The following is a 144,179-nucleotide window of genomic DNA, read 5'->3' as shown; positions in this document are numbered from 1 at the left end:
ATTCAATGACTCAATATACTTAAGATGTCAGTTCTCCTCAATTTGATCTATATATTTGGTGCAATTCCAATAAAAAATCCTAGCAAGCATGTTTGCATTTATTGGCAAAGTGATTTTAAAATTTATATGGAAAGGCGAAGGAGCATATTCAGTGACATTTGCAAATGAACAAAGTTGGAAGACTTACACTACTTGATATCAATACTTACTGTAAAGCTACTGTTTTTAAAACAATGAGATGTTGATGAAAATATAAATATACAAATCAGTGGAGTGGAATAGAGACTTTAGAAATGAACTCACAGAATCGTGATCAATTGAGTTTTGAAAAAGATACAAAGGCCATTCCATGGAGAAAAGATAGTCTCCTCAAAAAATTGTGCTGAACAACTGACCACACATGTGCAAAAAAATTCAATCTTGACCTAAACTTCACATTTTGTACAGAATTAACCCAAAATGGGTAACAAAACTAAATGCAAATCATAAAGTTATAGAACTTTTTAAAGAAAACCTAGGAAAAAAATCTTTGTGGGCTTAAGGTAACTAGAGAATTGTTAAATATGATACTAAAAGCAAGATTTTTATAAGAAAATTTGTTAAATTAGGCTTTATCACAATTGAGACTTATGCATTATCAAATTGCTGTTAAGAGAATGAAAAGACAAGTCCCAGGTTGGGAGAAAAATATGTGCAAATCATATATCTGACAAAGACCTTGGACTGAGGATATATAAAGAACTTTCCAAAGTCAACGATAAGAAAGGAGCAAGCTAGTTTTCAAAAGAGCGAAAAACTTCAACAGATACTTCAGAAAAGAGACACATTGGTTGGAGGTAAGGGCAGGGAAAGAGTCTCAGCATCACAAGGCATTAGTCATTAGGGAAAGACAAATTAAATCATGATATAAACTGCACACCTATTAGAATTACTAAAATTGAAAACAAACAACAGACAATACTAGGTCTTAATGTGGAGCAACTGAAACTTTCCTGCACTGCTATGAGAATGCAAAATGATACAGCCACTCTGAAACACAGTTTGGCAGTTTCTTATAAAAGTAAACATATACTTACCATATGATCCAGCTATCCCACTCCTGGGTATTTACCCTAGAGAATTGAAGACTTAAGTTCACACAAAAACCCGCTGCAGCCTTATTCAAAATTGCTCAAATCTAAAACAATCCAAATATCCTTTAATGAGTGAATGGATAATCAAACTATGGTACATTTCATGCAATGGAATACTACTGAGCATAAAAAAAACGAACTATTTGATACATGCAATACATGCAACAACTTGGATGGATCGCAGTCATTTTGCTAAGTGAAAGAAGCCGAATTCAAGAAGTTACATATGATGCGATTCCATGTATATATGTCATTCTGGATAAGCTATAAGCTAAAGCTATAGTGACGGAGAACAGAGCAGTGAATTTTCATGATTAGCAGTGGAATGGTTGACTAACGCAAGCAGCCTGAAGGAATTGAGTGTGTGCCTGTGTGTGTGATTTTTTTCTCACTGACCAAGTAGCCTTGGAGTTGAAGATTTACATGCTATTCATTGAATGACCTATTCACTAAAGAAATGTTTAAACTTAAAATAATAATGATTAGAGTTAAAATGATTCATTGGTTACCATGTGTCATGAGTGATGCTAAGCATTTTACAGGTAGTGAAATGTCTTAATTCCACCCCATGGAGTAAGGATGGCTAAAAGTCTAACATGTGTTCTGCTGCTCCCTTCCCCATGCCCGTGCTTGCCACACCAGAATCCTTTTCAACATTGTGCTTGAGGCAGCCAATAGCAATCATTCAGTGTGTTAGTTTGCTAGAGCTGCCATCACAAATTCCACTGACTTCACGTCTTAAGCAACAGAAGTGTATTTCTCACAGTTCTGGAGACTGCAAGTCCAAGATGAAATCCAAGTTTGGTTTCTTCTGAGACCTCTCGCCTTGGCTCTCATGGCGGCCTTCTTTCTGTGTCCTCATGTGGCCTTCCATCTGTGCATGTCCATCCCTGGTGCTTCTTCTGTGGGTTCCGATTTCCTCTTTTACAGGGACACCAGTCAGATTGGATTAGGATCTACCCTAATGGCCTCATTTTAGCTTAATTATCTCTTTAAAGACCCTATCTTCAAATACAGTCACATTTTGAGATATTGGGGGTTAGCCTTCAAAATATGCATTTTGGAAGGACACAATTCAGCCTATTATACAGATAGAATGTATTTGCAATCTCTGCCACATGGTATAAATGCAATAATTTTACCCAGAAATAATTTAAAGTGAGTATAACCTGCTTCTATTTTTCTAACTGAAAATGTTTGTCAACCCTGGACCAGAGTACACTGCTTTGAGAATGAGATTTTATTGCAGGATCCCATCTTCGAGCAGCCTTCTGAGCTCTTCAGGCAGTGTGCCTGGAGGTACCCACTGTGAGCAACCCTCACCTTAAAGATACAGCAGAATCATCTAGAAGTGGCTTCTTAGTCAAATCTGTGTCGAGGCTTCACTGCCCCTCCAGAGTCACCCAAAGCCTAGAGCCTCACCAGACCGTCCCAAGTCTCTGAGTCAGGGTCACTGCAGTCAGGGGTGTTCCTCCACCTCCTCAGCCTGAGGGCGGGGGTGGGGGGCAAGATTTTAAAACCTAGAGAATTTGAGCCACAATGATTCTACCACAAGCATATTTGTGCAACATGCACACAGGTTAGAAGCATATATCCTAACAATCTTCAGTTATTGTCACTGGAGAGCAGTCATGACCCCTTATTGCTTAAGAAATTACCCATACTCACAGATTGAAAGCGGGAACAGTCCCATTACTCTACATACAAGATCCAAGAAAATTACATTGAGAAAAGTGATGAAGGGACAATTAAGGGCTACAGATAGGTATTTAGCAAAGAATCATGGACTTATGAAATAGATATCGGCTCTGAACAATCCACTGGGAACAAAGCAGTGGCTATGTTCTAGCTGCCTACTGTTACCTGTTTTTCTAGAGGTTACCTGACACTCTAATTTGAGATGCACATTTTAGCATTTCTGGAATTGGACTTCAGTCTTGCAATAAATATAACATTTCATGGGATCTTTCTCCTTCCCTTCATTTTCTTTCCTCTTCTCCTTCCCCCACCTCTCTGGAAAATCCTTATTAACGAGCTGGTGCGTTTTATAGATGGTGCCTTAGAATGGAGGTAATGTACTTCCAATTTGTTTTGAAGTCCAGGTTGAAGACTGATGTTTTAGTTTAGTTCTGCCCAATTGGTTCAAAGAGTAGACTCTGATAATTTGCCCTTCAGGACCAGAAGGAACCCTAATGGGAACCTAACGTGCTTTGACATCCGCTCAGATCTCAGCTGATAGAGGGGCTCTTGCCTGAGGTGTGTCCTAATGAGGCCCAGGGAAGACTAAGTCTGCCAAAGGCCATGTGATGTGCTGGCAAATGCCAAGTTCCAGAGATGAACACAAGGACCCGATGGTGATATAACGTAACACAAGGGAGCATCTCTTTGCTTCAAGACTGTACAAATTTATAAATAAATATAAATATTTGCATAAATTTATATAAGAATAAATTTCAGAGAAAACCTCTATTTTGCCAAGTAAGGTACATTAATGTATGTATATATATATAATTTCTAAACACTAAAAGTTACCATCTTATTGTAAATTAGAATAAAAGAACATTAAGTCATGAAATATATTAGATAACTAATTATATCAAGAACAGTCTAGGCATTAGTCCTCTGGAGCAATCTGCTTCATAGATAAACATGAGAGCTTATTTGCATATATGCTATAGACACACGAAACAGAGAGTGTGTTTATATACATATATATATAACATATATTGGCATATACAATGTTTTACTGACAGTAAGTACCATGTAGTTAATTCCTGTGGCCAAAGACAAGTTCAGTGTTTTTGCAACATTTGACAATCACTTCATCTTTGTAATACCATCTAAATTAGCATTTTTAAGAATCCCATATATTACTTAACAGAAAAGGCCTAAGTGGCATCAGAAGAGACTGGAAGCAAATTAAGTTTCCTTTTGTCCAACTTTGTGTCACTTCCTGCCTCCATAAATAGGGAAAGCAAAATATCTGTGCTTCTTATTCATGTACATCTGCCAAACCAATTAACACCTCCTGAATGTTATCTTAATTGCATTTATTAACATAACATTAACATAGCAGGGAGATAACATTCAGGAGGTATTAATTGGTTTGGCAGACACTCTTGAATGGGAAGCATGGAGAAGGGCCCTTCTTGGTATCTTGTGTGGGTTTTTTTTCCCCCTTTGGTGGTGGAGAGGAAATGAGATTACATTGAAAGAAAGAAAATATATCTTAACCAAAATAGTAGCATCGCGGGGTCACTTGATTTTCCTTTCTAAAAGCTGCAGAGAAGCATCTGCTCTGAAGTCTGCTTATTTGACTGTTTACCCCATGCCCTCTCCTCCCCACTGTCCCAGTGCGTTTCTGCTAAGGAGGCCTCTGGAGGTGTGGAGATACAGGCTTCTTTGGGGTTCACTGAGCTACAGTCATAAATTTACAGTCATAAAGCACCTCAACAGCTTTAAAAATAATTCAAATGTGTTCCTCTGATGAGAATTTAATAGGACTTCTATCCTTTAAGAATCGTAGAACTAAAGAGTGCTTTAACTAGATGAACCTATTTATTAACTCAGTAGGTCTTTGGGAGCACCTGCAGTAGCCCAGGACTATTAAATAGGTAAACAAGACTCATTAATTACCTGGCTCAAGATGTCCTGCAGACATAGGAATCGGCCATGGAGACAACGATGGTAGGTGCATGGTTCTTAGTGGATACCCCATACATATCTACTAAGTGAATGAGTCAATGAAAGACAATCATTGTGGTTCCCTTCTGGTGGTGGTATGGAGGGTGGTGTGTGTGGGTGTGTCAGTCAGTTTTCAGTTCAGTTGCTCAGTCGTGTCCGACTCTTTGCAACCCAATGGACTGCAGCGTGCCAGGCCTCCCTGTCCATCACCAACTCCCAGAGCTTGCTCAAACTCATGTCCATGGAGTCGGTGATGCCATCCAACCATCTCATCCTCTGTCATCCCCTTCTCCTCCCACCTTCAATCTTTCCAGCATCAGGGTCTTTGCAAATGAGTCAGTTCTTCACATCAGGTGGCCAAAGTATTGGAGTTTCAACTTCAACATCTGCCCTTCCAGTAATATTCAGGACTGATTTCCTTTAGGATTGACTAGTTGGGTCTCCTTGCAGTCCAAGGGACTCTCAAGAGTCTTCTCCAACACCACAGTTCAAAAGCTTCAATTCTTTGGTGCTCAGCTTTCTTTATAGTCCAACTCTCACATCCATACATGACTACTGGATAACCCATAGTTTGACTAGACAGACCTTTGATGACAAAGTAATGTCTCTGCTTTTCAATATGCTGTCTAGGTTGGTCATAACTTTTCTTCAAAAGAGCAAGTGTCTTTTAATTTTGTGGCTACAGTCACATCTGCAGTGATTTTGGAGCCCAGAAAAATAAAGTCAGCCACTGTTTCCACTGTTTCCCCATCTATTTGCCATGAAGTGATGGGACCAGATGCCATGATCTTCGTTTTCTGAATGTTGAGCTTTAAGCCAACTTTTTCATTCTCCTCTTTCACTTTCATCAAGAGGCTCTTTAGTTCTTTTTCACTTTCTGCCATTAGGGTGGTGTCATCTGTGTATCTGAGGTTATTGATATTTCTCCCAGCAATCTTGATACCAGCTTGTGCTTCATCCAGCTCAGCGTTTCTCATGATGTACTCTGCATATAAGTTAAATAACCAGGGTGACAATATACAGCCTTGACGTATTCTTTTCCCAATTTGGAACCAGTCTGTTGTTCCATGTCCAGTTCTCACTGTTGCTTCCTGACCTGCATACAGATTTCTCAGGAGGAAGGTCAGGTGGTCTGGTAGTCCCATCTCTAAGAATTTTCCACAGTTTGTGTGATCCACACAGTCAAAGACTTTGGCATAGTTAATAAAGCAGAAGTAGATATTTTTCTGGAACTCTCTTGGTTTTTTGATGATCCAGAGGATGCTGGCAACTTGATCTCTGGTTCCTCTGCCTTTTCTAAAACCAGCTTGAACATCTGGAAGTTCACAGTTCACATACTGCTGAAGCCTGGCGTGGATCTGTGGGTGTGTAGTGATGTATGTATGCTGTGCTTGGTCGCTCAGTCGTGCCTGACTCTTTGTGACCCCACGGACTGTGGCCCCCCAGGCCCCTCTGTCTATGGGGCTTCTAAAGACAAGAATACCGGAGTGGGTTGCCATGCCTTCCTCCAGAGGATCTTCCCAACTCAGGGATTTTGAACCCAGTTCTCCTGCATTGCAAATGGATTCTTTACTGTCTGAGTCACAAGGGAAGCCTGGGATGTATGTATAAGAAGGCAGAACTGAAGACAGCAGATGATTATGGAAAGTAAAAATGAGGAGGGGCTAAACTAAGGCAGAAACACAAGGGAGGAAGAAGATAGCACAGATAAGGAAATCTGCATGATCCAAATAGCCACTCCCTTTTATCGAGAGTTTTCTTTATTCTAGGCAGTGCCCTTAACATTGGATATGAATTTCATTTCCTCAACAACTGTATAAAGTGGTCCTATTATTACACCCATTTTAAAGATGAGGAAGTTGAGGGTGGTAGGCAGAGTAATGCCCCCGCCCTCCCCCTCCCCCACCCAAGCCTGTCCACACTCTAACCCCCGAACCTGTGAATATGTTACACTGAATAGCAAAAGAGACTTTGCAGATGGAATTAGGTTAAAGGTTTTGCAATGGGAAGGTTATCTTGGATTACCTGTGTGGGTTAGAGGCAATTACAGGGCCTTTATATGAATGGGACAGAAATAGAGTCAGAGTAAGAGGATAACAGGACAGAAGCGGAGGTCAGAGAAGTAAGAAGGCTGCAGTGGAGACTCTGAAGATGAAAGGGCCACAAACCAAGGAATGTCAGCGACCTGTAGAGGGGCTTTCCCTGGCCCCTCTGTGTAACGAGACTCCTTCCAGTTACCCGTGTTTTCCATCTTCTTTCATTTCCATTCTCTTTGGAAAAGTACCTTGTTTAATTGTACATTAGTTTTCGTACTGAAAAGCTGTTTCCCTCACTTCCATGAAGGCTGTTCCTGTGTGTTTTACTTGTTGAACCGATGCCTAACACTGTGCCGGACACAAACGGTATCTTCAATAAATGCGTGTTCAAAGAGTATAGGAGGGGAAGAAGCTCTCATACTTGCTCAGGGTGGCATCTTTCTGAGCTGTCAGGGTGTCCTCTGAAGGCCTTGATGTATCGAAATAACAGATTTACAGTCACCTTGTGACATGCAGGTCCCCGACCACGTCTCCCTTCGATGAAGAACCTACGGACCCAGCTGCTCAGCTGCACACAGTCCTGGTTACTGACCCCTCCAGGGACTACCTGACCTGCAGAAAACATATCCAGGGACTGCCTGAGACAGACAAAAAGGTCTGGCCCTTTCAGTCCAACATGGGACAACTCTGGCAGGCCAGTTTAGCTCCAGAGTTCCTTGTGAGATTATCCAAGGTTGTCGTGGAGCCCATACTGTGCCTGATTTCTGCCTCATTCAGTCCTGAGTCCACTTCCCTTCCACAGGTGTTAATCCCAAGGACACTCCTTAATAAACATCCTGCACACTAAACTGTCTTAGAGTCTGCTTTCTGGAGAACCCCATCTCAAACAATCACTAAGCATAGCCAAGTAGTTACAAATAATCGGAGACAGAATCTAAAATTTAGGGAAAATGTATAGAACATCTTAATATTAAGGAAATTCTCCCTATTAATTCTCTTTTTTTTGAGTTAGAAAGACTGCTTTACTAAAGAGTTAACAGTAGAATCCCTCAACGTGCTGATCCCTGCCCCCCTCTAAACATGGTTTGACAGTCAATCAGTTCTCTCTCTGAAGCGTCTCTTTGATTCATCAACTTCATTGCTCTTAATTCAAGCCACCCATTATTTCTCTCAGTTTCATGAACAACTCTGAGTCCCTTATTTTGTCTTCCTCCATTTTTTCTCCATGTTGGAGTGGCCACTGGCCCACTTAAAGCTCTCTGGTAGCTCCACGTCACCCACAGTAAAGAGTCTAACTCCTAAACATGACATCCAAAGCCCTCTCTGGTTGGGCTTCTCCCTGTTTCCAGACTCACCGCTGGCATCCCTAATCATCCTCCCCACTTCACCACCACCTCCTCTGTGTTGGTCCTGCCAAAGTTCTCCAAATTCTCCATGCTGGTGCTGAGGCCCATCATGATCTAGGTTCTCTTTAGAGCTCTACCCTTGAATTTTGCCACCGCTCTTACTTTCTAGTCCCAGCCATCCTGAGTGACATGCAGTTCATCAATACGCCTTGACCTTGTTTGACTCTGGGCCTTTGCACGTGCTTCCGCTCTGGACTATTTTCTCTTTCTCTGCCTACCCATGCATTTGCATGTACCGTAAGTAGATTTGCTATAAATGCTCCATGGGGTCGTGGGGGACACGACTTAGTGACTAAACAACAACAAACAACAAAAGGCACTAGATTTGTAGTCAGAAGGCAACATTGACTCAGTCAACCTCAATTTCTGTATCTCAAAAATGTAGCAACCTCAATTTCCATATCTCTAATATGTTTACCCTGCCTATGCATTAGTGTTGTCATGAGACTTCAATTATTCATTCATTCATCAATAAATATTTCCCAAGTACCTTCTATGTGATATGCACTGTGTTCATCATTGTGTTCACAGCTATGAATAAGAAGTTTAGTCTAGTGGCAGAGAGAGTTAAGTTTAGAGAAAATTACAAATGGGACAGCTGTTATCAAAAAGACGGAGCACAGAATTCCAAAAGAGAATATGAGAGAGGCACCCAATTCACCCCCAGGTGATCAGGGGAGGATGAGTATCAGTAGCAATCAGCTTGGCAGGGTGAAGGCCAGGGAGATGGGTAGGCAAATGGCTCAATCCTTCAATCATTTATCATCATATCATTCTACAGCTGTTCCACAGACTTGAAAGCCTGCTATGTGGCTGTGTGTTGGGCTCTATTACAGGTGATGGATTGACATGATCTCTCTTGTGGAGCTTACATTCTAGGAGGAAAGATTGACAATAAACAAGCAACAATAACGTTGAGTAGAGGTAAGTTCTGTGAAGGAAATACAATGTGGTGCTGTGGTAGAGTAATCACGTGTAGAGGAGAGTAGTTCTTTAGAGTTGAAGATCAGGGAATGCCCCTTGGAGGAAATGATATTTGAGCTGAGGTCTGAAAGATAAGGAGTCAGTCGTCAGACAAGGCAAAGAAAAACCTTCCTGGCAAAGGGAAGATGATGGAGAAAGCTCTGAAATGGGAAAGAACTCAGTGTATTAAAGAATCAGAAAGATCAGAATGGCAAAATCATAGTGAGTAGTGGGGAAAATGATAGGAATAGCATCAGTCTAGATCATAAGTCTAGATCTAGATAGGACTGGTAGATCCTGGCCAAGAGTTTGGATTTTGTTCTAAATGAAATGGGACGCCAATGAAAGATTTAAAGAGCAGAGATGGGCAGTTACTTAAGCCAGACTGTGACAAAGTGAGAATCCTAATGATACAGAAAATTTGGATGATTAGGATCTAAGGAAATAAAAGCCCACATAATGGAAAAGGTAGTCTAGTAGGATAAGAGCTCTACAAGCAATATGGACTCAGGGGTCATTTTTCCTGGAGAATTACAGGTGCTTTTATAAACCTTGATTATGGTTTCCACCAGTATGCTCATACTAATAAACTCCATGTCTCAGTTTCCAGCTTCTTATTTCCAGTTGTTTGCTGGACAGCTGACCCATAATGTTCTGCAATTTATGTAGATCTGCAATTTAGGTAGATCCATTGACTTGCCCACCTACCTTATCATACAGTGGTATTCTCCTTCTTTATTTTCTTAAGTTATAGGCATCCTAAATGACAACCAAGTAACAAAAGTCCAGTTGACCACCAAGTTCTGACATCTTCTACCACCCAAATATTCCTCAGGTTCAGTTTCATCATCTTTGTCCCTCTTCAGGTTCTCGTCTGCTATCACCAAGACTTTTGCAGCAACTTCCTAAATTAGCACCAGTCATCTTTATTCATTTCAAACTACTACTGGTCTAATCTTATTTTTTTTATCCCTAAATGCAAACTCTTTTACATTTTATCCCCAATACAAACGTTATACTTTCTTGTTAAATTACCAAATCCTATTACCAAATGAAAATTGAGTGTATATCCTTCTAAACATTCTTCTATGATTATGCACATATATATATACAAATTAGATTATAATATCATCCTGTTTGGTGACTTGCCTTTTTATTTAATAGATGGTATTTTTTCTGAATGAATAGACACACAGCGACATCATTTTTGGTGGCTTTATATTATTCTGTTATATGAATGTACTATAATTTACTTATATAATTTCCTTTTGAAAACCATTCAAGTTATTTTGCTTTCACAAATTATGCTGAACATCCTTCTATCATTTTTCTACTTGTATCTCTTTGTGTTACTATCTTTGAAGGATTTACTTGAAATAGGGCTCTCTATCAGATATAATTTTTTTATGTAAAATTTTTATTTATTTATATTTTTGGCTGTGCTGGGTCTTTGTTGCTGTACAGTCTTTTCTTTAGTTTGTGGCAAGTTGGGGCTACTCTCTAGCTGCAGTGGGCAGGTTTCTCGTTGTGGCTTTTCTCGCTGTGGAGGACAAGCTCTAGGACGAGCAGGCTGCAGTAGTTGTGGCTCCAGACTTTAGAGTTGCTCTGAGGCATGTGGGATCTTCCTGGATCAGGGATTGAAATTATGACTCCTGCATGGGCACGCAGATTCTTTCCCACTGAGTCACCAAGGAAGCCCTTGATCACATTTCATTTAATTGTTGTGGTTTCACCATGTATAGTTGTGTCTTTTTGTTTGTTTTTTAGGGGGCCGTGGCACATGACTTGCAGGATCTCAGTTCCCCGGCTAGGGATTGAACCTTGGGCCACAGCAGTGAAAGCCTGGGATTCTAACTACTTGGTCACCTGGGAACTCCTATACGAAGTGAAGTGAAGTCGCTCAGTCGTGTCCAACTCTTTGCGACCCCATGGACTGTAGCCTACCAGGCTCCTCAGTCCATGGAAATTTCCAGGCAAGAGTACTGGAGTGGGTTGCCACTTCCTTCTCCAGGGGATCTTCCCAACCCAGGGATCAAACCCAGGTCTCCCGCATTGCAGGCAGACGCTTTACCACTTGAGCCACCAGAAAGCCTGGGAACTCCTATATAGTTGTTTTTAGTAGGAAAATCTTTGGCATGAGGTGTGAGACAGTGTTTTGAACATTATTTTTCCTAAAATGGTTGGCTAGCTTTCCTCAGTACTATTTATACTTTAATCCAAACTTTCTCCAATGATTTGAGGTGACAGCACTGTCATATACTAAATTTTTATTTAATTTTGAGTTTGTTTCTGGGCTTTCTATTCTGTTGCTTCAATTTGACTACAAATTCAGCAAAGATGCCCTGTTGGTTTGAATCTAGTAGCTTTCTAATGAGTTTTAATGTTTGATAGGCCAAGTCCTCCTCTTGGCTCCTTATTTATATATTTACTTTTTTGTGTAGCAGAGATTTGCGCCCCCCCCACCACCGCCACATTTTATTTTTCAAATAAAATTTAGCATCATTGTATCATGTCTCAAAAACACTTGTTGAGATTTTTATGTTAATTGTGTTAAATTTATACATTATTTTGGAAGAATTTGCCATCAGTAGAACTATCCTCCTAAATCAAATCTGGTCTTATTATCCTGCTTAAAAACCTGTCATAGCTTTCTCTAATGGAAAGTTTTTTTTTTTTGTTTGTTTAACATATAACATATTTTGACCCATGCATACTTTCTCTTGTGCTTTAGAGATTTAGAAAATCTTAGATTACAGCACCTCAAAGAATATGGAGTTGTCATTTGAATCTCAAAGTTCGGGCAGTGGAGGAGGCAGGGAGCAGAGAATACATTGGCAGATCTAAGATGTAATTTAGAAATCTGTATTTACCTCACTTGCAATTGTGACTGGAGCCAGGAGCTCCTAAGCTTGATTGCATTTTGGCTTCTAAGTCCATCCAGGGGAAGATCATCAGTTCTAACCTACAAACATTCCAAGAAAATGTGCGTGATCAAGGCTATCTTTCTCTTAAGTCTTGGGAAAACTGTGACTTTCCAAAGTTTGGCTCCTGCCTCTTGACAATGAAGAAAATTCCATTAACTGCAAAATAGTTTGGCTGCTTTGTGTTTAGCCTGTGGCTTAATCTCTAAACCCTGGCCTCAGTCAAAGTTGCTGTTGGCTCTTGTCATACATCCTCACCCTCCGTTGTTCTTGTGTTTCCCCATTCCCTGTCATGCACAAATCTAGTGGAGGAGATCTGGGTCAGTGATAGTGGGTACGCGAGAAGAAAGTAAAGGAACAGAGAGAAATATGAAGACAACTGAGTTGGCAATGTTAAAACTTGCAGAGAGGAGACTTATCTGTCTTTTTAAAATTTTAATTTTTAAAGATAAAAAAAATTTTTTACTTAATTAAATTTTTAACTGTCCTTTGTAAGATCTCAAATGCAAGCACTCTTGTGGGACGCAGACTGATTTTTCAGACATCCAGTCAAATCCTAGATACTCGCAGGGTACTTGTTTACATAAGCATGTTAGCTGGAAAATCTTATAAAAATTCAGTCACAGTATTTGGGAATTGGATTTCGTGGTTATCTTGTTAAACCTGGGATATAAAATCAACTCCCTCGTTGCTTTCAGCATTGGGAGACGGGTGATTGTGCATGGGTTTTCAAACTCTAGAGATGTTATTTTGGTCAATTGTTTCAGGTTTCCCTTCAAACAATCTTATTGGAGAGATGCTAAAATGGATACTATAGGTTAGCTTATGTTTTTTTTCTGCCTTTATTTTTTTGCCTTTTGTTTACTAAAGTTAGTAATGATGGTGATGATGGTTTAGTTGCTAAGTCATATCTGACTCTTGCAACCCCATGGACTGTAGCCCACCAGGCTCCTCTGTCCCGGGGATTTCCCAGGCAAGAATACTGGAGTGAGTAGCCATTTCCTTCTCCAGGGGATCTTCCCAACCCAAGGATTGAACTCACGTCTCCTGCATTGCAGGCGGATTCTTTCCACCACTGAGCCACCAGGGAAGCTCCCATTGATAATGACATTGAGCAAAAAAGTAAAGAGAAGATGAGTGAACAAAAACAGGAATAAGTGAATGCAATTTATAAATTGAGTCATCACCATTAAATAATCAAAAGCTTGATATTATAGTCCATATAAGTTGAAATTGAGTTATTATAAGACAAAATAATGCCAAAAAGTTTATTGATCTTGATTACCAGTGTATGTTGTTCTCTGGATGTTCTACACATGCTTCTGCAAAGAAGATGCTTCTACTTCATAGTCATATTTAAGATCAAGTTGTGAAGCTGTAAAACTATTAACTGATAGAAGAATAGATGTTTTTGAAAATGATCTTTCCAAAGTCCAGAATATCTGTTTCAAGCTGGTGAAAACATGGTTTTCATTTATCAATTATTAAACATAACAAGTAAAGGAAGAAGTATAGCCAGCTTGTATAATACGGTGTTTATCTTTCAGAAATGTTATACATGCACCACAAGCGTAGTTTCCCCTTTGGAATGCAAGAAGCTTAGTCATGTAAGCAGGAACAAAAAAAAGTTTAACCAAGCCACTTGGCTTTTCCAAAATCATGAATTATAGAGTTGGGGGGCGGGGGGCTCAAGGACACTAATTGCCCATACAAGCCTGCAGGGAGTTAAACTGAGCTGAGTTTGAGGTCACAGCAGGGACGAGGAGGACCGAAGGTAATGAGATGTCTGGTCAGTAGGGTAGCTCATCAGCTGCTCGTCTGAGAAATCCTGGAGCCTGGATGAGGCACATGTGACTCATTGGTTCAAGCTGATGCAGGAAACACAGTGACCAAGGAAGGAGACCAAAGAGTAACTCAAGATGGTGGGAGACGTGGAAATAACAAGCAGTCTTTATGGATGGCCTTATTTAACCAGGGGTAAGAGTTAGAAATGTACATTTGTCCACTTATTTGAAGGGAGTTTCATGCAGAAGAACCAGTACATGCACAGACACATTAATAAGTGATGTCCTTTGTATCAGTAAAGGAATGAAATTAACAGACATTATAGAACCTATATTCCAATGTAGAGACTTCTTTTTTCCCCATTAATTAGCATTTCCAAATATACTCAGCAAGGACTTTCCTAGTGGTCCAGAGGTTAGGAACCCACTTGGCAATGCGGGGGGTGCAGGTTTGATCCCTGGTCTGGGAACTAAGATCCCTCATGCTGCATAGCAATTGACCCCACACTCCACAACTAGAGAGCCCTTACACCACAGCAAGAGATCCCACATGACGCAATGAAGATCCACGTACCACAACTAAGACCCAATGCAGATAAAATAAATAGAAGAGGAGAAATACACTGACCCTTATGAACCCATTTTCCAGCTTCACCAATTATCAATTATACCTTTCTTGGAAGAAATCCTTTTTGATGAAGGAAGTTGGCATAAGAAGAGACCTGGAAGCACGCTCTGCAGTGGGGGAAGCAAAGGCCCACGTTGTCAGCAGGGCTCCCTGGATCCCTCCAGTGTGACATTATTACAGCATTATGGTGTTACTTGTTAAAGTGAAAGGTATTAGCTCTGTGAATAATCAGGTAATCAAAAAGTAGTTACTGCTTTGACTTTTTATTACATGTTCTTCAGTCACTTACATTTAAAATTTTTTTAATATATCATTATTTTAAACACACATCATTATTTTAATGATATCCAATTAAATATACCTGCATCTCCTCAGCATGCATCATTATGTACTTTACTAAAAAGCACTTCGAATCAAATTGCATACCTACGTTCTTTATTATAATTTATGTGCCCATATCTGAAGCAGAGTTATACATTTCGGAGATTAATTATCAAGGAGTTTGTTTAGACTTTCAGTAAATACGAAACTTAAACTTCAGTTAACTTTGGTATTTATAGTTTGATGGTATTATACTATTGTTCTGTAAGATACCATTTTGATTTTTATCTAAGGAGAGTATAGGCACATGAAGAGAAGTCATTACAGTTACCAGAACCATTTGTGCTCACATCCTTACCTTTTTTTCATCTCTTTTGGTTCCCCTTGCAACTCACTGTTTTTGGATTCTGCCAAATAGCAGACTGAAAGATTGCTTGTGGATTCAGTCCCTATCACATGAAAATAATAACTCTAGGTTATAGGAATACAGTGGGTATATTTCTTTACTTCCTCCAGTATATGAACAAAAGCCTTCCTATTTGATTTCTGAATTAATTCATATTTCAAGCCCTGGCATCTTTCTCTTGTTTTTTCAAGAGAGGCTGCCTATTGTCAGAGCAGCTCTGAACTGTTTCCCACCTCCTGACTCAGATGGTAAAGAATCTGCCTGCAATGCAGGAGACCTGGGTTCGATCCCTGGGTCAGGAAGATCCCCTTGAGAAGGAAATGGCTACCCACTCCAGTATTCTTCCCTGGAAAATTCAATGGACAGAGGAGCCTGGCAGGCTACAGTCCATGCAGTTGCACAAGAGTTGGGCTTGACTGGAGTGACTAACACTTCCACTTTTAGGATTTGGAGACTGAATTTCTCTGCAACTTGAGTGTATCAGTTATGTTCTCAAATTTTAATTTCATCCCAACTGAGGGATTTGGGACTAGATCATCTCTAATGGTCCTTTCATTGTTAACATTCTGTTTTGTTTGTTTGTGATATTTGTCCTATTTTTAAATATTGTACAATCGTATATGATCACTTTCTCAGTGTAAAAGTTTTCTACAGTATGCACATGTACAGAAAATGTCTGTAGAGTGCCCTTAATTCATTTTCCCTCCCACCCCCTCCCTTTTATAGACAAAGATAACTACCCACATAACATTCTTTGATTAATTTGTCTAATAAAACTTTGTTATACACAGTTGCTTCTTTTTGGTCTTTTAGCAGCTATGATTTGTACATTCTATTTTGAATATTGTTAGTCATTCAAGAGGCTATGCTAGTGAGAAATGGTGTGGGTGATCTAAAAGGCACAAGTTTTCTGCAGAAGATTTGAAATATGAACAAAGAAGTGTTCTCCTTGGTTTGAATATGATTCTGTGAAGTTAGCTCTCTCCCTTTCCAATGACAAGGAAATTTGAGGGGAAGGAGATGGTGGTGAGAAAAGTAGAAGAAAAAATATTATTTGTCATCTTACAGCATCAGTGTGTAAAACTAGTCATTCAGACAGTTTATTTCCTTCTTCACAGTAGTCCATGAAGCTTATGTGGTGAATGGTACTTTTTGGGTTAAGTTTTGTAATGCCAATAACTAAGTTTTCCATTGAACAGAGTAACTGAGAACATAGATTAGGGTAAAATTCTATGTAAACAGATATTTCTTTTAAAAATGCTATTAAATCACAAAATATGATAATTTCTAGTGATGAATTATTGTATTAACTGCAGGGTCCTTACAGCAAAGTTTAAAGAAGTAGAAATATATTGGTGTGCTGTTCCGCTTGTTTGTAGCATTACTATTGTCAGTAGCTAATTATTTGAACAACAGTACTAGCTTGGCTGGGCTGGATGAATCACAAACTGGAATCAAAATTGCCAGGAGAAATATTTGCACCTCAGTTGTGCATTTGATATCACTCTAATGGCAGAAAGCAAATAGGAACTAAAGAGCCTCTTGATGAGGGTGAAAGAGGGGAGTGAAAAAGCTGGCTTAAAACTCAACATTCAAAAAACCAAGATCATGGCATCTGGTCCCATCACTTCATGGCAAATAGATGGGGAAAAAGTGGAATCAGTGATAGATTTTCTTTTCTTGGGCTCCAGAATCGCTGGGTATGGTGACTGTAGCCACGAAATTAAAAGACACTTGTTCCTTAGAAGAAAAGCTATGACAAACCTAGACAGTGTATTAAAAAGTACAGACATCACTTTGCCAACAAAGGTCCTTATAGTGAAAGCTATGGTTTTTCCAGTAGTCATGTATGGATGTGAGAGTTGGGCTATAAAGAAGGCTGATCACTGAAGTTTTGATGCTTTCAAAGTGTGGTGCTGGAGAAGACTTGAGAATCCCATGGCCTGCAAGGAGATCAAACCAGTCAATCCTAAAGGATATCAGTCCTGAATATTCATTAGAAGGACTGATGCTGAAGCTGAAGCTCCAATCCTTTGGCCACCTGATATGAAGAGTCAACTCATTGGAAAAGACCCTGATGCTGGGAAGGATAGAGGGCAGGAGTTTAAAAGGGTGACAGATGATGAGATGGTTGAATGGCATCACTGACTCAATGGACATGAGTTTGAGCAAACTCCGGGATATAGTGAAGGACAGGGAGGCCTGGTGTGCTGCAGTCCATGGGGTTGCAAAGAGTCAGACATGACTTAGCAACTGAAAAAATTACAATTAAAACCAGGCATTTCTTTCAATTCAGCATTTCCACAATGTACACAAAATAGTACACACATGAATGTTTCTTGCATTATTGATTATATTAGCTCCAAACTGGAAATGACCTAAATGTCCATCAGTAGGAGAATACTTAATATTTATGGGTGGTACATATTCTCAAATGCGAAGATTGAAAGAATGAAGTAGACTTCTGTCTACTAACCTGAGAAGCTTGTTCACATTTAATATTAACAAATAATAATAAAGTGACAAAAACTATGTATAAATCATATATATTTAAATACTCTTAAATATATGTAATACTTAAAGATTTATATGAAAAGTGAAAGTGTTAGTTCCTCAGTTGTGTCTGACTCTCTGCGACCCTGTGGACTGTAGTCCACCAGGCTCCTCTGTCCATTGAATTCTCTGGACAAGAATGGGCTTCCCTGGCTAGCTCAGATGGTGAAGAATCTGCCTGCAATATGGAAGACCTAAGTTCAATCCCTGGGGTAGAAAGACCCCCTGGAGAAGGGAATGGCAACGCACTCTGGTATTCTTGCCTGGAGAATTCCATGGACAGAAGAGCCTGGTGGGCTACAGTCCATGCGGTTGCAAAGAGCTGGACACTACTGAGCATGCACAAATATATATATATAAAGTAGAAAAACTAGAAAGACACACACTATAGAGAAAATCCTTCTGGAAATGAGGAAGGAAAGATTGTGGGGGATGGAACATGTATTTTCAATGCTGATATTTATATATAAAATTGTCGATAATTTGAAACGTATTGTTTATCATATTCTGTGTATTTTAAAAACTTCTATCTCCTTTCACATTTTTAATTTTTAAAAGGGAAAAGTCATGATTTCACTAGTTTCTATTTGATATGTTTCATAGATGACATACCATTACAAAAGAGAAATATATTATTATATTTTTATTATGTGTTATGGTCATTATTTTGTCATTTGAGAATCTTCATTAGTAGCATGTGTGTGTGTGGAGCACCAGTGTATGTGTTGAATGTGTGTATGTGGAACACTGGTTCCCTGGGCAGTGCCTGAGAGGCGGCGTGTTCTCACTCCAGGATCACTCCGGTCCATTTGCCTGCAAGATGACCGGCCCCATGACAACGTGGAGGAGAAGTGCAGAGCAGTCTTGCCCTCACGCTTTTGTGGACCTCCCTAGACTGCTGAACAGAAATTCCTTTGCAATGAAGGTCAGCCCAGTGCTATTCTGCGTGGCAGATGAAAGACACTGAAGCCCAGAGCGTCTCTGCATTTCACATGCAGAAAGCCACATCTCATTGCCCCTCTGTGTTTGGGAGATCTGTCATTTAAGAGAAGGAAGTCAGATTACCTGGAATAACTTGCTCAACTACTAGTCAGGTTGGTTACCCACGCTTTTTCCTCTTCCCCGGCATGGGAACAAATTTAAACTGACCCCTGTATACAACTCCCAAGCCACTTTCTCTTTCTCCCTCTCTTGAAAGATAGGCATTTTAAAATTCCTGTTTCCTATTTTATATTACATCCATTTCTGTCTGTAAGTCTTAAACCTAATAGTAATTCAACTTCAGATTTGGCAATATGGCTACACAAAGCATTTAAAAAAAAAAATCTCTGCTATTCCTGTCCTTCAGGAGAACATCCTTGGAGTAGAGAGGAAATCAGAATCAGGAATCAGAAATCAGGAATCAGAAAATTTGTGTTTGAGGCCTGCTTTCCAGGTCCTTTTGCAAGTCTTGTAACTTCTCCTAGGCCTCCCTTTGTGTCAGTTGTAAATGGAGAGATTGGGAAAAACAGGGAGAAACTGGGTTATGGAGAGGCAAGAGGAGGAATATATTGAATGAAGGAGAAAGGGCTTTGGGAAGTATAAAGCAACAGGCCAGTGTGAAACTTTATGCAAACCCATTTCTCCCCTTCTGTCTGTCTCTTTCACACACACACACACACACACACAAGAGCTGCAAGCTCTGGATTTCTAGCCTCTTTCATTTATGTTCCTTTTATTATTTTATTTATTTATTTCTTAATGTAGATCATTTTTAAAGTCTTTTGGCTTTGTTACAATATTGCTTCTGTTTTATGTTTTGATTTTTTTGGCTGTGAGTCATGTGGAATCATAGCTCCCTGACCAGCAATCGAACTAGCACCCCATGCATTGGAAGGTGAAGTCTTAACCACTGGACCATAGAATTCCCTACTTTCCCTTTAAAGTAGGCATCTGAATTCCTCCTGGGGGGCGTCCCTGGTGAAGAATCTGCCTGCAATGTGGGAGACCTAGGTTTGATCCCTGGGTTGGGAAGATCCTCTGGAAGAGGGCATGGCAACCCACTCTAGTACTCTGGCGTGGGGAATCCCCATGGACAGAGGAGCCTGATGGATTACAGTCCATGGGGTTACAAACAGTCAGACATGACTGAAGTGACTCAGTGCTAACACATTCAGCCCAGTTTTCTATCACATGTACCCACTGATCTCACCAGTCCTTGAGGCCTTGGATTTATTCCTACTTTTCTGGCAGCACCTGTTTTCTCCCAGAGGTGCATTTAGCTTGGTGTTGAAGCACAGCATGTTCTCTTTTTGTTAACTTAACCTTTGTCTTGTTTTTAAAAAATCAGATTTGAAAGAACAGGGACCCTAGAAAGCCTGTGATATGTAAATATTTAGCCAGGTAGATAGGGATAGTAAGCATTTTCTCTCAACACAAAACATGATTTATTTGCTAAGGCTGTAATCTTGTTTGATAATCTATCAGTTTATTATCAGCTATGTGGTGAGACATAATGCCACAGGGAGATAATCAAGAACCTTCACCTGATACTACAGGGTTGATCACAGTGGCTGGAGAAGGGGGAATCTTCTGGAGGGGATTATAAACATAGACTTTCTATTTACAGTTGATTTCCTCCTAGCCATTTAACCATTTTTCTCCCTGCCTAGGTAAGGAGCTCATTTGAAAACCATCAAAGAAGAGGAGTCTTTGCAGGTGTAGAACAATAAAACCTGTGTCTTTACCAGGTCCCATTTGTCCTTGTTTCATGCTCAGTGCATTTCTAAATCACAGAAAAAAAGAGAGATGAAGATGCTCCATTGAAGACAGTATTTAAAAAAACAAGCAACCCCCAAATGGAAAAGTCCACTTTGAAAATAAAACAGGAACTTCTTCCACCCCACAGGTAACATCAGAATCCCGGAATATTAAGTTCAGCAAACTAAATTACTAAACTGAAATTTTAACACAACATTGATCTGTAAGCCTCTCAAGGATGTAATCTGTGGTTTCTGAATCAGAGGCAACACCTTTGTAGGTATCCTTAGAGACCCCCCCCCCCCACACACACCCATCCCCCAACCCTCCACCAGCAGGTCAGTTGGAATGCATGGCCCCTGCAGGCAGAGAGATTACCAGGGAGGAATAGTTGTCGTTCAGTTCAGTTCAGTTCAGTCGCTCAGTTGTGTCCGACTCTTTGCGACCCCATGGACTGCAGCACTCCAGGCCTCCCTGTCCATCACCAACTCCCGGAGTCTACCCAAACTCATGTCCATTGAGTCGGTGATGCCATCCAGCCATCTCATCCAACCGGTTGTCCTAGAGGTCTGGAAAAACGCGGTGAAATTTCTGATCCCTGGTGGGAGGCAGAGAAGTATTTCTTTGCAACACTCATCTTTGACTACCCTATTCTTCTCTGCCTTGAATTTACCTCTTCAGGATTGTCCACCATGCAGAAAGTCTCTACCTTAAAATTCTCAGGTCAAAGGCCTGTGGGGTTACTTCATTGACTTCTGGCTACTGAAAATAGAGGCTGTGTAGTTCTGCAGCTCTCTGCAATTAGAATGTATTCTCCTGTACTATCTCACTTGAGACTTACCTGAGATAAGCAGGTGAGGAAACTGAGTTCCAAAGAATTTAAGTATCTAGCCCAAGTTTACACAATTGGTGATTTCTTTCCTTCTTTTGTTCCTTTCCTATCTTCTTGCTTTTCTCCTTTTAGTTCTCCTTGAAAGACATTCTCTTAAGAATGTCCCTGGACATTCTGGATATATCTGAAGCCAGATAGCTTTAAATTCCCTGCTGTGCATGACCTTGGGCAAGTTACTTATTTTGATATGCCTTGGTCTTCACTAGTAAAATAAGGATATCAGTATTATTTACCTCATAGGGTTGTTGGGAGGATAAAGCTAGTTGATACAAGTGTAGCATTTAGACTAAGGTCCAGCACACAGTAAATATTCAATAAAGTTTCCTTATTTTTGCTACTGCTGTTGCTGCTTCCTTCCACTAGCTGCTTGGTCCTTTCATCAAACATTAATTGAATGTCCTCTCTTTCATGGGCATTGTGCTAGACTGGGGAAGTGAGTAAGAGGGTGTCCTTTTTCCACGAGACTCACTGTTTACTAGGGAACAGGCCACGAGATAAGTTCTGGAGATGGCCACATAACAGAGGTACGTCATGGCCTCCGTGTAATCACACATGAACTCTTTATTGGGTGCCCATGGTTATCTAGGAGGGCCTCGTGGAGGAGGAGACCTGTCATTTGAATTGAACATTGGAGATGAAGAGGCTTCCATGAGACCAATTGTCAATGGACATGCATTCCAGGCAGAGGGACCTGTGTTCAGGACTCCAGAGCCATATGAGAGACCACGGCAGGGCTTTGAATGAGAAGGTATTAGTTAGTTAGGGCTGACATAACTAAATTCCACAGATGGGGTGGCTTAAAAAAAACAGAAATTAATATGCTCACAGTTCTGGAGGCCTGAGGTCCAGAAGTCTGCAGGTTTGGTTTCTTCTGAGGCATCTCTCCTTGGTGTGACAGGCGCCTTCTCACTGCGTCCTCACATGGTCTTTTCTCTGTATCCTTATCTCTTTTTCTTTTAAGGCCACTAGTCATGTTGGATTAGCGCCCGCTCATATGACCTCATTTACCTTAGCTACCTCTTTCAGGGCCCTGTCTCTAAATACGTGAGTCACATTCTCACGGACTGAGGGGTTAGGGCCTCCCCATATGAATGCTTAGAGGGATACAATTCAGCCCATGATAGAAGTCATCTGTTAAGTATGGCTGGAGTCAAGCGCATGTGAATGAGTGTCAGGAAATGCAGCCAGAATGTCAGACAGTGCCCAGATCTTGAAAGGCTAAGATCTTCTCCTCAGGCTAAGGAGGACGTCGGAGTAGGTAGAAATGGGCATCACCACCACATTTTGGTGACCCCGGCCCCTTCAGGTTGCAGCGTGCAGGGCAGACTTACTGGAAGGAGCCAGACTGTGGTTATGTCAGAGGAGACGCTGGTGTGGATTCCAGTTCTCTTCCACTCTGCCCCAAGGCAGGTACAAGGTGGCAGTGATACCCTGGCATTAAGAGGGCCCCTGATGTGGAGAAAAGGGAACCCTCTTACACTGTTGGTGGGAATGCAAACTAGTACAGCCGCTATGGAGAACAGTGTGGAGATTCCTTAAAAAACTGGAAACAGAACTGCCATATGACCCAGCAATCCCACTTCTGGGCATACACACCGAGGAAACCAGATCTGAAAGAGACACGTGCACCCCAATGTTCATCGCAGTACTGTTTATAATAGCCAGGACATGGAAGCAACCTAGGTGCCCATCAGCAGATGAATGGATAAGGAAGCTATGGTACATATACACAACAGAATATTACTCAGCCATTAAAAAGAATTCATTTGAATCTGTTCTAATGAGATGGATGAAACTGGAGCTCATTATACAGAGTGAAGTAAGCCAGAAAGATAAAGACCAATACAGTATACTAACACATATATATGGAATTTAGAAAGATGGCAACAATAACCCTATATGCAAAACAGAAAAAGAGACACAGATGTACAGAACAGACTTTGGACTCTATGGGAGAAGGCGAGGGTGGGATGTTCTGAGAGAATAGCATTGAAACAAGTATACTATCAAGGGTGAAACATCACCAGCCCAGGTTGGATGCATGAGACAAGTGCTCAGGGCTGGTGCACTGGGAAGACCCAGAGGGATGGGATGGGGAGGGAGGCGGGAGGGGGGATCGGGATGGGGAACACATGTAAATCCATGGCTGATTCATGTCAGTGTATGGCAAAAACCACTACAATATTGTAAAGTAATTAGCCTCCAACTAATAAAAATAAATGAAAAAAAAAAGATTAAGAAAAACACCAAAATTAACTATTAAAAAAAAAAGAGGGTCCCTGAGAACAAGGCTGTGTGGGTGTAGGGGGACAGCTGAGTGCAGAAGATGGAGGCAGGTATAGCTTCCAGTCTGTGGCGGGAGAAGCTCCTTTGGCTGTGTCAGCACTGATGGGGGTTTGCCAGGCTCACAGAAGTGAAAAAGCACCCAAATAACAAATGAAGCAGGCTCTCGTTTTTCCTTTTCAACCAAAGGCGCCCCTTAAGTGTTCCTAACATAATCACATATCTTACTACAGTATTTTGTAAATGAGAGAACAGCCTCCCTTTCATCCCCCTGCCAGGTAGAAGCACACAGCAGCTCGTTGCTGGTGACAGTCAGAGAATGAGATAATTACTCCTCTGCATTTGAGAATCCTGCTCAAACTCACACATTTCGAGGCAGAAAGGGACACTGTGTTTTGTGTAGTTCGCATTTGGATTAGTGGCTTAAAACAGGGGTGTGAGCAGGCTCTGGTTTTCCTTGTTTCTGGAGTAGCTGCTTGGTCATATCACTGCATCTCTCCAAGACTTGGGCTTCTCTTTGTAAAATGGGGATATGTACTTGCATGTTCAGTCACTCAAAGAGTCGCTGACTCTTTGCGACCCCAGGTACTGTGGCCCACCAGACTTGTCTGTCCATGGGAATCTCCAGGCAAGATTACTGCAGTGGGTTGCCATTTCCTTTTCCAGGGGATCTTCCCAACCTGGAGACTGAACCTGCATCTCTTGCATTGATGGGCAGATTCTTTACCACTGAGCCTCCTGGGAAGCCCAAAATGGGGATAATAATATATAAATGACTAGGACAGTGTTGCAGAGAAGGCAATGGCAACCCACTCCAGTACTCTTGCCTGGAGAATCCCATGGACGGAGGAGCCTGGTAGGCTACAGTCCATGGGGTCGCTAAGAGTCGGACATGACTGAGCAACTTCACTTTGACTTTTCACTTTCTTGCATTGGAGAAGGAAATGGCAACCCACTCCAGTGTTCTTGCCTGGAGAATCCCATGGATGGGGGAGCCTGGTAGGCTGCCGTCTATGGGGTCACACAGAGGAGAGTGTTGAGGATTCAGTGAGGGAAAACAAACACAAACAAACAAACAAAATATATATATATATATTTGAGCCCTTGGTAGACCTTATGCTTTATGCTAATGTTAATTCTCTGGATTAAGAAAAAAAGCTTCAAGGTGCTTGTATTTTATAATTTTGGTGATTTGACAGAAAAGAGTAAGCGTTTTTTCTTTTAATTCCAGTTCTCTATTGTGTTAGGGCCTTGAGCAGAGCAATTGCAAATCCTGCTTTTACTGCCTGACTTGGTAAAGTGGGGAGTGGTCTCTCTCCCTCTCTCTCTCTCCCCTTCTTTCTCCCTTTTCTCCTTCAGTTCCTCTTATCTCAGATGTAGAGATTAATTGGATGGGGTCCATGCTGTCTGCCAGGAAGACAGAAAGTGTGAAGCATCATCTGGATGGGTTTGGGAAGCGCTAGATTCTCCTTCCTCTGCTTTTGACGAACAGAGTGACAGCCCATGGCTGTGTTTAAACAAGTTAATATGTATGTTCTTGACATAAGGAAGCACTCTAATCATGAAATACAGCTTGCATGTCATTTGGTTTTGAGATTTTATTGAGTACTACTAATCTTGACATATTTTGGTTGGCACCACATTCTTGGTGTAGTGGGTTAGCGTTGAATAGTTTGCAGACTCTGTGAAACAAAATCCTCATTTAATGGTTTAGTTTGGCTACATTTCGAAAATACACAAAAACATAATGCACTTCTATTTTATAGGGATTTTTGTTTTCAGTCTGTGGCTTTGGTTTGGCTTTGGGTTTTTTTTTTTTCCTTTTTCCTGAGTGCCTTGCTCTTTTTTTCTTTTTCTCTGTCTCTCTGTCTTTCTCTGTTTGTCTGTGTCTCTCTTTTTCATGTTCCAGCTGCAGCAACCTACAAAGAAAGCTCCAAAGAAAGACTGATTGAACTGCAAGCAGAAGAATCCTCTTTGTACTCCTCGATGTCAAGAATGTGTCTACACCCTGGCCTAACGCTCTGAACCTTTTCATGTGAGTTCAGGGATTCAGCGCATATGAAGGCCACCACGTAATGGAGTGACAGGTCTGAAGCTCCCCAGTAGAAGCACCTGGGCGAAATGTGCCCTGAGACTTCAGTCAGCACCAGCCCCCAATGTCACTGAACTCCGTGACATCGTGCCCAGGCAGGAAAAGTCAACAGGCCTCTGGCGCGTTCTCCTCCCCTGTTCCCCTCCCTCCTTGTCCCTCCAGTTCCTAACCCAGGGACAATATTTAGAAAGCAGCGCTAGGCTCAGGCAGCCCACTCAATTACTTTGGCCAGAACCTTCCAGAGTACATTTTGCTATTGCTTTTTGATGTAAACAGGGGTGCTTACAGTTGGCAGGGGATGTTCTTTCTGTTTTAATTATGCAAGGCATAATTATAGTTCCAGGGTCTGGAAGTAGCATAGAGTTCTTTGGAGAACTTCACAGGAATTTTTCTGTTATGACATAGTTTATCTGGAAAAAAAAAAAAGTAACACAAGAGTCATTTCCAAAAAGGAAAAAATAACACTATTCATGCTAGTGTTCCATTCCATATTGAGTAGATCATGAAATTGGAGTAGATTGTTTTCAGGGGTGGGGGTGTCTCAAAATATTGAACTCATGGAATGGTGGGAAAGTCTGTATGAATGCTGATGAATGGACACGGCTGGAGAAGTACATAAAAATAGATGCGTTTACTTAGGAAAGCAATAATGAAGCACCCAGTTGTATCTGAGTGTAAGTGTTAGAACCCTGGGCCCCAGGGATGTGGAAAAAGATCTCACCGTAGTAATAGTAAGCTGGCCTGAACCTGAGTCATAAAATTCCTGCTGCCCCCAGATGTTCAGTTAGAGGGTACTTCGTTACTCTGCTGACGTAGCGAGAAATCGCAGAACTGCCAGGGTAATGGAGAGAACAGTGACCGAGGTGGAGAGCTAGGGCTGTTTCTCTGTTATGAAACATGTTTTTATAGGTAATTCTGATGTACGGTAGGTATTAAATAGAGCAACTGAAAGATGTTTTATTTTAGATTACTGCTAGAGTGATATTTTCCCCATGGCACTAATAATCTGGCAGCTTTCACAAGCCCATTTCGCCTCCCAGCTCCTCATGAGCTCTGTCTGTGCTGGCATGGGGTGAGCCCTTGAATCAAAATTTCTGCCTTACAAAAGGAGAGAATCACCTTTACTATCTGTGCTTGTGATATGATGCTTTTTTTCTTTTTGAGAGGAGTAAGATATTGCTCCGTTCTGCAGCTACAATTTAGAGAAAGAGATATATTTCTGGACAGCCCTGAGTGGGGGAAAAAAAAAAAAAAGAACATTTCAAGAACAGCGTTTTGTAATTGAGTGATCATTTAAGACGCCCCTTTATGCGTGTATCCTGGTTTGAAAGCCAGGGGACAAACCGTTTCAGCCTAACATCTCAGCTGTCTGCATCACGCAGGACGTACAATCCTTGTTCAATAGTGTGCTTCTTGCATACTTCAAGAGCTGTCATAAGAACAACAATAAGAGGCCTGTTGTTGAATCCACATCGTTTCCATCACAGAGCGGAAAAAAAAGTAATAAGGTCACTGTGAGCTTGGAGCATTGTTAGGGTTGAGCCTGCTCAAATTATTTCATTCATGTTCAAATTTAAGGAGATGAGAAACATATTGTAGGAGAAGACAAGTTATTTCACACCTGCCCCTTCCCCCACTGGAATACTGCCCGCCAGCCTCCCACCCTCTTTTAGCTGGAGGGCCTGTCCTCTCTGCTACCCACCCCCACCCCCACTCTACTGGTTGTGTGTGTGTGTTTTTTTTTTTCAATTTGTTAAGATGCTAAAATCTGCTTTATGTGATTTATGAAGGAACTTGAAGCGATTAGTTTCACAGTGCATGAAAATTCCTCAGGTTCAGGGGGGGATGGCCAATCTGTTACACTGTTTGCCTGGACTGGATGGGAGCATGAGCAGCTCGGAGCCATAAGGAGATTGTGTTGAGTTATTAAACACTTGTGGTAAAGCTGCTTATTGTTAATTCCCCGATGTCCTGCTGAAGCGATAGGATAAAATCAGATCGGATTAGATCAAAGAGCCTGGGAGCCAGCCTTTGGAGCAGATTCATTTAATCAATAAAGAGACCTCCTGAGCGAGGGGGGAGAGTTCAGGGCAGTCCTGGTCGCTCAGGAGATTAAGATGGGGGTTGGGGACAGTGGTGGGAAAGAAATAACAATTTATCTGTATTTATTTTGCTCTTCTTTTGGAAGTGTGATGCTTCTCTCAAACATTTTAGCCACACTCACCAAAGGGTTTAAATGTTTCTTTAAGATTTCATTACTCCCCATACTCCATAAACCAAGGGGTTATTTAAAACAACAACAACACAACTTCTGTTCCATAAAAGGTATTTCCACAAAAGCAATTTAGGCTTAAATGATTCCCCAAGAAACAATAATCTCTTATGAGTTAATCTGGAAAATTTCCTATTGTCCCTTTGCCAGAAGAAATAATAGAGAGACAGCAAAAGGCCAAAGTCTTTCCCCACCAACTGCCTTTGTGTTCTCCATAATGCCTGCCTCCCCCCACCCCCGCCAGTAATTATAAAGCCTTGTGTGTTAAGAGGTATGATGCCCAGTCCTTCATCCATGATTAACACTTAAACCAATGCATATTCATTCACCTCTTAGCTCCACCAAACCCAACTAAAATGAGGACTTGCCAAGAAGGAAGTGACACCCATTAGAAAGTTAACCACAGAAAATGAGAGGAAAAATGAAGGATGGAGCAAATTAGGGATGCAAGTCCCTCAATCGTTATTGGTCTTAATGGTGTTATAAAAATGATGTCGGCTTTTACCAGGAATAATTTATATTCTGAATTAAATAAGGATATGTATCTATAAATCCATTCTATAAAACTTAATTTTCCATCTAGATATGCTGATTACTTCAGGCCTGGCATACCTTTACCGGTTGTTAATTACCGCAGGATGGTTTAACACTATTTTCCAAATCAGCATGCATGCATAAAATGACTGCAATCCAATTTGACACATTATTAGTGATGATTATTGTCATAGATAAATTAGATTGAACAGAAAATAACCTTCATCCTTAGCATGTTTTAGCTCTCAGAATTAATGTGATTTGGTGAACACATATAAATAAAAATCTGATGAGTCCCTGCTGACTACAGGGCCTGCTGGTGCTGAAGTGTATCAATTTCATGCAGATGATGAATTCCTTAAGCATTCAATGATAATCATGCTTGATTTGACAAGACTTTCTCATGCTATTTTAGGGCCTTAATTTTCTGTGAAGTTCTGTCAAGTGCTCATCAAGCACCCACTTATCTCTGTATCTTAACCTGGCAGCCAATCACGAGGTTGCCTAACAGTACAGCTCGGGAGCGCCAGCCCATTAATATTCGAGTCACGTGACTGTCCAAGCAGAGAAACCAATCAATGGCTGATTAACATTCAGGTCACATGACTCCTGAGGAGAGTAAATGAGTTACACAGTAAGACATCAAACAAATTTTCATCTTGAAAGAGTGATTGCTTTTTCTGCTGCTGTGATGTTTGTCAAATTCGCTCTAGCCTTGTCCAATTAAGCTCCATGAGCTGAATTAATAATGAAGAGATGTAAGCCCCGCGCCAGCATGGGAGCTGTGAGTGGTGCCATGGAATAAGAACTGCTAAAAAAAATTTCTTAGAATGATTGAAAAATCACATCTGGATAACTGGAATAATAACTTTTGCAATCTTAATGCTGTTTTGTTCTCTCCAGCGCAAAAGTATGAACTGGATTATGCTGGGATGTGGTACTTGTTTTGAGTTATGCTTTGAAGATGAATGTGGTTTGGGGTTTAGAATGATTTTGAAGGCATTACGCAAATACATGTTAATTGGATTATTGTTTGTGACCCTAGTAATGAATTTCATTTGCACACTCAATTATGTTCTGGGGACTTCTAGAGATAAGATCTCTCAGGGTTTTTTAAACTATTTGTAGAAGGGAAGGAGATTATTGTGTATTCTCTTTCTTGTCCTGGATGGAAGAAAGGACTAAACCAAGAACTTTAGAGACAGTTTGTGTGTATTGGTGTGTGTGCTGTTTATTTTATTAACATTCACAGGTTAGTAAATCAAATTCACTGGATTGTTTCAAAATACACAGGTGAACCTCATGAGAATTTCAGAAAAAATAAAAAAAAGATGCTATCTTACTGATAATAGCCAATGACAGCTTTCTTATAGTTTCCAGGAAAGTTCTTTTCAATCACAAAGTCAATTGCATTCATTTCAGCACAGATGCCCTACTAAATTCAGGTGACATGTTTAGAATAGAGACCCTTTGACTAATAAAGTGTTCATTCTTTCCCTGAAGGGAGTGAGACTTGACTAATGGTTTATTGGAATTATCAAAGAGTGTCAAATCCCTCTTAATAAGTTTCAGCATGAAATTAACCAAATTCCCAAAGGCCTTTCTAAAACAGTATAGTCAAATAAAAGGTGTTGGGCGTGCTGAAAAGAGTGTTAAAGCCAGTTACTTCGAAGTGATGAGAAATAAATCTAACTGTAGGCAGGAGGCAATGTTTATGTGTACAGTTAATAACCTTCTTAATGGGACTTCTTGGCTTGGTGATTCCCGAATGGGGAGGAAAGTGAGATGTGGAACACAGGATAGGCGAAGGGCCGTAAGTCAATTCCCAGCACTGTTAGTCAAGGGTGGAAATTGCAAAGAGAGAAGCAATGAATTTAAAAGCCCCAGCAAGCAGAGAAAGTGGAAGGAGAGCTGTTCCAGGGGAGGAGGTGGATGGGGAGTGATTGAGAGTCCAAGTTGGACCATCCTAATGGAAGGAAAACCTACGTTTTCCTAAGGACAAGGAACTCCACCAATTCCTGGAGAGTGATTCCTTTCTGACAGTCCTTACTAACAGCTTTGAAAATAATGTAATTGTTCATAACTCCTCAGGGTGAGGCCCCAAAAGAGGCATATGATAGAAATATGTTGTTTTGTTTTGTTTAAAAGTAGAGATCCCAACCTCAAGGCTCAAAATGAATTTCAGATAACCTGTGAAAACACAGCTCTGAGTTTCTATGAAAAGATCCGTGGTACCCAAGGTAATGTATGATTAACTGATACTCTTTGCCTGAATGTTTTACTCTTGACTTGCTCCGCAGCAAACTTTCAGCCTGGAACTCTGCTTACATTCACTCCACAGGCAGTGTAGCCCCTTCCTACCAGCACCCCCACTTCCTGACACTTGAGAGCCCCGGAATGGAAGGCAGCTTGGTGGCTGTAGAAGGCCCTGAATAAAAGCGTATTCCACTTTCTGCATAATTTTACATAATTAATAGTTTTCCAGGCAAACTATTGTTTGCCTTAATTGTTGTTTCAACAGCTGTTTTCATTAAATTGTAAAGCCCGCTGTGTCTAATCCTTGGAGCCCACTATTGATAACAAGAACAGCCCTGAAGCTTGCTCTAGAGGAAGAGTTTGTTCCCTGCCAAGCTGGAAAACTGTCCTGAAGTTACTTGAAAAATAAGGCCTATAGTGGGACTGGTTGTGTAGCTAATCCATTAGGCTTTTCAAAAGAGCTATGCTCTGTACCGTTATGGCTAGACTGACCCAACAACCAATCAATGCCTTTATTTGCTGCGTGGCTGCCCCTGAAGGGTCTTAGAGCTGGTCCAACTCGTAATCAAAGCCTCCATCAGTACCGGGGCCTTGATGACATAAATGGCCAAACTTTCAACGCGGCTGGCCCCGGTCCAGTCACACCATTTTGAAGATACAAAGAGGCTGTGTTGCACGGTGGAATTCATTTTCTTGTTTACTTCCTCCCGAAACAAGAGCATCATCAGCACGCTCAGTGCATCGGATCAGACCGCGGAGTTGTTGACAGAAGCTTGGCGAGGCTTGCCAGCTTTCCACACGAAATGCTGGCTTTCTTCTCACACACCCCCTACCGTTTGTGTCTCTGCCAATTGTAGCACATCAGAGCGGCCATTGAGATAATGACCGTGAAGTCTCATGATACACTTTGATGAAGTGTAACATTTTTTAAAGGATTTTTGTCTGTGCCAAAATGATCGAGGCAGCTGACTAAAAAATCACACCATCAAAATCAAGGCTGATTGATGAACAGCAGGCAAAGGCATGAGTCTCCCCAGAGAAGATGGTGGGGGGAGGGGTGATATTTTGCAGCCAAAGTGTCTTTCTTTGCTTGACGATGTGCAGCACAGATTTTTTTTGTTTAAGTCATCTTTGTCTCAGATGAATTTATATCAGTGACTGATGCTTCAGCCTTCAACATTTTTTAATTCTTTTTTTCTATCAACCCCCAGAACATAGAAGGAGTAATTCCTTTCTGACAGTTCCTTACTAATGACTTAGAAAATAATGTTGTTGTTAACAATGTTGGTGTTGATTGGGAAAAGCACATGGGGTATTTCAGGGCAACACAGGTTTTTTACATCAGAGGCTGACCTGAGTGTAATGTTTTGGTAAATTTGGATTTCTCTAGTTTACCTGGAATGAGAATATGATACACAGAAGTGGATCTGTGCCAATGAAAACTCAAATCAAGCCAGTGTTAAAAAAACAAAATCAAACAATTAACTTTTAAAAATGTATTCAAGAAGTTATGAAATGGGCAGCATCTAATCTAGCAGATAGAAAGGAGCTCCCAGGAGCTGTTCACAATGAAAGACTTCTGTAGGCAGACGGAAGCAGGAACAAATCGTGGCTTGGTTGTGGCCAGGCCACTTTCCTTTAGGGGATGCCAGGGGTCTGTCAGGATGAGGTGGTTAGATAGCATTACCTACTCAATGGATGAACCTGAGCAAATTCTAGGAGAGAGTGGAGGACAGAGGAGCCTGGGGTGCTGCAGTCCGTGCAGTTGCAAAGAGTAATATAGGACTTAGTGACTGAACAACAAGGGGTCTGCCAGGCAGGTGACCTCAGGTGATTCCTGGTGGACTGGTTTAAGATTCTATCTCTGGCAGGGACCAAAACTGTAATTAAATCTTGGTTTGTTGATGCAGGGTGTAGCCTAAGCCACTCCATTTTGGACTTGTTGTCATGTTTTTTTTTTTTTTTTTACCCAATGACAATGTATATGAAGACTGTGAGCTTCTTTGGGAGAAAAATCATGTGTTTCATTTACTATCCAGTTCATCATGACTACTGTTTATTGAATACCTGCTTAGTATCAAAAGTATACACAGATAGTGAGAATTTTCACAAAGTGGCCATGATCTTCAAACTCCATTTTACCATCACCGTTTTAGTTGAGGAAACAAAGACCAACGGAGGAAGCCAAGACCTGGAGATGTTAAATAACTTGGTCAAGTCCAAAGACTTGGGCAGTGGGAAAGGCAGGGTAGGACCTGTGTGCTTGCTCACGAGATGTGTTGTCTCTGCCTCTGAGGTTGACTGCTTCCATTGTACACCTGATGGAGCTCATTAAACGGTGCTCAGTGGGAGAAGAGGAAGCAATTTGTGGTTGAATTGGTAAAGGCAACAAATGAAGTGGATTTACAGTTTGCTATTCTCACCTCTAAGCTTTGCAAGAAGACATGAGCTACACGGTATCCTCGATGCCAGTTAACCAACACACGCTCAGAGACCAGGTTTGAGTGAGTGAAGCTGTTGTGAGGTTTTGGCTAACCTCTGTCACTTCGTAGATTACCTTCTCATTCAGGGTTACAGCAGAGGACAGTTCCAACTCTTGGGAGGAAATGTGGTTGATGAGCTCTAGGACTTCTCAGAATGTCACAGTTCAAGAGACACCTGTGCTGAAGCAAGTGCAAAAACCACAAGTGCAAAGAGGTTACAGTTCAGTTACCTTTAGGATCTTTGTTTCTGCTTCTGGAGCAAGAATATATGTCAGAATCGGGTGAAGGGTTGGAAACTGGGAGAAGAGTGAGAATAAAGGAAGTCAAAGGTATAGGGGAATAGTGATTAAAAAACGCTTATGTTTGGATGTGGAAATGAGATTCCCTTGGGCTTCTTTTAAGTGTCTTCATACTGTTCCCTAAGTACAGTCAAGTAAAAGGTAACAAAAGCTCAGACAGCAGAACAAAGGCACCAAGCTAATTTTGTGCACACTTTACATGGAACAAACTGCAGGGTTTCATTACCCTCTTTCCAAAGAAAGCATATTTCAAGAACTGAGATAGATTCATCCCAGTTTGCACTAGATTTTTTTTTTAACTAATTATTTAGACTTTAAAAAGAAACAGCACACCAAATCCAAGTTTTGCAAAGAAGTTTTGGCAACCAAATGCGTCCACCTGTGGCCCTGTGAAAGAAAAAGGACTGCAAAGGCTGAGAGAGGGCAGAAGCTGGGGAAGGCATCTCATTGCTAGAAGTCAGGCAGGAGTTACATTATCCATTTGCCCAAGAAATAATGGACCCAGAGGTGTTCAGAGAGTTCTTTTAGCCTTCCTTCCGTACCAAAGCATGCGCACATGCATTTTATAGAGTGTGAGTATTCTATTGGGAGAGTGGATCACAAACTCGTTAGTTCATTTCATGTAGAAAGCACTCACACTCTAAAGGAAGAGGGCTCTAGCCTATTTCTTTCAGGAGCCACTGAATGAGAGAGCCACAGAAATCCACTTGACTTTAAAGAAAACTCTTACTATCTGTTTGAGCCCATCCCTTAACCTCACTGTCCTCATTTGTAACATGATGGCTTTATATTCTCTGAATCCCTCCAAGCACTAAAAGTGGACAGTTTTGGAAGGCCAATGCCTTTCATTCCTACTGATTCTAACAGGATCGTGAAACTAATCGAATCAGACCAAGTTGACAAATAAAAAGATCTATTTATTACTTTCCAAAAAGGCTCGACTTCCCAGCCTTACTCAAGCCTAGAGTTTCTCAAAGTGTGGTCTCTGAACCTAGGGCATCAGCCTTGCCTGAAATGCAAATGATCAAGCCTCCTCCATCACTTACTGAATTAGAAACTGGAAATAGGACTCAGCCTTCTGCACTTCCTACTGCACGTAGGAAGCATCACTACAAACAAAGCTAGTGGAGGTGATGGAATTCCAGCTGAGCTATTTCAAATCCTGAAAGATGATGCTGTGAAAGTGCTGCACTCAATATGCCAGCAAATTTGGAAAACTCAGCAGTGGCCACAGGACTGGAAAAGGTCAGCTGTCATTCTAATCCCAAAGAATGCTCAAACTACTGAACAATTGCACTCATCTCACACGCTAGTAAAGTAATGCTCAAAATTCTCCAAGCCAGGCTTCAACAATACGTGAACTGTGAACTTCCAGATATTCAAGCTGGTTTTAGAAAAGGCAGAGGAACCAGAGATCAAATTGCCAGCATCCACTGGATCATCGAAAAAGCAAGAGAGTTCCAGAAGAACATCTACTTCTGCTTTATTGACTATGCCAAAGCCTTTGACTGTGTGGATCACAACAAACTGTGGAAAATTCTTAAAGAACTGGGAATACCAGACCACCTGACCTGCCTCTTGAGAAATCTGTATGCAGGTCAGGAAGCAACAGTTAGAACTGGACATGGAACAGAAGACTGGTTCCAAATAGGAAAAGGAGTATGTCAAGGCTGTATATTGCCACCCTTCTTATTTAACTTATATGCAGAGTACATCATGAGAAACGCTGGGCTGGAAGAAGCACAAGCTGGAATCAAGATTGCCAGGAGAAATATCAATAACCTCAGATATGCAGATGACACCACCCTCATGGCAGAAAGTGAAGAAGAACTAAAGAGCCTCTTGATAAAAGGGAAAGAGGAGAGTGGAAAACTTGGTTTAAAGCTCAACATTCAGAAAACTAAGATCATGGCATCTGGTCCCATAACTTCATCGCAAATAGATGGAGAAACAGTGGCAACGGTGAGATACTTTTTTGGGGGGGGGCTCCAAAATCACTGCAGATGGTGATTGCAGCCATGAAATTAAAAGACGCTTCCTCCTTGGAAGGAAAGTTATGACCAACCTAGATAGCATATTAAAGAGCAGAGACATTACTTTGCCAACAAAGGTCCGTCTAGTCAAGGCTGTGGTTTTTCCAGTAGTCATGTATGGATGTGAGAGTTGGACTATGAAGAAAGCTGAGCGCTGAAGAACTGATGCTTTTGAACTGTGATGTTGGAGAAGACTCTTGAGAGTCGCTTGGACTGCAGGGAGATCCAACCAGTCCATCCAAAAGAAGATCAGTCCTGAGTGTTCATTGGAAGGACTGATGTTGAAGCTGAAACTCCAATACTTCGGCCGCCTCATGGGAAGAGCTGACTCATTGGAAAAGATCCTGATGCTGGGAAAGATTGAAGGCAGGAGGAGAAGGGGACGACAGAGGATGAGATTATTGGATGGCATCACCAACTCAATGGAGATGAGTTTGGGTAAACTCCAGGGGTTGGTGATGGACAGGGACACCTGGCATGCTGCAGTCCATGGGGTTGCAAAGAGTCGGACACGACTGAATGACTGAACTGAACTGATCTGCACTTTAACCAGCCCTCCAAGTAATTTTGATGCTTGCTCAGTTCCCAGACCGCTTACTTGCTCTGGCTGTCCCAGCTGCCTGACGTGACTTTTTTTGAGGTCTGTTTGAGACCTAGCTCAAATATTTCTTTTTTCAAGAAGCCTTTCCAGCATCCCCCAAATGAAATTAAATTCTCCTTTTCCTACTGCCTCAGACCATTTCCCTTCTTCTTCTGTCAAACTTCTTTTCATCTGCTGTAACTGTATGTGTGTCCATGATGTGGAGTCTGGCACGGTGTGGTAGGCAGCCTCTAAAACGGCCCTCAGTGATACCCATTTGTTTTCCTCCTCTTGAGTGTGAGTTTGTCTAAGTAAGGCTTATTTCTGTGGCAGAAGCAATGGGATGTCAATTCCAAGATAAGGTTATACAATGACTGGTATCCATCTTGGTCATATTCTCTTATTTGTCCTGCCTCCCTCTTCTTTCTCTCTCTCACTCCTTCCATCCCTCCTCTTCTTCCTCAGATTCCTCCTCTCTCTTCCTGCCTCATCACCCCTTCCACCCAGTCTGACCACCATGTAGATGTTAGAGAACTTACCCTGGGTAAGAACCACTTACCCTGGGCAGGCACAAAATAACCACGTGCATGCAGGCATGCTGCATTACTTCTGTCGTGTCCGACTCTTTGCCACCCCATGGACCACAGCCCGCCAGGCTCCTCTGTCCATGGGATTCTCCAGGCAAGAACACTGGAGTGGATTTCTGTGCCCTCCTCCAGGGGATCTTCCAAACCCAGGGATCAAATCCGCATCTCTTACGTCTCCTGCATTGGCAGGCAGGTTCTTTACAGCCAGTGCCACCTGGGAAGCCCAACCATGTGCATAAGCTGGCTCATAATGAGGTCCCGACAAAGGGCAAGGAACTGACAAGCGGCCGCCAAAAAAGGGACCGGAAGAATTAGGGTGGGGCCAAGAGGAGGGAGGAGACGCCAGCCTGTTTGCCCTGTCAACCACCCAGCAACCCTCACCCTGAGATCTACCTTGATTGGGACGTGTGCCCCACCAGAAGGGCCCTGAGCTGGACCAGATATGGGCACAAGCATGATGATTGGCCAGAGACAACGTGAGACTAACCCCACCTCCATAAAACCTAAGACCGCCAGCCTTGGGGCAGAGCAGTTCTTTCAGGTTCCATTCCTCTGTTGCTGTGCCGTCTAGCGCCCCTTTTCAGCAAAGTCTTTTGCTTTGTCAGTGTTATGTGTCTCCTCAGACAATTCAGTTGCAAGTGTTAGACAAGAGCCCACTCTTGGGCCCTGGAGGGGGTCCCCCTCAGTACACAAGCTCATTCCAACCTGGGCTGTCCTGCCAGGGAGGCCCTGGAGAATGAGGCCGCATGGAGAAGCGCAGAGCCAGCCCTGTGGGAAGGCACCTGGGAGTCAGCTTGTAAGTGGGTCCTCCCCGAGCTGAACTTGGACATGGCTGCAGCTCCTCCAAACACTTGGATTTGCGGTCTTGTGAGGGATCTTGAGCTAGAACCATCCAGTTCAGCCTCTTCTCCGTTCTAGAGTCACAGAAGCTGTGAGGTAATCGGTTGCTAAGTTTTGAAATAATTTGTTGTGCGCAGTAGATAACTAAACGCAGGACTGGAATGTTTTCATGTTCTCCAAAGTGTGTAAGGGGATGCTTTGCTCATCATCAGAGTTTGTTATATGACTGTTGGAATCAGAGGAATGTTGCCTTGAGAAATTTTCAAGATTAGTTAATTCTCGGTTTGTAAGGGATGTAGTCACTGTAGGTTCCAGGGAAAATATGCTTGAATAAGTTATCAGAAAAATTAAAAAAGGATGGAGGTCAGGGTGGGGGTAAACATGTGATAAGTTTGAGGAAAACACAATCAGACTTCTAGACAATTTGAGTTTTCCTGTGCTTGTGGTTCTCTAACTGGATGACATGAGACTTAAAAAAGAAAAAAATTATCATTTGAAAAGGACTGAAGCCCAAGTACCCAAATAAGTATCTCCAGTTATGATAAAGCCCAGAAAGTGTCAAAAATGTCAGCCAGAGGCCACTGTTTGAGGACGGAGCACAACCCTGAAGAGGCTGAGTTTGCATTTAGCAGTATCCGAAGAACTCTGCTTCGTGTCTGTTCATTCCCCCGCCGCACACCTTTGTCTCAACATCCTGACATTTACGTTTTTCTTTTTTTATTGACGTATAGTTGATTTACAATATTCCGTGAGTTTCAAGTGTACAACATAGTGATTCACAACTTTTAAAGGTTATACCCCATTTATAGTTATAGTAAAATATTGGCCTTATTCCCTGTGCTTCACAGCATATCCTTGTGTCTTATTTATTTTGTACACAGTAGTTTGCACCTCTTGCCCCCCAGCCCCTATCTGGCCTCTCCCCACTGCCCTCTCCCACTGGTAACCACTAGTGAGTTCTCTGTACCTTGACACTGATTTTTCATTTATATGAATACAGTTCCATGTGTTATACAGTAGGACCTTTTTGTTTATTTTCTATATAGTAGTTTGTATCTGCTAATCCCAAACTCCTCGTTTATCCCCTTCTTCTCCCTTTGGTAACCATAAGTTTGCTTTCTATGTCTGTGAGTCTGTTTCAATAACTAGTTAATTTGTGTCATATTTTAGATTCTACCAATAAGTGATGTCAGGATATTTGTCTTTCTCCTTGCCTGGCTCAGGGACACTCGGGTTTCTTTCCCCTTTCTTATCTGAAGAAGAGCTGAATGTGCCCGAGAGGAAGGAGAGGGGGTTGAAGACGAGCTAGCAACTCACCGCTCACACAATCAGAAGCTTGTCCCCAGAGTGACACCCACTTTAGGACTTGCACCTAAAATGCTCCCTGGGTGCTCCTGAATGCTGCTGTTGGCTCCTTCCACCACACACACACACATACGAGAGTGTGATGCCCTCCTTTGAGAAGTCTGCTCTTGGAGAGAACGCTGCCAGCTGGAACGAGCAGTGGAACGTCCTTCTCTTAGTACTTTCGGACATAATGGAGACTGACCTTCTGGGAGACTGCTGACTAGGAGAGGAATGGGGACTTTAATTCCAAATGAGCTTGTTTGCACTTTTCTGGAGAAAAATTTTGACTTGGATGACACCCAATGTAATACAGTTTATTTGGTGTAAGTACAAGGATTTTTCTTTTCATTTTCTCATTTCCTGAACATAGGGCTTTCTTTTTGAGGATTTTTTCCCCACTGTTGTTGTCATGTTTGGCCTCATTTTGAAGAGTGAAAAATTATTTAAGAGAAAGGCTCAATTAAGTTTTATATATTAGCCTGGCTATTGCTTGTGTTACTCAACTAAGAAAGAGCCAACTAAAACTAAATCACTCTGTGATTCAAGGCACAGCACTTATAGAATAAGTGTCAGGAAAAATTGTTTCTGTTATGATCTGAGGGGTACCCCAAGCAAGCTTTTTTGAATTTGGAGAAATTTTGAAGTTGTTGCTTTATAGATCTTGCCAGAAAGATCCTCTGGGGTAAACAGGCTTCAATTTCCTCCTTGTTCCTTTCCCCACATGCCTGCCTCACCCTTTCCAAAGACTTTCCTCTCTGAAGGGCATTCTCCTCCTGCAGATTCACCTAACTCTACCTTTTTTTTAAAAAGTACTTATTCTTGGCTATGCTGGACATTCTTTGCTATGCAAGGGCTTTCTCTAGTTGCCCCAAGCAGGGATTACTCTCTAGCTGTGTGCAGGCTTCTCATTATGGTGGCTTCGCTTGTTGCAGAGCACAGGCTCTAGGGTGAGTGAGCTCAGTAGTTGTGGTATATGGCCTTAGTTGCCCTGCTCTATGTGAGATATTCCTGGACTGGGGATTGAACCTTTGTCTCCTGCATTGGCAGGCAATTCTTAACCACTGGACTATCAGGGAAGTCCGCATAAGTCTGTATTTTAAGGGAATATGTTTTCATTCCAATCCCAAATAAGGGAAATGCCAATGTCTTTCACATGCTAGCAAGGTTAATGTTCAAAATCTTTCAAGCTAGGCCTCAGCAGTACATGAACCGAGAACTTTCAGATGTACAAGCTGGGTTTAGAAAAGGCAGAAGAACCAGAGATCAAATTGCCAACATTTGTTGGATCATAGAGAAAGCAGGGGGATTCCAGAAAAACATCTACTTCTGCTTCATTGACTACACGAATGCCTTTGACTGTGTGGATCACAATAAACTGGAAAATTCTTAAAGAGATGGGAATATCAGACTACCTTACCTGTCTCTTGAGTTACCTGTATGTGCATCAAGAAGCAGCAGTTAGAACATGGAACACTGGATTGATTCAAAATTGGGAAAGGAGTACGTCAAGGCTGCATATTGTCACCCCGCTTATTTAACTTATATGCAGAGTCCATGATATGTGAAATGCTGGGCTGGATGAATCACAAGGTGGAATCAAGGTTGCTGGAAGAAATACCAACAACTTCAGATATGCAGATGATACCACTCTAATGGCAGAAAGTGAAGAGGAACTGAAGAACCTCTTGATGAGGGTGAGAGAGGAGAGTGAAAAAGATAACTTAAAACCCAACATTTAAAAAACTAAGATCATGGCATCCGGTCGCATCACTTCATGTCAAATAGAAGGGGAAAAAGTTGAAGCAGCGATAGTATTTTCTTGAGGTCTAAAATCACTGCAGAGGTCTAAAACCACTGCAGATGGTGACTGCAGCTATGAAATTAAAAGACACTTGCTCCTTGAAAGGTAAGCTACGGTAAACCTAGACAGTGTATTAAAAAGCAGAGACATCACTTTGCCAACAAAAGTCCATATAATCTAAGTTATGGTTTTTCCAGTAGTCATGTACAGATACGAGAGTTGGAACATGAAGAAGGCTGAGTGCTGAAGAATTGATGCCTTCAAATTGTGGTGCTGGAGGAGACTCTTGGAAGTCCCTCAGACTGCAAGGAAATCAAGTTAGTCAGTCCTAAAGGAAATCAGTCCTGAATATTCATTTGAAAGACTGATGCTGAAGCTCCAATACTTTGGCCACCTAATGTGAAGAGCCAACACATTGGAAAAGACCCTGATGCTAGAAAAGATAGAAAGCAAAAAGAGAAGGGAGTGGCAGAGGATAAGATGGCTATATCGCATCACTGACTCAATGGACATGAATTTGAGCAAACTCTGGGAGAGAGTGGACGACAGAGGAGCCTGGCATGCTGCAGTCCACTTGGTCACAGAGTCAGGACGTAGCAACTGAACCATAACAAGAAACCCATGTTGGACTCTGGTCAAAGCAGTTCTTTCTAATACATATTTGTTAGATATTAAAAATAATAGTTTGATCCTTCTTGCAGTCATGCATGCATGTCTTAATTGGCTCAGCAGTCAAAGCCTGGACGACAACGGATACTTTTTGTCCACTCCAGCTCTGAGGGCTCATTCTAGCTCATCATCCTGCCCATTCTAACCTAACCCCTTCCAGCCTTGATTTGTTTGGTCTTGGAAATACTGAAGTGGATTCTGTTCTTCCCCATCCCAAACTTATTTCTGCCAAGTGAGGTGCAGAGGCAGAATGGTGGTTCACATTGACGGCGATGAAAGAGTGCACACAGCCCAGCCCTGCCTCCCTCCTCTGTTTATCCTTTTGTCAACTTGGAAGACATTTGCCAGGGAAGAAAAGGCACGCATTCTTGGTATAATTTATAGTGCACTGTTAAGCAGATGGTATAAGTGGTTTATTTTTAAGGAGGTTATTACTGGTCACAAAACTTCAAGTCAGCTATTTGCAGAGAACCCTGATGAAGGAGGCCCCTGTTTGTGGCGTCCACCCTCCAGAGCATCTGACAAGGGCTTACTGTGCTTTTGCATCCAACCACATTTAATCCATTTATAAGACCCCTTTGTATGAGATGCCGTACCAGAGGAAATTAATGTAGGATATTGCAAACAGCTTTTAAGAATGTCTTTTCTATAGAAGAATTGTGTCATTCTGAGAGAAAGTGGGCTCCCCCCCCGCACCCCACATTGTTATGACTTGACATCTCTGATGTGGAGTGTTTCCAGCCAGTTATGATAAGAAAAGACTGAGTTTTTCACTCTTGTGGAAACCACAACTGAAGAATGCTATTAGATTATCTGCTCTCTTACTCTTCTCTGATAAATATAAATATAAGTGCGTTTAATTTGGGGTCCAAGTTTGGGGAAGAGAGGTGACAGCACTTTAAAACCAGGCAATGAAAAATTGAAAGTTCAAGATGACAATGACTAGTCATTTGGACAACAGAAGATAAACATGTGCCTTACAAGAAGGAAGATATTTTCTCATCCGGTAGGAAATTTTGGTTTTCTAATTTCTGGGAATGAAAACAAAATTTTTAAATTACAAGCTGACATCAGATGCCAACTTTGGGGGTTTTATATTTTCTAAGTAGGGCATTATGAAGAAAGTAACTACTATCTTCAATTTCCTCATCCCAAGAAATAAGGACAATATGATTTAAAGAAAAAGTGCGACATAATCCCATAGAGAACCATTCTGTAGTAAGGCCATTTCTATGTACAGCGTCACTGTACTAGACTTTGGCGGTTTTGTTTCTTCCTTTCAGAGCAGACTGTGAACTTGCCCTTACTGCCTGGCTCCAGTTTAAAACTTGGTGCTAGAAACACAGCTCTGGGCATTTGAGTGCATCAGGTGTGAAGTCAGATGACCTACGGTCAAGTCTATGCCTTGTCACCAGTGGTGTATCATCTTGGGCAAGCTATTTCCCTGATTTTCCATTTTTGCATGTACACAATATGGATAAGAGTGATACTCTTCATAAGGCTGCTGGGAGGATTACATGAGGTAGGGGGAATTGATTGGTGCATAATTAATGTGCAACACTAGGCAGCTGTTATCAAAGGGCTGACATAGCCCTGTGGACCATTGTGAGCAGAGAATGGAGTCAAAGCAGAGATTTTAGAAGAACTGACATTAGAAGAGCAAATTTTTTTTGTTTGTTTTTGCTAAAATTACCTAATTTTATCATTTATACTTATAAGCAACCATTTAGTTAATAAAGTGTATCAATTTGAAAGAAACAATCCATATCTTATGAAAGAGGAGGTAGCCAATATAGAAAACAGAGTTCATAGAGGCAAAGTTTATTGCTTTTTTTTCTTAATTGAAATATAGCTGGCATGCCATATTGTTAGGGCATTCCTGGTGGCTCAGACAGTAAAGAATCCGCTTGCAATGTGGGAGACCTGGGTTCGATCCCTGGGTTGGGAAGATACCCTGGAGGAGGGCATGGCAACCCACTCCAGTATACTGGCCTGGAGAATCTTCATGGGCAGAGTAGCCTGGTGAGCTGCAGTCCATGGGGTTGCAAAGAGTCGGACTCTACTGAGTGAATAAGCACAGCACAGTACATTACAAAATGATCACCATGATAAGTCTGGTAATCCTCTATCCCAATGCAAAGTTATTATAATATTATTGACTATATTCCTTACGCTGCATATTACATCTCTGTAAATTATTTTTTGTATAGCTGGAGGTTTATACTTCTTAATCCCCTTCACCTACTTCACCCAACCCCCTCTGGCAACCACAAGTTCATTCTCTGTATCTATGAGAATGTTTTTTATTGTTGGTATTTTAAATACCTATTTATGTATTTAGCTGCACCAGGTCTTCGTTGCAGCACATGAGATCTTCAGTCTTCATTGTGACTTGTGGGATCTTTAGTAGCAACATGAGAACTCTTAGTTGTGACATGTGGGATCTAGTTCCCTGACCAGGGATTGAACCCAGGACTCCTGCTTTGGGAGCACGGAGTCTTAGCCACTGGACCGACAGGGAAGTCCCTATGAGTATGGTTTTGTTTGGTTTGTTTGCTTTGTTTTTTAGATTTCAGTACAAGTGAGATCATATGGTATTTGTCTTTTTCTGGTTGATTTATTTCACGTAGCATGGTACTCTCTTGATCCATCCTCATGTTGTTGTAAATGGCAAGATTTCACTCTGTGTTTAATGACTAATATTCTGTTGTATTTTTATATACCATAGCTTCTTTATCCATTCATCTATTGATAGATACTTAGGTTGCTTCCATATCTTAAGCTATTATGAATAATATTGCAATGAACATAGAAGTGCACATATTTGGGTGTATATATTTTTTCAAATTATTGATTTTGTTCTCAATAAATATAAATAAATAAAAATAAATATCTAAAAGGGAAATCACTGGGTGGCATGGTAGTTTATTTTTAGGTTTGTGAGGAGCCTCTATACTGTTTTCATAGTAGATACACCAATTTACAGTCTCCCCAAAGTGCAAAGGTTCCCTTTTCTTCACATCCTTGCCAGCACTTGTTATTTGTTGCCTTTTTTATAACAGCCATTCTGACAGGTGGTAATTCATTGTGGTTTTGATTTGCATTTCTCTGCTGTGAGTGATATCGAGCATCTTTTCATGTGTCTATTGGCCATCTGTATGTCTTCTTTGTGTTCCCAGCACCATTTATTGAAGAGACTATCTTTTCCCCATTGTATATTCTTGCCTCTTTTGTTATAGATTTATTGACCATAGGTGTGTGGGTTTATTTCTGGATTTTCTGTCCTATTCCATTGTTCTATATTTCTGTTTTTGTGCCAGTACCATACTATTTTTTATTACTCTTGCTTTGTAGTATAGTCTGAAGTCAGGGAGCCTGATTCATCCAGCTCCATCTGTCTTTCTCAAGATTGCTTTGTCTATTTGGGGTTTTTTGTGTTTTCATTAGAAATTAAATTTTTTTTTTTTTGTATTTCTTTGTAAATGGGGTTGTTCCCTTATATTCTATTATTTCTTCAAGTAAGTTCTCTGTCGTTTTTCCTTTCTCTCTTCTCCTTCTGGGACACCAGTAATGCAAATGCTTACTTGATATTGTCCCCAAGGTTTCTTAAACCATCCTTATTTTTAAAAACTCATTTTTTTCTTTTTGCTGTTTAGTTTGACTGATTGCCACTACTCTGTCTTCCTGATTGCTGATGTTCCTCTGTATCATCTAGTCTACTGCTGATTTTTTTTTTCTTTCTATAGTATTGTTTATTTTATTGTCTTTTCCAGTTCTGTTTGTTTCTTCTTTGTATTTTCTAACTCAGTTGGAATTCTCACTGTGTTTATCCATTCTTCTACCAAGTTCCTTGAGCAACTTTATCATCATTTCCTTGAATTCATGTTGGGTAGATTACTTGTCTCCATCTTGTCCAGTTCTTTTTCTGAGGTCATGTCTTGTTCCTTTGTTTGAGACATATTCCTCTATCTCCTCACTTGGCCCAATTCTCTTGTTTATATCTATGTGTTAGGTAGGTCAGTTTTGTCTCCTGATCTTAGAGAAGTGGTGTTATGTAAGAGATGTCCTATGGGGCCCAGGGGTACTCTCCTCTCTGGTCATCAGAGCTGTATGCACTAGTGGTGCTCCCTGCATGGGCTATGAGTGCTCTGCTGTGTGGGCTGACTACTGTGGGTGCTCCCGTGGGCAGAGCTGCCTCTTGGCCTGGTTGGCTAGAAGGCCCAGCCTCATACAGTTGCTGTAGGCCTGTAGGCCTGCTGTGGGATGGAGTAGGCTTTCTGCATGGTTGGCTGTGCAACCTGGATGTTCATCTGCTGACCTGTTGGGTCCCACATAGCTGGTTGCATGGCCTGGAGGCACATGGCTGCCTCAGACCAATTGGGAGGCAGGGTAAGCCCCTGGTGCCGATAAGCTAGAAGGAGGATTCCAAAATGGTACTTGCCAGCACCAGTAACATCATGGTAGAATGAGCTCCCCCCAAATTTCTGTTGTCAGTGTCACCGTCCCCAGGGGGAGTCCCAGTTGCCTCCTGATTCTTCAGTAGGTTTTTTAAGATCAGCAAGTGGATGTGACCCAGGCTCCTTCCCAACTCCTACCTCTCTGCTGAGTCACAGAGCAGGTGAGATTCTATCAACATCCTTTAAGAGTAGAGTCTCTGTCTCCTGTGGCTCTCTGGTCTCCTAAGCATAAGCTTATTTTCAAAGCATGATGCTCTGCGGTCTCATCTTCCCTCTGCAGGATTCTGATGTGGGATCAGACACCTCGCTCCTTGGGAAGAACCTCTGCAGTTTGTGATATTCCTGCTGTCTGTGGGCCGCTGACCTCAGGAGTGTTGCTCCAGACTGCACTGTGTCTCTGCCCCTTCTATGCATCTGGTGTGACTCCTCCTTTGTATCTTTAGTGGTAGAAATCTTTTCTGCTAGTGTTTAGGCTGTTCCTCTGTAAGTAGTTGATTTTGGTGTGCCCAGGGGAGGAGCTGAGCTCAGAGTCTTCTTACTCTGCCATCTGGGGAAGCTCCAAAGCTTGTTGTTTTTTAAGCAGAGAGACATAAAATTTTGGTAATAGATGTAATCTAATCTCTGAAAGCTGTTGTTCTCTGTGGTCAGTTAGAGATATCTCAGTGCCCCCTTCAATACTTAGATGCAGGATACTCCTTCCACCATTTACTTTCTTTCTCTGGTTCCTATTTTGTTACCATTTGTCAATTTCTGATTAATAACTTGACTTTCTCAATACTTTTGACAGATTCTCATTTTCCCCCAGCCTCCATCCTTCTGACAAACTCCTCTTCATCCTTCAAGATATCTTCTTTGAAAAAGATTTCTCTGTACTTCCCTAATTCTTTTGTACCAAATTGTGATTTTAAAAATTATCTTTTTTTCCCCCCCATGAAATTGTGAGCTCTTAACAAGCAAGGGTGATATTCTTATATTACTGGGAAAAGTTACCCTCTTTCCCAGGTGCCAAATCCAGTACAAACTATGCACTTAATTAGTACTTGTAGACTGGATATTGCATAAATACATTGAATGAGTGATCAATTTGTAGGTGAACAAGTGTTAGCCAGTGTGTTGTATCAGAGTAATGTGAATGAGCCATTTCTGGGAAAAAATGTTGATGCATTTTAAACTGATGTGACAGAAGGACTTAAAGGGAAGAAGTTACTTTATACCAACCAAACAACTGTAACAATAACAAGTCACATTTATTGAGTGCTTACTATATTCTGACATTCTTTAAAGTGGCTTATATATACATATATCATCTTCTTTAATTTTTTCAGTAATCCCATGAGGTTGCTATTATATCCCACTTTATAGGCGAGGAAACAGGTTTAGGAGGGTTGAATAAAATCTCATAGATCACACAGGTGCTGAGCAGTGAAGCTGGGACTTGAACCCAAGCTCATGTGTCTGTTCCAACATATATCGAAGTTAACATCCATCACCCTGAGTAGCACCCTCAGAGTAGCGGAGAACACATCATAGAATTTGAACGGTCTCTGAGGCATGCTTTCACAAAAGCACTACACTTCAAAGGAACGTGTCTTTAGAAATACATGGAACAGCTGAAGATTTTCTGAAAGTTTGCTGATGGGTGAAATTATATATTTGGGTACTTGAAGACTTTTATATGGGGATGAAATTACTTTCACAGTAGGCAACAACTAAGTGGAAAAAAACTAGATACAAATGTCGGACATGCAAAGAAATTGTGGAAAATGCAGCCTAAACAATCCCAATTAATTAGCATCTGAAGAGCTGAAACGTCTATGAATCTTACCATGTGACAAAGGAACCAATGTCCAATTGTAGAAATGTGAAGTTGCCACATTCTTCTGTAAGTGAAATGCAGAAAATGAAGTCAGTTTAGGTCTTTTTATTAAAGCTCTAGTTGTTTTTTTTCTTTTTTTGGTCCCACAATGTTAAACTTAGTAAACAAAGTTTTTTCTCATTAAGAATTTCTTCACTAAAGGACTATAACAAGCTTTAAAAAATCTATTTATTAATGAAAACACATTGCTTAATTATACCACTAATTACAGTCTTCCAAAGTCTAGGAAGCACCTCTTAACGGGAAACAACACAATTTAGAAAATAAACCACAATGAAATTCTGCAACAATGAAAATACTTTGCTACAAATACTTTTGACCTCTTATCATCCCTTTAATGTTCACAAGCTTTCTTGAAGACTAGGTGTATGTTGACTATTACTTTCATGTTATCCACAGTTTCCAGCAGCAGTTGAACCGGATTGAATTCTCATCTTCTCAGAACTGATCTAAATATCGGTTTCCTTTGAAGTCAGTTTTAACTGTGCTTTTGGAATAGCAGAGAAGGATTAGGACTATTTCCCCAATTTTCTTGACCATAGCTGCAACAGCTACCTTTCTGATTTTTAAAGCCATTCCAATGAGTCAAGAGTCTGACTGGCTGAACAGAGAAAGACAAATACTATATGGTTTCACTTGTATGTGATAGCTAAAAAAAAAAAACTGAACTCATAAGACCAGAGAGTAGAAGGGTAGTTACCCGGGGTTGGGGACTGGGGAATTGGAGAGATGTTGTTAGTCGATAAATAGGTTCTTGAGATCTAATGCAAGTGATTACAGTCAACAGTGCTGGATTATAAACTTAAAAGTTGCTAAGAGACTAGATCTTAATTGTTCCCATTACGAAAAAGAAATGGTAATTATGTGATGTGATAGGGGTGTTAGCCAGGGCTAAGATAGTAATTATTTTGTGATATATAAATGTATCAAATCAATATGTTGTATACCTTAAATGTATACAGTGCTGTTTATTGAATATATCTGAAAAATTAAGTAAAAAAAATAAAAAGAGTCTGACTGGCTTGAAATCTCTATGTGATACAACAAAGTGTGATTTTACCCTTTAAAAACAAGATAATACCCTTTATCCTCTACCATCCTATTTTCTTTGGGGGAAAAGATTAGTTGCAAGGGGGTTACGTGTGCTGCCTGTAATTATGTGCTATGTGTAAGAAAAGACTAAGTGAAGTGCCCAAATACAGCTTCTTTTAAAAAATAACACCTGACTTGAGTGGATAGAAGCAACAGTGGGAATCAGACCAAGGAAAGAAATCAACTCAGTTGTCACCACATTTTATTATGAAAGCAACAATAGCATGAAGCAACTTAAAAAGAAATGTAGAAACAACCTACATGTATTCTCAGTTAGGACTCACTACTATTCCCTGACTGAACGTTAGAAAGATTTAAACTGAAAGAAACCAAGTGTTCAGAATGCATCCGTGAAATTCTCCTTAATTTAATGATCAGAGAAGAATAGCATCAGAAGGTTAGATGTAGCATCAAATCCCTAAAAAAAATCTTAAAAGTCCACACTTTGTCACATCAACTGGGACTAGATATAACACTGATTTCTTTCAACAGAATTGGGTAAATATTTGACCTCCAATGTCATTATGGTTAATGTATATTCTAGACCCCGGAGGACACAGACTGCAAGCTTTGCTTTCCAATTGGCTCCCTGACAGCCTCTGCTTCTTGGGAAAGACTGATAATATACTGTGTCCTTAACTTGGTGCAGTTCAACTCTTAGCTGTTCAATAGATAAAACAATAATGATCTCATACTGTGGTGATTGAAGTTCATGTGATTTGTAAATCAGTACATAATAATAAACTCTGGGTTAACTATTAACCCTCTGAAAATATTCAGGGCTAATACCATTCCTTTATTTAATTCTAAAAAGACAGAGATGTAGAGATGTGGTTGGCTTACATACATAATGTCCCAGAGAATAAAAGTTGATGGCAATTACATTAATATTTCTAGAACTTGTGTTACATTAATATTTCTAGAACTTGTGTTACATTAATATTTCTAGAACTTGTGTCTCTCTTGCAATTCCCTGTATGGATGCAACAAACTCGTCTATGTTAAATTACTCATTTTGATAACTATGTGAGAAGAAGAGGCACAGATGGTATTTCTGAGAATGACATCAAATGGCGTTTAAAATGCTCATTGGCAACATATCACATATTTATATGTGAGTGGAAAGTCATCTTTCGGCTACATTAATGCTGCAAAAATAAACACACTTTGGTCTCTGATGCAAAGTTTAAAGTTCTCATGGCAATATGTGTTTCTTCACTTTGCTTACCAGATACAATAAAATAGTCAACATTTATCAGTCAACTGTTTGTATTAAACACCCACTGTGTGTTTAGCCTCAGGTGCTATGGAGCCTTAGAGAGAAAGACATTCAAGGACTTTATAGTTTAATGGGGGGGAAGGAAAAATACAAATGTGTACATGTAAACAAGCAGGGCTGGAGATGTATAAACACACACACAGTCCTGACCATCTGTGCAAAGACGGAGGCCGAAACTGGAAGGATAAAGGTGGGTGGGTACAGGGAGTGAAGCAGCTGAAATGAGGTGAGTTTTGTTTTGTCAAAGCTGCATTGGAGCTTAGACAGAGCGTGTTTTCCATTTTTCAGAAAATTGAGAAGTAATATACATGCATGAATAAAATTTTTCATTCCGTATTTGGTGCAGTGGGTAGGTAGGGGTCTGTGGGATTTGAGGGGGAACTATATTGGGGATCACCAATGACCAGTGATTTTCAATGTGTGGTCCTGACCATCGGCATCAAACTCACAGGGACGCTTATTAGAAACACAGGTTCTCAGGCCTCACCCCAGACTTACTGACTGAGAAACTCTGCGAGTAGTCCAGCTGTCCATGTTTCCACAAGCCTACCAAGCATTCTCTTTTTGTTTTAATTAATTAATCTCTATTTATTTATTTGTTTTGGCCGTGCTGGGTCTTCACTGCTGCGAGGACTTTTCTCTAGTTGCGGCAGGCCAGGTCTACTATCTAGGGCGCAGCTTCTCCTATTGAGGAGCGCAGGTTGTAGGGTGCACGGGCTTCGGTCGTGGCGGTTCCTGGACCCCAGAGCACAGGTTCAGTAGTTGTGGTGCATGGCTTTATTTGCTCTTCAGCATGCGGTCTTCCCTGGTAGCTCAGTCAGTAAGGAATCTGCCTGGAATGCAGGGGACCAGACCGCCTGCAGCACAGAAGAACTGGGTTCGATCCCTGGGTCAGGAAGATCCTCTGGAGAAGGAAATGGCAACCCACTCCAGTATTCTTGCCTGGAAAATCCCATGCGCAGATGAGCCTGGTGGGTAGAGTCCGTGGGGTTGCAAGAGTCAGACATCACTTAGCGACTAAACCACCACATGTGGGATCTTCCTGGACCACGGGTTGAACTCGTGTCTCCTGCATTGGCAGGTGGATTTTTTACCCTTGAGCCACCAGAGAAGCCCCCGCCAGGCGTTCTGATGCTCCTGCATCTGAGAGCCTCTGTTCCATGATGGGGTCCTGAGGCTGGAGCAAGGGCAGTATCTCTGAAATGGCAAGTCCAAAGGCTTGCTCATCTACTGGAGGGTTCCAGAACACAGAAGCAGCTGGGGAGGAGGGGCAGCGGGTGAAGGCCTCAAAGCTCACCAGTGGGAACTTCGCAAGGGTTCTTCTGAGCCCTCTGAACTGTGTCAGAGCCCGGATTCTGAGCTAACGTCTTCAGAGAATTCTAACTTTTGCATTTCCTGACTTTTATGAGCATGTGGAGTGTTGTAATTCCGTGAGGCTTTTAAATGTAATTTCCTTTGCTTTTAAGGAAAAATTGAGACGGCGGGGAGGGGGTTGATAGGGGATGGGTGGTGGCTGGTAGTGAGATGGTAATAATGGAGAAAACATTTTCAATAGGAATAAAGCTTCAGCAAAGTTTTTCTGTAAAGACATTGCTGCAAAGCCTGTATACCTTTATTGAAATATAAGATAAATTAATGATAATAAAAACTAATATTTAGGTAGCTCTTGTGATGTGCCAAGCGTATTCTAAAGTATTTACATAAATTGATCATTAATCCTCATGGCAGGTTTTTGACCTCGACCCCATTACTGTTGCCATATGATTGAAAGGCACCTACAGGACAGAGAGGTTAGGACACGGCCTCAGGGTTACACAGCTGGAACTGGGACTAGAACTTGGGCATTCAGACTGTGTCTTCTAGCCAGTATACTGTGTCATGCTACAAGGCCTTAAACACTACAGGACAAGTATTTCTATTTTGAAAGAGTGACTCATTGTTCTAAATTGTTCGGCATTGAGAATCAGGCTTCAGGGCCTGATGGTTTTCTTATTTAATTTTCTGGTTGGGCAGCCGAGTATTTCCTGGGTCTACCCCGTTCTCACAGAAGGTAGCCGAAGCTGACTTCTGAGTAGAGTAAATCAGTTACAAAATAAAGGTTAGGCTTGGTGCCAGAGCAAGACTTGGAAAGGTTCTGGAAGCCCGCAGCCCCAAACAGTTGAGCCAGGCGTCAGCAAGCCCTGAGGCTTAGAAGCTCCTAAAAGACCTAAGTTCCATGGAGAGTGGGTTTCGTGGGGGTGGAGGGAGTTAGGGGGAGGATGAAGGAAGGACTCGGTATGGCTTTAATTTTTCAAATATTGATTTCTTTGGCTGCGCTGGGTCTTAGTCGTGGCACTCGGGATGTTTAGTTGCAGCATGTGAACTGTTAGTTGGGGCATGTGGGTTCGAACCCAGGCCCTCTGCATTGGGAGCGTGGAGTCTTAGCCACTGGACCACCAGGGAAGTTTCCTTGGGTCAGTTGCTTACTATCATCTTGTCTTCTGGGGGTTATTCTCAGGACAAGAATTCACTGGTGAAGAGCTTGGACTTTGGGGTTGGATGACCACCCGAGTCTGAGGCCTGATTCCTTCCCTAGCTAGATGTGGAAACCTACTGCTATGCCTCAGTTTTCTTCACTTATAAAACACAGGTGGGGGGATTTCCCTGGTGGGCCGGTGGTTGAGACTCTGTGCTCCCAATACAGGGGCTCTGGGTTCAATTCTTGGTCAGGGAACTAGATCCCATATGCCTCAACTGAAAAATAAAAATAAAAAAGCCCACAAAAAACACAGGTGGTATTAGCGCTGGCCTTAGTGTTGTTGAGAGGATTGAATAAATGGTACTCTTAAAGTTCTTTAAACATTACCTGGCGTAGAGAAAGCACCAAACAGATGGCAGTTCTTATCTTTGTTTCCTGACACATGCCTGGCGCTGTTCCACAAGCTTTCGAGAACACCAGTGACTAGATTCCACTATTTCTTTTACGACAACCCTAGGACTTAGGTACCTCCCATTTTGCAGGTGAGGAAACTGTGTCTCCCTGGGTCACTGGCCTGAGATGACAGAAGCAGGAAGCGGCACAGTGAGGCTTTAACTAACAGGGGCCTGAGCCCAAGGCGTGCTTTCCTCCCCACGCCCCCACTTGCACAGGCAGCCCACACTCACCTCCACTGTATTGAAATAATTGGCTCCAGGCCCCTGGGGAAACTGATATGAATTACTGCTTCCTTCACGCTTTTAAAAGCTGGATTGGAAGTGGCTTTGAATTACTTTACTCAGACTTTCACCACTGTGGAAATCCTCCCTATTTGTTGTCTTGCAGATACATCCGCATAAGAGCTGTTGGGTGGGGCGTGTGATTTGCTTATAATTTTCTCGCTCCCTCGTGATTGATACATGATTTGGTGACTCATAAGTGATCTGAGTCACAAAAGCGGCTTTCTCTGAGGGAACAAATGTTGATGCAGCAGTCACATTCCCTGACACTTCTCACACTTAACATTACACGGTCACCAATATATTGACATCGTGAACTTGGAGCTCTCCGCCCATTGTTTACATATGAAGGACCAGTTGGTCCAGATCAGGAGAGAGGTCTTCTATGACCTCTGACGTCTTGCTGAACCTGGGTTGCTATCAAGGTCACTGCTAGAGACAGCACTCACCTCCTGTTGCTGCAGATTTAATTTGCTATTCTCTGACTAGTTGTTCAACAGTTTGGACTTCAGTAGATTGTTTTCTTTCCTTGATGTCTTACTGTGCCTGTGTCAGACAAGGCTGCGAAATATCAGGGACCCCAAAATAAGTCCCCTAGATGTGTTGTGAGAGACTGAAATTCAAGGGGTATATTAATGAATGTTTAGCTCATATATGTGCATGTTTTACACAGCAAATCTTTTGACTTTATAATATTTAAAATATATTGTATACCAAGAAAACACAGAAAGAAGAAATAAAATGCACAGTACCAATGACTATTTAGCGAAGTTGCTCAGTCGTGTCCTACTCTTTGCGACCCCATGGACTGTAACCTACCAGGCTCCTCAGTCCATGGAATTTTCCAGGCAAGAGTACTGGAGTGGGTTGCCATTTCCTTCTCCAGGGGATCTTCCCGACCCAGGGATCAAACCCGAGTCTCACGCGTTGCAGGCAGACGCTTTATCATCTAAGCCACCAGGGAAGCCCAATGACTATAGCAACCTAGAAATAGAGACTGTGTTTGACTTTTTGTTATCAGGTTGAAACGTATAAAATTGCCAATAGACAATATTTTTGGCCTATAAAAACAGGTTGCCCCTTGGGGGAACAAAGGAGTTAAAATTAAGTGAGAAACAAAGATTTAAAAACATAAAAATGAAAGCCCCCTCCCACCCTCCATATACTACCAAGACAAATGATAACTATCTGGGGAATTTTTGCTAGAATATTGAGCAATATCTTTACCAGAGAAGGGTAGGAAATCTTTATAATTTGGAAAAAATGAATTTGATAAAATATCAGAGGAAAAATAGTATCAGGGGCACTGATTGAACCCATCTGAGTCTCAGTTTTCTCATTTGTAGAATGGGAACATTGTACTGGATGATTCAATGAAATAAGCGTGGAATTTAAAAAGCAACTCTCCATGAGCCAGGATGCTCCAAAACAGATAGGAAGAAAAACTTAAAGATGTATGGAGAAGGCAGATCAATTTAGGATTAATATCATTATTTATATTCCCAAGGTCTGTTTAAGCGTCCTATTAAACAGAAGCACTCCTAAATCGCTACATTCCAGGGGACTTTGGACATACATAGGTTTCATTCTTGTTGTCGTTTAGGCACCAAGTCATGTCTGACTCTTTGTGACCCCATGGACTGTAGCCTGCCAGACTCCTCTGTCCATGGGATTCCCAGGCGAGAATAGTGGAGTGGGCTGCCATTTCCTTCTCCAAGGGATCTTCCTGACCCAGGGATTGAACCTGCATTTACTGTTTGGTAGACAGATTCTTTACCACTGAACAACGTGGGAAAGCCCACACAGGTCTCATGCCCATGAACAAAAAAAATAAATAAAAAGAAAGGAAAAAAGAAAAAAAAAATCCATTTGTAGATTTGACTAAAAACAGGAGGTTATTCTTGTTATCATCATGAAAACATCTTTGCCTGTCTCAGTGTGGCAAAGGGTATACCCTCAGCCTCCTCATAGTATACCAGGAGGGCTTTGGACAAGAGGGAGCCTTTTCTGGGCAGTTAATAAGCCAATCGGGTAGTAGTATTTTACAGATGCTCTGATGGTTCAGCAGGTGAAGAATTCGCCTGCAGTGTAGGAGACACAGGAGACACTAGTTCGATCCCTGAATCGGGAAGATCCCCTGGAGAAGGAAATGGCAACCCCAGTTTTCTTGCCTGGGGAATCCCATGGACAGACGAGCCTGGTGGGCTACAGTCCATTGAAATGCAAAGAGTTGGACATGACTGAGCGACTAAGCACTTGGAGAGAAGCAGACTCTCCTGGGATATATCCTGATAACGTCAATATTTTCTTTAGCAAGCCCATCAATAAGCACTAAGATTAGTTCTTCAAATGGGAACATGATCCCTATTCAAGAATGTGGCATAATGCTAACAGGTAACATTTCCAAAATGCCAATAATATGCCAGAAACTCTTCCAAGTGTTTTAAATGCATGAATTCCCTTAATCTTAATAACTCTGAGTCCAGTACTACTTATACAGATAACAAAACTGAGGCACAGTTGGGATGTAAAGGTTGACAGTCCACATAGAAATGGGTTAGGAAAAGCTGGACAACCCAGGGAGGAGAGAAAATTCACAAGGAAAGAAACATAGTTTTAGTTGGGAATAGTGGGAGGAGCTGGATGTTTTTATCTTAATTGCACTGATTTATTTAATAGAACAATGATTCTATATGTCATCACACACACATACACACATGCACACACACATCACACAAAATTCTCATAATTCAGTTCAGTTCAGTCACTCAGTCGTGTGCGATTCTTTGCGACCCCATGGACTGCAGCATGCCAGGCTTCCCTGTTCATCACCAACTCCTGGGGCCTAGTCAAACTCATGTCCATTACGTCGGTGATGCCATCCAACAATCTCATGCTCTGTCACCCACTTCTCCTTCCGCCTTCAATCTTTCCCAGCACCAGGGTCTTTTCCAGTGAGTCAGTTCTTTGCATCAGGTGGCCAAAGTATTGGGCTTTCAGCTTCAACATTAGTCCTTCCAATAATTTTTAGGACTGATTTCCTTTAAGATTGACTGGTTTGATCTTGCGGTCCAAGAGACTCTTAAGAGTCTTCTCCAACATCACAGTTCAAAAAGCTTCAATTTTTTGGTACTCAGCTTTCTTTATAGTCCAACTCTCACATCCATACATGACTACTGGAAAAACCATAGCTTTGACTAGATGGACCTTTTATGACAAAGTAATGTCTCTGCTTTTCAATATGCTGTCTAGGTTGGTCATAGCTTTTCTTCCAAGGAGAAAGTGTCTTTTAATTTCATGGCTGCAGTCACCATCTGCAGTGATTTGGGAGCCCCCCAAAAATAAAGTCTCTCACTGTTTCCATTGTTTCCCTATCTATATGCCATGAGTTGATGGGGCTGGATGCCATAATCTTCATTTTATGAATGTTGAGTATTAAGCCAAATTTTTCACTCTCCTCTTTCACTTTTATCAAGAGGCCCTTTAGTTCTTCGCTTTCTGCCATAACGGTGGTGTCATCTGTGTATCTGAGGTTATTGATATTTCTCCCTCAATCTTGATTACGGCTTGTGCTTCATCCAGCCCAGAATTTCACATGATGTACTCTGCATATAAGTTAAATAACCAGGGTGACAATATACAGCCTTACCGTACTCCTTTCCTGATTTGGAACCAGTCTGTTATTCCATGTCCAGTTCTAACTTGTGCTTTTTGACCTGCATACAGATTTCTCAGGAGAACGGTCAGGTCGTCTGGTATTCCCATCTCTTTAAGAATTTTCCACAGGTTGTTATGATCCACACAGTCACAGGCTTTGGTGTAGTCAAGAAAGCAAAAATCTCATACTCAGCTCTTCTGTCATTTTCATAAATCCTAAGACTATAAGCTTTTGCAGGTATTGTTAGAGGTAGATAACTAGACGGCTGGGGCCACACCTGATGTCACAGTATCAGTGCTGGGTTTGGTGTCCTTCCAGCCATGATTAAAATCCCAACTTCACTGTTCATCAGCTGTGTGACCCAAGTAAATTGCCTAATGTCACTCTTTTATAAAAAGGTCTTAAGAGTACCTACTTCACAGAGCTGCTGGGAGGCTTAAATGAGATCATATGAGTAGTTAGAACAGTACCTAACACACAGCAGATGCTTAAGAAACAGTGACGACAGTAGCTATTTTCTAGAGTCACCTAACAAAGAAAGCCATCTCCTTTCACAGTGCTCAGTTTCCAAGTTTAACTGGATGTGACACCTTATGGACTTGTTTCTCAAGGTACTTCAGTGGACCCTACAGATAGATATATACTTAAAGTAGTGAACTTGTTCGTCATCTTGCTAATTTTATGGGCCTATCAAATGGGATCTATGCCTATCCTGGGAATGCAGTGAACAGGCGCGCTGCTAAGCTGAGATTTTTGGTGGGGCAGCTCTTCCCGTAAGATGCCTCTGCTAGACTTCGCTTTGCCTTTTCCACCCCTGTGCCTGAAGCCAGAGCTATGTGCATTTTCCTTCCCAGTATCCTCATACACTGACTCTTTTTTTTCACCTACTAAAATGTAGTAAGCTTAAGAAAAGTTCAATTAAAATGAAACATAAATATTTTCTTTCTTACTGTGTCATTAAAAACTCTCCCCTCACATCCCAAGTTACTTGGCATCCACCCAAAGGAAACATTTTACTCTCTTGGCCCCCAGTGTGTAAGGCATAGAGGAAAAAGATCTGCTTATTCTGTCTCGACAGGATCCTTGCATGGGGAGAGGAGCAAAGGTTTCAAAGGAGTGGAAAAGAGCATGAAGTAGGAAAGTAAGCCAAGAGAAAAAAGATGGAGCATTAAAAGCTAAGAGAGGAAGAAAAGAAAATGATTTCATAACACAAGTCTAGAATGGACAGTTTCTGGAAGATAGTATCGTACCCTGGGTTTCTGCATCAAAGGTATAAAGCTTACCATTAGATGCTGACCTCATTCAGGAGAGAGTCCAATATAGCATTATCCCTGAGTATTTCTGGTGGAGTCCAAAGTCCAGTGGTATTCAACATAGCTAGTACTTCAAGTTTATGTTATGAGTTGGTAGATCATCTTTACCAGCAGCAATAGCACTATTATTTATTGAGGATTTAATACGTGCTATGAAGCTAACAAAGATTAGTCTCTTTAATCCTTAAAAGAATTTTACAAGCTAGAGGTGATTATAATCCCAGTTTTAAAGATGGTAAGTTTAGGAAGGTTACAGTTAGTAGAAATGGATCCTGTATTCTAATCCCAGCAGCCAGACTCCAGCACTTGTGCCCTGTATCTTATTTGATTTATGCTCCATATTGTTGGACAACTTTTCAAAGTTCTTCCTTTTGTAACCCCTCTCCCTCCTGCTCCTCCTCCTCTTAATCTTCTGCCTTCCTCTGTTTACATGGCTCCTACTCATAGAGTCAGGTTACATTTTGTAAGTGGTGGATCATCCAATTCTGTTTCCTATCACAGAGCTAAGGTATTCCTACCAGTCATCTTTCCAGTAGTCACTAATCCAGTGGAATCATTATCCATCTCCAGAAAAAATTCAAATAGAGGGAACTGCTCCATCTAGAGTTCCAGCTTGCAAATAAAATTACTTATTTTCACTTAGTGCCCTTCCTCGCCTCCCCAGAAGCCTTCACCTTGTCTAAACATTAGGCTTTTATTCCAGGTTTGGCCCCAAATAAACTGATCTATGGTGGCACGCATGGCGAGCGGCTTCCTGTGGTTATTGGGAGGGCAGCACATTCCTTTTCATCTACTCTTTTCTAAACAAATATATCTCTGTTTCAATCTTTCTTCCCATGTGCTGAATGCCCTCTTTTTCTTTCTTTCATCCATTTGGCATGTCAATTTCTGTTCTGCTCACATTAAAGTAATAGAGTCAAAACTAAGGTGAGGATGGGCGATTACTTTACAATGTGCTCATTTTAATCAGCTGGTCCTTAAATTCATGTAGGAAAATTTCATCCTGAGAAGTGACACAGGGGCAGCTGAAATTCACAGAAGAGTTTCTCTGATATTTATCTGTTGGGGAGTTTGACACATAAAGAGGACACAAGAGGTTTTTTTTTTACTTTCAAGGTCCAATTCCAAATAAGATTAAATCCCTGACCCTTAAAAGCAGTGGCTTCTTGTGGTTATATATGATGATAATGTCTCTCCGGTTGTGAGGTGACTAATTGTGTAATTTTCAGTAGTTAATTTCCATGTGGCTCAGTTTCCTCATCTATGAAATGAAGGCAATTGATATAACTACCTTATAGGGTTGTCATGACAAATAAATTATAAGAATAACTTAAAACCTTTACCTAACATTGGAAATTCAATGCATTACCTATTATTATCATTCATTTAAAATGCTAGACCTTTTTCTTATTTTAGTAGTGTCAATTTGTCACTCAAATACTTCCTCCATTCATTCTTCCCTTCTTTCTTTCCTTTTCACCCTCCCTTCCTCCCTTCCTCTCTCCCTCCCATCCTTTCCCCCAAATGTATTTGTTTAGCAGTGTCTGGTATGTCCCAGACACTGTGCTAGGCTCTGGAATACAATGGTAAGAAAAAAGAGAGCGTGTCCCTGCCTTTACAGATCATATAGTCTAGTGAGGAGACCAGGCAGAAATTAAAAAACCAAATAAAATTGTAGAACTGTCTTGTGATACATTCTGTGACGGGTTCATGAGCCAATTGATGTCAAGGGAGTTTGAAACATGGGGATTTGCCCTAACCAGGGAGAATAGGGTGTTCCCTAAGAGTCCTTCAGGAGCTGATATGAGTTAAGAGCTAAAAGGTGAGTAGAAGAGACAGCTTGGCAAGCAGGGAGGGAGCAGTGTTTCAGGCGGGGGAATCGGGTGAGGAGAGCAGAGGGAGTGAGAAGCGGGGAATGTGAGGCCACAAGAAAAGGGGAAAAGGGTGGGAGGCACAGATTCCACAGAGCTCTCTCCCCGACAGATCCGGCCAGATCCGATAGCTCAGTGTTTGGAGCAACAGGGAGCCAGAGAAAAAAATGTAAGCTAGGTTGTATGTGTACTTGTGGGGGAATTTAGACTTCAGTGGTTTTATTTGAGTTTCTAAAAGAGTGCTGTGAATGAATTACCATGCACTAATTCTGTGAATTAATAAGTTGCTGTGAATTAATAGAAAGAAAGATTTGGAGGGGTCTAAATAGGATGTGAGAGGCCAGATAGAAGGCTATTGCAGTGATCTGTGAGAGGTGACATCAGCTTGGACTACTGTGGTGGCAGCCAAGGTGGAATGATGTGGGAGGATATGAGTAGCATTTAACAAGTAAAATTCCTAACATTTGGAGATGGATGAGCAGCAAGAGCTGGGTGCCATGGCATGACTTCATTAATCCTAATGAGACTGAACATTTTCCCTTTTGTTTCCCTCCATGACCCAAGAGGCATACACTGGTATAATATGTGGGGTCTTTATAAAGTTGAAATTGCCAACAGACCCAAAATATTTGAGAAAAGCCGCTTAGGTATGCTGGTTAGCCAAAATAATAGAGGAAGTTGACCTTCAGCCCTTCTCTTTGTTTTGTTCCAGCTGCAGAAATCATTTCTGGGTGCTCTCTGACTCGAGTAAACAACACCCCCTGTCACCTTATCCCTTTGACAGTTGATCCCACTTCTATATTTTCACTGGGACATGATTCTCACTGACAGGAGAAAGTTCAGCACCCAGACCTGCAGCTGTGAAAATACTCGCTCCTCTCCAGAACTATTAGTACTTCTGGGAAACCCGTTATAGTGCCAACCACTCTCTGGTCCTGAAGTGACCCTGTTATTTTGGGAGGTAGTAAAGGAAATGATATTTTAAAAACCCCAAGTGGCGGTCTCTTTGGACACTGAAAGGTGTAAGTGATAAAAGGCTCACTATACTTAAAGACAAGGGGTGAACGGGTGCCAGATCCTCCCCAGACTCTTTCTACGTGTCAGCAAAATAGATCTGAGCTCAGTAAAATAACCCAGGACCGAAGCAGTTTCTTCAGTTGAATAATTAGACAAGAGGTGGTCAATTTGGAAAAACTAACTACCTTCTTCTGTTCCCGCTTTAGGATTTTTATTAGAAACAAAACACAATCCTTAGGCAGATTTAAGAGTACAGGAAGAAGACTGCTAGATTTTGAGCTGCTGTCGGCAGAGTCTATGTTTTATTTGTTTTCATCTCCAATCACATCCATGGTGCTTATCACGTAGGAGGTACTCAATGAATGTTGGTTGAATAAAGGATTCACATGTATTTTCATGGGTATTTACATGATAGAATGAGTTAATCATTTTTTGCCCCAGTCTGTAGACATGGGTGCTACCTGTACTCCATCTTTATTTTGAATACTATTTAGCTACAAGGATGTTCTAAAATGAGATAATAAGGAAATCAGTTTTAGTACAATTTTACACATACCGATGGATACACTTGCTGACTAGGTGCAGCTATGGATGTTCTCCTTGGAAGATGCTTTTGCAACCTAGATTGCACTAGGGTGAGGCTACTGATGTGGGGGGAAGGGAAAGTAAGATAAAACTCACACCTTAACTTCTAGACAGGATTGCTTTTTATAAAAATGAATTCCAAGTACTTCTTGTATACCTAGCATGGACAAAGGAAATTTACCAATGATCTGTGATTTGAAATGGCCCAGAACAGGTCCAGTGGCTCCCCTGTCCTTGGAAGCAGGTGGTTTATTCTCTTGATAGCTGCTCTGTACTGCCCCACCATCAGCTTCCTAGGCAAGGCTCCATTCCTCCTGGTCTGTCCTGTTGGAACAGGTTCTTTATCTCCATTCTCATACTACTCTAGTCTTGTTGCTAGATTACTCTGTTACTGATTCTCAAATTGTGGTTCCTAGACCAGCAGTGTTAGTGTCATCTTGGAACTTATCAGAAATGAAAATCTTTGGGCCTCACCCTGGACCTACTCCAGAAGAAACTGGTCTTGGGGACCAGCAATTAAAAAAAAATAATTTTATTTATTTACTTTTTTTTTTGGTCTATGCTAGGTCTTTGTTGCTGAACGGGCTTTCCTCTAGTTGCAGTGAGCAGGGGCTATTCTTTGTTGCAGTATGCAGGCTTCTCATTGTGATGGCTTCTCTTGTTGCCAGGCATGGACCCTAGGGCGCACAGGTTTTAGTGGCTATAGTATGTGGGTTCAGTAGTTGCCGCTCCTGGGCTCTGGAGCATAGGCTCAATAGTTGTGGTGCAAGCACAGGCATGTGGGATCTTCCCAGATCAGGGATTGAACCCATGTCTCCTGCATTGGCAGGCAGATTCTTTACCACTGAGCCACAGGCAAGCCCAGAGGCCCATAAGTTTTAACAAACTCACTTGTGACTCAGCTGGTAAAGAATCTGCTTGCAATGCAGGAGACCTGGGTTTGATCCCTGGGTTGGAAAGATCCCTTGGAGAAGGGAAAGGGTATCCACTCCAGTATTCTGGCCTGGAGAATTCCATGGACTATATAGTCCATGGGGTTGCAAAGAGTCAGATATGACCGAGTGACTTTCACTTTAAACTCAGATGTGAGAACCACTGCTGATATAAAGCTAGTTTCTGAGCACACCACCTCTTTGTTTGTGTGGTGTGTGATTTGTGTGTGTGATGTTTTCAGATACTGCTCTTCCCCTGATCCTGGAGAACTCCACATCTCTCCTAGTGCATGCCACACCATTCCTTTGTATTTCAACAGCATTCCTCATCACAACTAGGGTGTAATAACCAGGGAAATCTAACTAATCTTTTAGTCTTTCTGCAACCTCCCTGGGCAAAGCACAGGGCCTGGGATATAATACATACTAAGTAAATGTGGCCAATTTAACCATAAACTAAAATATTTATCTGACCTTTGAAGCTTGATGGCATGACAGCAGTACTAGGAATAAGTCTAACCTTTCCAGTGTGGTTTTCTAATATTATTGCAGAGAATATTAAACTGGAGGTAGGAGGCTTGAGCCAGACCAGTCTTCTTGGTGACTTCCAAGATTTAGGAAGGCATTTAAGGGCTTTGCTTCCATTTTTTTTTCATCTATAAAGTGTCAGTAACAATATCTATGGACAGAGTTGTAGTAAGGACCAAATGCAACAGCATATGTTATCAAATACAAGATATTCTATTGATTTGTTACATTTAAAACAAAAACAGGCAACTCCATTTTCTGGTTGCACATAGCACCATAAAGAACACTAAGAACAACCTTTAAAGAGAAAATTCCATTTTTATATTATCCAGAGGGTCTTTCTTTCTTTTTTTTTTTTTTTTTTTTTTTTTTTTTTTTTTTTTTTTTAGGGGGAACTGTATTCTCATCATCTGATATTTGAAGCAAGAAAATATAAATGCTTCGTACCACTTATCTATTCTTACTTGTTGATGAGGCATCAGCATTACTGTCAACCTTTTAGGCTTTGAAGGGATTTCAAGCTTTATCTTGATTTAATGGTTGGAAAAAAAAAATCAGCCAAAGGTACATTTTCTAAGAGCATGTCTGGACCTACCCATTAGAAGAGTGTGAGCTACTGTTCTATCAAAACTAATTAAACCTTAAATGTATAACCAACTCTCAATTACCAAGGTTAATGGGACTACATGCATACATAATTATATCTTACATTTATATAGTGCTTTTAACTTCTTCAAAGCACTTTTCACTGTATTGCATATATAACACAGATGGATTCTTTTTTTTAATCCACAAATATAAGGTAAGAAATCTTGGAATCAATAATTTCAACTTTGTACCTTTCCAAAGCTATTAGAACTAGTAAAATTGTCTAGTAGGACTTTCTACTCTCTTCCTGCCACTTCTCAACTAAAGGCAAGAAATAACTGAAAGATTTGAAGGACTCTCCAGAGGAAAGGAACTCAAGAAGGAGAGGCAGGCAAGGACCTGAGCCATCCACAGACTAGATCATTAGCGCCAGGGTAATTAAGAATAATGGACTATCTGTGTGATTATACCCATAAGAAAGAGATGAAAAAGCATAGGAAATGATGCATGAGTAGCAGTATTTACAGGGCTCTTGTCATTGCCATTCACTCTACAAGCATTATCCAACACCTACTGTAGGCCAATCACTTTCAGCAAAGGGGATGGATACAGCAATGAATACCCCGGGCAAGGCTGCTACTGTCATGGAGACGGCCTTTTTGAATGGCAAAGACCGATGACAAACAAGATCGTAAATAGACAAATCAGATAACTTCAGGTAGCATTACGCACTGTGAAGTGCATAAACACCAAAATGTTGTAGAGAGAGCCTTAGGAAGGCCATGCTATTTTAGATCAGGTAGCCAGGGAAGGCCTTTCAGGATATTTGAGCTGCGTCCTGCAAAAGGACCCCACCTTGTGTAGGTCTGCTAAACAAAATGATGGAATAAGTGAACTCATCAGGTTCAATGTCAGAGGGAGGGCCAGGCCCCACCACTTCTGTGGTTATTCATTTTGTGTCCTTTTGTGGATATTCCTAAAATCTCTCCAGGAGCCCTGATGTATTGCCTCTACAATGGAGGTTGCTAATTCTGATCACCTTGACAGGGGTGCTCTGAGGAATAATGGGTAAACAATTGTGAGGAGCTATATAAATGCTAAATAATGATCACAGTAATAACCTTTTATTAAAGTCAGCACTGTGATAGGCAGCTCACACTCGGATGCCTTGGCAAATGTGGAAATCGATGCGGCTGCTCCCTGCACACCCCGGCACCATCCTTTAAAATAGAAAAAATAAATGAGCCGATGATCATGATATTCAAAGTGGTTAGTGATCAAATAACTGTCTTGAGAGAAAGCTGGTGTGTGAAGTGTAAAATGGGAGTATAGAGATAATGGCACATTCCAGCCCAGAGCAGGTAGAGGGGAGCTGGTGAATGTAACTGGATGCTGCTGGTACACATGCCACCCGCTGCAGGGTGGTAATTCTAACCTCATCAGGACGAGGCATTGCCACCACCAAAAGCACTGGCAGACGGAAAGTGGGATGAGAAAGAGCCGGATCAGCAGCTTCTCTGCCAGCAGCCCCATCTGGCCCTCTTGGCCTTGGCAAGCCTCCCTGGGGGGAGAACTGAGAAGCCAGCACCAAGGGGCCCTACCTTGGAAGGGCACCAAGGAAGCAGGGAGAGAGGGAGGGAGGCAGGGAACAAGTGCTGCATTTTTTCCTTTCTTGAAAGATCCCGGTTCCAGGAAAGGCTTCAGTTGTCTTTTTACCAGAGCCTCCCTACACAGTTACAGATAGGAATCCACTCCCTTAGCTGCTCCTCTTCCTTCCCTGTAAACCTCTCTCCAAAACATAATGTTAATAACACAGAAGCATTCTTTCCTTGTGGGTCCTAGAATCTCTTTGATATAAATATGCATGTTCCCAAACTTTCTTTCTTGTCTCCCACCTCATATTGGCACACATATTGTGTGAAAAGCACATGTGCACACACACATACATGCACACACATATGCCCACACTTACCTAAATACTTTGTTAAGCTCCAGCTTGGCTATTATACAGTGTCTATGGAATGTTGGTCACATAGTGGAAAAGTTTAAATTATTGTTGCTGCTTCTCTGAAAAGCAGAAAAAGAGAGAAGATAATGATCTAAAAGAAAGAAAGAAAGAAACAAACAAACAAACCACTCATTTAAGGCTGATACTGAATACTTTGGTTCTTATTGACTGAGTAGGTCACCCCCACCTTAGGTAGAGTGGAGGTGATCTTGGAGGTGCTAAAAGCCCCCAGCGCATACTTCACTTCTTGAGACTTGGCTAGAAATTAGGGAGGTTAAAAAAAATATGACAAGACAACCCTAGATTTCATGAAATTATGAAGTTGGGGTGGGAAAGGATCAAGGTCCTCACAAAAATCTAATTGATCTTAACCAAATGGAGAAAATTTTAAATGTTAAACACCCTGGTATGTTATGTCTGAATTACTTCGGGTGGGCATGCTGCGTGCTCAGTAAATTTTCTGCAGCTAGTGAGGCACTTCCATCCACCAGCGCCTCAGACTGCCCGAACCTGAACTCCTTTCTTGGCGTATACCATTTCTTTAGGTGCTTTGTTTTCCAAACTAGTCGGTGAAAGACTCTAGGGAGAGCTGTCCTCAAGAAATGTGATCATCTTCATGGCCAAATCAGTCTGAATTAAGTTGGTCCATTAGCAGGACTGCCTCAATGGCTCCCAGATTTTATTTGGTAAGTGTTTTTAATGACTTATTGATAATGGACTGGCAATAAAGTGGGAGATAATGTCAGAAGGAGGGAAAGCACCTGCTCAGATGCTGTGCTTTTTAAACTAAGCTAACTCATACTTAACCACATTCAGTGTCAAACTCCAAGGAATGGTTCCCAGTTATTGTCTTGGACCCTTTACTTACTTTGCTTTATTTTATTTTATTTTCAAATCTTTGTTTCAGCTTTGTCTCGCATTTGACTTACTTAACTCCATTTTCCTCCCGGCTTCTGGCTCTGTGCTCACCCCTTTGGACTTGATGAGCAATCGTGCCTTTCCTGCTTTTCACCTCTGGCACTCCTTTGAAAATGGGTTATGTTTATCTTCTGGCTCTTGCAACTTTTGGCTGCTCAAAACTTTTGACTCTACTCAGCCAAGTTTTGATCCCAGGACCTTTCCCTGGCTTCAACCTATCTCAGTGGCATCCGTGCTGGGCTTAACTCCTCCAGATGTGGGCATGGGCAAGAGGAAAGACCAGCAAGGAAACAGGAAGAATATCTGGCTCAGCGTAACCTGTGCAGGGTCCTCAGGCCTTGCTGCATGTACAATCTCTGCCCACTTATTCCTCTGCTTATTCTCTCCTATCTTTGACTCTATGTCAGTTTTTATTAAGTCTCTACCTTCCAACTGGCTGATCCTCCTCTAGTATCCCTTTGTAGGACTTAAATGGGAATAAGAGTAAGTGATATCCTTTAGGCAAAATAAATTTGATAGTCAGGAGTAATTGCTAAATCTCAAGTGTCTTTATACCACTTATCAAATGCCATTTTACCAGATTAGTTGGCAAATGGCTTTGGCTTTCCAGAAAGTCTGTTGATAGGCAGGTCAATAAACATCTGTCGAATAAATGAATGCATGCATACTCATTGTGTAGCACTGTATCAGGTACCTTAAATAAATAAAAATATAAGACTTCATCCTTGGCTTAAGAAAGACATCTCATGCCAATCACAGCAAAACTTTTTTGAAATATCACCAAGGGCCAGACCAGTTTCACTATTTCTTCTAGAAAACAAGATGTTCTCTCTTAATGCACAAACATCTTCATCTGGGCAAAAGGGAATGAGAGCAAAGGACTGGGTCAGTTCAGTTGCTCAGTCATGTCTGACTCTTTGAGACCCCATGGACTGGAGCACTCCAGGCCTCCCTGCCCATCACCAACTCCCAGAGTTGACCCAAACTCATGTCCATTGAGTCAGTAATACCATCCAACCATCTCATCCTCTGCCGTCCCCTTCTCTTCCCACCCTCAATCTTTCCCAGCATTTGTCTTTGCAAATGGGTCAGCTCTTTGCATCAGGTGGCCAAAGTATTGGTGTTTCAGCTTCAACATCAGTCCCTCCAATGAACATTCAGGACTGATCTCCTTTAGAATGGACTGGTTGGATCTCCTTGCAGTCCAAGGGACTCTCAAGAGGTAGGGTAGGGCGGTAAGAGACACCCGTGAGCTAATGACCTATGGAATTTGGACATTTTATTACTATCAGTGGATTTTTTACATTGGATCCTTGAGGAAGCATAAAGATAATACATAAAGATAATGCATATAGATAAACAAATAGAATAAAGTGAGCACCCATAGAACTGCCACCCATGTCTAGCAATACAACTTTGATATCAGCCCAGAAACCTCCACTCTCCTGCCTGATATAATAGCATTTTACTTATTTTTCTTCATAATTCTTCCATCTTTGTTTGTTGTTGTTGTTCAGCTACTCAGTCGTGTCCGACTCTTTGCAACCCCGCAGACTGCAGCGTGCCAGGCTTCCCTGTCCTTCACTATCTATTAGAGATCAAATTGCTAACATCCTTTAGATCATAGAAAAAGCAAGAGAGTTCCAGAAAAACATTGACTTTTGCTTTATTGACTGTGCCAAAGCCTTTAACTGTGTGAATCATAACAAACTGTGGAAAATTCTGAAAAAGGTGGGAATACCAGACCACCTGAACTGCCTCCTGAGAAATCTGTATGCAGGTCAGGAAGCAACAGTTAGAAGTGGACGTGGAACAACAGACTGGTTCCAAATCAGGAAGGGAGTACATAAAGGCTGTATATTGTCACCCTGTTTATTTAACTTATATGCAGAGTACATCATGTGAAATGCCGGACTGGATGAAGCACAAGCTGGCATCAAGATTGCTGGGAGAAATATCAATAAACTCGGATATGCAGATGACACCACCCTTATGGCAGAAAGTGAAGAAGAACTAAAGAGCCTCTTGATAAAAGTGAAAGAGGAGAGTGAGAAAGTTGGCTTAAGGCTCAACATTCAGAAAACTAAGATCATGGCATCTGGTCCCATCACTTCATGGCAAATAGATGGGGAGATAATGGAAACAGTGAGAGACTTTATTTTGGGGGGCTCCCAAATCACTGCAGATGGTGACTGCAGCCATGAAATTACAAGATGCTTTCTCCTTGGAAGAAAAGCTATGACCAGCCTAGACAGCATATTAAAAAGCTTTGCCAACAAAGGTCCATCTAGTCAAAGCTATGGTTTTTCCAGTAGTCATGTGTGGATGTGAGAGTTGGACTATAAAGAGAGCTAAGTGCTGAAGAATTGAAGCTTTTGAACTGTGGTGTTGGAGAAGACTCTTAAGAGTCCCTTGGACTGCAAGGAGATCAAAGCAGTCAATCCTGAAGGAAATCTGTCCCAGATATTCATTGGAAGGACTGATGCTGAAGCTGAAACTCCAATACTTTGGCCACCTGATGCGAAGAACTGACTCACTGGAAAAGACCCTGATGCTGGGAAGGATTGAAGGTGGGAGGAGAAGGGAACGACAGAGGATACAATGATTGGATGGCATCATTGACTCGATGGACCTGAGTTTGAGTAGGCTCCGGGAGTTGGTGATGGACAGGGAAGCCCAGAGTACTCCAGTCCATGGGGTTGCAAAGAGTTGGACACGACTAAACGACTGAACTGAACCTTCTCCTAGAATTTGCTCAAACTCATGTCCATTAATTTGATGATGCCATCTTTGTAAATTTCCCTAAAAAGGTTTAGTCTTACCCAACTTTGAAATCAAAATAGATTAAAGAAGAAAAATAGCAACTTGCATGCACACTCAATGTTGGGCATGAAAAAGAAAACTAGACTTTTAAGTAAGATTCCAAAGTATATAATTTCTGTTGCTGATCAAGACATTTACTCTTAAAAAATTGAAGTATAGTTGATTTATAATATTACATTAGTTTCAGGTGTACAACATAGTGATTCATTCAATATCTTTATAGATTATACTCTATTTAAAATTATTAAAACACAATAACCATATTTCCCTGTGCTGTACAATATAACCTTGTAGCTAATTTATTTTATACGTAGTAGGTTGTATCTCTTAATCCCCTACCCCATCTAGCCTCTCCCCACTGGTAACCACTAGTTTATTCTCTGTATCTGTGAGTCTGTTTTATTACATACATTTGTTTATTGCTTAGATTCTACGTATAAAAGACATTTACTCTTTAGTCCACTTTTATGTTTGCTGTTGCCCATCACTCTACTCCTTTATACTTCAAAGTTATACTTCCCAAAGCTCCCTTTGGTGTTATACTAATGCTTTCCTGAACTCAGTGGAACTTTAAAGGATACTGAGCTCATCTTGATGAAATGGATGTTGACATTCCATGATCATCACTGTAATTATTCCTAATTTGTACTTTGCTTCAAAAAGTCTCTTCCCCTACCATTTTAAAATGGTATCTACAGTTTTAATTATACTTGACAATAAGCTTCTTTCACCACAAAATCTGTTTGATCATGTATATGCTCATCATTGTCTTCAAATATCCTATTTTAAAGAAATTCCATCCAGATAGAGCTCCCAAAGAGTTACAGTATTAGCAATGGTGTTTTTAGCTGTTTCTGTAATCACTGTTTGTAATGATTGCAAATCACATTTGTACAAATGATTAGATGCTAGTTGAGTTATCTATCATACTGGGCTGAAATGGTCCTGTAAACCACTGTACACCAAACAAATCTACAGAGTAAAAACTGAAATGGAACTTGGATTCCATGGATAATCAAATCAGATGCTGTAGATTAACACATACTTCAGGTCCAGAATAATCTTGCTAATCACACTTTCAAATTAATCAGCTAATGTCAATTTCCATGAAGAAGAGATCTGGTGGATCTTGGTGAGATAAGATTTGGGAAGGTCAAGGGCAACAGGGAAAGCTCCTGGAGGTGATAGGGTTAGCTAGAGCAAAGGACACAAGACAACAATGAGAAGGCTCTATTAGGAGATATCTGGACCATAAGAGCTGTAAATAAACTTACAATTTTGCCATACTGCTTTGTGAATGATTTTCCTTAATTCAGATTTTGTATTTTTTCATGATGTAATACATAGGGAGATCTAGGTGAGCACCAAAGAACTGATGCTTTTGAACTGTGGTGTTGGAGAAGACTCTTGAGAGTCCCTTGGACTGCGAGGAGATCCAACCAGTCCATCCCAAAGGAAATCAGTCCTGAATATTCATCAGAAGGACTGATGCTGAAGTTGAAACTCCAATACTTTGGCCACCCGATGCGAATAACTGACTCATTGGCAAAGACCCTGATGCTGGGAAAGATTGAAGGTGGGAGGAGAAGGGGACGACAGAGGATGAGATGGTTGGATGGGATCACTGACCCAATGCACATGAGTTTGAGTGAACTATGGGAGTTGGTGATGGACAGGGAGGCCTGACGTGCTGCAGTCCATGGAGTCGCAAAGAGTTGGACACGACTGAGCGATGGAACTGAACTGAACTGAACTGAGTCTCATTTTTCTGTGTGCTTGGATACGGTGAGTAGAGTGCTGTAGCTGAGTCAATAGTTTCATGCAGGGGAGATTTGAGAAACAATATTGGCAAGAAAGGTTAGGTCAGATTATGACAATCCTTAAAATGCTTGTATTGGACTTTATCCTTTGGAAGTCATTTAGTGTTTGTCACTGAGAGCACCTCAAGGAAAATAGTGTTTATTGGTGGTTTCTGAGGGGAAAAAGACTTTGGCAGGGAGATTAAGTAAGACAGTTAGTGTTAGTCTCTTTGTGACCCCATAGACTATAGCCTGCCAGGTTCCTCTGTCCATGGAATTCTCCAGGCAAGAATACTGGAATGGGTAGTCCTTCCCTTCTCCAGTGGATCTTTGCAATTCAGGGATTGAACCTAGGTCTCCTGCATTGCAGGCAGATTCTTTATGGTCTGAGCCATCAGGGAAGCCCCTTAGGTAAGATAATACGGCAATAGTTAAGACATTAGAAAGTATGGCTTAGGCTAAGTTTTGGTAGTGGATTAAAAAGGAAGGGGTAGGTGCAGCATTATAAGCGGGGAGAATTTGGCTTCTTTTTCTGTCTTTTTCAGCCACTTGGGCTTATTACTGCTCATTCTCCTTGATTTATTTCCCTTCCCATTTATATTTTCCTTCTTCCCTTGATCCTACTTTACCATTTTTCCTCTTTTCCTTTTTGCCTGCATTAAAAACTTTTTTCTTATTACTTTTTTATATGGGATGATGATTCAGTCAGTCATATATCAAATGGGAGATATGGGTAGAAATGAACCATATGATTCACCAACTGATTATAATATGTCGGTGCTTTATAAATATATATATATATATATATATATATATATACACATATATATAATATATTTATCTTTTATTTTCAGTTAGAAAGAAGGAAAGGAAAATAAAGAGCAGAATGGAAAAATGAGAGACTTCATTTATTCCTTCATTCAAGAAGTGCTGTGTTTCCAAGAAAGAAATAGAGTCAAAGAGAAAAAATACAGCACAGTAATTTATGTTGCTATAATGTTATTATATAGTTTCCCTTTAAACTCCGTTGAGTAAACTAGAGAGGCCAGGATGGAGGCAGGAGACTAAGGTGTGATGGGCAGACTCCATGCCCTGCCTTTCCGTCACGTTGTTTCTCATATAAAAATGTGGAAGGTAAATCCCTATTCTTAGGCCTCAGTGACTGGCTCAACTTATAGGATGTGGTAGAAGTGACTTTCTGGGACTTCTTAGGCTTGGCTGTAAGAAGTCTGTGTCTTTTGGGAGATTTACTCTGGGGATGCTGCCTTTTGGAACCCAGCCATCACTTTGAGAGAAGTCCAGATCACACAGAGAGGCTGTGTGTAGGTCCTCCAGTTGGCAGCGACAAATCATAGCCAGCACTTCCTGTCAGTCACAGGAGTGACTTGACATCCCACCCAATTGAGCCTATAGGTGATTGCAACTCCAGCTGACATCTGACTGTACTTCCCAGGAGACCCTGAACAAGGACTGCCCAGCCAATCCCAGTCAACCTGCAGAACAATAAGAGACAAAGATAAGCTACCACTTTAAGCTACTCTACTTTGGTGTGGCTTGTAATATAGCAATAGATAATTCTTTCATCAGTTGTTTGAAAGATTCATAATGTCATCCAGAATGCATGTATATTTAAATTTTTTTTCTTTTAAAGGTCACTTTATTACTCATTAGCCATGAAATTAGAATCTGAATTGGTCTTGATCAGAAGTCTTAGGAGCTATTTAAGCAAATATTTTAAGTACTATCATATTTTGAGTACTGGTTCAGGATAAAGCAACATAAATGTGACAAGAATATTGATTTGTAATCAGAAGGTGGAGTTTGAATTCTAACTCTCTCATTCATCACTCTGTGACCTAGGGCAAGTTATTTAACATCTCTGATTGCTAGTTTCCAATTCTGTAAGTATATTTGAGTATTTAGTGCTGCCAGGCAAAACACAGATAGTCAATAAATTTCCTTTTCTTTCCTCCTTATGAAAGTCCTCTTTTCATAAGTGCAACCATGTCAAAGCTTAGCACATTATTATCCAGCTTGCTAAAACTGAATATTTTTTGTCATTTATCAAATATTTCTCTTGATAAATATTTCATAGGCTTCCATAGCGTTACCTTTAGTAGTATGGTCTACCTTACTTTTCCTGTGGGATGACTTGTTTAATAGATTTTGGGACTCATTCTGTTGCTAGAGTCTCACAAAGGCAATTTTGTGGCCACCTTCTTTGGTTTTCAAGGACATGACCCTGTCTCCTATCTTCAGTGTGGTTTCCTACCCCAATGCAAATGTTAATATGTTAAGTGCATATCAAATAAGAATTTTAATTCAGTTCATCATATGTTTATGTATTTAAATTTAAGAATCAAATTGATATAATTGGTAGCATTACCCATTTGCTTTGATTTGAGATGCCAAGTGATTGAAAAAAATTTTAATTTAGAAGAGAATTACCTTGCTTATTTGAATTTATCATTTTTGTATAATTAGGATGAACTAATTTAATTTGCAGTTATCCTTTTAAATGACTTAAATGATATCTGCTGAGACATTCAAGACCACATGATTAGTGGAGTCCTCCTGAATATTACTCAGTCTCATAGCGTTGAAAAGTACAAGTGCAACTTGGGAAGCTTGGAGGTTGAAGTGGCAAGCTTGATCTTTTCTTCATTAGCATATATTTTTTTTTCTATTTTATACCCCTCACTTTTATGCTGCTTTGTGTTTTCCAGAGGAATCACACATTGCATTTGGTGATCGTCCTTCTTTTCTAAATCTGTTCTGATTTTATGTCATTTTCACTCAATGTTCAGCTCACATCTCAGTTCTGCAAAGGTTAGGCTTATTACTCCTTTTGTGAGTTATGGTTGAAATCCCCAAGACAATGCTCTTTATGGAGACTGAGTTACCTTCAGTAAATACTTTTTTTAAATGATGCATTTTAATGAGACTTTAAAATTTTTGACACAGACTACTGAGTAAAGTAGCTAGAACCTATAGTTTTAGAATAGTGTTTTTCAAAATGCAGGTCTTTACCCATTAGTAGATTATAAGTAATCCTCCAGGTTGTGACAAGCACTTAAAAACAATGGAACTATGTAGAATAGATAATACTAAAATGCATTATATGTAATAAGGGTACATAAAGTTTCATAAAACTTTTGTATTAGTTTTTGTGTGTGTGTGTGTGTATGTACTGGTTTATCATTAAAAATTACTCCATGTATTTTTGCAAGTTTCTATCTAAAGTGTTTGAAAGCTACCCCCTTGAATTAAATGCTATCTGAAGCAATTAAAAAACATAGCAGTTTGAAATGAAGCTCCCCAAATGTATTTGAAATATAAAAGTGTAGATAGTATTCAATCACATATTTTAAGGGACTGGAAGCTACTTTTTCCTAAGAAGCCTAGCCCTGGCATAAGTGGACATTTTTCAAAGGGTCAAGATACAGTTATCTCTAATAAATGATGCATGCTAAGTCACTTTAGTCTTATCCGACTATTTACAGCCCACTGGACTGCAGCCCCTCAGGCTCCTCTGTCCATGAGATTCTCCAGGCAAGACTACTGGAGTGGGTTGCCGTGCCCTCCTTTAGGGGATCTTCCCAACCCAGGGATCGAACCCACATCTCTTATGTCTCCTGCATTGGCAGATTGGTTCTTTACCACTACTGCTTCTTGGGACCCAAATTTTATGTACCTGGAAGGGTAACAGGTTACACATCTAGTCTGTGACATTGCTATTTATTGCCTTGCTACAGTTGACTGTTGGAGGTGTTTTGTCTTTGCTCATCAGATTAGAAGGACCTAGTTTTCCAAGTTCTCAGTCTGCTAGAAAGCTGGCATCACATTTCTCCCCCACTGGTGGGACCTATGTCTGGATGGGAAACTGGAAAACCCTCACCCTTAACTCCTCTTTTCGCTAGAGAACCTCCTTTTTCTTCCCCGCTGAGTCTTAGGAAGATGGAAGGCAGCATTAAAAGCTGTGTTTCAGTCGTACTATGTGAGTTGGTGTTTTTGTGTGAAGGCCTGCTCATTTAGAGGAGCTTTCCATCCCTGGAATTAGAAAATCAATCCTTAATCAGAGTAATGCAGGGTGTCACATTTTCAGTCTGCTAATGAGCTGTGGAGAGAGATGGCGCATCTGTCTCCAGTTGATGGATGTCCCTTTCAGAAGACATATGATATCCTCACTGGTAGGTTAACACACTTCGGAACCAAAGGAATCCTCGGAGCAGGAAGGGGTCCCTGGCTTCTCTGGCTCTTGCCCCTTAAAGTTTCCCAACTTCTCACTTTTCAGCCTACTTTCTCTCCTGTTAAAATAAATTCATTAGTGGAATCTACCATCATGTATTACTTAACTTTTCCATTTGTTGCTCAGTTGTGTCTGACTCTTTGCTATCCCTTGGACTGTAGCCCACCAGGCTTCTCTGTCTGTGGGATTTTCCAGGAAAAAATACTGGAGTGGGTTGCCATTTCCTTCTCCAGAGGATCTTCCTGACCCAGGGATCAAACCCACATCTTTTGTGTTGCCTGCATTGGTAGGTGAGTTCTTTACCACTGAGCCACCTGGGAAGCCCCAACTTTTCCCGTGTGTTATGGTTTAAACTTTATTTCATAGAAAGCCCTGGCCTTAATCCTTTACTCTCCCTTTATAATGCTTTTATTTTGACCTTACTACTTGCTAAAAATCAACCCAACTCCTTCATCACTGTCCTTCCCCCAACCTCCATTAACCTTTCCCTGTTATTCAGGTTTTTTAACATATACTTGAGAGGTAGCCAACAAAGATGGACTTGAGATTTACATGGTGACCTTTTTTTTCCCCTCCTTTTCCTACAAGGACCATTTTTAAGGCTAGGAGATTTCTCCTATTCTTCTCAAGGAAATTTCAGATGAATTAATGAGACAGGGTAGATAAATTTGTTACCATTATTAGAATCTCATTGTCTATAACTCTAAACGAGGCATAAAGCAGACCTCTATCTAAAAGGAAGAGCCTTATTATAAATTATCTTGAAGATCCTGAGATTGTCCTTAAGAGCAGTGCTATGAGAGGATATGAGGCACGATCTTCCAAAACACTGGACTTGATTTTACCCTGAGTGCTTCCTTGGTTTTAACCTCTTATAATCACAGGATATAGAGAAGGAAGAAAGTTGGTGTTTATTCTGTCTCATTTTACAAACTAGGAAATTGAGACACAGAGGCATCAAGTCACTAAGATCATTCAGTTATTTAGTTGGCTATGTGGACCAGGCTGGTTTCAGAAAGGACACAGAAGAGTGGACATATTTGAGAGATACTGACAGACTGTGATAATCAGTACTGACTGACTGGTTGGTGACGGACTGAGGGGTGGGTACTGAGAGGGAAGCTTCAAGAGTGGTGTTTGAATCTTTAGCCTTAGCATATGGGAGGCATTCATTTTGAAGGAGGACATAGGAGGCAAAGTGTACTGCCAGAGAGAGGTTTAGAATTCACACTGGAAATGTTGAATTTTGAGTGTCTTCAGTCAAATCCAAGAAAACATGTTACAATTGAGCATATACGAGGAAAACCATGAGACTATTGGGTTATGAAAGTTTAGTAAAGAGAGTATTTCCAAGAGGAAGTTATTATTACCCAGAGCTGCAGTGAGGCCAAGGAGACAGACATGGAAAGGTGTTCATTGGGTTTAACTAGAAGGAAGTCATTAGTGACCTTGACAAGTTTCAGTGGAGCAGTGGGGCCAGAGCCAGATGGGAGTGAACTGGGAAATGAGTGGGAGGTGAGGAAGTAGAGGTGAATATAAACAACCATTAAGAAGTTCGGACAGGCAAAGGAAGGACAGAAGAAGGGCAGTCCCTGCAGGGGAAGGCGTACAGGGAGGGTTTTATTTGATGTGGGAGAGAGTTGGGCATGTTTAGGTACTGACGGTAAGAGTTTTTCAGTTTTCCAGTTTTTATACCGAAGTCATTTTTCTTTCCTCTGACTCCTGCTTTCTGTCTAGAGCCCTGAGTAGTTCCTGAAAATCTCAGAGCAGATCTTTCAGGAGCATCAGAATTCTCTCTTGCTAATTCATTATCAACTAACTCTTACCAACCAACTTTTGCTATCAACTCATAAGCCCACCTTCCCCTCTGACTTTTTTCCAGATGCTCACACTCATCTTAGATAAAACATCCCTGAAAAATGTTAATGGGGGTAAAGAAAACATAAGTACGTTTCTCACAACTCAAATTGACCTATATAGGATTTCCAACTGAGAGATGAACATTTTGGACCAGTTTTTAAAAATCTGAAGAAATGGTTGCTTAGGATGAACATTAATTACACCTTTAGTCATTGACTTTACAGAAATTTATTTATTTATTTTAATTGGAGGATAATTAATCTACAATGCTGTGATAGTTTTTGCCACGCATCAGTCTGAATCAGCCATAGGCATACACTTGCCCCCTCCATCCTATAGCCCCCTCCCTTCCCCGCCTCCCACCTCCCTGCCCACGCCACCCCTCCAGGCTGTCACAGAGCACCGGCTTCAGGTGCCTGGTGCATTGACTTGTTTTATAGCTGCTGCTGCTGCTGCTAAGTCGTTTCAGTCGTGTCTGACTCTGTGAGACCCCATAGATGGCAGCCCACCAGGCTCCCCCGTCCCTGGTCCCTGGGATTCTCTAGGCAAGAACACTGGAGTGGGTTGCCATTTCCTTCTCCAATGCCTGAAAGTGAAAAGTGAAAGTGAAGTCGCTCAGTCTTGTCCGACTTCCAGCGACCCCATGGACTGCAGCCCACCAGGCTCCTCCTTCCATGGGATTTTCCAGGCAAGAGTACTGGAGTGGGTTGCCATTGCCTTCTCCAGTTTTATAGTTACTTCACTATTATTTATTGACTTCCTAATACATAGCATGTGTTTGGCATGGATCACCTGACACTGACCTGAAAATCTCATTTTGTAAGTATTTTACAGTTTGAAGATAAATTTCTGAGATTTACGATGATTTTCTACATTTTTGGTACAATGCTTTATGCTACGTCCAAACAATATTATTTATGGTTTAGCAGAAACGTTTTTATTGATACCTTACATCCAAATTCCCTTTCTATTTCTAAAATAAGCCTTTCTGGGTGATTCTCAGTAGGAAAAAGGACCTGATAGCTACAGTAGAAGTATAGGAGACCAGATACCTTCTCTTGATGACCACTGGCAGCTGAGATGTGGACAACTGACTTAGAATTAGCCAACAGATTCTCTCACCAAGAGTCATATCCTGGAGAAGCAATAGCAAACCTCAGGTAGAAAACTGAGACTCACTGTTGATGATGGCAGCAATGCTGAGTGCCCAGCAGTGATGGTGTCCATGGCATCAGCCTAGCCAGACTGCCCCAGGGAGCTGTTCCTGGCCATGTCCTCTGTTGTCCAGCTCCTCTTGGTTCCTCTTTCTGTTCTGAACCTGCTTTCTGTGGAGTCACTGAGCTCTCTGAGACCCTTCCAAAAAATTTTTCTTCTGCATAGGTTACCTGGAGGCACTTTCTATTCTTTGCCATCAGGAACCTTATTTAACTGATTCAGAGGGTCACAATGGAATAATAAAGCAGCCAACAAAAGCATTTATACGAGGCTAACATTTGTGGACTGCAAACATTGTGCTAAATGTTTTAAATAAAGGATGTCACCAGATCATCAAAACAACAGGCTAAGGCAGGCATGCGGGTCTATTCTTTCAAGAGTCATCTCAAGGGGCTTCTTTTGCAAGAAGGCTTTTCTAATCTCCTTTCCCACTTGCAAGTAGGCTTGACTTCTCCTTTGTGTCCATTCTATGTCACATAAAGAGGAGAGAATGTGTATGTGTGTGTATATATATGCGTGTGCATTAGCAGCTCAGCCAGGTCTGACTCTTTGTGACCCCATGTACTGTAGCCTGTCAAGCTCCTCTGTCTATGGAATTCCGCAGGCAAGAATACTGGAGTGGGTAGCCATTCCCTTCTTCAGGGGATCTTCCCAACCCAGGGATTGAATGTGGGTCTCCTGCATTGCAGGCAGATTCTTTATTGTCTGAGCCACAAGGGAAGCCCCTAAATATATATATATATGTATATATTTATACTTATTTCATATATGAATATATATAGTACACACACATATATACACATATACTCTATTCTTATATATACAATATTTAATATATAAAGTATGTATAATATACATCACATTACAATATATAATATAATATGTAATATATAATATTCCCCCTCATGGATCCCAGCCTTGTCGTGGCAAAGAGGCTTGTGTAACTCAGTGAAACTATGACTCACACTGTGCAGGGCCACCCAAGACAGATGGGTCAAAGTGAGGAATTCTGATAAAACATGGTCCACTGGAGAAGGAAATGGCAACCCATTCCAGTATTCTTTCCTGGAAAACCCCATGGACAGTATAAAAAGGCAAAAAGATGAGTCCCCCAGGTTACGAGGTATCTAATATACTACTGGGGATAAAGAAGAGGGCAATTACTAACAGCTCCAGAAGGAAGGTAGTGGTTGGGTCAAAGTGGAAATGCTCAGTTGTGGATGTATAATACGTTTATTTTATTTCCTAGTGATTTATTAAACTCTTACTATGTGTCAGACACCATGCTTAGACGTTCCCTCACATGATCTCATGTCATTCCCACCAGAACTTTATGAATTAGATTTATTAACGATTTTACAAAAGAGGAAGCGAGAATACAAAAGGTTAGATAACTTTTTCAAGATGTTGCCTATGAATGGCAGAGTAGAGAACTGAACGAGTTTCATTTGTTTTTGTTTTGAATCCCAGCGCCTCTGCCCCTGACACTCGCCAAACTGTCTTCACGGCTTCACTCCGCTTAAGTGAAATTGCTTCCCTCTTGTACTGGATTGAGGGAGAGTCTGCATTTCACTTCTCCTCTCTCTTTTTTCTTAAAAAAAAAAAAAAAAATTGCTTCTGCTTCTTACGGCACTTCACCCATCTTCTGTCTGTGGCAGACACCAGGAGTAGATGATTACACTCTGTCCCAGTGAGTTATCTCAAGAATTCCTCTCCCCCTTTTCTACAGGAAGTCACTACCAGTTAGTTAGCAATGAATCCTCTTGCTATTCCTGGCCTAGAACAATGCCTCTCACATAAGTGTGCTTAGCAAATTGTTGTTAGAGTGTTACTATTTTCTTCATTTAACAGATGAACAAATAATAGAGAATTAAATAAGACGCCATTCACCTGGAGATATTAATGTCTACCTCATTGGGTTTTGGGAGGAGTAATTGAATTAATGCACCTAGAACCTCTCAAATGGTGTCTTGGCACAAGGTAACTTAGTTATTAGTACGACTACTCAGAAGCACATGTGTTGTATCCATAGAAATAGGAAGGCAGTTGGCAGTTACCAGGGGCTGAAGGGAGGGAGGAAGGGATGAGGTGTGACTGCTTAATGGGTATGAGGTTTTGTCCTGGGGTGATAAAAATGTTTGCAACTAGATAGAGGTGGTGATTGCATAACATTGTGGCTATACTAAAGGTGACAGAATTGTACAGTTCCAAACAGTTGATTTTGTGTTATATGAATTTTGCCCTTCATTAAAAAAAATTCAGAGGTTGTATTGGATGGGACAAGATGAGGGAGATCTGAGACTGAGTGCTGCCTTAGATTTTGCTCCTTGGGCCCCTTGCTTACCTTGCCTCAGTCCCAGCCCTGATAATGTAACCAGAATTTGAACCTAGGCCTTTAGTTCTCTAAGTAAGGGTTCTTTCCACTTGAGTCAGTTGCTTTAGAAATCAGAGAAAGTCTGTCCTCACTAGTGGAGAGCTGTGATCGGTGTGCTGATAACTGAAGCTGGAGGAGGTGTTGTCCTCAGTTCAGGCAGGAAAACAAGTGAATTTTTAAAGCCCTTTATAGTTTACAAAGCAGTTTTAGAGAACAATGCGTTGCAAATAATAGGAACTTACTGTACCTGAGTAACTCATCTAATGAGCACAGTCAACATGACTCAAAGGGAGGGGTGGGTAGGAAGGAAAGTCTTGAATGTTTATAGCCAGAAACTTCTCTTCCTGCACTTGGAGTCCGTCTTTACTGACTGCAAAGGAAGTGCAATGACTTCAGAATGGTATCTATTAAAAGTGAAGTGACATCATTCTCCTCCCTGGTCTGTAAGCAGCTCCACCGAGCTTGCGTGCAGCATTAATGGGGCTGGTGACAGCCGCTTAGTCTAGGCTAAATAGACCTTAGGGTGCAGTCCTGACTTTGCCATAAGCGTGAAGTGACTGGGAGAGTCCTCGTGAAAACAAATAAAATCTCAGATCTTCCACAGCTAATCTCTTTGCAGTTTGCTTTATTTATAACTGTGTCAATGTGTTGTAGCAACAACCCATTTTGTATACACAGCCACTCATTGCTCATTAATAAACAAGAAGATATTAATGAACAGTCACCTCTCATTGTAAGGCAACTTGACATGTAGACCATGGCTAAGAATTAAGTAGCAAAAGATGGTTTTAATTTATTACATGTTGTTCTTGTCTCTGAGCTAGAGGAATTTTGAAGTGGCCTTGACCTGATTTCTGGTCAAAGGGGAAGCCAGTGTCCAAGGGCAAGCTCACATGTCTGCCGTCTGTCTCCTTGTAGCCCTGTCCCTAATGTGCCAGCAGAACAGAGGAGAGTGCACAGAAGTTACTTCTGTTGCTTTTTTACAAAACTTTGAAGAGATCTTGACACCCTTTTCAGGTATTTTTTTCTTTCTTTCTTAAAGCATGAACCTTCTCCCTCTGCCACTGGAGATATAAATGGCAAGTTTTCTGTCTCCCAAATCTAATAGTCTAATGGGAAGATGGTCATAGAAAGAACTATCTGTGATATAGGTGATCAAGACCATTATAAGGGGACTGAGTATGAGGTGAGCAGACAGGAGATGTTTAACTGTATTGATCATATTGGGCTTAAGGGTGTGATATGCGGCCAGATTAGTGGGGGAGTTGAGAGAAGAGATAACATTTAAACTGAACCTTGAAGGATTTCTTTGGATGATGGAGTGGTAACAGGGTGTGTGTGTAGGATGTGTGTGTGTGTGTGTGTGTGGTGTGGGGTGTGTGGTGTATCCGTGTGTGCATGTGGTGAGGACAGAGAGGAAACTTTTGCAGAGCAATGGAAGAATACACAACTCAGCACTTAATTGAGCTTGGAAAGAGAAAGGCTGAGTGTTGCATGGCTGGAATGTGGGGACTAACTGGAAGGGAAAGAATGAGTTGAACAAATCTTGTGTTGCTATTTCATCAGTGACAAAAAACAAAGATGTGGAAAAAATTAGGTGTTCTACTTTAAGTTCACAAAGATAAGAATGTAGAGAGTAATGGAAAAATGGTGCAAAGGGAAAAAGTGATTCTTTGAGATGCTAAGAAGGACAAAGCTTTCTGTATTCCTAGGAACGATTTTAATCATAATTTTAGACTTCAGATATTGGAAAATATACCATGGAGGGCCTGTCTGAGCAAAGCTGTTAAGAGAGAAGGTACTTTAACGGTCTATGCTGCCAGGTCAGCATGCTGAAGTGGGCCTTTGGTTTGTGGCCCCTCTTTGTGACCTTATGTGGGGTCACTCTTTCTTTGGTTTTCATTTTCAGCATTTTAATTTCCAGAATTGCTTTGGTGATTAACTTTTTCGGTTATTCACATGTTTAGGTGAATTTCAGGTGAACAACATTTGTGTTTAAGTAAGATTTCTATACCCTTAAGGTTGATTTCATTGGCCTGGGGTCAATTTTTTCTCCTTGGGGAATATAATTCTGTTTTTGCCACAAGACTCAAAGGGAAACTTTATCATTACATTTGAGTACTTTGAGTATTCTGTATCAATTACAATGATATTTGTCAGAATTTAGAAATTGAAATATACATGCTGAACATTTACCAGTCCCGGTGAGCTTTCCCCTGTTCTCCATTCCGCTCTGCACCCAGCACTGACTGGGCTTCCTTGCCTGTTGCTGTCCAAGGCACCAGAACGTCAGAGAGAAGCTCCATCCCCCACTGGGCTTGGGTTATCACTCCTTCCCCTTCTCTCTGCAGGCCTGGGGATGCTAAGGCTCCCTGTGATGCCTCACCATCCTTGATCAGTGTGCTGACCTTAGCATCCCCTCCTGACCCCACCCCACCTCACATCTTTGTAAACTCCCCAATTGCTCACATGAATATTTCACGTTTCCTGCAGGACCCCAATAATGCATTACTTAGGTATATTCAGAGAAAGTATATTGAAGATGTGTATATGGTAATTTGCATTCATATAGTAAGTTTATTACAAAAACTGAATTTGGTGGGTGTGTAATTAGGAAACAGCTTTTTTCCTTTACATTAAAATATAATGTAAAAATTATTTTGAAGATATTCTCACAACTAACAACATGCTTCAGGACTCTTTATTCCCCACCTCTTGAAAATACCTCAGCCAGAATCATGTTTGATTATTATTGCTGCTGCTGCTGCTAAGCTGCTTCAGTCGTGTTCAACTCTGTGCGACCCCACAGACGGCAGCCTACCAGGCTCCCCCGTCCCTGGGATTCTCCAGGCAAGAACACTGGCGTGGGTTGCCATTTCCTTCTCCAATGCATGAAAGTGAAAAGTGAAAGTGAAGACGCTCAGTTGTGTCCGACTCCTAGGGACCCCATGGACTGCAGCCTACCAGGCTCCTCCGTCCATGAGATTTTCCAGGCAAGAGTACTGGAGTGGGGTGCCATTGCCTTCTCCGTGACTATTATTGAAGAGCCATATTTTCAAATATTACAGAACCTAGTTGAACCTTAAAAAAAAAAAAATCCATGCAACTCATCTTGCATACAGTTTAAAAGTCCAGCCCAAGTCCTCCACTCTCTCCTCAGCTAAGATCTGACTCAAAGCTTGGGGTTTAGCAGTGTGAGAGATGGACATCATCTGTTCTTTCACTCTTCCCTTTCCTCCCCATCCCACCAAACTCTAATATTATGGGTTTCTTTTTCTTTATTTGGCTGTGCCAGTGGAATCTTAGTTCCTCAACCAGGGACCTAATCTGGGTCCTGGCAGTGAAAGTCCTAACCATGAGAGCACCAATGAATTTCCCTGCATTTTCTTAAATATCCAGCCTATGAGTAAGCTATCAGCCTCCCTTATCTGACAGGCCCTGGCTTCTCTGAGTAGTTCATTTGAAAGCTTCCTCAGTTGGTTCCAGGCTGGGTAAAAAGATTGCTTTCTCATCTCTCTATTATAAATTCACCTTTGACAAACTTCCTTTCTGATGAATCTCTAGTTTTATATTTCATAAGCTTCTGGAGAGGTGAACAATGGGTTAGTCTGGCTCCCTCTTTAACAATCTCTGAGAGGATATGTCGCTAGAAGGATGTTTCAATAGGTTTGAGGTGTTAGCTAAAATTTCCTGGCTAGACATAAGGAAATGTCTAATCTCACATCCTATTATGTTTGTATGCATTAAAAGGCATATTAAGAAAAGAAAAAGAGGATATGGATGGAAGAAAGTGAGAAAAAATTAGTGAAAAAATAGAAGTGGAGAGAGAAGAAAACCAAGAAACAAGACTCCTCACTTTGATGTCCTGAAATTCCTGCTGATGTCTTGCCTTTCTTTGGTTGATTCTCAGTCTAACATTGCCCTTGGATGCTAGATTATGATCTTTTATTTGGAAAGAATTCAATTTAGTGAAAGAAGTGATAACTTCAAAAAGTAAAAAATAGACATTCAGGAGCACTGTACTAAATTGCTAAATTTACTTTTTAATAGTAGTGGACATTGAATTTGTTTCTCTGACATCCATTTCAGCTTCCTTGAGTGACAACCATGATGTTTAGGAGGGATGAATGAACCTTATCTTCAGAGGCAGAGGAGGGCCCTGATTGATCTGAGTCTCTCAGAGTAATCCTACTTCCTTGTTGCAGTAACTGATGCAGGTTTAAGCCAATCAGAGCATAGCATTTATTTCCCATCCTATAAAGATTGCATCTGAGTCGTCCAATAAGAGGGAAGCCTGGGACTTTTGTACGATGATATTTCCAAAAACTGGCTGTGGCCTTTGTTCTTCCCTTGAATGTGACTGTGGAACCACCATGAGTGCTGCTGGTGGGCATTTCATGAGGCCAGTGCATGAACAAATCCAACAGTCGAAGGCAGACAGAACTGAGAGACGTGCAGAAAAATTGAGTGACAGCCTAGACTGAACCATGTCTGGGACCACCTCATGGAAAGCCCTATGGACTTTTTAGTTAGGGAAGCTAGTAAATTCCCTGAATTTTATCTGTGGGGTGGCAGAGGCTGTGTTGGGTCTTTGCTGCTACAAGAAGGCTTTCTCTAGTTGCGGTGAGTGGGGGCTACTCTCTGTTGTGGGACACAGGCTTCACAGCAAGTGGTTTCTCTTATTGCATAGCACAGAATCTAGGGCACACAGGCTCAGTAGTTGTGGCTCATGGGCTTAGTTGCTCTGCGGCATGTGTGATCTTCCCTGACCAGGGATTGAACCTGTGTCCCCTGCATTGACAGGTAAATTCTTAACCACTGGACTACCAGGCAAGCCCAATTTCCTGAATTTTTAAAGACATTTGAATAATGTTTCTATTATTTGTCACAGAAATAATTTCAATTGATTACATTTTTGTTGCATTTGAGTAATTTAAACAGAATTAAAACAAACAGTCCTCATTAAAAGACAATATTCACTTAGAGCTTTTGAATAGACTTCTAGTTTTTCATACATGCACATTGCAAAGGATCAAAACTAAAATCACAAAAGCTGAACCTCATTGCTTCATTCCCATATGGAATTGCAAGGAAAACAAACTTTAATATTACAGTTGCTTGAAGATAAAGTAAAAATTATAGATGAGCCAGCACTGAAATGGTTTGAAAGATCCAGCTATTTTGACATAAACTTCTGACATGCTAGGCAGAATAGAAATGAAGAAAAACTGATGTGAGTTTGAAGTCTACTGTTTGTCAGTTACTTTCATAAACATTATCACACTGAAGTCTTACAATAATCCTTTGAGATTGTCATTATCCCCTCCCCAACCTCCAACCCCATGTTACATTTGTGGAAACAGCCTCAGAACAAAAAAGTAATTTGTTCAAGATCATATAGCTATTTAGTATCAGAGGCAGGGTTTGGGTCCAGATTATGCTCTTTTCACAGCCTCCATGTTTCTTTATAAGACATAGCTGGAAACTACAGGGGTCTGTAGGCAGTCAGGATTGGAGCAATTTAGAGTGCATTTATCAGTTGCCTTGTGTGCTGGAGATCTGTTTTATTGCAGACCCTAAGCTTTCGCTTTTTTGGTATTATTTAATTTACAAACAAGTCTGGTCCTCTGCCTTGGGAATAGCAAACAGAAAGGAAGAATTGGGTTCAGTAGTGTTTGCTTCCATATAACCTAACCGAGCATCGGATGCCTTATTCTGATGCACTGCTTCCTTCTCCTTTTCCTAAAAAGATTCACGAACCCTCTGCCAATATGATAAGTGTTGGGGGAAATGAGTTTCTGAATTGTCATTCTAGGAATTGCCTTTTGCAGTTGAAACTTCACCACTTAGTTAAGCCTTCCCCTGCCATCTGCTCAGCTCCAAACTGCTGCAAAGGTTGAGAGGATCTGCTTAACTTACAAAGAACCATATCTATGATAGAAATTCCATGCCATGAAATCTTCTCTAATTTTTCCAGCTTGACAGACACTGGCTCCAGAGGACCACACTTTTAGGATCTCCAGGGTAGTATCGCAAGGTATCAGCTCTTCAAAGGCAGCCTTTCCACAACATTTAGGACTGTTACCTTCTCTACCTGTGAAAGTATCTTCATGGGTGCTTATTAGTAATGATATATTCAAAAAATGAATAACAAAGTTCCAATAGTTTTAGAATAGGTTATCTTACCACTGACAGAATACATATTCTCTCTATTAGTATATTAAAATAAAAAAAAAAGATAGCCTTTCTTGAACAGACTGTAGTTCACAAAAATTCACTGGAACTAATGTCATAATCCATGCCTGCAAACTCATCTTGTCCCCAGCTCTGGAGCCAGTCAGGTCTGGGAGAATATATGGAAATCTCCATCAGTTTTTTTTTTTTTAACATATTTTTTTAAAGTATTTGCCTGATTGCACCAGGTCTTAGTTGCTGCATGCAGGATCTTTAGTTGCAGCATGTGGAATCTTACTTCCCTAACAAGGGATTGAACCTCAGCTCCCTGCATTGGGATCATGGAGTCTTAGTCACTGGACCACCAGGGAAGTCCCAGGAAACCTCCATCAGTTTTGACGACTTGACATCTTAGTCTGTTGGTATATGTGAAAGTGACCTACTGAGCACCCAGCAGGCATTGTTCTTCAGGTCAGATTGTTAGATTCTTTCCCAGTCTGGAGAAGAGTCTTCTATTATTTTTCTGGAGCCTCCTTCTCTGTCTTTTCTCCCTGTATTAGTTTAACAAGAACTGAAGTTCTTTTACGATCTGTTCAGCCCTTGTAAAGGCCTGGGTAGGTCTTTGACACTTATTTCCTTGTATCTCTAACTTTTACTCCTTAATTTGTCCACTTGTTAGGCAATTTTTGCCAGGTTGTTAATGCTAGTCAAGGCAATTCGAAGTGTCTTAGGCCATGCTCTCTCGAAGCAGAGATTGATATGGGTGTTCTGAGCAAGTGACTTAGTCCTTTGCAGGGAACGCTGTAAGGCAGTGGGGAGAGAACAGCGCCAGGGTGCTATCAGTTGATTGTTGGTCGTGGACCACCCTTGGAGGTGGGGATAGGCAGAGGCCCATGTGAGCTCACAAGCACCTCCTGTCAGGCAAGGACAGTTCCTCTGGGAGACTTGGTGTGTGAGCCATGCACTCATAATACCCGAGGACTGGGTGGAACTCAATAGTATCTGCATCACAAGATACCTAATATTTAGTCTCTGAGCAACTTCATAGAAGAGGGTCATTGTGGACTTGGAGTGATGGAGCAATGTACATAAGGGCTCATAAACCAAGCTAGGTGTTAGTATGTGTGTGTGGGGGGGGGGGGGAGGGAGTAGATGTGAGGTGGAGGAGAAAATTTCCTTAAGGAAAATTTCCCCAAGGCAATGTTTTATAAATTGAGGCTTGAAGGGTGACACAGATGATGGAAGAGGGAGGAAATTTCAGCCAGAGAAATGAGCATGAATATTGGTACATAAGGCTGCATTATGACTTTGGTGTACCTTAAGCCTTTTAACCTCTCCTGGGCCCCCTCCTCCATGAAAAATATTAAAAGTTTCACTTTATGACTTGCTATTGTTTAGTTACGAAGTTGTATTTCCCACTCTTTGTGACCCAACGGACTGTAGCCCCACCAGGCTCCTCCGGCCATGGAATTTCCTAGGCAGGAATACTGGAGTGGGTTGCCATTTGCTTCTCCAGAAGATCTTCTGGGGCCAAGCCAGGGACTGAACCCACATACCCTGCATTGGCAGGCAGATTCTCTACCGCTGAACCACCAGGGAAGCCCCAGTTTTGATATACTGTCAAGCAAACTCTTCGGAGAAGGCAATGGCACCCCACTCCAGTACTCTTGCCTGGAAAATCCCGTGGATGGAGGAGCCTGGTGGGCTGCAGTCCAGGGGGTCGCTACGAGTCAGACACGACTGAGCAACTTCACTTTCACTTTTCACTTTCACACGTTGGAGAAGGAAACAGCAACCCACTCCAGTGTTCTTGCCTGGAGAACCCCAGGGACAGGGGAGCCTTGTGGGTGGCCATCTGTGGGGTTGCACAGAGTCGGACACAACTGAAGTGACTTAGCAGCAGCAGCAGCAGCAAACTCTTAAAAACATTTTACTTTTACACTATTATATGATACAGGTTAAAATGCCAGCATTTGTGATTAATTGCAGGTGAGGAAACTGAGGCATAGAGATATGAAACTATTTAGCAAAAGCCGTGAAGGAAATTGTATAAACAACCTGAGAATCCACTCAATTGCTTTTCAGTGAGTTCCAAGGTTGGAGGCAGTTACCCAGCTGGATGCCCACGAAAGGCAAAATTTTCCATTCGAAGTGGTTCAGGCTCACAACACCAAAGTTTCCATGTGCGTCTGCAGTTGTGGGTAGTCAAGCGATGACCCAGCTGGTCATAGGAAGTCTGTGGACTAAATGAAGGGTTTCTATTCAAATTCAAATGAATATAACATAATATAACTAATCATTATAGTATAATGATTCTCAATAACCATTGAGAATATTGGTATTCTCAATGCCAATACCTCAATAGCATAGAAAGAGGTTTTTGTTTTTGTTTTCCAGTGTGGGTGGGGCTGTGATAAACGCAGACTGGGCCCCATTCTCCGTCAGTGACCAGCTCAACAACTGAGCACTGAAAGCATTTCAGTTGTTCTATAGTTAGCCACACAGCTCATGGGAACTCAATGGTTGATTTAATTGATAGTCACCTGGGGAGAAACAAATGGATTTGAAGACCCAAGAAATCAGCCACTGCACTAATGGAAGAAGTTCATGGGCTTTCTTCCTTCTGCAGAGAGTCTGGTTCATCTTTTGAACATAATTAGTTGAAATTTTCTTCCAGTAGCTTGTACAATTCTTCCCATGATATGTTGACTACACTTGTATTTGTTCAATGCGAGCACAGTCATATTTTATTGTTTTATTGGAAACAAGAGTCATTATGTTAACTGCTAATTGAAGTTAATGTTCTCTTGGACGGCCACGTTCTTGATAGATCAGTGGACAGTTCTACGGAAAAGGATGCTAAACCTCACTGAAGGTGGAATAGGAGTTCCTTTTGAAAATGTTTCTCAAGTTTTCCCTATAATAAAAGTTACCTAGAGTGCTGGTTAAACATTCACAATTCCTGGTTTATCCAGGGATGCTGATTTAAAGGTTTTAGGATATGTCCCTGGAATAGGCAAGTGTGGGAAACATTGTCCTATGAAGTAGGATTTTGAAGAAGTGATCAGAGACAGGGAGTCCCTGATTTTCAAATATCCCTCCTCATTCCCATGGTGGTATTTCTCTCTTTCTTAGTTCTGCCTCCCACTGACTGCCTTTCAGTCCCATCCCACATGAGTGGCTTGGCCTATAGATTTAGCGTGTCCTCTTTGCTTCAGGTCAGCCTACTATTTCCATCCCATTTCAAGTCATTCCCTTTCCTTATACTGTAGTCACAGTGGTACCAAGCTATTTGTTCTTCCATATCTGTCTCGAGCTCTTCAAACCTTTTGACTTTTTTTCCCACTCCATTTTCTCCATAGAATGTCTTTTCTCACTATTTTGCCCATTGTACTTTCATTTCTTCTTCAGGAACTCAAACATCAATTCCTTAGAAGTCTTCTGCAGTTTCTATAGAGAGAGTTAATTCTTGCCTCTGTGTTTTCATCACATTTTGGATTTCTCTTACCCATAATTCATGTTATGTTGTAATTATTTATGTACTGTCTGTTTCAGTAGGCAGCATGGATAGGAACAATGTCTTCATCTTTGTATAACAGTACTTAGCAGAGTGCCAGGTATGTAGTAGGATTTATATAAATATTTGTTGAGTGAACTTTAGACTTTTAATAACTGTATATGAAATGATTATTATAACTTATAAATACATTTTTTAGAGAAGTTCATATATTCATTCATTCATCCATTTATTCCAACAAATACCTGTTGAACCACTATCATATGCTAAGCATTAGTGATTCAGTGATAAACAAAAAACAGATATGACCCTTGCCTTCATGGAGTTTTGGGTGAAGTGAAAGTTGCTCAGTCGTGTCCGACTTTTTGTGACCCCATGGACTGTAGTCCACCAGGCTCCTCTGTCCATGGAATTCTCTGGGCCAGAATACTAGAGTGGGTAGCTGTTCCCTTCTCCGGGGCATCTTCCCAACCTAGGTATTGAACCCAGGTCTCCCGCATTGCAGGTGGATTCTTTACTATCTGAGCCACCAGGGAAGTCAAATATATTAGTAAAATAATTGCATAATGAATAAAAGTTTGCTACAATAAATAGAAATAGGGGGATAAGCATGTGGGGGCAATGAAAGCATATAATAATGGAGGTTGAGAGGTAACAATTAATCTGAGTGCTCACAGTGAGAAGAATTATTTAGGGAGAAAGCAGAACGAAGAGTCTTCCAGGCTCAGAAAAAAGCCTATTCAAAGGATTCAGGGTAAGAGGGAGAATGGTAAGAATGAGAGGCTGAAAGATGGATGGTACCTCTAGAGCAGAGAGAGAAAGTGGACTGAAGGCCAGAGAAAAGGCTTGTCTACCTGGAGTGTATGGGTTTTCACAGGCCTGTTAAAAGTTTTGTCTTTAAATGCATTGGGAAATTAAAAAAAAAAAACAACAACAGTGATTTTGGTGTGCTATTGCATTTTTGTGGGAATTTATCTAGCCAAATGATGACTTGATTTACTATTTATTTTGATTATACAGACTTCTTCAGGACAGGAAGCATGTCTTGTATTTCTTCAGAGTTCTCAGAATCCAGCACTATACAATAAACAGAGTGGGTGACCAAAGGATGTGTGTTTCTTGTTATACTTCAGGTTATTGAGAGTGAGGCATTACGTAAACACACTTAGAAAGAAACTTTTATTTAACCATAGCCATTGGATAACTTATCACAACATTACAGTTTGTGTTAAAATTGTGAAAAACATGTTCATTATGGTGAATGGACAGCTGGTTATCTACTACTATCTTAACCAACAAAGACTGTTTCTTAAATGTTTGGGAAACTAATAGGGTTCTTCCCATTTCCAATAAAGTTATTTATCACTCATGATACTTGAAGTTTTACTATTACAGAATCATAAAGACTTAGGGGTCTTTAAGAGCCCTCTTTGAAAGTGTAACTACCTAATTGAGGGTAAGATATATATCAACATTTACCAACTTCTGTCTTTGAGTTATCTCTCATTGGGGATTCAAATATAAAGGAACTATATCTATTGGGGATAAAGCAGGGGCATTGGTGACGTAGAAGTGAAGTTTACCAGATGGCTAGTCCCTCAGTTTTGCTTCCATTGTCACCTTCAGAAATTGTTTTGTAAATGATGGCAATGATGGTGCTACTCACTGTAGCTGAGTCTATGTGGACTTTGCTTTCACAATAAAACAGAGAATCCTTTTCCTCATAACCTCTGGGACACTGAAGTTTAATAGTACCATGAGGGACAGTGCAATGAACTTTGGGGGATAAGCTGCCCTGTCACACAAGCTGAGCCAGTGGCACTATCTGCCAAAGCCTTTGTGTTTCAATGGACTTCTCAAATCTATTCTTCAGAAACAAGTTCTTTTCATAAGACCAGAATTTCATTAGAACATCAGTGGCCCTGATAGTAAAACAGTGCTTTCTGATCTTTCGTCAAATTTTCCAGACTTCTTTATTTGCCCCACTGCTCAATACATTTCTAGTTGCTGGAGGGGACATGAATGAGAAAGAGAGCCTTTGTTGAGATTTCAGGGTGAGGGTGGTTTTTCCAGAATATTTCATGATGATTTGAAAAATTAAGTACTCTGTGCATGACAGGGATACATTTCCATTGAACAGATTCTATAAGACTTTTCTTATTTCCCTCTAGGGCTTTCTCCACTCTGCCTGGTAGATTTCTACAACATCATTTTCTTATTTAGGAATTGTTCTTCACTGAATGAATTATGAACTATGGAAAACCTTATATTAAAAATATTTTTAAATGAATAAAGTCATTCTGTTATTCAATATAACTGCTTTATTCTCTAACATGTTCATAAGAGATGCCATAGATCTTACTGGTAGTTTTAATTCAAAAGAATCATCACTAAGGAATAAGATTCTGACTGTTGAAGCAATCACACTAAATAAAGACCAATACACCTTTTTTTTTTTTTTTTAATTCTTCTTATGAGAGATGCTCATCTCAGGTCCTAATCTGTCTAAAAGAGTCTAAGTCAGGGAGCAGCAAAGTATAGGCCAAACCTGAACAATAGCACCCCCCCCCCTTTTTTGTAAATAAATTTTTATCGGAACATAGTCACACCCATCTGTTTAAGTACCGTTTTGCTGCTTTTGCGCTGCAACAGCAGAGCTGAGTAGTTACAACAGAGAATATATGGCCCACAGAGCTGAAAATATTCACTCTGGGCTTCATTAAAAAAAGTTTGCTAACCCTGGTCTAAGATATGTTTCTGTAGATCCTTTGACTATCACTAAAGCTACAAGTTCCTTGAAAACCCAGACCAAATATGATTTCTCTTTGTCTCTTCAGTGTCTGTCACACTATTATACTGGAAAGAAGTGCTCAAGTTCAGGATAAATGAAAGTAACTGAATCCATCTGTATAAATACTCATGTTCCCCTTCAACTCCCAATCTTAAAGAATATGGGAAAGAACCATTGAAAACCAAGTATAGAGAGATTTCCTATCAAGACAATTTGGGGTTTATTTTTTAGGAAACCTGCATCAATTGGGCAAACTCTGATCTTTAGTTTAGTTCAGTTCAGTCGCTCAGTCATGTCCGACTCTGCAATCCCATGGACTGGAGCACTCTAGGCCTCCCTGTCCATTATCAACTCCTGGAGTTTACTCAAACTCATGTCCATTTAGTTGGTGATGCCATCCAACCATCTCATCTTCTGTCTTCCCCTTCTCCTCCTGCCCTCAATCTTTCCCAGTATCAGGGTCTTTGCAAATGAGTCAGTTCTTCGCATCAGGCGGCCAAAGTATTGGAGTTTCAACTTCAGCCATCAGTCCTTCCAATGAATATTCAGGACTGATTTCTTTTAGGATGGACTGGTTGGATCTCCTTGCAGTCCAAGGGACTCTCAAGCGTCTTCTCCAATACCACAGTTCAAAAGCATCAATTCTTCGGTGCTCAGCTTTCTTTACAGTCCAACTCTCACATCCATACATGACTACTGGAAAAGCCATAGCCTTGACTAGATGGACCCTTGTTGGCAAAGTAATGTCTCTGCTTTTTAATATACTGTCTAGGGTGGTCATAGCTTTTTTCCCAAGGAGAAAGTGTCTTTTAATTTCATTGCTGCAGTCACTTTGTGCAGTGCTTTTGGAGCCCCCCCAATTAAAGTCTTCCACTATTTCCACTGTTTTCCCATCTATTTGCCATGAAGTGATGGAACTGGATGCCATGATCTTAGTTTTCTGAATGTTGAGCTTTAAGCCAAATTTTTCTTCTGCCATAAGGGTGGTGTCATCTGCATCTCCTAGGTTGTTGATATTTCTCCTGGCAATCTTGATTCCAGCTTGTGCTTCTTCCAGCCCAGCATTTTTCATGATGTACTCTGCATATAAGTTAAATAAGCACGGTGACAACACACAGCCTTGACGTACTCCTTTTCCTATTTGGAATTTGGAACTCTGATCTTGGTGCCCTGTAAAGTGTTGCTACTTTTCTTAGTCTAGCAATCCAGAAATGGGAAGGCAGGGAAGGATCAATGCAACTTTTCTGCCCCAGGAGAACCTCCATTCCTAGTGATTTCCCCAAGTACTTACAAGGATGTCTTAGTGTCAGGTGCTAGGTGTCTTGGCCATGAAATAGCTAAGAGGGCATGCTGGGGATATTTGTATTCCCCGCTCACTCGTCCCAGCAGGTAGATTCTGTTTTAACATTTGGTACTATGTGAAAAAGCAGGCTTGAGGGAAGTAAATGTAGCTTGCTCTCTGTTCTCTTTTACCTTTGTTTGAATGCTCTTGGTTGACTTCCCTACATATGTAAATTGGGAAAATGACTAGAATGTAGTTTTTAAAAAAAGTTCACAGATCTGATCTTATTTGAATAGGCATTGGAAAAGACTCAGGAAAATACTTTTGGCTACTTTCCTTAATAATCAAGCCAGAGAGCAAATAGGTACTAAGTCTATTACCACTCTGCCCCTTCTCACCCTTCTGCTGGAAGACATCACTAATAGATCACTGTGCTCTTTCAGAGAGCCTCAGAATCCTTCTTAATATGGTCCAAGAAGCCACCACTAATTAGTCAGAATTGGAATATGGGATGGAACCTTACTTTCCAAAGCTGTTTTTATATATGTTGGATCTGGTTGGATCCAACCAGTCCATCCTAAAGGAAATCAGTCCTGAATATTCATTGGAAGGACTGATGCTGAAGCTGAAACTCCAAAACTTTGGCCACCTGGTGCGAAGAACTGACTCATTTGCAAAGACCCTGATGCTGGGAAAGATTGAAGGCAGGAGGAGAAGGGGACAACAGGGGATGAGATGGTTGGATGGCATCACCAACTCAATGGACATGAATTTGAGTAAACTCTGGGAGTTGGTAATGGACAGGGAGGCCTGGAGTGCTCCAGTCCATGGGGTTGCAAAGAATCGGACACAACTGAGTGACTGAACTGAACTGAACTGAAATATGAGACTCTTATTTCTTCCTTAGCTCCTCATGTGGTAATTGATCCAGGTCTTGAAGGTAGTAACTGAGGAGGCCTGGCAAACCAAGGCATTCTCAGCAGAGTGCAGAGCACAAAGATATTAGTGATCAGATGGAGTAAAGCAGTGTGTGCACTGGAAAGTCACATGAAATGAAGTTGGAACAGGAAAGAGGATCCAGATTTAGGTGGACATTGCAATCCAGGCCAAGATGTTTGAATGTGATTTGTAAAAGCAGTGTTCCCAAAGGACAGTCAATGTTCTCCAGAGAAACAAAATCAATAGGATAGAGTATACACACACACACACACACACACACACACACACAGGAGTGAGGATTTATTTTAGAGAATTAGCTCTTGCGATTTGTGGAAGCTGCCAAGTTCAAAAATTGCAGAGCAGGCCAGCAGGCTGGAAATTCCAGCAGGAACTGATGTTGAGGTCTTGAATCTGAAGCCAGTCTGAAGGCCAAATTCCTTCTTTGGAGGACCTGTCTTCTCTCAAGTCTTTCAGTTGATTGGGTGTGCCCCCCATACATTATGGAAAGTCATCAGCTTTACTCAAAGTATAGTGATTTAAATGTTAATCACATCTTTAAAAGCCACTATAATGGTAAACATATTTATCCAAACAGCGGGATACCATACCCCAGCCAAGTTGACATATTAAAATTAATCATCACAGTCAGCATAGATAATCTTCAGTGGTAGACAGATTTGTGTTTTTAAATTTGTATTATACATTTAAATCTCTTTTACAGAAAACTTCTGATTTCATAGAAATTATTAGTTAGAACAAAGGTAAATTTATTTAAGTAAAACAGAGTTGATTTAAAGAAAATTATTAAATATTGGGTATAGATGGTCTATGAATATGGTGAGCATATGAAGGTTGTACTGAAATGACTGACAATGGAAAACAAAAGACTTGCTATACTCCTGCAGCAAGGAAATGTCAGAAGGAAACAGAGTTTTAGGAAGATTAATTCTGTGTCCATGAACAAAGGCCACAGAGAGATAAAAGTTCATCAACAAATAACAGATGTGAAAATGTTTGCTTTTGCCATAGTAGAAATAATGCATCTTTCAATCTCTTGTTCTTTAAAAGAAATTGGTTATGCTACACTCTTTTTTACAAATAGAAGTTTTAAATTTTATGTAATCTAAGCAGTTGTCTTTTATGATTTCTTAAATGGATTTTAAACTTAAGAAGTCATCCATGATTTTAAATTCACAGATCTAAAAACCTTGTTTGAGTGGGCACTTGGGAAAGGATGTTTTAAAAAATTTAACTTTTTAATGTATCTGAGATTTATTTTGTTATACATTATGAAAGGTGGTTCTAATTAATTTTATTTTGTAAAAAAGTCTTACCTAGTTATTCCCAAACAAGTTAATGAATAGTTCTTCCTTTCTAGTGATGTCACTTTTGTTTCCTAGCAAATTCTTGTGTGGAAAAAAAAAATCAATTCTGGACTATCTAGTGTGTATTCTGTGTATTTATATTTTTTCTTCTTTCAGTAGAGTCTTATTTTAATTATCATAGCCTTATTTTTTTTCACCATAGAGAGTTTATTTTGCATATAAAAGGGCAGAAGCTAGCATATAAACAAGAGCAAAGAACAGAATTCACGTGGGAGACAATGACAGTGACTTGAGGCTGAGAGTGGTGAAGTCTGGTCCTAGGGGAGAACTGGAGGTTGTCATGAAGAGATGGGGTCAGATCCAGGACCTGTCCTGCAGGCACAGACAATGAGATGTGTTGATGCCAAAATGTATGGAACATAGCAAAAGCATTTTTAAAAGAGGTTTCTCATCAAAAATGCTACCTAATCTTGGAGAGTCTCCTGGAGAGGCAGGGGGTGGAGGTGGGTGGCAACTACAGCTCACCAGGACACAGACGCTGGTGGCAGCCACCCTTGGGCGCTCTCTCCACCACGTGGACACTGGTGCTGGTGGTGGTGGGCATCACTGCAGAAACCTCCTTCCAGCTCAGCCTTACGATATATTTAAAAATCTTGTGTGGCTAGTCCCATACATGTTCTACAAATTCATTCAAAAATTTCTTTGATAAACATTTTCTTTCTTCCTGACAACATCAGAATCTAGTCAGATTCTCTGAAATTTTTATAGAATATTTATTGGACTTTTGTAAATCATCATAAGGGTTGTAATGAGTTTGTGTATATTTCATTTATGTATGAGTTTATGTCCACTTTCAATTAACTTTTGATGTTTGTGACAATAGAATTTAGAGTCAACAAATTAGTCTAAAATAATGACAAAGACATTTTAATCTCAGTTGCCTCCTTTACTTGAGCAATTAATAGCCAAATTGAATTTAATCCCCTTTCATTTTTGCACCTAAATATCTGGTGGAAATGTAATCCAACAATCAAAGATCCAATGCCTGGCTTCAAGGAGCAGAATAATAGAAACAATGATAAATATTGTCAGTGAATGGATTTAGAAACTCTTGAAGTGTAATTCACATTTCAACTTTTATTTAAAATTTCATTTTAATTCCTTAGTATTTTAAATGGAAACCCATGATCCCCTTGAGCAAGATTTTCCACCTTGTATGTTTATAATTTTTTTCTCTTATTTCCTTTGCCCCCTTCATGATTGTGTTATCTGTACAGCAAGTTCTTCTGACCCTGGCTAATTCTTGGTACCCTAGAAATTCTCCTGACAGCAGACAGCAGTGATCAGACAGGTTGAATGATTCAATGGAAATTTAATCTGATCTCATTTTAGCCACATGTAAGAAGCAACCTGCTGTGAACTAGAATTGTAATGCTGGAAATTATCTGATTCCTGCAGGCCTCTCTTCCTTCTCTGCCCTGGTGAATGACTGCTAAAGGAATTTAAAGCATGTAAAACACGATAAATGTTGATTTGTTGCCTTGGCCTTCTTGCAGGTAAAATTAAAGAGGAGTATCACAGATTCTAGACTTTATTTATAAGGACAAAACATTTAAATGTACTCACTTAAGTTGCTTTTTGAGGCAGTAATGTGCTATTTCCTTTATATTAGACTTCCAGATTTGAACCCACTTTGAAAAACAACGCAAAACGAAACAACCACCAAAACAAAGAAATCTCTGTCAATAGAACATGTTAGCTGCAAAGACTGATGCTCTGAAAGAGAGTTGACAAGATGCGATTGGTCAGTTCAGTGATCTGAAGGGGAGGCATCCTTTATTTGTGGCTGGCTAGGGAAGGCCACTTACAATGTGGAAAAGCTAAGAAATGATAGGGAGAGTGGAGAAACAAGCAGGAAAAGAGTGAAAAACTGAACTTAAGAAAAGCATAAGGTACAGATGAATCAGCAACTTTTAGAGTTGATTGGACCAAAGTTTAAGAAGATTGTGGTGACCACTGTTACATTGTTGGACCCCCAATGGTCCACATCTCCCAATATTTGCCTTTGTATAGTTCTCTCTCTTTGAACCTGAGTTGTGACTGTGATTTATTTTAATTAACTGGAAGTGGCAGAGTGATGCAGTGTTAGTTCTTGTTCTAAGCCTTAAGCAGTTTGTGTTTTGTTCTCTTCAGAGCCATGATCTGCTTTACAAAATTCTGTTTGCCTGCCAGAGCTATGTGGAGAGGCCATTGGAGAAGCCACATAAGAGGGAGAGGCCCTGAGAGACAAGCCTGGTCATCCCAGCATCCCAGCCAAGTCCAGGTCCCTGATGACCTACCAGCTGGATAATCCACATGAGCAGCCATTGGTAAGATCAACAGAAGAGTCACCCAACTAAGCCCAGCCCAGACTGCAGAATTATGAGCAGATAAAATGTCCATTGTTTTGAGCCACTAAGTTTTGGGGTGATTTGTTATATAGCAAAATATAGTTGCTGGCATGATAATCAAGAGTCAGGGATCAAGACCCAGTGACTCTGCTCTCTGAGACAGTATCTTGGGGACTGAAGATGCATGCCTAGGACCAAAGCAAGTTTGGATCAAATCCTTTACTTCATCACTTTTTAGCATTTATGGCCTTGGACAAGTTATTTAATCTTTCTGGGGCTCAGTCTTGTTATCTGTGAAGTGAGAGAAATATTTCTTCTCTCACAAGATAGTTAAGAAATGAACGAAAGTTTGGGTAACAAATGAAGTACCCACCAAATCTTAGTTCTATTCCATTTCTTTGCTAACTCCCTCACTCTCTACACCCACACTGGGGGATAAAAGTGATCCAAACTACATTAACTACTTAGGGTAACCATGTGATCTACTAAAGGCAGTTCTCTCCTGCACTGTGTATGTATATTTGATGAACAGTCATTGTGTTTATATGAACAAGAAGTAAACACCTTAATTACAGGTGATGGATTTTTTAACTGATAGCAGGCTTGGGAGGCATTGCTGGAGTCAATGCGTATTTGTGTCCATGTCCCATACCACCTACACCTGCTCCTCTGGAATGCTACAGCTGTTTATTAGACTAAGCTGGGGTCAAAAAGGAATGTTGAAGTTACATTCAGCTTACTTTATTACAGAAGGTATGAAGGCATATGTTGTATTTCCATTTGGTTTTCACAAAGAAGCATTAGCATGTCAGTTGCTTGTGAAGTTCATTTAGGCAAAAGTTACAGATTTTTGAGGTAGTACTGGATAAAATTTGGTGTTTGTTGAGTCCTTATCTTCATACTAAAAAGGAAAAAGCCCTATAATGTCTAAATTATGTGCAGATACCAAGTTTCAAAGTCTTCCAAGAGAAAACACACACATACACACACATACAAAAGAAAGGATTAAGGAAAAAAGAAATAAACCTGCTCTGGCCTCAGTTTCCAACTTTTAAAATGAGAAAGCCAGACTAGAAGGTTCTCCAAGGTCACTTCCAGATCTGAGTGTTAGCAGACATCTCAAATCCTGTGCCTGTATTAGCCCTTTGTGAGATTAAAAACACAGGTTGTTCTCCAGCAAAACTTTAATTGCAAAGCTTTAATTAGGAAAAAAAATCAAAATACTCATTCAGATTATGCTTTTTTAATTTTATTTTTAATTGCATTTTTACTGTTTCCATTTTATTTTAAAGGAGAGAGATGAGAACTGCAATTTGCCAAATTGCCACACACGTTTCCTTGCCATACAACTGCCCTAGCAAGTTAACTTAAAACAATTTTCTAAAATGCATTTTTAATGAGAAACTGAGACCCCTGAAATTTGTCTTAAACACTTTTTTTTTCCCTTCAGACCTCTTATAGGGTTGTAGAGTTTCCATACCTCAGTGCCAAGAGCATGGCAGAGAAATTTGGCTCAGCTTAGTAATTACCTTGTGTTAGTCTAGCTCAAAGTTGTTTTTCTTTTAATGGTTAAATAGAGCCATTCAAATGCTTTGATTCTAGTAATAAAAGTCCCAATGGGCAGGATAGGTGAATGCCCATGTAATGTTTAGCCTATTAAAATGGCCATATCCAACGCTTATGCAGAGTAAATGTTGCTAGGACAGGTCAACATAGAAAAAAATATGAGAAAATAAGAGAACTAAAGTAAGTACAGGGAGTGTCCTTCCTCTCTCCAAATGAGATCCCACAATTATAATGGACATTTATTTTTGCCTTCTTTCATGGCGAGAGGGAAGGATCTCCCCAGAGCCTCCCTCTGTGCTTCCAGAATGCTGTCACCTACAGGCTTCACAGCAGCGCACTCTACCTGAGGGCACAGACTGTCTTTGGCGAAGGACCAGTTTGTTTTGTCTCCCACACACCCATCCACGGAGGACTGGCACTTGTGTAAAATACAATGAAAACGAATCACTGGAAAAATGACTTTCAAACAATGACATATAAAATATATGCCTCAATTTTTTTTATTATTAGATTTAATTACTCTGTCAAATTGTAATAAGTTTCTAGCCATTCTCAGTTAGTCATCTTGTTGCAGATGGTAACAAAAACGTGGAAACAGGCACTGGTCCATACTTTGAGTAGCACTGACCTAGACTAAGGCCAGTAGTATTCTTTGATTCCCACTAATTATTTCAGGGGTGTTTTTATGACCTGAAAGTGTGAAGGTGTTAATTGATCAACCGTGTCTGATTATTTGCAACCCCATGGACTGTAGCCTGCCAGGCTCCTCTGTCCATGGGATTCTCCAGACAAGAATACTGGAATGGGTAGTCATTCCCTTCTTCAGGGGATCTTCCCGACCCAGGGATGGAACCTGGGTCTCCTGCACTGCAGGAAGATTCTTCACCGTCTAAGCCACCAGGGAAGCCCCTGGCGACCTGAGCTGATCCCAGTCACTTGAATGTTTGGGATTTAATTGAGAAACTGGGACAATTCTGTTTTCCCTGGCTGGATACCACCTTGAGACTACAAGAGAAGGGATCAATACCATGAAAGCAGAGCCAAGAGATAGTGAGTCAGAAGATGAATCTGCTCCTGTGTTGTGGAGAAACAGAAGCCAATAAATTAAAATTTTTTCTTAAGCTAGAATTCAGGTTTTCTATTATCTGCAAGAGAAAGAGTGCCATATGATAGAGTGATTGATATGCATATTTCCCTCTAACTCTCAATCAGCTTGCCAGTCATCTTTCTAAAACAGAGATCTGGGAAAACCATTCTTCTGGTTATGAAAACCTTAGCTTCCCACTGCCTTGATACAGAATTTCAGCTTCTTAAACCATCACTTAAAGTCTTTCACAATTGAGTACCCTTCTTTTTCAGCTTTTTTTTTTTTTGCTACTCTCATCCTCAAACACATGCCTGATGCTTTAGTGTGACCAGATATGCACTTTTATATATGTTATAGGTCTACGTGTTCCCTTTGGCTGAATTGCATTTTCTCTTCCTACACCTTTTTCTGTTTTTCTAAGGATAGAAGCTTGAGAACATTAGGTATTCATTACTTTTAAATGTTAAGCATTATGCATCACCACCATTCCTGCTGATTCAAGGGCTAATTCTGAGAGTGCTGGCATAAGGGCACCATGACATTTGATAAAAACTGCATCTAGACCCCAAAGATTTAATTTCATAAGGAGTCTGACATGGTTATATTACCAAAATCTCAGAAAAACAACAAACTTAGATAAAGTGTGAGTTTAAGTTATGGCAAAAATAAATAAGAAACGAAAACATACATTTGCACCAGAATGTGTACACATGTTCAGTCAGTTCAGTTGCTCAGTCATGTCCAACTCTTTGCAACCCCATGAACCACAGCACGCCAGGCCTCCCTGTCCATCACCAACTCCCGAAGTCCACCCAAACCCATGTCCATTGAGTCAGTGATGCCATCTGACCATCTTATCCTCCATTGTCCCCTTCTCCTCCTGCCCTCAATCTTTCCCAGCATCAGGGTCTTTTCCAATGAGTCAGCTCTTTGCAACAGGTGGCCAAAGTATTGGAGTTTCAGCTTCAACATCAGTCCTTCCAATGAACACCCAGGACTGATCTCCTTTAGGATGGACTGGTTGGATCTCCTTGCAGTCCAAGGGACTCTCAAGAGTCTTCTGCAACATCACGGTTCAAAAGCATCAATTCTTCGGTGCTCAGCTTTCTTTATAGTCCAACTCTCACATCCATACATGACCACTGGAAAAACCATAACCTTGACTAGACAGACCTTTGTTGACAAAGTAATGTCTCTGCTTTTTAATATGCTGTCTAGGCCTTAGGAAGCATCACTATGAACAAAGCTAGTGGAGGTGATGGAACTCGAGTTGAGCTATTTCAAATCCTAAAAGATGATGCTGTGAAAGTGCTGCACTCAATATGCCAGCAAATTTGGAAAACCCAGCAGTGGCCACAGGACTGGAAAAGGTCAGTTTTCATTCCAATCCCAAAGAAAGGCAATGCCAAAGAAAGCTCAAACTACTGCACAATTGCACTCATCTCTCATGCTATCAAAGTAATGCTCAAAAGTCTCCAAACCAGGCTTCAACAATATATGAACCATGAACTTCCAGATGTTCAGCATGGATGTAGAAAAGGCAGAGGAACCAGAGATCAAATTGCCAACATCCGTTGGATCATCGAAAAAGCAAGAGAGTTTCAGAAAAACATCTATTTCTGCTTCATTGACTGTGCCAAAGCCTTTGACTGTGTGGGTTACAACGAACTGTGGAAAATTCTTAAAGAGCTGGGAATACCAGACCACCTGACCTGCCTCCTGAGAAATCTGTATGCAGGTCACGAAGCAACAGTTAGAACTGGACATGACTGAGCCACTGAACTGAGGGCTGGGGAGAGTGATGAGAATGAAGGGTGAAGGCTAAGTGTAGCAGAGTTTCTTTTTTAGAGTGATAATGATAAAAATGTTCTCAAATTGATTGTAATGATGGATGCACAGCATTGTGAACATACTAAGTCATTGAACTGTACACTTTAATGGGTGAGTTATGTGGTATGTGAACTCCGCCTCAATAATGTGGTCTTTAAACAAGAGTTTAGAGGAGCTATATTCATAAGTGTCAAAACTGAGAAGAAACAAGATGTCCAAGGTGAATGGATAAATCAACTGTAGTACACCCAGGTAATTGAATAGTATTAAGCACAAAAAGAAATGAGCTATTAAGCCACAAAAATACATGCAGGAGGCTTAAATGCATATTACTAAGTGAAAGAAGCCAATTTGAAAAGGCTACATGCACACTATATGATTTCAACTATATGACATTCTGGAAAAGGCAAAACTCTGGAGACAGTAAAAAGGTTGGTGGTTGCCAGGATGGGGTGAATAGGCAGAGCATAGAGGATTTCTAGGGCAGTGAAACTACTCTGTATGATACTGCAGTGGTGGATACATGTCATTAGACACTTGTCTAAACTCCTGCAAACCATGGGCTCTGGGTGATAATGATGTGTCAGTGTAGGTTTGGTTGGAACAAATGTCCCACTCTGGTGCTGGAAGTTGATAGTGGGAGAGGCTGTGTGTGTGGGTGGAGGGGTATGTGGAAGGTCAGATCACATATAGGAACTCTGTTTTCTGCTCAAATTTGCTATGAACCTAAACTGCTCTAAAAATAAAAGCATAAAGGAAGAAGAAAAAGAGGATGAGGAGAAAGGGGGTAAAGAACAGAAAGAAGGCCAGGGGAAGGAGGGAAAGGAGGAGGCGGTGACCTCACAAGGCCCATCTCAGTTGGCACCAACTCTGAAATTTTCCCTGCCTCTTCTCGTTTCCCTCCTGGTGGAAGAATTAATTGCTCTCTTATCTGTATTTTTATTATGTTCTTAAAAAAACCCATTTATTTATTTATTTGGCTGTGCTGGGTCTTAGTTGTGACACACAGGATCTTTAGTTGTAGCATGCGAACTCTTAGTTGCAGCATGTGGGATCTAGTTTCCCTGACCAGGGGTAGAACCCGAGCCCCTACATGGTAAGCTCAGAGTCTTAGCCAGCTGACCACCAGGGAAAGTACCTCATTGTGTTCTTATTCTAGTTCTTTTGTCATATCACTTTATTATAGTTGTTTTCAGGTCTTACTTACTGAACTCTGACCAGTCTGAGGGCAGAGGCAATGACTCATTTTCTTGATATTTCTACTAGAAATACTACAAGAGTTCAATGAGAGTATGGTGTGTTTATGAATGAAGAACATCTTAAAGCTACTGATTTAAGTGCAGTTTTAAAGGATCCTTCCCTAGAATCTGTTTTTCTTCAGGCTTTTTTGTAACCTAAAGATAACTCCCTCCATCCCTGGGACAGTGACCAGGATGTGAGTGAGAGTTCTGAGGGCACGTGACAACCCTAAACGAATGACTTATGACTACTGAGTCTCCTCCAATAGCAGCACATTATTCTAGTAGAGTTTTTGGAAAATACTCCTCCTTGGGGATAACATAACTATGTGCAGCCTGAAATCTGGGAGCAGGCTTCTGTCTGTGCAGGTCAACTGGGAAGATGTCATTGGGTAGAGAGGAGAAGATCTCACTCTACTGAAAGTCAGCACTGCCACCTCGGGATGGCTACCTGAAATGCTCTAGCGAGAGCTTTATTACAAGGGTTTGGTGTTAGATAATGGCCAAAATGTATGAAATGTGTTCCTGGGAGGAAGAACATTTAAAATTTTTATTTCTTACCATGAGTCATATGAAATAGAATTCTTGAAAGCAGGTTTTGAGAGGACAATATAGTAAACCTATCAAGATACTGGTGCTAAGAATGAAAAGGAAAAGGTACATAAGAGGGGATAGGGTGCCAAATATAGTTTTCTTTCCAAATTTGGCAACATTTCATGGACAAAGTGAATATTCTCAGTCACATAACCAGCTTTAATTTTAGGACGAGGGAATATTTTTTATTTTAAGAAGTCACTTATTTCTCCTTTTTAAAACAGAAGCATTGGGAAGGTGAGGAATTTGGTAGTCAGGGCTCTACTACTTACTTGCTGAATGATCTAGGGATGTCACTTCCCCCTCTGAGCTTCAATTTTTTCATTGATAAAATGGCACAATAGTACCTGTTCTGTTTATATCACAGGATGTTTGTGAAAATCCACTGAGATCACTGAATGCAAAATGTTTTATAACTTAGACGAATTTATAATTGATGTTAGTCTAAGAAGGATAAGTGCTATAAACCTCTTCTATTAAATATCAACAGAGTTTATTTATGGTTGGTACAAAAAGTTAAAAACAAACTTAAAAAACATTGTACATTTAATCCTTTGTTTCTTTAAATTTTGAAGGATTCTGAAAAGGAATCATTAACATTTTGGGAAAAGCCTTTTTACTGAAATTTCTTGTAGGTATAACATAAGGCATACAAATGTATGTAGGAATACCTCGGCAACAGGTGCTCCTTTAGAATAGAAAAGTTCTTCTTTAACCATCTTCTCAAAGAATCATTAATTTGTATCAGAAAACTGAAGAGGGTAGGCATGCAAGGATACTTTCCTAAGAAGCATATGTCTGGGCAGTTACCACCCACAGCATCTGTCCCTTCTCTGATCTATTCCAGAAATTACTTGGCAATTCACAAATGCCATGGGGACCTCACCTGGGCAGTTATGTAAATCTTGACCTGTTGTAGGGCTTTTCCCTAAAATTGTACCATGATGTCCTTAAGGACTAAGACCGGGACTTATAGGTACTTGTGTCTCCTAGTTTCCAGTAGTAAATATTTATTAAACGAAAACTAGACTGAGGCTGCATATGAAGGCGAGGAGGAAGTAGCCCCTCTTTGCAGATTTTATACTCAGGGCAGGTTACCTGTTCCTGCATAATTGAAAGAAGATTCTGCAGGTTTGAAGGTTGTCTCACCCCTTCACAGGAGATCAAGTAACTGTGTTAGGCCATGGGTGTTAAATAAAGGGCATCACAGTTTAAGAAAGATGTGAGAAATCAGGAGACAGTTCAGAGGACAGCTGTTATGAAGATAAAGAGATTAGAAAGGAAGATGTAGAAAGAGGGGAAGGAAATACTGGTATTATTTAAACCTGACAAGAGAAGCCTGAAAAAAACATGGTTAGTTGTTGATTTTCAACATATATGGGGATGCTTAAATAGAACAGAGCTTCTCAACCATTATGTGTATGTGTGTGTGTGTGGGGGGGAAGGCACTCTTAGGAAAAGATTATATTTACAGGGCCCACAAAGATAATCAGGTAACGCTGTCAACACTTGATTCTGCCCTAAGTTTTGATCCTCCTAGGTCCCACCCTGTCACTAGGGGACTTAGAGTGTAACCTGTATCACCATTCTGACAGAATGTTTGTGTCCCACCAAATTCATATGTTGAAATCCTACACCCAATATGATGGCATTAGTAGATGAGGCCTTTGGGAGGTGATTTGATCCTAACAGTGGAGGCTTCATGAATGGAATTAGTGCTCTTCTTATAAAAGAGACCTTACAGAGCTCTCTTACTGTTTCTGAAATGCAAGCTTGCAGGGAGATGACAGCTGTATATGAACCAGGAAGTGGGTCTCACCAGACACAGAATCTGCTGTTGCCTTCATTGTGAACTCTCTAGCTTTCAGAACTATGAGAAATGAGTATGTGTTGTTTAAGCACAAAGTCAAATGTATTTTGTTACGGTTGCCCAAACTGACTGGGACAGGGGTTTGTATACATGTTAGGAAATTGATGTAGAGTGCAGGACTGTCTGTATTTTAGGTAGAGTAAAAAAAAAAGTAGAGTTAAAATAAAAGATGAAAGACTGAAGTGAAGAAACACTTTATTCTTAGATTTGATACCAATACCGGGTTGGCTTGTCAAAGGGTGTGTGTGTGTGTGTTTGTGTGTGTGTGTGTGTCTAGCATGTCCTAAAAATCTTTATGCAGCTTAAGCTTTACTAACTTCAGAAAAATAACTGCTACAGACTTATCCTCAAGATCATGTGAAAGTTTATTTACATTTATCTTATAGGGACTAGTTTTGTGAATATTGAATGATGAATTATTCATTTTAATTATTTGAGTCACACCCCACTGACTCAAGATGGTAAAGGCTGACTGAAACAAAAAGCAAATTTTCCCATTCAACATTCACAAAACTAGATAAAAGAACTTTTAAGTTCTATATCTGGGTTCCTGTAGCAAAAACATTCTGTAGGAAAGAAGGATTTAAGGACATATATGATCCTGAGGCTTCCCTGGTAGCTCAGTTGGTAAAGAATCCACCTGCAATGCAGGAGACCCTGGTTTGATTCCTGGGTAGGGAAGATCTGCTGCAGAAGGGATAGGCTACCCACTCCAGTATTCTTGGGTTTCCCTGGTAGCTCAGTTGGTAAAGAATCCACCTGCAATGCAGGAGACCCTGGTTTGATTCCTGGGTCGGGAAGACCTGCTGCAGAAGGGATAGGCTACCCACTCCAGTATTCTTGGGTTTCCCTGGTGGCTCAGCTCGTAAAGAATCCGTCTGCAATGTGGGAGACCTGGGTTTGATCCCTGGGTTGGGAAGATCTGTTGGAGAAGGGAAAGGCTACCCACTCCAGTATTCTGGCCTGGAGAATTGCATGGACTGTCACAAAGACTTGGACACAACTGAGTGACATTTATTATTATTATTATGATCCTGAGTATAAATGTGTACAAGCAAAAATTCCAGACAGTATTTTAAGGCAGTGGAACTGGTGAGACCCAAGTCAAGTTTCTCAAACAGTAAAGGGAACCTAGGTAATATCTGGGTTATGGATGGGAAAGGCGGAAAATTTCATTAATGTGAATATATGAAGCCATGAAAGGATGAAGTTGGAAAATACAATGGCAGGGTAGGGCAGAGGGACCTGGAAGGCCCAGGAGGGGTGGGGTTGTCTGCTAGGCTGGTGGATGGGGGAGGGGCTGTGGATGCATTCTCTTCATGTTGTCCCCTCCCCCACCCTCAGAAGCCCTTTGTGACTCTTCAGTTCTCAGTGATGCAGGCCTGGGACTATAGTCAAGTGACTGCACTTCCAGCGCTCAGTAATCTCAGGCAGCCTTGTGATTCAGACAATGGAATTCAGAAAATGGAATGTTCTCTCATTTTTGAATAGCCCCACTGACCCATGTCTGAGCTTTGGCTCCACCTCCTTCGATATTGACTCTGACCTCCTTTTCCTGTGTGGGTTGGGGTTGCTCCTTCTGTTCCTGTGGTACCTGGTGGGGCTTCCATGTTTACCAACCTTCTGTAAAATCAAAGGCATCCAAAAGGTAAGGAAGTAACCCTGGGTGCACCCCCAACAGAGATTCTTTATTGCTGTTTCCATTTCTATTCCACATTTTAAGATGAGTTTGGTTGGTCAGAGAGACACCTAAGACAGGAATTTCAAGGAGAGGATAAAACTAGGCAGGGCCAGTGGTTCAGGGAGTACTAAGGCTTTCATTTGAAGCCCACAGACCAGCTGAATGTTTGGAGGATTCCAGGAGAAAATCCCAAACAGTAATTCTGTGGCCCTGGGCTGGGTTATTTAGAGAGTTTTGGATCTCTGCAGGAGAACAGAGTTCGCCATTGCTTGATCATGAGTTACCTTCTCACGTCAGGCATCACTTGACCAAGTCTTCCTTTGTGCTGAGCTGGTCAGGGCAGCAGTGCTGAGCCTCTGAGAGCCTCCAGCGCAGAGGCTGGAGGCTGAGTTTTCAGGACCCAAGGTCCTATTTGAGGGACACAGACGTCGACTGTTAGCCTCAGAAGCTATGCCCTCCCTGGGCAGGTGACTTCTGACTGAGACGATCAAGGGAGGACTTCAGAGGCAAAAGTCTTTCTTTGGGTTTTTTTAAGGAAAAAAAAAGTTGAAAACATTTTAAACCTTTAAAATTGACAAAAGGAAGGAACACAAAGATCTATTAAGTAGAGTCATATTATTCCTGGATAATGAATATCTGAGTTTCCTAGAGAGGACTGAGAGAAATGGGCCCCAGCCCTTCATTCTTTTCTTTCTGTTCTCAGCATCAGGGCAGAACCAGGAGGAGAAGGAAAGGCGGCACACTGGCAGGTAAGGTCCTGCCTGTTTCAGCGGATCTCTCCAAGGGTGACCCTTCCTGCCTTTTCCCTGAGATCCCAGGTCCCTGATCTCTGACGACGTCAGTGGCTAGATACTGTTTCTCTCAGAAACCAGAGGTATCTGGGGAGAGGCTCATGGGGAGGCAGTCCAAGCCTGAGACACTTCTTGGATTCCCTGTTTTTCTCATGGCTTGGCATGAAGCCGTGATGGACCTGGGCAATGGGTGTTTCCCCACAGGTGGCCATGTGAGATGTCAAGAGTCAGAACTTCTGTGTCCTGACTTTGTGTAAGTCCTCTGACTTCCTGGATGATCAGACTGCTCTCTGAGGCCACACTGCTGTCTGTGTTTCACATGGTGGTTTTGAGCATCACATGAGATATAAGGCATGTGAAGGTACTCAACAAGTGAAGCAACATACATATAAAATAATTGACCATTTGATCTCATCTATTAATTCTTGGGTCTTTCATAGTCTAATATCCCACGGGTTTCCCATAAGGGAACTCTTATATTATACCTATGCTACCTTCCTTACATGTAACCCACTCTCCTGGTTTCTCAGGTTGGAGATTTCACCAGATAGAAACAGATGAAAAAACGAAGCTGATTTCTATTCTGAAAAGGTGACTAGTCTTTCCCCTTCTTTCCTGATCCTCCGCTTAGCATGTTCTCTGCAATTCCTGGGATTCAGGGCAACCTACTGTAGTCACGGGAGGGGGTAGCATAGGAATGAGTATGTGATGAAGACCTTAAGGTGAGGGTTATTGAGCATGTTGTGAAGTCATGGATGTGGGGCAATGTAAAGGGGCAGCAGGCTCCAGCCCACCCCTGCCAGGCCAGCAGGTCCCCCTTTCCTTATTCTGGTCCTGGTTGCATCTTTGTACTTCCTGTCTCCTGCAGCCCCCTGGGCCGGCATGATGATACCATCCGCTTTCGTCAGCTCTTATGTCCAGATCCCTTCTGTGAGGTGTGTAACAATGCAACTGCTGAGGTCAAGCTGCTGTTCCCGGAGGCCCTGGAAGATTCTGCTTCCTCTATGTCCCCTTTGGCTTCCGCAGCTCCTGTGGCCGATTCATCATTGACTCTGTCCCCTGCCTTCTCAGCAGTCTCTCCAGGAGATCTACTACCAGCCTCTCTGCCTGAGCCTTCCCCATTGCCCCCCTCCATTCTTCCACCTAGCTCCATGACCCCCTTAGCTGACTTTTTTTCACCCTTACCACTGGGTCACACTCTGGCATTAGAGCCTTTTACGTCCTTGGATTCTGAATTCCCAGTAGATTATTCCTCACCCCAACCCCTTGCCTTTTCCCCTCTCCTACCACATGGCATGCAGACAGCAGACCCTGTTCTCTCACCAGAGGCCACTTTGTCTCTGAATACCATCCTTTCCCTTGACCCCACCCTTTCCCATGATATCAACCGCTTATCAGATTTGTCCCAAGCAATGAATCCCACTGATTCTTTTGCACCACCAACCCTGTCTGTTTTACCACAGCCAGACTGCACTTTAACTGTCACTCAGTCTAAATCAATTGCCATCTTACTGACACCTGTTCCTGAGAATTTGCCTACAGAAAGCCCTGGCATGCTGTCCACTTATGTCCCAAAACTCACAGGCATTGATCATTCAAGACTGTCAATTTCGGACTTCTCCTGGTGGCAAGCTCATGCCAAAGACTTAATCCCTTCCACGTTGGCACAATGTGATTTCAATCAAGAGTTTCTTGCCCTCCACTCTTCAGAGGCCTCTTTTGGGGGAGACCCTGCAGCCAACCTCATAGAGCCTGGTAATTTCTTAAGTCTCAGCCCTGATGTCCTGGCACTCCTGGAGAGACAAGTACAAAAGAGGAGTGATTTCCTGATGTGGAAAGAAAAGGAAAAGAGAAAAGATTCTTTTCCAGAACAATTGAGGCCAGACTATCAACTAAATTCCTCAGGGATAATGTTAGAGTCAGTTGCTGATAAGCCTGTGCATCAACAACCTCCATATCCTAAGACCTTGAAGGACCAATTACAGCAAAAACCTACCCAGCTCTTCTGGGGTCTCCCATCTCTACACAGCGAGTCTTTGCCCTCTGCTGTTCATGTCTCCAGTGACAGTTCCTCAAACTTTATTTTCAATAGAAACTCAAATGCCTCTACAGGCCAAGAATCCCCAGGACTTCCCCATCCCCGACCTCTGTCCTTGCCTGAGATTCAGCCTGAACCCTTGCCTCAAACCCTGCCTCAATCTCAGCCCCTACCTCTCACTCAGGTTCAGTCCCAAGCTGATCCAAAATCCCCACTCCTGGTCACACCACCTGGCCCTCTACCCCAGATTAGGATCTGTGGAGTGTATTTCCATAGACCTCAGAATGAATCAGAATCTCTCGCCAGAAGTGAAATTCAACAGCTGGAATGGAACGTGTTGCAGAAACAACAGGAAAGTTTGTGGGGTTTACCCTCTGTGATCCAAAGATCTCGGGAAGACTTTTGTCCTTTAGCTCCTAACACTTCTCACCACCAGCACCCTCAGGCCCATGTTTCAGTCTCCGTCCTTCCTGGGGAGTTTGCTCTCAGCAATGAACTTCGGAAGAAACTAGAGCATCACCTTCGAAAGAGGCTCATTCAACACCGGTGGGGCCTGCCCCGGAGAATCAGAGAGTCTGTGTCACTGATGTTGCCTCCAACTGGTTTGTCAGAGAGCAGCGATGGAATCTCACTGATCTCTGTGTTTAAGGGTCAGAGTAGCAAACAAGTAAATGTTGAATTGAGTCAACCTGGAAGCTTCCAAGAGAGAAGCTCGGACATGCTCCAGCTAGGGAAAGATGTGGGGAAAGATCAGGAACATAGCCAAGAGAATGGTCAGAAAGATCACCTGTTAAAAGACCCAAACAGCTCTTCTGATAAGGATCTGGGGTATGGCTCTGAGAAAAACATGAGCAGTCAGATAGTGAGTTTCTCAGAGAAAAATTTAAGGGTGTCAGCAGAGAGTCTACAACTTGAAAATGTCCTAAAAGTACATTTGAGTAAGAAGTTTGAGGAAATAAATGAGGGTCGACTCCCTGGGACTGTGCATAGTTCATGGCATGCCGTCAAGCAAACATTGATTCTTTCTGTGAAATCCCACACTGAAATAAAAGAGAGAAGCTTGCCATCACCAGTGGGTGAGTCCTACTCCCTGAATACCTTCCAGGACCTGACTTTTGTTGATCCCAGCGCACAGCAGATGCTGGAAGCACATATTAAAAGGTTTCGTATGAGGATGCTGTGGGGCCTTCCTTCCAAGGTCCTTGAATCCATACACATTTTTAAACTGAAAGATGCCTCATCCCAGTCCTTGTCCCATGCCAGCTTTCCCTCCTCAACCAATGCGATTTCTGAGGCAGACTCCAAATCTGGGAGCTCCAAGTCCTTTAGAAGAAGCTCTAAATCTTTCCATGGAGACGAAGTTGGAACAACCAATTCAGCCCCTGTCCTGGGTTACTCTCTCCCTGCCACCTCACCTGTGGAGAAAGGAGGAAAGAGGGTCCTAAGACAAACACACTCTTCTGTCAACTATGGGCTTGCAGAGGATGTTCAGAAAATTAAGGATCCCAGACAGATTCGTCGGCCTGTCTCACTCTGCATCACAGGGAGAGGAAGTCATAGACAGACACAACTAGCTGATAGATATCCCCGAAAGCCTCTTGCAAAGCAAGTTGGAGCCAGATATGAGCCAAAGTATAAGAGTGTGAGTTCCAGTGATAAAGGAAAAATGCAACAGGGCAAAAAGGTGGAGAAGTCAGAACCTGTTTCTATGACCAAATTGTCTAGGGAGATATTCAGGGCTGAGGAGCTTGACACTCTTCAATTAAAAACTAATGACATGTTGACAACCAACAAGTCAGGGAGCTCCCAAATAACAAATGTGAATGAGAATAAAGTAGAAACTACTGTGACCACTGAAAGCCTCCGACCCAAACTACCAGTTCCCCAAGATCCTAAATGCTTATCCCTTAAAGAACAACTGTTTGATGAGTTAAAGTTTAGATTGGAGAAGAGGGAGCATAGCCAAGCTCAAGGCCAACCCACGGACATGTCCCTTGCTTCGGATAACTTGACTCACAAGGCCTCACTGACTCCTGCCCCGGGTGTCCCAGGTGGGGACACAGGAGAGTCCCAGGTGCTGCATGTTCATGTGGAGGACAGAGGAATCAGGATGGAACAACAGCAGGAACCTTGGGTCCCTAAGCATGGCTTCCAGAGGGGCCAGGATAAGAATTTCCCACCAACTGTGAAGACAGTGAGCTCCCCAGGGTGCAGAGCAGAAGAGCTAGGTGGAGGGGATGCAGGGCTGGGGACATCCCAGCTTAGGAAGAAGAGTTTCCCTCCTCAGGAGACAGTTCTAGAGGAGATGCTTGTGAGCAAGTCTTCCCAGACCCTTTCAAAGAAAGGACAGCCTCTTCCTGAAGGCCATATCAGAAAAAGAATGAAGCACTTTTTGCAGTGGCTGTATCCTGGGGAAAAATGCAAAAGGCAAGAAGATCCCCAGGAAAAGGGAAGCCCTATACCAAGCGCACAGAGCAGAGGCTTAGCTAAAAGCAGAGCTGCTGTTACTGGATCAACAGAGGCTCAGAAAATCGTGACAGACATCGGGAAGTTCCTAGAGGAGAAACTGGGCTATCGGCATGCATTAGATGCCACCAGCTCTCAAGAGGACCCCCCTTCCCCGGTGCACTTTGAGCAATCTCAACAAAAGGCTGGAGTACAGGTCCACACAGAGCCTGTCCGGGGACATCCTTTCAACTCCAAGGCTCCCTCTAAAGTGACAAATACCAAGTCCTGCCACCAAGAAGCGATCTTGGCTGGCCAGAGCTATCCTCCAAGTACAAGACAGATCAGAAGCAAGAAAAGACAGCCCCAGAAAGCTGTGGCATTTAAGGACCAGCAAGTGTGTCAGAAACATCCCCTACCAGGGCCCCACAGGGAGCCTGGGCCCTACCCAAGCCCCACCCACAGGTGTCAAGCTGGCCAGGCCCATCCAGCTGCGCCCGCCACTGCTGAAGGCACTGTGTTCAGAGATCTGTCTCTACTGTTTAGACAGAAAACACTTCTCCAGAATTTCCAAGGAGGAAAACTTCCCATCCGAAAATAATTCCTTCCTTGTGGAGAATGTTGATCCTCCCCAATAAATGTTTCTCTAATAGTAAGATGTCTTTTCTGTGTACTGTGTTGAGGGCACGGGTTTGGGTAACTCAGGGATTATATGTAAGGGAAGAATATAGTTTAGCTCTTACTTACTGCTTCCTTTGGCTTTGGCTCAAAGGCGACCAGTCCTCTGGAGTTCTTGTTGAGAAATAGATATCATGTGCCCCCCATCCCTGCCCTCTGCAAAAGATCATCTCCTCCTTGATTATGTTTGAGGAGATGGGCTTTGTCTCCTGCCTCTTAGCTTAGCCTTAAATAAAATATATAGCAGCCCACACACTTCCCTCACTGAATGTTTTACATCCTTTAAAGAAGTAGGAAAGACAGGTCTTCTATATCTGAAGAGCCTTAAGGATGGGTTTACTTTCTGAAAATAATCCTGAAGAAGAAATAAATCTTAATTGTTATTGAGAACTCAGTGACCAGAGGCTCCTACACGGGGCTGAATCCCTTGAATGGCAGTGTTTGGGTGTGGATGTTACTGTACTGGATGCTGGGCTGGTTGCCGAAAGGTCCAGGAACAGCATAAAAGCTGCTTAAGAATCTGTTTCAAGTGGGTCGTATTAATGTAATGTGCTGGTCAGGAAAGCATACTTTAAACTTGACATTGAGGTTTCCCTATGAGAAAGACACTTTGGGGAAGTGGTTCCCTTCCTTGGGTATTTTTTTCAGGCTGCTCAATTGATGAAGTTTTTTTTACAGAGCAAAATCACCACTCAGCTGTCAGTGGTAGGAATGTTGACTAGGCAGTCACCTACCTTCCAGGGTAAAATACAGCTGAGAGTAAGGAAAAGATGTCTTAAAGTGAGACATCTTAAAAAATGTCCTTGCTGGTGGAACAAAGGTTTATGCCTCAGTATTCCCATATTGCGATCCTGTCCTGCTCCCCTACTCCTCAATCTGATCCAAGCACCACATCCTTGAGGCTGACCAGAGAACAGCACAGCACACTGATGCTTTATACCAGAAAGGCATGAGGGCATCTTAGAGTACTGAAACAGCATCTCCAAGGACGTCATCAAGATGGCATCCCCCTCTTTGGGGAAGGTGATGAAGGTGATTGTGGCGCTTTCCTTCCATCTGTGTTTGGTGGCAATATACAAGATACTGCCCTTAGTGTGTACAGTTCACCAATCAGGATGAAGGTGCCATCTTTGATATTAATAGCCTTGGAGCCATGGTAGACTTCCCTGGGAATACCTGCAGCTCATGAACCAGAGGTGAGTCCTAGAACTATGCCCTGGGGTTATAGATATTTGGAGTTCACCATGGACCTCCTTTTTCTGGCCAAGGCTGCACACCCACCCACCCTTATAAGGAGGTCTAGAGAGAGAGGGCAACTCCACTTGTACAGACTGGGACTCAAAAATTTGGTGAGTATCCTAGTGAGCACTTAAGATAGTTTTCCCAGAAAGACTTGAAATAAAATAAATGTCCACTACAGCCTTCTCTCAGTACTTCTATCTTATCCAGAGTTATGACATTGATCCTACAATATCTGGAGCTTATGGTCGCAGAAAGAAGGCAGATTATGTGGAGGCCCCGGGAGAGGGACAAAAGGTGGCCTAGGGTGGGGAACATGAAGAGGTGAGGGCAGTGGAGGGCTCTAACCTCCATGTAGATATACCTGTCAATAACTCAGCTTCCCTGTTCCTACAATATCTCATTTCTGCTTCCATCCCGGTGCAGTCACTGCACACTGTAGAGTTTACTACCAGAAACACTTCTGCCATCTGGAATAATTCAGTCTGACATGCCACCCTTTGGGCTCATCCCCCTTATCCTTCCAGCTTATATACCAATTGCTAATTTTTCAGCATCAGGTCATTTTTCCATTTATTCTTCATCTGTTCCTCAAGCTCTTGCTTCTTTTTCTCCCTCTCCAAGGTAGGTTTGATGGTCTATCATGTAAGGGACATTTAAAAAGCTCTACTACAAACAGGCCCCATCCAATCACCTTTAATCCTTCCTGCCTGGCAAAATTAACTCTCTCTGCTTTTTTTTCAGATTCCTATAAGTAGCAGATCACTATTGGATTAAATCTCACAATCAGGTCTACTGATGCCACAATAAATTCAGCCCTCACACTACTTGGAAATAACGCCTCCATTCCTCAAATTCTTGTATCATGCTTACTATCATGTGAACAAAACAAGTGGAGTTTAGCTCAGTTTCCTTAGTCCATTTTCTCTCCAATGCTACTCAAATCTATTTCAAATCTCCTTCACTTTTTTCAAATCTCCACTTGCTCAGCAGTTGTGACAAACCCCATTCACAGAGGAACTAGCAGCCATGAGATGGGAACTTTTCATCAAAAACCTTAAATAAAAACAAACCCCAAAACCCACTCTCCAATTTCTACTTTCCTTCTTCTTTCCTGTTACATGGAAATAAATTTTTCTCCCCCAACCTCAAAGGAATTACACCTCCTGAGATTTTCTTATTGAGACAGCTAAACTCTAGTCTTGATGGACTGATTCAACCCGGCCAGGTATCCTTTTGTTCCCTCCTGTTCTTTAAGAGTTACTCAACATCTTTTATTATTTTCAAAGCTTTTCATTACAAAAATGTTTAAATGTGCACAAAAGCAGAATACTGTAACATCCCATATATCCCTCACCCAACTTTCATAATTATCATTGGCATGTGTGATACATCCCATCTTTTACACTATGATTAAAGTGTAAAAGCCCATTTAAACATCTTCTTATCCACCTCTTAGATATATGCTATATGCCCAACTAAAGCTCTCATAGTTGTTTGATCTTTATCACCTGTGGTAACTCTTATTCACAACAGATGTAAACAGCATTGGTTACAAAAAGGCATTGTGCTTTATACGCTCTGGCAATCAGTTCTGCTCTGCCTTTTAGTCAATGCTGAGGAGTCATTTGAGTGGATCCCTCCTTCAACCCCATAAAAGAAGCAATCTCATAGACCAAATTCAGCACACAATATTGCTGTCCCCTAATCACACAGTAACTATACCATGCAAAAAGTACAGAAGTATTAAACTGTGCATGTTGATAAAGATTTGACATTTGCTATCAGTTCAGTTCAACTGAACTGTTGTTGAACTTGCTCAGTTGTGTCCAACTCTTTGCGACCCCATGGACTGTAGCACACCAGGCTTCCCTGTCCATCACCAACTCCCAGAGCTTGCTCAAACTCATGTCCATTGAGTCCATGATGCCATCCAATCATCTCATCCTCTGTCGTCCCCTTCTCCTCCTGCCCTCAATCTTTCACAGCATTAGGGTCTTTTCCAATGAGTCAATTCTTAGCATCAGGTGACCAAAGTACTGGAGTTTCAGCTTCAGCATCAGTCCTTCCATGAATATTCGGGACTAATTTCCTTCAGGATTGACTGGTTTGATCCCTTGTGGGCCAAGAGACTCTCAAGAGTCTTCTCCAACACCACAGTTCAAAAACATCAATTCTTCTGCACTCAGCTTTCTTTATAGTCCAACTCTCACATCCATACATGACTACTGGAAAAACCATAGCTTTGACTAGATGGATCTTTATTGGCAAAGTAACGTCTCTGCTTTTTAATATGCTGTATAGGTTGGTCATAGCTTTTCTTCCAAAGAGCAAGCTTCTTTTAATTTTACGGCTGCAGTCACCATCTGCAGTGATTTTGGAGCCCAAGAAAATAAAGTCTGTCATGGTTTCCATTGCTTCCCCATCTATTTGCCATGAAGTGATGGGACCAGAAGCCATGATCTTTGTTTTTTGAATGTTGAGTTTTAAGCCAACTTTTCACTCTCCTCTTTCACTTAAGAGGCTCTTCAGTTTTTCTTCACTTTCTGCCGTAAGGGTGGTGTCATCTGCCTATCTGAGGTTATTGATATTTCTCCTGGCAATCTTGATTCCAGCTTGCGCTTCATCCAGCCTGGCTGGCTGTATTCTGCATTTAAGTTTAAAGCAGGGTGACAGTACACAGCCTTGATGTACTCCTTTCCCAATTAGAAAGCAGTCCATGTTCCATGTGCGGTTCCAACTGTTGCTTTTTGACCTGCATACAGATTTCTCAGGAGGCAGGTAAGGTGGTCTGATAGTCACATCTCTTTAAGGATTTTCCATAGTTTGTTGTGATCCACACAGTCAAGGTTTTGGTGTAGTCAATAAAGCAGAAAAGTAGATGTTTTTCTGAAACTCTCTTGCTTTTTCAATGATCCAACAGATGTTGGCAATTTGATCTCCATTTCCTTTGGCTTTTCTAAACCAGCTTGCACATCTGGAAGTTCACAGTTCATGTACTGTTGAAGCCTGGCTTAGAGAATTTTGAGCATTACTTTACTAGCCTGTGAGATGAGTGCCATTGTGCAGTAGTTGCAACATTCTTTGGCATTGCCTTTCTTTGGGATTGGAATGAAAACTGACCTTTTCCAGTCCTGTGGCCACTGCTGAGTTTTCCAAGTTTGTTGGCATATTGAGTACAGCACTTTCACAGCATCATCTTTTAGGATCTGAAATAGCTCAACAGGAATTCCATCACCTCCACTAGCTTTGTTCATAGTGATGCTTTCTAGGGCCCAGATGAATTCACATTCCAGGATGTCTGGCTCTAGGTGAGTGATCACACCATCATGGTTATCTGGGTCACGAAGATCTTTTTTGTGTAGTTCTTCTGTGTATGCTTGTCACCTCTTCTTAATATCTTCTGCTTCTGTTAGGTCCATACCATTTCTGTCTTTTTTAATGCCCATCTTTGCATGCAATGTTCCCTTGGTATCTCTAATTTTCCTGAAGACATCTCCAGTCTTTCCCATTCTCTTGTTTCCCTCTATTTCTTTGCATTGATCATTGAGGAATGCTTTCTTATCTCTCCTTGCTATCTTTGGAACTCCGCATTCAGTTGGGTATATCTTTCCTTTTCTCCCTTTGCCTTTAGCTTCTCTTCTTTTGTCAGCTATTTGTTAGGCCTTCTCAGACAACCACTTTGCCTTTTTGCATGTCTTTTTCTTGGGGATGGTCTGATCACTGCCTCATGTACAATGTCACAAACCTCTGTCCATAGTTCTTCAGGCACTCTGTCTATCAGATCTAATCCTTTGAATGTGTCTGTCCCTTCCACTGTATAATCGTTAAGTGATTTGATTTAGGTCATACCTGAAAGGTCTAGTGGTTTTCCCTACTTTCTTCAATTTAAGTCTGAATTTGGCAATAAGGAGTTCATGATCTGAGTTCAAGATCAGCTCCTGATCTTGTTTTTGCTGACTGTATAGCGTTTCTCCACTTTCGGTTGCATAGAATATAATCAATCTGATTTTGGTACTGACCATCTGGTGATGTCCATGTGTAGAGTCTTCTCTTGTGTTGTTGGAAGAGGGTGTTTGCTATGACCAACCAGTGCATTCTCTTGGCAAAATTTTGTTAGCCTTTGCCCTGCTTCATTTTGTATTCCAATGCCATACTTGCCTGTTATTCCAGGTGTTTCTTGACTTCCTACTTTTGCATTCCAGTCCCCTATTATGAAAAGGACATCTTTTTTTTAGTGTTAGTTCTAGGTCTTGTAGGTATTCATAGAACCGTTCAACTTCAGCTTCTTCAGCATTAGTGGTTGGGGCATAGACTTGGATTACTGTGATACTGAATGGTTTGCCTTGGAAATGAACAGAGATCATTCTGTTGTTTTTGAGACTGCACCCAAGTACTGCATTTTGGACTCTTTTGTTGACCATGAGGGCTACTCCATTTCTTCTAAGGGATTCTTGCCCACAGTAGTAGATATAATGTTCATCTGAATTAAATTCACCCACTCCAGTCCATTTTAGTTCACTGATTCCTAAAATGTCGATGTTCACTCTTGCCATCTCCTGTTTGACTACTTCCAATTTACCTTGATTCATGGACCTAACATTCCAGGTTCCTATGCAATACTGTTCTCTACAGCATTGGACTTTATTTCTATCACCAGTCACATCCACAACTGAGTTTTTGCTTAGGCTCTATCTCTTCATTCTTTCTGGAGTCATTTCTCCATTCTTCTCCAGTAGCATATTGGGCACCTACCGACCTGGGGTGTTAATCTTTCATGTCATATCTTTTTGCCTTATCATACTGTTCATGCACTTTCAAATACATACAAGAAAATATTTTTCTTGTCACACAGTTAAAATGTTATGTTATGATTAAACATAGTAGATCAAAGTATATTTGATATTATTATAATACCTCTTCCCTCAAATGGCATTAAAAGAGTAGATGAAAAGAGGCTCAACATCACTAGCCATCAGAGAAATGAAAACCAAAGTTGCTATGAGATAACATTTCACACACACAGGAATGGCTAGAATCAAAAAGTCATATTCAAACAAGTGTTGGTGAGAATTCAAAAAAACTTGAACCCTGATACACTGCTTCTCAGAATGAAAACTGGTGCAAATGTTTTGGAAAACAGTCTGGCAGTGCCTCAGAATATTAAACATAGAGTTACCATGAAGGAAGTGAAAGTGAAAATTGCTCAGTTATGTCAGACTCAGAATATTAAACATAGAGTTACCATGAAGGAAGTGAAAGTGAAAATGGCTCAGTTATGTCAGACTCTTTGTGACCCCATGGACTATACAGTCCATGGAATTCTCCAGGCCAGAATACTGGAGTGGGTAGCCTTTCCCTTCTCTAGCAGATCTTCCTAACCCAGGGATCAAACCCAAGTCTCCCACACTGCAGGTGGATTCTTTACCAGCTGAGCCATCAGGGAAGCCCAGAGTTACCATATGACCCAGCAATTCCACTTCTAGGTATAATATATACTCAAGAGAAATGAAAATATATGTCTGCAAAAAACCTGTAAACAAATGTCTATAGCAATCATATTCATAAAAGTTAATGGTAGAAATAACCCGAATGTCTATCAACTGATGAATAGGTAAATCAAATATGTTCTATCTATGCAATTAATATTATTTTGGCATAAAAAGCCACAAACTGAAATATGTTTCAACATGACTGAACTGTGAAAACATTATGCTAATGAAGGAAGCCAGTCACAAAATGACTACATATGACTCCATTCATATGAAACAACCAGATTAGGGAAACCTAAAGAACAGAACGTAGATTAGTGGTTGCTTATAGCTGCAAGATGGGGGAAGGGGGTTATGAGGCTAAAGGTTATGAGGTTCTTTTCAAAGTCATGAAAATATTTTAAAAATTGACTGTAGTAATGCACATATCTGAGTATAATAAAAATCATGGAATTACACACTTTAAATGAGCGAACTGTATGGTGTGCTCTAGTGTGTGCTTAGTCACTCAGTCATGTCCAGCTCTTTGTGACCCCATGGACTGTAGCCCTGCCAAGCTCCTCTGTTCACGGGGATTCTCCAGGCAAGAATACTGGAGTGGGTTGCCATGCCCTCCTCCAGGGAATCTTCCTAACCCAGGGATCGAATCCAGGTCTCCCGCATTGTGGGCAGATTGTATACCATCTGAGCCGCGGGGAAACCCAAGCATACTGGAGTGGGTAGTCTACCCCTTATCTAGGAGAACTTCCTGATTCAGGAATCAAATTGGGGTTTCCTGCATTGGAGGCGGATTCATTACCAGCTGAGCTACCCGGGAAGCCCTAATTGTATGGTATGAGAACCATGTTTCAATAAACTGTAGAAGCAAAGGATTCCAAAGAAATGCTTGAGGATGACAAGAAGGAGAGAGGATCTGACAATAGACATCAACACATTTTTGGAAGATGGAAATCTGGTAGAGGGATGGTAACTGACAAGCAGAAGAGGCAAAGTGCTGGCAAACCAATTCACACCAGAAAACCCTGGAAAATGAATGACCTGGTGGCACCAGATAAGAAAAAAATCAGTGGATCCATGCTGTAAATATGTTGACCTTTTTTTTTGTTCTGCATTGGGTATAATTAAAATTTTTGTGGGGGGTGGTACTCTTCTTAATATTTTGTAAAATCCTGTTGAAATGTGCAGAGGATCCCAGATGTCTTGCTGGTGACAGAGCCTGAGATAACTTTTATGCTTGCATTGTATACTTCTGGGGTCTGAAGATGATGATGGTGGTAGCTGCAGGAATCAAAGCTAGAAATCTCAACAGTTAGGTAAAATCCAGGACAGCGGGCAATGTTCTGTTATTTAAGTGTATTTATTTGAAAATAATTAAACTTGTGGAAAAGTTGCATGGATGGTAAAACCATGTACCCTTTATTCAGACTTACCTACTAACATTTTGACCCATTTGAGATCCCTCCCTTTTCTGTCTCTTTGACTCTGCTTTTGTCTTTTTCCCTCCCTTCCTCTCCTTTCTGTTTATATATGAATATACATATATACACTTATATGAATAATATGCATATATTTCTGAATATTTGAGAATATACTTTATGTATTATGCACCTTCTTATTGACTATTTCATTGTGCATTTAAGAAAAAAAGATTCTCTTACATATAGTACAATTATTTATCCTCTTCAGTAAATGTAACAATGATTTAACAATGGCATAAAACTTTTAACTGATCTATTAATATTTCATTTTTTTCAATTTATTGAGTAATGTCCTTTGTAATTTGTTTTTAAACCTTCATTAAAGGATTCAGTGTAAAATCACAGATTGCATTCAGTTGTCTTGTGTCTTTAGTCTCCTTTAATCAGGATTAGTATTTTTTAGTCTTCCTTTTTCATGACAAGGCCATTTTTTGAAGAATATATTTGATGTGTCATCTTTACACCCTCTTTTTTTTTTTGGTGGAGCTTATCTTGATCAGACTTTAGAGAATGTTTTTACAGTTGGGAATCCTAGGGACCCCAGGGACAGTCAGGACCAGCCTTCCTCTGGGAAAAAAAAAAAGAAAAAAAAAAACAAAACCAAAAATGACCCCAGAGATACAAAGATATGTGGAGGGATCTTCTGAACAAATATACCTCCTGTGGTCAAGGAAGGCAGGTATGTGCAATGGAGTGGGCTTGAAGTGCATCTTCCTTTTGGGTAGAAGCAATGGTGGCACTGTGGATGCAGGAGAAGACAGGCGAAGGAAGGAGCTGCCATTGCTGGCAAACCCTCCTTAGAGGGGAGGGAAAGAATTAGGTATCTGGGGTCAAGACTGATTCATCAGACTCAACGAGGGAATGCAGGCAAGCAAAGTAAGGAAATGACACAGGGCTTAATTTCAGCAGTTTATAATCTAAGGAAGCTATAAGGGGTACAACTAGTAAATGACTAATAACTAGCATAAGGAGATGAAATAAATACATATACACCATCAACAAAAGTGACGTTATTGTCTACAAAGGTATGGACATGCCAATAGAAATTTTAGTGAAAAGAAAGTAGATGAGAAAAAATTCATAAAAATTTTCATGGAAGAAGTAACTATTGATGTGAATCAAAAAAGTCAAAAAGTATCACTAAATGTAATTGTGTTCATTAGAAGTTATGCTAAAGAGAAGCCCACTCCTTAAATCAGAGTGTATTTGGTCCTGCAGGTTCTGTAAAATAAATAAAAAATTTTAAATGTTGTGAGAGGAGAAGAAGGGATTTGTCAGATGAAAGAGGGAGCAGCAGGAAGACACTCTATGGGAGGAGGGGGCTAGGTTTGAGAACCTTAAGGGGCTGAATAGCTTAAGAGGGATTTTGGGGAAAAAGAATTACCCAAGATTTCTAAGTTGTTTGCTATAGGGTCATGAGTATGCCATGCCCTTGTTTCTTTTCTTGTCACGCTTCCTGTTTATTAATATAGGCCACTCTGCACACTTGTGCTTTTTGGTGAATTCTTTTGAGGAGATACAGGGGGAGCGGGTGACATATATTTGTCCTGAGTATATTTCTGGCTCCATGCAGGTAAAGACACATTATGTATGAGGGGAAGCTGTAGCTGAAGGCAGAGTAGACCTTGGAGGTGTAAATCCCTTGGCACAGCAGAGTTTTATATATTATGTGGGATCCAAAGGGTGACCACTAGGCAATAAGAGGGTCTCAGGTAATATCTAGGTAACAGGTGGAATAAATAGGAATTTTCACTAAAGTAAATATATGGTATGTGAATGTGTGGTTTGGAAGGTAGATCAGAAGTATCTAAACGGCCCTGGAGGGATGGATGGATCTGCTGGGTTGGGTGGTGGGGGAAGGACTGTGGTTTCATCTTTCTTGTGTTGTCCCCTCCCCCACCCTCAAGAACCTTTGGTTTATGCTAAACCTCTGTGATGTGGGTCTAGAACTCTAGTCTAGAATGTGCACTTTCAATGCCCAGATGCCTGAGGCAGCAATGCACTTCTGATGATTTGGGTCATCTTCTTTGTCTGAGGAACCTTACTGCACCATGGCTGAAGTCCAGCTCAACTTCCTAAGTTTTCCCATCCTTACCTTTGTGTGTTGGGTGGGGCTCCTTCTTCTGTCACTGTGCTACCTAAAGGGGAACTCAAGTTTCTCAATATTTTGGAAACAGGAAGACATCGATCAGGTCAGTAAGCCAGAGTCCCTCAAAGATATTAAATCTTTCTTTTCAAATGGATGCATTCAGTGCTATCAGTTTCCCTCCAGGTACTGTTTCTTTTGTATCTCACAAACTTTGACAAGTTGTGTTTTAATTTTCATTTAGTTAAAAAATTTTTCTTTTTCCTCCTGAGATTTCTTCCTTGACCCATTTGTTAGTAGCATGCTGTTTACTCTGCAAACATTTTGGCATTTTGGCCTTTCTATCTTTCTGTAAATGATTTCTAGTTTAATTTTATTATCATCTAAAAATACATTTTGTAGGATTTCTAGTTTGCATTTGTTAAGATGCATTTCCTGGTCCAGAATGTGGTCTATTTTGGTCAATGTTCCACGTGTGCTTGAGAAGAATGTGTATTCTGTTGTTGGATGAAGTATTCTATAAATGTCAATTAGATCAACTGACTGATGGTGCTGTTTAGGTCAACTCTACCCTTACTGATTTTCTGCCTGCTGAATCTGTCCATTTCTGATAGAGGGGAGCTGAAGTCTACCAAAATAGCAGTAGATTCATCTAACTGTCCTTACAGTTGGGCCAGTTTTTGCTTCACATATGGTGACAGTCTGTTGTTAGACTGTATACATGTTAAGGATTGTTGTGTCTTCTTAGAGAACTGACCCTTTTGTTGTTACGTACTGTCCCTCTTTATCCCTCATAACTCTCCTTGTTCTGAAGTCTGCTTTGTGAAATTAATATAGCTCCTCCTGCTTCTTTCATCAGTGTTAGCGTGGTACAGTATCTTTATTTTTAAAGTGGGTGTTTGGTAGGCAACATATAATTGGATCTCATTTTACCCACTGACAATCTAGCTTTTAACTGGATGTATTTAGACCAGTTACATTTAGCAATTTTCTATATAGTTGGATTAATATCCACCATGTCTGTAACTGTTTAGTATTTATTGTAAGTATTCTTCTCTTCTTCCCCTCTTTTTCTGCCTTTTCTGGTTTCAAACAAGTACTTTATAAGATTCCATCTCTCTCTTCTCTTAGCATATCAAGTATTCTATAAAAAAATTTTAGTAGTTGCCATAGAATTTGCAATATATTCAATACATTAACAACTAATGTATTGACAACTAATACATTGACAACTCAAATCTACTTTCATATAAACACTATACCACTTCATAAGTAGTACAGGTTCTGTTATAACAGAGTTCCCAATTCCTCCCTCCTATCCCTTGTAACACTGATGTCATTTACTTCACCTATCCATATACTATGATCACTCAATACATTATCAGTAGTATCATTAGGTCAATTGAGAATAAGAAAAATAAAAGTGTTTTTTTTTTCCTTTTACCATCATTGATTCCTTTTCCTCTCTTTCTTTATGAAAACTTGAGATGTTATTTTTATTCTTTCTATAGAACTTCTTTTAACATTTATTTCAGGGAAGATCTGCTGTTGCTGACTATCTCAATTTTTGTTTGTCTTGAGACAGTGTTTATTTCTCCTTTACTTTTGAAGGATAATTTCCACTAGATAAAAAGTTCTGGAGTGATTTTTTTCTTTCAATACTTTAAATATTTCAGTCAATTTTCTTTTTGCTTGCATGGTTTATGATCAAAAGTGAAAGTCACTCAGTCAACTCTTTGTGTCCAACTCTTTGAGACCCATGGACTATATAGTCCATGGGATTCTCCAGGCCAGAATACTGGAGTGGGTAGCCTTTCCCTTCTCCAGGGGATCTTCCCAACCCAGGGATCAAACCCAGGTCTCCTGCATTGCAGGTGGATTCTTTACCAACTGAACTATCAGGGAAGCTCTGGTTTATTATGAGAAGCCCATAATTCTCATCCTTGTTCCTCTAGAGGTACGGCATTATTTTCTTCTGTTTTCTCTCAAGATTTTATCTTTCAGGTTCCTGCAGTTTTAATAAAATATGTCCAGGTTTAGACTTTCTTAGTATTTATGCTGCTTGGTGTTCTCTGAGCTTCCACAATCTATGGTTAGTCTATCATTAATTTTGGAAAATCTTGGGCTGTTACTTCTTCAAATGTTTCTTCTGCTCTGTTCTCTCTTTCTTTTCATTTTAATATTTCAATTGCATGTATTGATATACTATACATTTTGAAACTGTCTCACAGTTCTTGGATATTCTGGGTTTAAATATTAAATTTTTTTCTCTTTGCATTTCAATTTGTAAAGTTTCTATTGCTATACATTCAAAGTCACTTATTTTTTTAAGAAGAAAAAATTGAAAACATTTTAAACCTTTAAAATTGATAAAAAGAACATAAAAGTCTACTAAGTAGAGTCATATTATTCCTGGATAATGAATATCTGAGTTTCCTAGAGAGACTGAGAGAAATGGGCCCCAGCCCTTCATTCTTTTCTTTCTGTTCTCAGCATCAGGGCAGAACCAGGAGAAGAAGGAAAGGCAGCACACTGGCAGGTAAGGTTCTGCCTGTTTCAGCGGATCTCTCCAAGGGTGACCCTTCCTGCCTTTTCCCTGAGATCCCAGGTCCCTGATCTCTGATGACGTCAGTGGCTAGATACTGTTTCTCTCAGAAACCAGAGGTATCTGGGGAGAGGCTCATGGGGAGGCAGTCCAAGCCTGAGACACTTCTTGTATTCCCTGTTTTTCTCATGGCTCGGCATGAAGCCGTGATGGACCTGGGCAATGGGTGATTCCCCACAGGTGGCCATGTGAGATGTCAAGAGTCAGAACTCCTGTGTCCTGACTTTGTATAAGTCCTCTGACTTCCTGGATGATCCTATTCCTCTTTGAGGTAAATAACCATTGACCTATATTCCTCAAAGGGTGGTTCTGAATATTACATGGGAGAATACATATGAAAGCCCTTTGTGAATGATCAGGCAACATATATATTTGAGCCTTGCTATTATTATCACCGACCATGTGATCTTATATTCTAGTTCTTGAGACTCTCCAATCCACCAAGGGTACCACTAAAGGACATTCTACTTAGCCTCCTATAAGTCCTCTTTGTTCCTACCTTCATCACTCTCCTGGTTTCCCAGGTTGGAGAACTTGCCAGAGCCAAGCAGAGGAGGCAAGGAAGGAGCTTTATCTTCTGCAAAGGTGACTAAACATTACCTTCTTTCCTATATCCCACTTTTTTAGTGGAGTCTTTGAATTTCTAGGGCCTCAGTGAAGCCTGGGATTGACATGGGAGGGAAAATCCTCAGATTCAGAATGTGAAAGCCTTGGGGAGAGGGATTAAAAGATACATTGTGAGATTAAGGAAGTAGAAGAATGTGAAAAGATAGTATACATTGGGCAGCCATACTTTTGCCAGAGGTACCAGGGCCTCATGTTTTTTCCTGATCCTGGCTGTAGTTTTGTACTTCCTATCTCCTGCAGCCCCCTGGGCCAGCATGATGATACCACCTGCTTTCGTCAGCTCTTATGTCCAGACCCCTTCTGTGAGGTGTGTAATAACGCAACTGCTGAGGTCAATCGGCTGCTGTTCCCGGAGGTCCTGGAAGACGCTACTTGCTCTGTGCCTCCTTTGGCTTCCACAGCTCCTGTGACTGAGTCATCGTTTACTCTGTCCCCGGCCTTCTCAGCAGTCCCTCCAGGAAACCTACCACCAGCCTCTCTGCCAGAGCCTTCCTCGCTGCCCTCCTCTATTCTCTCTCCTAGCCCAATGACCCCCTTAACTGACTTTTTTTTACCCTCACCAATGGGCCACTCTCTGGCCTCAGAGCCTTTTTCTTCCTTGGATTCCAAATTCCCAGTGGATTATTCCCCACCCCAAACCTTTGCTTTCCCCCACCTCCTACCACATGACACTCAGACAGCAGACCCTGTTGCCCCACCAGTGGCCACATTGTTTCTGGATACCATTTCCTCTCTTGACCCCACCCTTTCCCAGGATATCAAGCCCTTATCAGATTTGTCCCAGGCAATGAATCCCACTGACTCTTTTGCTTGTCCTCATGCACCACTGACCCTATTTGTTTCACCACAGCCAGACTGCACTTTATCTGTAACTCAACCTAAATCAATTTCCACTGTACTGAAGCCTGTTCTGGAGAAGTCATCTCCAGATAGCCCTAGTGAGTTGTCCACTTGTGTTTCAACAATCAGAGGCACTGAACAGTCAAGCCTGTCAATTTCAGACTTCTCTTTGTGGCAAACTCAGGCCATGAACATGCTCCTCCCAGCATTACCACACTCTGATTTTCAGCGAGAGCATGTTTCTCTCCATCCACAAGACACTTATCTCTGGGGAGACTCTGTTACCAAGCACAAGGAGGCCAATAGCCATTCTTTCTCTGGCTTTAACATCCATGGACTCTTGGAGAGACAAATAAAAAACAGAATGGCTTTCCAGAGTTTACAGAAGAAAGAAAAGGAGGAGGGACCATTTTCAAAACAAATGTGGTCAGAATACCAACGGACATCTTCAGGGAATTTGTTGCAGTCACTTGATGTGCAGAACACTACAGCCCCCCATACTGGCTGGAACAGTGAAAGCAAACCAGAGAAGCTTCACATTTGTCAGCAGCTCTTATATATCAAGACTTTGGGGGGAAACTTGCAGCAGAAATATAGCCAGCTCTTCTGGGGTCTTCCCTCTTTGCACAGTGAGTCCCTAGTGGCTACTCTTCTGGTTTCTAGTAGGAGTTCCCCTCTAGAGTCTCACTTTGTCTTATTCAATGGAGTCTGTAATGCTTCTGCAGTCAAAACTCGGGATCAAGAATCTCCACCACTTCTTCATTCCCGTCCCCGTCTCCTCCCCCATGGATATCCACCACAACCCTTGTCTCAAACTAAGCCACAATCCCAGTCTCTACCTTTCACTCAGGTCCAGCCCCAGGCCCACCTTCAATCCCGACTCCCAATCCTATCATCCTCTTCTCCATCCCAGATTAGGGACTGTGGAGTGTCTTTCCACAGATTCCAGAATGAGTCAGATTTTCATACTGTGACTGAAAATCAACATCTGGAGTGGCATGTGTTACAGAAGCAACAGGAAAGTTTGTGGGGTTTAGTTCCTGTGCTCCAAAAATCTCAAGAAGCCACTTGTTCTCAAGCTCATAACGTCCCATTGGTCAACCAGCCATCCCATGCCTATGTCCCAGTCTCCATCCTTCCTGGCCATTTTCATATCACCAGCGAACCCCAGGAGAAACTGGAGCTCCACGTTCCAAGGAGGCTAATTCCACGCTGGTACCTCCAAGCCTGCAGGAATCTAGAGTCTCTAGCACTGATGGGGCCTCAATACAAATTAGCAGAAGTACCTCAGCAGAGAGGCAGGCGTGTTCAGTTACAACTCTCTGAGCTTCAGGGCCAGGGTAGCAACAATATAGAGAAGACGGAATTGGGTCTCCCAGGAAATTTCCAAGAGAGGGTCTCAACAAAGTTTCAGCTAAGGGATGACATGAGAAAGAATCTTGGCTATATCCTTGAGAAGAGCCCAGAAGACAGCCCACAAGATGTCTCAGAATGTTACCTAGTGCAGGGTCTTAGGGCTGCCTTGGAGACAAAAACTAACTGTGTGTGTCACTCAAGGAATGAATTATTAAATGTCTCAAGAAAGGACATAGATAGGAATCAAATAAAAACCATTCTTAGATTACATGTGAGCACGAAGTCTTGGCAGATTAGTGCGGGTAGGATTCCTACAGGTGTGTGTCGTTCATGGCTGGCTGATGACAATATTTTGCTTCCTTCTGCAAGCTCCCAAACCAATGTGGAAGACCCACATTCAAAAAACACAACTGTAGGTAAAGTATGCCACCAGATTAGCACTCCAGAGCTTTCTTTTCTTGATCATAATACCTTAAAGGTGCTAGAAGCCCATATTTTAAGGTTTCGTGTGACTCAGAGATGGGGCCTACCCCTCAAGGTTCTTGAATCCATAAAATTCTATATGTTGAGAGAAGCCACAACATGGCCTCTTCCTCAATTTGACCTTCCCTCCTCAACCACCCATATTTCTGGGGTGGACTCCAAAGATGAGCTTTCCAAGCCCCTTGAAGAAAGATCTAAAACTTCTCAGGGAAATAAGGTGAGAGCCACAAGTTCAACCCCCATGCTGGATCATCCTTTCCCTGTTATCTCATCTGTGGGCCAAGAAGGACAGAGGGCCCCACAACCATCACACTCTGCTACCTACCAAAAGCTTGCAGAGGGCATTCAGACAATTGAGTGTGGCAGACAGACTTTTCAGCCCATCACACACAGAAACAAAGACAAAGTCAGTCAGAATAAGATTCTCCTGGACAACAGATGCAGCCCAGGGGTGCCCATAAGGCAAGCTGGGTACAGACCTGAGCCAAGGGATGAGACTGGGAACTTCAGTGATAGAGTAGAAATGATTCAGGGCCAAAAGACAGTGAGGAAGAATTCAGAACATTCCACAATGTTCAGCGTGTCCAGGGAGATATTCAGGGCCAAGGAGCTTCAGGCTCTTGAATCACAATCCTGTAACATCTTGACAACCAGAAAATTGAGAAGTTCCCAAATGACAAAGGTCAAAATGAATAAAGTAGAAACTACCCTGACCACTCAACGTCCCCCACCAAAAATATCTGCTCCCCGAGATTCTGAAATATCAGACTTTCAAAAACAGATCCTTACTGAGTTAAAGTTTAAATTCAAGAATAAGGAGCATAGCCAGGCTGACCACTGTCCCACAGACATGCCCCCGACTTCAAGTAGGTTGCCTTCCAAGTCTTCACTGACTCTTGCCCAGAGTATCTCCACTGGGGACATGGCAGCTTCCCAGGTGCTACACATCCACTCGGAGGACAGTGGGACCAGCGTGGAGCAGAGGCAGGATCCCTCTAAGCATGCACCATCGAAGTGCCAGGATAATAACTTCCTACCTGCTGCAGAGAGAGCACCTTTGGGCTCCAAAGCAGGAGAATACAGAAGTGAAGATTCAGGAGCAGGGATGTCTACAGACAGAAGGAAGAGCCACCTTGTTGAGGAAAGAGAATTAAAGGACACTTCCTCATCTCTGTCACAGAATGAGCAGCTTCCTCCTGAAAGTTACTTCAGAAGAAAGATGAGGCGATTTTTTCAGTGGATTGATTTCATGAGAAAAATCAAAGACCAAGAAAGTCCCCAACAAAAAGCCAAATTCATGTCAACCTTTGTACAGCACCAAGACTCAATTGAAAGTGCAGCTCTCTTTGTGAGTCATGGGCCCCTTGAAGCTCATGAGCTCATGAGAGCCATTGGGAAGATCCTAGAAGAGAAGCTGGCATGTAGGTTTGAATCTGAGACCTTGGGATTAAGTCAGCACAAGAAGGAACTGCAGACCCAAGTAGAGTCTGGTAAGGGACATCCCTCCAACTATGTTGCTCTCCCTGACTTACGGCAAGAGGAATGGGTAAGTCCCAAGTCCTCAAACCAAGAAGCTGTTTATGCTGATCAGAGTTGTCTTACAAGTGTCAGACAGAACAGAGATGGGGTCAGACATCCCCAGAAAGATGCGGCCTTTGAGGATCAGGTATTATGTCAGAATCAACCCTCTTCCCTGTCCTCCAGGGAGCTGGTAAGCCATCCAAGCCCCACCTGTGTGCATCAAGAATACCAGATACCTCCAGCCTCCCTCACTCCTGAAGAAGACACTGTGTTCAGAGATCTGACTCTTCTATTCAAACAGAAATCACTTCTCCAGCATTTCCAGGGAGAAGAAATTTCTCCAAAGAACTCAGTCAGTCACTGAGAAAACTTTGCAGTTTTCATATAACACATCCTCAGATGAAAACAACCTTCCTTTAGTAAATTGAGAATATTGATCCTCCTCAATAAATGTTTCTTCTAATAGAGAAACACTAATGCTCTCTGTGTACTGCACTGGGGGCATGGGTTTTAGTTATCCTGGTACTTATATGTGGGAAATGGAAGGAGTAGTTCAGCTCATCCTGATTTCCTCTCTTGGTGTCTAAGAGGCTTCCTTGCAGGGAGCCTGACAGTGGTCTTCTCAGTTTTATCCTGGAGTCCTTTATTTGATCCTGCTCAGATATCCTCTACCTAAAAAACTTAATTATTTTTATAAAAAGTACAAAAATTTACTCTAGAAATTTTCAGGCTTTTGCAAAGCGAGAAAATATCTAAAAGTCTAGAACTTGGCTTAAACTATCTTTTCATCTGCTCTCAAACTATCCTGAACCATATACAGCTATAGGGTGGGATGAGTTACTCTAGCACAATATAGTCAGAATTGACTCTTCTTGCCTCAAAAAGTTTTGGAGAGTGTTTAGGCCTTGAGGTTAGTGGTAGACAGAAATCTTCCTCTTAGATCTCTTGGTGAGGAATAAATGTCCTGCAATGAAGAACCCTCTCATCCTTCATGAATTTTGTGGTGATGGGCCACATCTCCCACTCCTTACCTGACCCTAATGAAAATAAGTCGCAGTTCACCCTTTACCTTTCCTCTACCCTTACTGGAGCAGTAGGGAAGACAGAATTTGCAGCTCTGAAAAGGCCGAGGGATATGAATATTTTCTTGCAGACGGTCTTACTTTCGTTTAGAAAATGTTCCTGATTCCAGAGTAGGGAATCATTGAATGGGGTGTGTATAGATAGATAGGCTTTACAATTGTGGACACTGGTCTGGCTAGGGTCAGAATTCAGTAGATTCTTCTGGCTGAAGAATCTGCTGCACGTGGGAAGTTTAATCTGGAAAGCATATTTTGAGCTTGACAATGAGGTCTCCCTGCTTGTGAAAGCACCTCAAGGAACAGGAAGAACTGCTCCTCAAGGAAATCTTTTCAGGGTAGCATTACTGCAAGACCAAGAGATCACCTGGCCACTGTTTGCAGGAATGGTCATTGGTCAGCCACCCAGAATTTTGAGGAGAAGGAGAGAGTAAAGAAAATGTAATGGTGGAGTGAGTGGGAAAAGAAGACAAAAATGAGAAGGGAAAGAATGACATCATCATCACTACTTATGATCCCATACTGACTATCCGTCCACTTCACCCAACACAACCCTACCTATGCCTCCAGCAGCTCCTGGAGACTAATCAGGGCTTTTAGAGTATGATGATACCATTTAAGCATAAGAGTATATGGGGTAATCTCTGGACACGAAGACAGTATTCTTAGGGATGTCATCAGAGGGATGTACTCCTATTCAGTGTCTGCCTTTCCAGTCATGCGACATCTTTCACCAAGATCACAGTAATTTAGGGGTGTATTAGTTATCTACTGCTGCATAACATGAAAGTCACTCAGTCATGTCCGACTCTTTGTGACCCTATGAACTGTATAGTCCATGGAATACTATACAGTCCATGGAATTCTCCAGGCCAGAATACTGGAATGGATAGCCGTTCCCTTCTCCAGGGGATCTTCCCAATCTGGGGATCAAACACAGGTCTCCTGCATTGCAGGCAGATTCTTTATCAGCTGAGCCATCAGGGAAGCCCCCTGCTGTATAATGGACATCCTCAAATTTAGAGGCTTAAAAAAAAAAACCACTTATTTACTATCTCACAGTTTTTGTGGTCAGGAATTCAGGCAAGACCTATCTGGGTTCTCTGCTTTAAGGTCTCTCACATGGCTGCAATAAAGGTATCAGCTGGGGCTGGGGTATCATCTAAAGGCATGACTGTAGAAAGACCCACTCCAGTGATCACTTACATAACTGCTGGCAGAATGAAGTTCCTCAAAGCCTGCTGGACTGAGATCTTCAATTCCTTGACTGTTGGCGGGAGCTCGCTGGAGTCTATCTTCAGTTCCTTGCCATGTGGGCCTCTCCAATGCATCATCAGGGTCAGGAGATAGTCTGCTAGGAAGAAAGAAGTTACAATATTTTGTAAGCTAATAGTGGAATTGATGTTCCATTACCTTTTTCCTTATTCTATTAAAAGCAAATTACTAAGTTCAACCTACATTCAAGGGGATGAATAATTACACCAGGGTGTGACTATCAGGAGGTGGGGATCACTGGGAACTTCTTAGAAGTCTTCTTAAGACAAGGTTTTCTTCTTGGACACCCAACTCAGTTAACTGAAGCAAAACTGGCCAGAGGTATCAAGTGTATCCTTGCCTTCATTCACATTCATATCATCAAGGTCAAAGCTATTTAATGGCTAAGAAGAGCAGTGGCTGGTAAGAAAAACAAAGAGGCTGGGGCATCCAACGGAGGTGGGAAAATAGGCATGGAGGTAACGGTGGTGTGGGGTCACCTCGAATAATCAAGTGAGAGGAGGCCTTAGAACTACCCGACTTACTACTGCCAGTTTGAAGACTTAAGAGAGAAAAAAATTAGATGCAATATATTTCATCCTGCCTCCCCCAATCTCTCCCCTCTGCTCTAGCTTTCAGATCGTAGGGCTAAAGAAGCTAACTTCAACTTCTGTAGAGACAGCCGTGCTTACAGAGGAAGCAAACCCTACAGATTTCAAGGTTTAATTTCTGCTGTTATCAGTGTATTTAATATAGAGTCGGGAAACAACCACTTCACTTGCACATGGGCTGAGACTGTAAGTGGGGTTAGTTTCCCAGAGGACAAGAGAAGAACTGTTTACAGAAGGTGAGTGAAGGCTGAGTTTTCAAAACAAATTAAAAAAAAAAATCAGATGTCTATCATAGCCCTCCATATGTCTTTGCCTGGCAAAACCTAACTCTTACCTTTTCTAGTGCATGCAGGCCAGCATGCTCGGTGGCTCTGTCATGTCTGACTCTTCAGGACCCCAGGGATTATAGTCTGACATGTTCCTTTAGATTACCCTGGCAGGAATACTGGGGTGGGTTGCCATTTCCTCCTCCAGGGGCTCTTCCCAACCCAAGGATTGAACCCATGCATGAGGCTGCTGCATTGGGAGGTGGATTCTTTACCACTGAGCCACCTGGGAAGCCCTGCCTTCTAATAAACGTCTGATTCCTCTTGGGTAAAATCATACAATTAAGTATGTTGGTACCACCATAAATTGTTACTTATGCTCTACAACTAATGGTCAGCTCCAACACTGTCTGAAAAGAATCCATTCATTCTTTCCATGTTTACTGTGTATTTGGCACTTAGGACACACCAGGGAAGGACACAAAGCTCCTGTCTTTGTGGAGCTCATATGATGGTTTGCTTAGTCAAGTCTCTTGCCTACTTTCAGGTTCCTACAACTTCTCCACATTCTTCACTCTTACAGCATATGTGCTTGACCACCACTTGGGAATGAATACTCACAAAATGGGAACTTCATCATAAAAACTTCAAAACAACATGACCAAACATGAATCCTCATACTTTCTCTCCTCTTTCCTTCGTATTATACTGAAAGGTTTCACTCCGATGCTGTCTTTGATTCTCCCACACGGGGATCTGTCCTTGTTTTCTAATTCACAACATTTTTCACATGGTGTAGAACATGTTTGGCATAATCACCTTCTCAAAGGACAGAGATAAAGTTTACCTCATCACAGCTGCACATACCTAGTGGAGCTCAGAAACCTGTGGAGAAAATGGAAAATAAAGGAATTTCTACACGGAGGCTCAGCCCAGTGTGCTCCGGGGATGGTGTCACGCCCAGGGGCGTGGACATGTTCAGAGGCGGGGCCACGTCAGGGGCAAGGCCTGAGAGGCTGTGGCGTATCCCTTTCTAATGGCGACTGCACCTGACTGTTTCGGGAAACGTCTTACCTCAGGATTCTGAGTCCTATTTCCATCGCTTCTGGAAGACAGAAGTTGAGATTTCACTCAAAGACAGGCTCTGACCAAGGTTTCAGGACACCTGAGTAACCTTCCCCTTGTCCTGTTTGAGGAGTCGTCAGCCATTTTCATTCCAGTCTGCGGGCCTCGAGGCGTCTCATTCCTGAAACCCCCGCGCCGGGACGCTGCCTCGGAAGCCCGGGGTGGGGCAGGGCTGCGCCTGCCAGAGACACGCCCCTCCCCGCAGCTCTCAGGGAACTCTTTGGGGGTGGTCTTAGTCCCAAATATGGTAACCACATTGACGACGGTTAAGTCTACACCTGGGCTTGCTCAGGTGACCTGAGTCTCAGATCTCATCCGTGAGGTGCTGAGATGCCAATATGAACTAATGGGGTTGACCGTGAAAACGAATGGACAAGTGAAGAGCTTCGAACAGTCTTAAGGGCCGATGTTAAGGAGTGGGCTGGGGGCCCCGAGGCAGTTACTATGGGAGCCTTGCCGGCACTCAGAGTCCAGTGCCGCGCAAGTGCCTGCCCAGGATGGCGAGACACCCAGCGTGCCGCTGAGTCGCTTCAGTCGTGTCCGACCCCTATGAACTGTAGCTAGCCAGGCTCCTCTGTCTACGGGATTCTCCTGGCAAGAATAGGAGTGGGTGGCCATGCCTTCCTCAAGGGGATTTTCCCAACCCAGGGATCAAACCTGCTCTCCTGCATTGACGGGCAAATTCTTTGTACCAGCGCCTCCTGGGAAGCTCCTCCACGCACACCCACCTCTCCCCCTCTGCCCCCACCTCCAGTCCATACACTAAGAAATCATCTCTGATTCTCTGCAGGACCAGAGTATAAGAAGGATGCTCACAGTCCTCAGGTGGTGGTTTTCAGAAGTGCCCAAAGTGCTTTAATTCCCCCTGGGACTGATCAGTGTGGGGTAGTTTGTGGGAACCCCAGATAAATGCCAATCAAGGCGTTAGTCAAGGCGTTAGTGTCAGTGGACAGAGAGGGTAGAGGCTGAACTGTTCTCGTGCTCCGCAAGATGCAGGACGGCAAGGACGTGAGGCCCTCAGGAGAAAGGATTCGGCTTTTTGCAGGGCAGAAGATCTCAGGTGATGTGCTCAGTCGCTTCAATCATGGCGACCCCAAGGATTGTAGCCCGCCAGGCTCCTCTGTCTATGGTATTTTCCGGGCAAGTACTGGAGCGGGTAGCCATTTCCTCCTCCAGGGCATCTTCCCCACCCAGCGATGGAACTGGAGTCTCCGTAGTCTGCCGCACTGCAGGCAGAGTCCTTACCGTTGAGCCACCGGGAAATCCTGAACATCCCAGGTAATGTCTTCAATTGCAGATATTGATATGTTCTTGGATTACTGAGGGCTTAACAGTGTATTTAGGTTCTGTGTTAATTAGGAACTGTAGCCATGTTTACCTTAATAAGACGGAAGATCATCCCTTTTTTGGTGGCTATTTTCCCTTTTAGAAAGTATTATTTAGCGAATTTGAAAGATGTGGAAAAGTAGAAGAAAGAATCTCATAGATTCTTGCCATCAAAATAGTTACCGTTAGCTTTTTGATGCATCTGTTTCCCAGGTTTTGCTATGCCTAATTTTACATTGCTTAAATAATATGTACTTTAAAAGAAAAACAACCACTATCATAAACATTTTAATGTTATTATAAACTTTCAGAAGTAACGTTTTTAATCATGACATCCTAAGTGCTATAGTATTAAATTCTACTTTTTGTTGACATTTGGAAAGTTTATAATTTTTAAAAAATTTTAATATCTGACCCTCCATGTTTGGTCATAATTGTACTTGTTTATAAACTTTCTTACTACAAATAGCATAAAGCTCTTCCTAAATGTCTGATTAACCCAGGGATGTGCCCTGGTATGGATGCTTTTTTCTTTCTCCAGCCTCTTTCAATGAGTAATTCAATTAACGTGGTTAGCTATTTCAGTGCTAGTGTCAAGTCAGTGAAATCACCTGCTTGGTAAAACATCCTCAGTGTGGAGTCTTCTAAACTTAACCCATTGACTGCCTTGTTCCCAGTCTGTTTCCTCCCTCTTATCGTCCCAGTATCAGTAGCATCTGGACATCCAAGCAAGAAACACAAGAGCCATTTTGTGCTCCTCCCTCTTCCTTTTCCCTATTGTTAGGTAGCTACTACATGGGTGAACTGATAAAATATGCCGGGCAGAGACATTCTAGAGTTCTGACAATGAACTCTATCCTTTCTAAATAGATGGTAAGATCCTTCAGGTGCATTTTTGCAATTAATTTGAAAATATACCATTGGTAAACAAAAACAGATATTTGATTCCATGTCAAAATTTCTATGTATTTACTTTTTTTTGGTCTTAATTAAAACATCTTTATTTGTAAGACGAAAAAAATTTAATACAGTTTTTGAAGGTTACATTTCCATTTGCAGTTATTTCAAAATATTGGCTATGTTTCCTTTGTTGTTCATTACATCCTTGAGCCTATCTTACACTCAGTAGTTCGTACCTCCCAATTCCTAACCCCTGTATTGCCCGTCCTTTTGCTCCCCCTCTGGTAACCACTAGTTTGTTCTCCGTATCTGAGTCTGCTTCTATTTTGTATTTACTACTTTGTTGTATTTTTTATATTCCACATATAAATAATATCATACAGTGTTTTTCTTTTTCTGTGTGGCTTATTTCACTTAGCATAATGCCTTCCAAGACAACCCATGCTGCTGCAAATGGCAAGATTTTATTTATTTATTTATTTATTTTAATGGTTGAGTGGTATTCCAGTGTGTGTGTGTGTGTGTGTGTACATACCACATCTTCTTTATCCATTCATTTCCTGATGGACACTTAGGTTGCTTCCATATCTAGGCAGTAGTAAATAGTGCTGCTATGAACATTGGGGTGCATGTATCTATTCAAATGGTGCTTTTGGTTTTTATTTGATATACACCCAGGAGTGGAATAGCTGGGTTATATGGTAGGTCTGGTTTTAGTTTTTTTGAGAAACCTCTGTCCTGTTTTCCATGGTTGTTGTTTAGTTAGTAAGTCATATCTGACTCTTTGTGCCCCCATGAACTGTAGCCTGCCAGGCTCCTCTGTCAACGGGATTTTCCAGGCGAGAAAACAGGAGTGGGTTGCCTTTTCCTTCTCCAGTTTTCCATAGTGGCTGCAATAAGTTACATTCCCACCAATAGTGTAGGAGGGTTTGCCTTTCTTCATATACTCCCCAACATTAGTTCTTTGTGTTCTTTTTTTTAATTTATTTTTTTTAATTGCAGAATAATTGCTTTACAGAATTTTGCCATTTCCTGTCAAACCTCAGCATGAATCAGCCATGGGTATACATGTATCCCATTCCTTTTGAACCTCCCTCTCATCTCCCTCCCCACCCACCCCCCCAGGTTGATACAGAGCCCCTGTTTGAGTTTCCTGAGCCATACAGCAAATTCCCATTGGCTATATATTTTATATAGGGTAATGTAAGTTTCCATGTTACTCTTTTCATACATCTCACCCTCTCTTCCCCTCTCCCCATGTCCATATGTCTATTCTCTATGTCTGTTTCTCCATTGTTGCCCTGTAAATAAATTCTTCAGTACCATTTTTCTAGATTCCAATTATATGCGTTAGAATATGGTATTTATCTTTCTCTTTCTGACTCACTTCACTCTGTATAATAGGTTCTAGGTTCATCCACCTCATTAGAACTGACTCAAGTGTGTTCCTTTTTATGGCTGAGTAATATTCCATTGTGTATATGTACGACAAATTCTTTATCCGTTCATCTGTTGATGAACATCTAGGTTGCTTCCATGTTCTAGCTATTGTAAATAGTGCTGCAGTAAACACTGGGATACATGTGTCTCTTTCGATTTTGGTTTCCTTGGAGTATATGCCTAGGAGTGTGATTGTTGGGTCATATGGTGGTTTTATTCTTAGTTTTTTAAGGAATCGCCATACCATCTTCCATAGTGACTGCATCAGTCTACATTCCCACCAACAGTGCAAGAACGTTCCCTTTTCCCTACACCCTCTACAGCATTTATTGTTTGTAGACTTTTTGATGAGGGCCATTTTGACTGGTGTTAGGTAGTTTTGATTTGCATTTCTCTAATGATGAGCGATGTTGAGCATCTTTTCATGTGTTTGTTAGCCATCTATATATCTTCTTTGGAGAAATGTCTGTTTATGTCTTTTCCCCACGTTTTGATTGGGTTGCTTGTTTTTCTTGTATTGAATAGTTAGGGCTGCTTGTATATTTTTGAAATTAATCCTTTGTCAGTTGTTTCATTTGCTATTATTTTCTCCCATTCTGAGGGTTGTCTTTTCACCTTGCTTATAGTTTCCTTTGCTGTGCAAAAGCTTTTAAGTTTAATCAGGTCTGACCTGTTTACTTTTGTTTTTATTTCCATTACTCTAGGAGGTGGGTCATAGAGGATCTTGCTGTGATTTATGTCATCGAATGTTCTGCCTCTTTTCCTCTAAGAGTTTTATAGTTTCAGGTCTTACATTTAGGTCTTTAATCCATTTTGAGTTTATCTTTGTGTGTGGTGTTAGGAAGTGTTCTAATTTCATTCTTTTACATGTAGCTGTCCAGTCTTCCCAGCATCGTTTATGGAAGAGACTGTTTTTTCCCCAGTGTATTTGACTCCTTTGTCAAAAGTAAGGTACCCTTAGGTGCATGGGTTTGTTTCTGGGCTTTCTATCTTGTTCCATTGGTTTATGTTTCTGTTTTTGTGCCAGTACCATACTGTCTTGATAACTGTAGCTTTGTAGTATAATCTGAAGTCAGGAAAGTTGATTCCTCCAGCTCCATTCTTCTTTCTCAAGACTGCTTTGGATATTCGGGTCTTTTGTGTTTCCATATGAATTGTGAAATTTTTTGTTCTAGTTCTGTGAAAAATGCCTTTGGCAATTTGATAGGGATCACATTAAATCTGTAAATTGCATTTGGTAGTATAGTCATTTTCACAATATTCTTCCTACCCAGGAACATGGAATATCTCTCCATCTGTTTATGTCATCTTTGATTTCTTTCATTAGTGTCTCATGATTTTCTGTGTACAGGTTTTTTGTCTCCTTAGGTAGGTTTATTCCTAGATATTTAATTCTTTTTGTTGCAGTGGTGGATGGGATTGATTCCTTAATTTCTCTTTCTGATTTTTCATTGTTAGTATAGAGAAATGCAAGTGATTTCTGTGTATTGATTTTGTATCCTGCAACTTTGCTAAATTCACTGATTAGCTCTAGTAGTTTTCTGATACTATCTTTAGGGTTTTCTATGTACAGTATCATGTCAACTGGAAACAGTGAGAGCTCTACTTCTTTTCTTATCTGGATTCCTTTTATTTCTTCTCAGATCACTAATAATATGGTATATCACATTGATTGAGTATACTGAAGAATCCTTGCATCCCTGGAATAAACCCAACTTGATCATGGTATATGAGCTTTTTGATGTGTTGCTAAATTCTGTTAGCTACAATTTTGTTGAGGATTTTTGCATTTATGTTCATCAGTGATATTGGCCTGTAGTTTTCTTTGTTTGTGTTGTCTTTGTCTGGTTTTGGTATCAGGGTGATGGTGGCCTCGTAGAATGCGTTTGAAAGTGTTTCTTCCTCTGCAAGTTTTTGAAAGAGTTTTGGAAGGATAGGCATTAGCTCTTCTCTAAATGTTTGATAGAATTCTCCTTTGAGGGACTTCCCTGGTGGCCCAGTGGCTAAGACTTCATGCTCCAAATGCAGGGGTCCTGAGTTCGATCCCTGGTCAGGGAACTAGATCCCACATGCTGCAACTAAAGATCCTGTATGCCACAATGAAAATTGAAGATCCTGCCTGATGCTGCTAAAACCCAGCACAGCCAAATAAATAAATTAAATATTAAAAAAAAAAAAAAAAGAATTCTCCTTTGAAGCCATCTGGTCCTGGGCTTTTGTTTTTTGGGGAGATTTTTGAGCACAGCTTCAATTTCAGTGCTTGTAATTGGGTTGTCCCTAATTTCTATTTCTTACTGGTTCAGTCTTGGAAGATTGAACTGTTCTAAGAATCTGTCCATTTCATCCAGGTTATTTATTTTATTGGCATATAGTTGTTCATAATAGTCTTTTATAATCCTTTGTAGTTCTGCATTGTTTCTTGTAATCTCTCCTTTTTCATTTCTAATTTTGTTGATTCAATTCTTCTCTCTTTTTTTCTTGATGAGTCTGGCTAAAGGTTTGTCAATTTTGTTTATCTTCTCAAAGAACCAGCTCTTAGTTTTATTAATCTTTACTATTGTTTCTTTCATTTCTTTTTGCTCGGATCTTTATGATTTCTTTCCTTCTACTAATTTTGGCGTTTTTTTGTTCTTCTTTTCCCAGTTGTTTTAGGTGTAAAGTTGCTGGTGCTGCTGCTGCTTAGTCGCTTCAGTCGTGTCCAACTCTGTGGGACCCTACAGACAGCAGCCCACCAGGCTCCTCTGTCCCTGGGATTCTCCAGGCAAGCATACTGGAGAGGGTTGCCATTTCCTTCTCCAATGCATGCATGCATGCCAAGTCTCTTCAGTCGTGTCCGACTCTGTGCGACCCCATGGACAGCAGCCCACCAGACTCTTCTGTCCACGGAATTCTCTAGTCAAGAATACTGGAGTGGTTGCCATTTCCTTCTCCTGGTGTAAAGTTAGATTGTCTATTTGATGTTTTTCTTGTTTCTTGGGGTAGGATTGTATTGTGATAAACTTCCCTCTTAGAACTGCTTTTGCTGCATCCCATAGG

General features: G+C 41.4%; 2 protein-coding genes across 2 annotated transcripts; both read left to right on the top strand.

Annotated features, from left to right (window-relative positions):
- The first annotated feature begins 39,148 nt into the window (after window positions 1–39,148).
- On the top strand, window positions 39,149–115,338 carry LOC122452928 (spermatogenesis-associated protein 31D1-like). The gene is made up of 5 exons (XM_043486749.1): window positions 39,149–39,395; window positions 99,440–99,576; window positions 110,167–110,212; window positions 110,785–110,845; window positions 111,123–115,338. Exons 2-5 carry the CDS (start codon window positions 99,538–99,540, stop codon window positions 115,336–115,338), a joined length of 4,362 nt encoding a protein of 1,453 aa, XP_043342684.1. The 5' UTR covers window positions 39,149–39,395; window positions 99,440–99,537.
- A 13,794-nt stretch (window positions 115,339–129,132) lies between these two features.
- On the top strand, window positions 129,133–137,778 carry LOC122452927 (spermatogenesis-associated protein 31D3-like). The gene is made up of 2 exons (XM_043486748.1): window positions 129,133–133,287; window positions 137,548–137,778. The coding sequence occupies exons 1-2, from the start codon at window positions 129,133–129,135 to the stop codon at window positions 137,776–137,778; spliced, it is 4,386 nt and encodes a 1,461-aa protein (XP_043342683.1).
- The last annotated feature ends 6,401 nt before the right edge of the window (window positions 137,779–144,179 follow it).

Source organism: Cervus canadensis, chromosome 14, assembly GCF_019320065.1.
Source record: "Cervus canadensis isolate Bull #8, Minnesota chromosome 14, ASM1932006v1, whole genome shotgun sequence".
Taxonomy (NCBI): Eukaryota; Metazoa; Chordata; class Mammalia; order Artiodactyla; family Cervidae; genus Cervus; species Cervus canadensis.
This window is presented reverse-complemented; position numbering and strand designations above follow the sequence as displayed.

Coding starts and splice junctions, on each gene's coding strand:
- LOC122452927 (XM_043486748.1), top strand. CDS start 129,133: ATGTTTTTTCCTGATCCTGGCTGTAGTTTTGTACTTCCTATCTCCTGC. Junction 133,288..137,547: donor ATGCGGCCTTTGAGGATCAG/GTATTATGTCAG, acceptor GTCCTGTTTGAG/GAGTCGTCAGCCATTTTCAT.
- LOC122452928 (XM_043486749.1), top strand. CDS start 99,538: ATGACCTACCAGCTGGATAATCCACATGAGCAGCCATTG. Junction 99,577..110,166: donor ATCCACATGAGCAGCCATTG/GTAAGATCAACA, acceptor TTCTGTTCTCAG/CATCAGGGCAGAACCAGGAG. Junction 110,846..111,122: donor CTGATTTCTATTCTGAAAAG/GTGACTAGTCTT, acceptor TGTCTCCTGCAG/CCCCCTGGGCCGGCATGATG.